Source organism: Plodia interpunctella, chromosome 15 (genome assembly GCF_027563975.2).
Source record: "Plodia interpunctella isolate USDA-ARS_2022_Savannah chromosome 15, ilPloInte3.2, whole genome shotgun sequence".
In the NCBI taxonomy this organism is placed as follows: domain Eukaryota; kingdom Metazoa; phylum Arthropoda; class Insecta; order Lepidoptera; family Pyralidae; genus Plodia; species Plodia interpunctella.
This window is the reverse complement of record NC_071308.1, coordinates 3,584,167-3,712,235: the sequence shown is the minus strand read 5'-3', so window position 1 is coordinate 3,712,235 and position 128,069 is coordinate 3,584,167. Positions and strand designations below refer to the sequence as shown.

Genomic DNA, 128,069 nt, shown 5'->3' with positions numbered 1-128,069 from the left:
ATTTGACAGAATCTCCCTGGATTTAAAGGAATCTGTTCTCTCTCTGGAATGTTACACATTTTTTTCTTGGAAATCCGACATAAAGTTGAACTAAGGGTTTATCGCAAAGCCCTACAGATTCGTATGTCTCTATGATTGTCACGTATGCTCCGATCCACACCGTGCCTCGCATACCAACCAGGCAAAAGTAAATATCTATCAACAGAATGACTCTTTAGGGAGAGGTATATATCATGTAACATGTGACTTGAGAGCTAAGAATATCAGTAATATCGTAAAAGGTTGTCGTTTGAATATTATTCATTGAATTTGAATGAATGCGTGGCGTACGTAGTGCGTTTGTGAAGCCGTCTATTAGATACATTATCGGCAACGGATGGACGAACTTTGGCAGTTTCGACATACATTACTGGTTTTTCCTCTCAGTAGGTAATAAAAAACTTGCATACAAACTATGCAATGTAAGTTCATTCCCGTCGGTATCGGTTCGAATTAAAATCATGCCCATTGTTCCGTTACACTCTGTCACGTTGTCGTCCGTTGACGGACCAATGCAGAATAATGCAGAAATTGTATGGACGTTAACATACGTGTCAGTATCAAAACCTAATAGAAAAAAACGGAACATAACGGAGTCGCAACATTCTGCAACGTCGCAACGGAACACGAATGAGCAATGGAGTATCAGACGATAAACAAAACATGTACGACAGTTTTGTAAAGCGGACAACTTAAAACTATATCTAAAAAAATGTCGGACTAACAGCTTAAAAAGTCAATGTATAAGTACGAAGTAGGTACCCCAGTACTCGTATTAATTTGTTCAAAGCAGAACGCTGTGAGAATTAAGTAGTACGCGAAAGGATTTTAATTAAATTGCACGAACACTCTGCAATCAGTGTTTCGTGTTTTCCTTTTCTAGACTAAATGTAACTAGGTATCTCTCCCTAGGTATACGAGTACTTTTGATTACCTGATTTATTGTACATTTATGTATGTGTACACCTAAATTCGTTGCAAATTTACCGTTGTTACTATGGCATTAGAGGTCCATATGACATAAGATTGATCATATTGAACATAATCTTGTAATTAAATAGACATATGAATTACAAAGCTAAGTTATTAGAAAATTTCGGAAAAATATTGTAAATAATATCTACAACATTTGAATGTATATAGGGCGTCACAGCCGTGAACGTTCAGAAAACTCGCTCCGAAGAAGACAGAGATAGAAATATTTTAGGTTTTTGTACTCTAGTAAAATATGGCAGCAAACTTTGTGCGGTATATAAGGACACACTTCAAATAGACACGATAGAAGATTTCTCAAAAAACAAAAAAAATAATAATAATTTGAAATCGAAGTACATGTATTTCCATGTCTGAAATCATGCGGTAGTGCCATCTACAGAATAATTAAAAGATTAAAACATCTAAAATAAAGGTTCCTTCATTTTGTAATTTTTCTGGCTCTCCGTTTCAGTGTACTTGTAATTTCTATAGCATTGTCAAGATGGCGCTGACAAAGATGATGTAGGAACACGACAAACGCCATCTATAAGACTTTTCAGGAAATTATTTCATTTTCAAGTTCCTCAGGTTCATAAAAATATTTACAAATGTGATGATATTTAGTTATAACCAATTGAGATGGCACCTCCTTCATATTTTCAACAAAATGAGTAGTAAAGTCGTAAAGTAGTAAAGTCGTATGTAGTGTCATGTCTTTGATAATATTCTGTTTACAATATTTTATTAATGCTACTATTTCAGAGTACTTACGATCTGTAGTTATAATGGACTTAAACAAAAAGCCTCATCAAAAATTAATAAAACATCATATATAATATCATAAAATTCTAATACTTCCCTCACTTTACATTCTTGAAATGACAATATTTGTTTAATCGAATGCTCATTTGTTCCCACCCTTTTATGATGTTGTGTTATGAAATCCTTGGTATAATATAGACTATGTTTACACCTTTCTAAAACAACATTACTCAGCAAAAGTATTGTGTGTATAACACATAAAACTTGTAACAAAATTCTACAATAACATAAAGATTTGAATTTAAGTCATTACTGGTTTAACGGTAAATGTTATTGTTATGTGATTTTTTTTATATAACAAAAAAGTTCCTTTTATCAATTCGATTTTATTTTGTGGGATATAGCATAGCATAGGATATGGCATAGCCGATGAGACATGTAGGAATAAGTTTTCTTTTAACACCATTTATAAATAATTAAACTTTGTCGTGTGTCTTGTCCAAAATAGATATATTAAGTCTAAAGAAATCAAATGAAGCAAGCGGGTTACAACAAGAGTAGGTAACGGTTAAGAACAAAGCTTAGGAAAAACCTCAATAACCTGTAACGACACTTCCATTAATCTTTGATTAATAAAGGGTCATCCATCACAGATTCTCCTGTCGCTGTACAGACATAATTTATAGCTTCGCTAAACGACTACCTTAAAACGGTTCAATTTGCTACACCATGTAACTGACAGCGTAAAATATCAATTTTTGTTTATAATACCAAGGGTATTATTATTAAAGTATATTGAACTATCAGCAACTGTGGAGCTAAGGCCTCCTTATAGCTTATTTAACTTTCCTTGCCATGTCCTATTGTTTAGTAGTGCTGTAGTACAACGCAGATATTGTATGGAGATTTGACGTACGTCAATGCAAGTCAATGTCATTACTTTTGGAAAACAACGGAACACATCGTAACGGCACGACGCGACGTAATAATAAGAACGTAATGATAACAAAACCTGCAATAAATCAAAACCTGCAAGTTTTATTCCGATTGACAGAGTTTAAATTATTGACATCACTTCATTTGCCATGGCAATTAATGCATTATTCATGAAATATATGGCCTAATCTTGCACCCTAGTTCAACTCCCAAAGAAAGAACTCAACGCCATTTATCCCACGGGTATGACTTTTTTTTTGTCTGTCTCACGTGTTGAAAACAAAAAATAAACAAGATCTCCCTGGCGACAATATAAGCTTGAAACAAAAATGTTGTTTTTGTTAAAAACTATTTTCTTTATCCAATATGTTAAGAGTACTTTAGGTCAGAGATAAATCTTTAAAAATAACATCTAATTTCGTTCGAAACAGCCCATTTGATACGAGGGCTATGCTGGTACAGATGTACTCAAAAAGTTTTACAGCACTTGATAAAACCCATGTTGCTTAGCTTGTTTACCCACTTGCCTTTAGGAAGTGGCGTAACTTTTCTAACTTGTTTAATCTTCTAGCGCGCGGCGCTGCTTGAACAAGGATCGTGAATAGACGCCAAAGGTGGGAATTAAATAAAATTGTAAATATTTACAGGAACTATCAACAAACGACTGTGGTGGTGAAGGCAAATTGACAAAAGTCAATTTTCAATAATTTGAGGTTGGAGTACGTAGAAAGTCTTCTTTTTTATTTATTTTATACTAGCGGCCCGTCCCGGCTTTGCACTAGTAAAACCGTAAAATTTACACCTATCTATGTATACATAACCTTTCTCAGAAGTAACATACCTATCTATTAGTGAAAACCGCACAAAAACCCGTCCGGTAGTTTTTTTAATTCATCGCGTTCCTATACAGAGTGACATGTAAGATTTTTTATTTTTAAAATATCAGAATGACCGTCGGTTAGATATTTTTTTACAAATATTACTTTTGTTAGCTCTTTCTTATACGTACATAAGCGAACTCATATTCCGACAAGTATAAACAATACATATTTTGTATGTGTTTTATATTCCTTGCAAGGAAAAACCAATAGCCGTCTTTTAACTTCGAATAATGTTTTACTGACAGTAATTGTATTACAATTACAGTCGTAGAGTACAGTAGAGTACAGTCGATTACCAAAGTCCATTTTCAACCTTATACCCTAGTAATAAGGTTCAAAATACAAAGTTAAGTCAACTGATTTGACAGTGGATAGATGGAGACTAAAAATAATTGGGACATTAAAGCTGCAAACTTTCGGATTTTACTTATTTTTAGATATATTTTGAGATGTTAGTTATATTTATAGCAACTGAAATTAATTTTTTTATGTCCCTGTATAGGTATAGTAAAGGTATCGCTGAGTATAGGTATCGCTCTCGGACACATAGTGAGAAATGTTTTTTTATTGTGTGCTGCTTTGATAACATGACAGGATCAAGGCTTCAAGGTCACCGAACCGAAAAATTGGAATCTGTGAATCAGGGTTGAAAATCAGCTTGCAAAATAGTCCTACGTAAACGACAATCGAGACAAGGCTGCGCGACCGTCCGAGGCAATGTGTCAATTTCAATTGTTAATGTACTTGTGGCTTATGCCATCTATACACTATTGGCAAACAGTTCGCCAAACATTTCGACTTACATTACTGGTTTCCTATTCTTCACGGTACAAACATTATCGCGCGCCAAAGAGTTCGCTGAACTTTGGCGGATTCAACATTATTGCTGATTTTTCATACCGGTAAATAAAAGCTCTCATATACATACTACGCAAGGTACGTAGTTAATTTACGTCGGCATACGAGAAGTATTTCGGGTCGATAATAATTCATATTGAATTTATAGACCTTAATTAACAATGAGAAGACTTTTTATTTGCATTTTATCCATGAAATATTCAGATTATCGGATTAATTGTTGTCAAAATTCCTGAAAGTCCAACAAATTTCCAACATCCATTAATGTAAATATCTTTGATCTAACTTCAGAAAATTTGTGAAACTATTACGGAAATTCGAAAGGGACCACAGGAATATGTTCCTTTTAGGCTGTTATGTGATTTGTAACCCGACGTCCTAGATAAGCAACGGAGCGCACCACGACGATATTATAAATGCTATCATTGACAAGTAAACATACTGCGTCGCTTTTTATAAATTTGATATTTATTCATCACGCCACCTCGTCGCGTTTACCAATAACACCGGGTCAGTAAAGGTACTTACCTAATAATTTATTTTAATTAACTGTTATTCTAAATACAGAAGAATACAAAAAATACACGTGTTTGTTGACAATATTGCTCTTGTGGTTTACCATAGTCATGTCCAAAATTTCAAATTTGTAATTTGCATCAAGAAATGTTTCCCGTGTTATGTAAATAACGGAAATAATCTAAAAAGGGCTCATAATTTTCGCCCCTTTTTGCATAGAAGAATTAATTTCCGGTTAAAGAAGCTTGGACTTTGTTAAAGTTTCTCATAGAAATTTTCTATTGTATTTATTTAGATTGGTTCGGACTTATTTCAATTGTTAATTAGCGTGAATGTTTTGTGTTAGTTTCAAACAATAATGGCAAAATTTATGTAGTCATATCTACATGTAATTAAATTGAATATTTCTTGAAATATAAAACAATGTACTTTAATATATTGGAATAATATAATAACGAGAGAATGTAAACATTTTCAGCATAGCTTTACTCAAGTTTCGCAATAACCCAAATGTTTTTAGACCACAGAGTTATATCAATCAAATAGAAGTGGCATAGCTGTACTCAAACATGATAGGACGAGTAAGCTCCATAAGTCAACACACTCAGTTTATTATTTTAAAAAATATTATTACCATATTGTCTCTGGACTATATATTTATTTCTTACTTCACGGGTCCAAATCCTTCCAAGAACATTGAAACTTACATGGCGATATATATAATATTTATTATTATATATCAATACATATATATTAAAATAGTAGAAAAAATTCTTTACATTAAATATATTTACATAAAAACAAAATTAGGCGATAGAGTGAAAGTAATAAAGTAAGAATCTTAAAAAAACTGTCTGTCTGTTTGTACACACTAATCTTTGGAACTGCTGGACGGATTCGAATGAAACTTTTTATTATATAGCTTTTAAGCCTGGGCAACATAAAGGGTATAAATGAACGAAAATCTGGAACATCTGATGTAGACCCATAACAGTCCTGTTAAACTATAAGAAATATAGAAATGAAGACTTAACAAAAAATGTTCAGTCTGGTGAGCATTTTAGAGGTATAAAGATCGAAGATCTAGTACACCTGATGCAGTTCCATGATGGTCCAACTAAACTATAGAAAATATAAAAACGACGAATTAACAAAATTTGGTCACTCTGATGAGCATTTTATGTATTTTATGTATTTAATAAATAAGTTTTACCAGTCTTAGAATACGCGATAATAGAATAACTGAAATTTTACTTTGATTCCTTTTAAGAACTGAAATATATGCGTGAGAAAGCTAATCCTACATACAATTAATTGAAATAGTGGCACTACTATTCTCTTATCATTCTAAATTCTGTCGCTCAGATAGAACCCAAAAATAGATTTTCCCCTAGTCTAGACGTATGAAGATAAGTCTAAACTTATTTACTTTGCATATTTTTTGAAAAAACTTTAATCAACGTTATTCAATTTATAAACGATGGATATCAATGTCTGGATGCAATATTTCCTTTTCTTCATTTCATTTAATTTTATTTTTGGTGAGTATAGTTTTTAGGTTCGACATACTATTGAAAACAAACGTAATGCTCGTATTTTGTAACGTCGCGTGGTTAATATTGATCTCAGATATTTGGCCTACTCCTCTGCGATACAAGCTTAGTGCTAAAACTTTGAGTGCTTTCTATATTATAAGCTAACGATAATTAGTGGCGGCAGACGACGTGTCGCGACACTGGCTTTTGTAGCCTAATCGACACTAGAAGACCTGAGTTCGGTTCAACCTGAATAATATTTTTATACACCTTGATGTCGACCTACTTGATGAGACCTATATGTACACCTAGACCCACATTTGAAGTTAACCTGGGTATACAAAACATGAGAAATTTACATAATATTATATTTGTTTACTACTTTAATATCATTCCGCAATAGCTAAATTTGTCTATAATAAGAACTAATGTTTGAATTTTGTATAACATAATATCAATTTATATTCAAAAATCACGAAACACTAAGTATTTACCAACCCAATCATTTCCATAACTTTGGGGGCAATAAATAAATCGTTATTAAGTTAATCGTTATAAGGGAGAGTCGCTCCAGTAATTTTGACCTTAACTTAAAGCTGCGCACCGTCGATGTTAAGCAAAATAGTGTTTGCCACTTCTTAAAGTTTAAACTCTATATTATATTGTCGCAAAAAATTGATACAAAAACACGTGTGAGGAAATAAATGACAGGACCGAAGAACTCCAATACAATTTTTCCAGCATTACTATAAAAGTTTTCATATAGGTAAAATGTTGTAAGTACTCGTAAGTATAAATGGGATTTAAGGTATAAATGGAATTTTCGTCGCTGTTTTCTATTAACTGTAATGTTCGAATTTCTCCTTAACTCTGGTGGTTTGGGAATTTAACTGAAACAGACTTTTCTAGGAACACATTAGGCGAGTAAAATCTTAAAAAAAAAGACTTTATAATATCCAAAATGTTTAATAGCGCTACTAATCTCTTCACTTATTTCTAAAACATTAGTTCCACATACAAACTAGGACAGCAACATCTAGGTTTTGATAGTACACATAATTATATCCTACACTCGCATTTTGTGCATCATTCAAACTATCTCCAACATAGTCAATGTACTGCAGTACATTAATCTAATTTGATGAAACAAATGCGTTAACATACGACAAAAATGCGTAACGTACGACGAAGTGTGTATGACTTTACACGAAATGCTTTATACAAGCTTACACGCACATATCCACGTAATCACACGATTTAGTGTCCATGCAAATCACACAATTTATCTGCTTGCTAGTAAAATGGCACAATTCCGTTTCACGTACAGTCTCCTCTTGATAACGTCTTGCTTGTTATAAAAGACTGACGTTGTGTCCATTGGAGTATTTGGCTGAGGACCGCAAGGACCTTATAGTGGTCAGCCTGACTGATGATGTGTGGTCGCCTCGACGGAGAAGGGATGCGTGGTTGCCGCCAGATTCTCTGCAAATAAGGACATTTTTGATCATAGGTCACTCAGGACGTTAAAGGGTGAATTTCACGAGCGAACGCCGCCGTGGGCTATCATTAGTGTTTATTAAATTGTACCACACACAGTAATCTATTTAATTACTATTCTATAAATAAGTAAAGTACTAGTATAATGTTAATTTTATAAATGTTTAATTGTAAAAAATATATTCATTATTTAAAAAAATATATTGATTGACCTATAAGGTAATGTATAAGGTAATGTAATTTTCTCCACGCAAATTCAACACGCATTTGCCTTTTATTCTACCATTTTTACTAAAAGCTAGTTTTTTTAAATAACATTTCACAAAATATTTCTAAGAAGCAAGTAAGTTGGTATAATATTCAAGACATACATATTATTTGGAAGTCCTATTTTGTGTCCTATTCATTGATTATTATTACTTATTTAATATGATATCGGAAGCTCGAAACGATACCGTAATCAAAACAATGGTTTAATTTATCAAGTTGTTGATAACCCGGTTTTGTGTTTGCTCCATAATCTGTTTAACTAAAGTTTGAGTAAGTTTAGTAAATAAAGTCGGATAATGCTCTCAGTAAACAAGGATGTACATATTCAGATTACATTTTTAAACATAGGTATTTCAAAGCAATAGACGAAAAAATAAAAAAACGGACACTAGGCTCCGGCACTCAATGGCTAAGGAAGGAACCGGGAAAATGTTCTAAGAGATTTCAAAGCGGGAGTGTTTTGCTATTCACTTATCTTTTGGAAATATTGCTAATAAGTCAACATTATAATTATTATAGCAAATACTAAGTAGTAGAAACCTAATATCTAATTATATAATAACTTAAAGAATACTAATAAAAGTTGCTAGTTGCGCCCCGTGGCTTCTCTTTTGTTACAATTTCGGGATTCTGCTGATTTGAGAAATTTATTTCTGAAATCTATCAAATCAACTCTTATCAGTCACAACTTAAAGAATTATTTTGTTTCCTTTGCTCTTTCTTTATATACTGTTTATGGAGTATGGAATGAAATAGAGATGAGAGAATTTCATGTCAAATGTTGTCACTAGTACACGTAATACTATTCACCCAATTCCAATTTCGGTACCTTGACTACCGTCGGCTATAACTCTTACATTTAACAACAACCCGAAAAACTTTTAATTACTTTCCCTAAAGTCCAAGGTAAAGACTATCAATATCTTAAGAAAAAAAAATGTTATTTAGTGTCGTCTATTATCAAGATATTTTTTCGTGAACAACATGGAAAATCTGTATTTTTTTAGATTTAGTATTTCAGTTATCTTATAAAATGTATTTATAAAAGTACAATATAAGTTAATTTGAATTCATCTCGTTAATAATTTAATGAATCTTCGCCAAGGTTCTGGTAAATATACCACTTGAATAAAAGTTGAGAATGTACTCAGTAGTGGTACCTACATACTTAATTGCTGTAATATGGATTTGCACCAAACGTTACATTTAATCTACACGCCGCCTCGTTTTGATAAAGTTGCGTTAATTGCGTTGTTCTGCGCATGTTAAAGTTAACGTCAAAGTTGATTGATCCAACACATCCTAATAGTTAAATATATATCATTACTTCAATTAAATTTATCAGGCAAATACGTTTTAGGCCACCAAGGAACTTGTATAAAAATATAATTACATATTATTCTAATTCTTACAATTCATTGTGTAACAAAATGTGAGGAAATATAACTGAAATTAATAAAATTCCGAGGATACTTTACATTATTCGCGTGGACCCACCCATAGCACAGACGTGCCCGATAAAGGGTCGGCGGTATAATCTTCTTACGCCCAAAAAGCTTTCATAGTGCCGAATAATGGAAAAATGTGTGATTAGGATTATACGTAATATATTATGTAATATATTTTTGGTTTTTATGTTACTAATTTGTACTACTTCATACATTGTTTTGGTTACACTAAAATTCTTCCTACGCCCTAAGCTACAACTCCATGTTGTTCAGTAATGTCTTGGCATTATAGAGCTGAGTTATTTATATATCATGTCATCTCTGCGTGTTAGTTATTCTTTTTAAAATAAAAAACGTTTATTTTTTAATTCGTTATTAGCTTTGCTAAGTTATTATAGTAATAAAGACTTGAAGCTTAAGATTCACTTTCGGTAGGTATTCAGCAAGGCCAGTCCAGTATTGGCACACAAATCCTCCTTCATAACACCATTTGAAACAGATTAGGAAACGGCATTACCATGCATTTATTTCCTACGTAACTTGTCGGTGTAAAACGCCGACGTAGCCGTACCGACGCGGACGCTGTCTTCGCATTTAGTTTTAGACCGGCAACGTTTCAGATAATATGTATGGTTATTGTTTAATGTTTCAAAAAACCTTCGCGGGAGACTCACCTTCGCAAAGTAATAACAAAGGGAACATGCCAGATGTAGTCCGTACATTTATTGTGCTTATATACCGCTATATACCTACGTTATTACTATTTACGAGACCCTAATGGCTCTCCTAACAATTAATCCTCACAATTATCAACTATTTTGGTAACACTCAAGGGTCGTCATTAGGGTGAGTTGCACCCATGGATTTGTAGGTACTTCGTACAACGAAGTACTTGTTAAATCCATGGTTGCATCAGTCAACTTTGACGTTCATGTATAGACAAAATGACATACTTTGCGCTTTTCTGCGCAGGTTAAAATTAACGTGAAAGTTGACTGACAAACCACTCTTACATCCGTATTCTTAAATCTCTTCTCGACTCTAGTTTGACATAATCTCACTCATTGGGCGGGTCTAAAGTGTTGATTGGTCAGTTTAATGCGTTGATTGGACACGCTCGTCGCGCCGCGCAACGCCCCGTGAATCTTCCTCATAGTCCGGGAGGGAACCTATTCGATCAAACATCATTCTGGACTGAAAAAAGCTAACTTTATTTTTTTATTTCATTTTATTTTAATTAATGGTTTGCCATATTGAACTCAACAAGAATATTACATACTAACATCAAAATATTCCGTTTGACCGGGAGACTGACAGCGGTTAGTACCATTTGACCACCATCAGTTCCACAATTTTGACTTCAGGCTATATAAGTTCCTTTAAGATCAACATGTCAAACATCATTAAATGGCAAAATATATATACGAGACCCTATTTTTTTAATAGAGTCTAGTATATTTTAAAATTTACGTCTAATAAATATTCCATCTATCAAGAATACAATATTTTAATCATGTTTGACCACAAGAGGAACGCTTCAAGGCGGCCTACATGTCGGTAACACTAATAGGTCACGAGCTCCCAGTGTATAATTTGAGTAACTGACGTCATTGTCATTTGACAGAAACACCGATATAGGAGTTAATAGAAGGGGCATAGTAACCTAATTTTATAACCGTAAGTTAAACCCACTATGACAATCTCCATTTTTTAATTAATACGTCATTTATTTATGAAAAGTACATTTTTATTCGCTCGGAATATATACACATTGAAAAGCAACTCGATCTGGCGGCGACAAAACAATTTTGAAAACTCATTTTGAATTACCATTTTTATTACAGCGGCGACGATGGACACAGGGACACAAATTTGTTAAGCAAACTTAAAAAATGCTTAATTCCCGAAACCGAATAGTTGCAGATGCCATTTCTATATATTTTTAAAATCCATGTGAACTGAAAGAAGCAAACTTATCCGGCCCGTGAGGGCGTCGCTGCTGTTGAATAAATTTGAAATCTTCAAAATGACTTTAGAAAGTTTCTATTTTTGGTCGTCAAATCATATATCTTTGTTATTCCTTGAGCTGACAGTTTGATATTCTACTCAAATGGGCGTGGTTAGCAAATTTAATAGCGATTTGATTGGAAGTTAGATTGAGGTATGTTATGTCAAAATGGAGTGGAGGAATAAGGTCGGGACTGAGAATATGGGGGTTAATTCGTATACAAGGTAAGTTTCAAGAAGTAAATCCTACAAATAATATAAATGCGAAAGTTTGTGAGGAAGTATATGTCTAAGTTTGTTACTCTTTCAGGTAAGATGTACTGGGCAGATTATTATGAAATTTACACCGGTACAATATAACCTGGAACAAAACATAGGGGACTTTTTGTCCCGAAATACCCACGGGAGCAAAGCCCCGGGACTCAGCTAGTACTATATATATATAAAGATTATGTAAAGTATATTTTGTATAGCCACGAAAACATTACAACAATTTTCTGTTTGCAATCCTAATTCACTTATTTTGATTGGTGCAGTAAAGTTATAATAACTTTCTGCATCTTCATAATATCCAATTAAATGAATACCTATGTCATATCTAAAATAGATTGTAGATATATTGTTTTTATCATAGCAGGATATCATAGTCCCATACTACGCGTACATAATCCTCATTTACCAACAGTCGGTAAAACATTATTGTAAGCTTAGCTTTTAACACCAATTTTTTTTTTATTTACTCGTGTTATTTCCTTTTTCAAATATTTCTTTCCTTCTTCGTGTAAATAACTACATTTTAGTTGCAGTTTTTGTTGGTACAACAAAAATTTTTTGAGAGTCATCCGAATGCCATGATTGTGTCAATTTTTGCGCTATAACAATAAAATAGAACCAATGTACCAACACAAATACCTGTCACTATGTCTTGAAGGTTTTTTCCTTGGCCACAGGTGAAAAGCTCCATAAATAACTGGATTGACTAGACTATTGGACATCCCGAAGAAGAAAATTCCCGATAAAAGTTCTTCACTTTGCTGAAATAAAAAAAATATTTGTCATTTCATAAAGACTATATAGGTGTATCTACATAGGTACTTATAGAATATCATTACATAGTATAAAAACAACGCCGCCTCTATCTATTAGAAACAGATAAACAGCCAGTTTTTAACTGCTATAAGATAATTTATACCTTGAGGTTGAAGGACACAAATATTGAATTTATTTTTTTCTAATATTCCATTCATAGGTATGAGTTCGATCATATTTCATTGTTAATTCGCCCAAAACATTAATTGGAGTTTTAAGCTAATTACTTTTGATAGATCCACAGAAATCGGAATTACTTCTTTTTTGATTGATTCTTTTTTTTTTCCAAACTGATTGCATAAATTGGCATGTCAACTCGGATACTAGAGTTTTAAAACAGAAAGACGTCATTTGTATATATCTTGATGTTTGGGACACAAACGACTACGAAAGGGCAATATAATAAGCCTTTGAGACCTTTTGATGCGAGCTTAATCTTTCCTAACTTAATTCGAATTTAATTGGTTCTGTTTTTCCCTTATATCTGATTTGGTTTTCAATATTTCGTAGAAATAATTTATTTAGAAATAAAATATTTTAGACAAAGAAATACACAATTACTAAATTTATGTCGCGTTTTAAATGTCATTTTATCTAAACTAGCGTCTTGTCCTGGCTTCGCTCAGATAAAATCTAATAAATTATACACCTATATCTTACTAAGGAATCACACTATCAAATAAAAAACCCCACATCAAAATCCGATGCGTAGTTTTAAAGATCTGAGCAAACATAGCAGACAGCGGCAAGCGAATTTTTTTTATGTGGTCGGAATTTTGTATGATATATTTGTTATCAATAGGATAACAAATATATCATACAAAATTCCTGCAAACATTAATTTTATGAATAAGTACTGCAAATAAAAAAAAACTTGTACCTAAAATATTATTAAATTGTTGTGCATTTTAATGTCAAATATTAAAACAGTTTTCTGTTACCTAAGTACATTTATCTTCTATTTCCTAAGAAAAATAGGATCGATTTAGATAGGTACTCCAAGAAACGGGAACTCGCTCGACATTACCTAACTGACAGTCATTGATGAGTTCTTAAATTAAATTGGAGTCACATCAGGAAATTGAATCAATGGTCGATACAATTTCGGGGGGTTTCCATCATCCATCGCTTGGATTGGAAACACTATCAATATTATTGTTTCCAATCCAAGCGATAACAGATATAAATAAATGTCGTCGATTATGAAGAATATAATATGAAACGTAACGTAACTGATATCTAATATTATTTTTTATTATTTATTAATATTATTCACCCATTTTAATAACAATAAAGATTCTAAGTTTTCAATGTATATTTGTAATGTAAAAAAATCGATATCACATAGCAGATACAATACAATATCGAATTTACGCAGCAAATGTGTAATTATGACCGGAAATTTCATGCAACAAATCAATCGGAAACTAAAAGCAAATCACATTTGCTTCACATGAATGTTTTATTAATAATTAAAATTTTGATATTTAACAGATTACCTACATTGAAAATTAATCAGATTAATATTTCTTAGGCTAATAACATTTATGTTATATTAAGATTAGTTCGGATGATATAATGCATTATTAGAAAACTAATCCATTATATTTAATGAGGCCAATGACATGGCAATTGCTGTACACGCGGCTACGATACCGATTACGCATTGTTTCAAATTATTTTATATATAATTTGTTTGTTGCAACTCGAAAAGAAGTAGAAGAATTATGAAAGACCGATATTAATTTAGATTATTTTTACAAGACTTCATTCAATTTACTATATAACTAATAATGGTGACTAATTATAGAATCAATTTAAACAACTTCTGAAATATGAAAAAAAATCTTACGTCTTTATCGGGATCTAGGAAGTTGAATATAATCATCATAATATAATAGGGTGTCCACCAAATGATGAAGGCTGCAACAATAACTACAGACATTCTGAGAGACTTCATCTTAGCTCGGTCTATGAGTCTCCGTCTATTCATATCTGGGGTCAGGTATTTCTCGTGTCTTATTACTTCAGGTTTGAATACTTTCTCGCTTTCTGAAATGATAATTAACAGAATTAATAAAGTTCTAGATTACGAAACTTTGTGAATCATACTGTACAATTATTCGGTCTGCTTAAGTTTTAAATTAATATATTAATCTATAATCTTCTATCTTAAATATTTTATATTATATTCATAGGTACCTTAAGATAAACGTGTGCAGAAAAATGCAAAGTACGCCATTTTGTCTAAACGGTACGGCGGGCAAGTTAAAATCAAAGTCAAACTACCTCTTCCCGAAATTACATTTTCAATTATTACTAATCTACTAGTCTTGTTTACGAAACTTTTTTAACATATCGAATGTAAATAAAACCACACCATAAAATTTTGTTTAAACGATTAATTTTAATAAACAATAATAATAATAAATGGACAACATTCAAACACAGGAGTAAGTAATTCAATGGACCACTCAATGATGCACATTTTATCTATGCTAGTGTTGCCTCATCTAAATCCCAAAACTCCCAAAAGAACTAAGCTACAAGCTAGAAATATGAAATTAGTGTCAACAAGTCCTAGCACAACGATACGAAATTCACAAAAAGTTCTGCTTCTTGTGATTACACTGCTTGTTTGTCGATAACTTTTTATCAGGAGTTAGGTTGTCAAGTACGGATTCGTTTCATGTTACAAAATAGAGCAAATGAGACTTGAAGTGACTTTTAGATTCATCTAATTATCTGTTTACTCTGTGACAACTATTTACATGGATATTATAAACATTTACAACTTAAATATTTCAAACAAGATAGATTTAAAGAAATATTTAAAGAATAATTGATATAACTGCTAGTGCAGTGATGTATACACAGAAGTGTTAATTACAGCTGAAATATTTTTTGTTCCCTAAAAAGCTTTAAAAATACCGCAGAGTTAATTTGTAGACAAAAATACCTCATATTATAATACATTCCAAACTTCATCGAAATTCATGTAAATTTTGAGTAAACGTCAAAACTTTCTCATAGTGAGTAGTAATGGAGATTAGTTAATGTATTATATTTAATTACACAGTAATTTGTCTACAGACTAATGTGCTGTTGATTAGAAAACATACTTATCATTTACTTTCTTATACGAAGTTTAGAATTCGGTAATAAATAAACTCACTTGCAATGGTTCGAACAGTGGAGACGTATGTCGAAACTAATATAACAAGAGGTAGTATGAACATAAAGATGAGGGATAATGTCGTGTACGCTTGTTCCTGCCATCGTTCTGTATAGAATCCATATGTGACACACTGGTAGAACTCTTCGACAAAGGGACCTTTGGCTACTCGAAACACTATGATCTGTAACAAATTTAATAAGGTAAATATAAATAACTAGCTTTAGACCGCGGCTTCACCCGCGTTAATTTCCCGCGGGAACATTTATTTTTCATGTTGGATTCCAAAAACGTGCTATTTGAAAGTTGCTATTTTGATTTTTCGATGGTTAATGACCTCAAATGCCAAATTGACAAAGTTTTGGAGAGTATTTTACCCTAAAAACCGTCAACCACGTACTAAGTTTGGAAAGTTTCTAAAATATTGGAAATACAAAGTTAAAGAAAGTTGAAACGAAGAATATTCCAATCCGTGCTCACGGCGATACCTTGCAGAATATTTGTTAGCTCCACTTGATTTCCATAAATCTATTTGAATATGGTTGAAGTTATATTAAAATAATATCGGATTTTGTTACTTAATACTTATTTCATAAGGTTTGCAAATCATTTAGATCCTAATTTCTTATTAATGGCTTCATTGTTCCCCAAAACGACAAATAAAATCGAAGATCTGGAAAAAAGTCAAAATGGTTTAGCTAAACTATAGGAAATACAGTTTTTCAGTCTAATTATCATCTTCTGTATGTATAGGTATCGTTTCACTTTGGCTGTACAATTAAATTTCTTTAATAATTTTGACTCCTTAGCTCCTTACCAAAATTTTTTATCGCCACGCAAACGATCGCGGGCGGATTGGCTAACTAGCCGATAGTATATTCAAGATTTAAATATTATTGATAACTATCAAGATTTAAATATTATTGATAACTATCAATAATATTTAAATCTTGAATATACTGTACCTCTAAATCTTGTGTTATAAAAATGACGAAAAAAGTGTACGAATCTTAGAAGGTGATGGGAATAGCAGCGACACCATCTGTCTCTCCTCCTCGTGTGTTACCGGTTGCATTTAGAGTTGTGTGGTACACGTTATAAAGTAAAGCTTAGGTAGGATTCGGCTATCATTTTACGACCAGATTTAATTGACGTCAATCTTCCTTGCTAATGTTGTTATTTCCAATCGACTGTCAAGGCTTATAAGTAATTAACAGTCATACTAGATTATTATGTAGTGATATGATAGTGATGAAAAATATGATAATTCAATCTGTCTGTGGCATCGTGGCTCCCAAACGGTTGATTTTCGTTTAGGTTTTTTATGTGTCATAGATAATTTTATCCTGAGTGTTCTTAGCCATGTATATCATGAAAATCAGATTAGCCATTCAAAAGTTGTAACAAAATGAATATTGAAAGTTGGGGTTTTTTTTAATTTGTCTAACAAATAAACTTGTTATTAAGTACTTAGTCACCTCTTACGTTCACGGACGACTTACAGTCACTTCTACTTTCACGGAAAAATATGGAATATTATCTATTCTTGGGCAGGAACCAGAAGAAGCCATTTTTATTCGATTTTCGATTTTTATTAGATATAATACAAGATCTAGTATTGACTAACTACGTGATATTTTAATTGAATGTAATATTAGTATCTACGTCGAATCCCATAGCAATTAACTACTTAATCTCAACTGATAGGGAACATATCCAATAGAGTAATCTGTAGGCATTACGACGAAATCTATTTATACTATCAACAAATTCTGTACTGTCACGATGTAATCTGAGGTATTATAGCAAATAGAATATAGAAAATATGTCCCTATTATGTATTACATTATTTTTTTCAAATCTTTACATATTATAAATCCAGTCCTCTGTCCATGATAAACTCAAAAACGAATGCACGGATTCATGCGGTTTTCACCAATAGATAGTGCGATTCCTGAGAAAGGTTTTGCTATATAATTTATTATGTTTGTATGCGAGCGAGCAGCTTTTTATTCAATCAATAAGTATAATACGGAAAGTTCATTAATCGATTTAACGAGTGCGTTTAATTTAAGAGCTAATCGTAAGCACTAATCGTAAGCTGTCACTAACGAATAATAGGTACATACTTTTTATAAATACATAAATGTAAATAAATGTATATTAGGACAAATCACACAGATTGAGCTAGCCCTAAAGTAAGTTCGAGACTTGTGTTATGGGATACTGACTCAACGATACTATATTTAATACTATAACTACTATATAAATAGATAAACATATAAAACGAATAAAACGATAAATACTATATAAATAGATAAACATATAATATAAATAGATAAACATCCAAGACCCGGGCCAATCAGAAAAATATCATTTTCCATCATGACCCGACCGGGGATCGAACCCGAGACCTCTCGGTTCAGTGGCAAGAACTTTACCACTGCGCCACCGAGGTCGTCGAGGTTTTATAATAATAATTCCCACTCCGTTGCATTCGATGTAACTAGATATTCCACTTGCACCGATTTGAATGGCAACTGAAACTGAGATAACTTTCTACACGCTATACACACACGGCACTTTCCTTCTTATATGCCTATTCATTAATATTGGTTTTAATTATTAAAATTAGTCGTCAACTCCTTAAATTTTATGTTATCCAGAGCTAGTCTGAATAATTGATTTGTCTGCTCGACACGGCGGCGCCTGTCGATATTTTTATAATACATACATATGTATGTATATATGTATGAAAATACATGATTTATTTTATTATACGTATTTATCTGTTTCTTAATTTAGTTTGAAATGATGAAAAACCAACGGTATTATTAATTTCGTAAAAACCTGTATTTTCTGTAAGCAATAATTTCTGAAAACACCTTGATATTTCGAAAAATCTATTCCTTTAATCTTACGAATACATAACTCATTCGCAATCATTTATAGAAATCACATTTACCTATCTCAGCATTCCACACTATCATGTTGTTAGTACTGTGTCCATGAAAGAGTAAAAAGTTAAAATAGCTGTTAAACTTTGCAATTACAGAGCAATTAAAAGTTCAAAGGCTTTACTCATACGTCATTCATGGGTTTAAAGATCACATTTTAGTGGAGTTGGTGTTTGTATGCTATTACAGTTTATTATAATGTAATGTATTTAGTAATAATAAGGAAAGTACATTTAAAAATAAAGTGAATTGTAAACGAATTCAAATCACAAAAAGAGAAAATGTTGGCGGGGAAAGAAGCCATTTTGTATGCTGCTGTTGAGCGCCGGAGCCAGATTTTATCTCCGCACAGTCGTGGACATCCCTAGTTGTTAGAGTAAAATAGTTTACATACCTATCTATCCACACTACTTATATAGAAAGAAAGTCAAGTATTTCCATCAGTGATACACTTCCTCCCAATTTTCCTCTAACTGCGTCTAGCCACGTTTCGTATCAAAGCGGTCGGATCAATTCGGTATAACAAGAATTAAGTTGAATTGTTGGTTTTGCGCATTTTCCAATAGTAATATCATTTCCACTTTGAAGGAATCATGTGGCGGAGAGCAATAAAACTTTTTGATTTATAATTTCTTTCGACTATTTTCCTACTAGTTAATTCTGATGAGTACAGCTACCTATTTGTTCAGATGTCAAAACAATATTGTATGCAACTTGTATGAACTGATATCCTACAACGTTAACGCGATTAGATTTATATTTAAATTAGCGGCCTGTTCCGGCTTTGCTCTAGTAAATAACATTTTACACCTAAACCTAAGTTTATTGCGAACAAACGAAGTACAATTACTCGTATACGTACTATATAAATATATTTCTCACATGTCTTAAAAGTAATAATTTAAAAACTTAGAATGGGTTATTGTCGTTATTACCTACGTAATTACATTTAAAAATATACATATACTAGCTGACCCGGTGAACTTAGAATATAAGAGTGAATCGTGTATTTTATATAGTCTTTTTATCGCAAAAGTTATTTTCGTTAACATTGTCTACACCACCCCAAGGGGAATTCAATTCACCGGAAAGGCGATTCTATCCCTCAATCAAACTTTTCTTATGTGTTCAACTTTGAAATAGTAAAAGATAACTTGTAAATATTTATCAAATAAAGTAAACATAGAATCGAAAGGGGCAGAAATATCGAAAGAATATGTTTGGAACTTGTACATTTTGAACGTTTGTTGTACTACAAAACGATGTCAAAAGTTAGAGACTTGTTAAAAAAATATCCAGCGAGCGTTCTAAATCTGTGAAATTATCTATACCATGGAATTATTAGGTACTACGTACGTAGTAGGTACTCCGTACGTAGTTTCTATGATCTACCCAAAATGGATAATTACCGACAACTAGAAATTGCCATTTAACCACGTGACATCTTAAAATAGGAGGACAATGTTTAAACTTCCTAATCAGCTTCTTAATTTATATTTTCTACTTGTTAATATATATTTAATTCTAGGCGGACAATGTTATTTATCAAACTTGCTTTTGTAGAAGGTAAACCTGTTGATGGCTGATAATAATATATGAAATGTTGAAGAAATATGAACACATTTGTGTTATTTGTATGTGTACGTATCTGTTTATCTATAATACAATGCTGAACTTAAACCTATTATCGTATTTTATTTGGCTAATTTAAAACCAGTACCAACCTGTGGGATACTAAAAAGGAAACTCAGCACCCACGCAATAATAACCAGTCTTCCACTTCTCGTCGCCGTGGCCATACTCTTCATTGGATACTTCACAGCCAGCCATCTGTCTACACCAATGAGGACCAGTATAAACGTGCTCAAATATAAAGCAAACATTTGCAGAAACTTGAACAATTTGCAGGCTATATTCCCAGCATACCATTGCACTGTGAAAGACCACGCTGCCTCCCCAGCTATGCAAAATACAGTGACTAGTAAATCTGCTATACTCAGTTGAAATATCAAACTGTATATTGCAGTCCACGACGGCCGAGCTCGTCCTCTACTCCGTTTACCTCTCTTCAAACTTATGATAGTAGCTATATTACCAAATAAAGACAAAAGTGCCATAGCTGAGAGCACACTCGCTCTAATTATAGTGCTTTTTGTCATAACAGGTGCATGGTCTAAACATCTTAGCAGAGTACCATTATACATAAAGTTGCGGTTAGTTATGTCGTCAGTCTTTTGGTCGATTAAGAGATTCTTTATACATTTCTCTATGGGCCACGTTATGTTGCCGGCTGTGTCTTTGGTAATGAATTCTCTTTGTAAGGATAGCTCGCTTGGGTAAATTAAATCATCATATGATGTGATATTGTTGTCTGCGCTCTCCATGTTTCGTCATGCGTGGCTAAGTCTGATGGTGTTGCAAATCTGAAACAAAACAGAAATGTATCTTTACATTGCCATGGAATTGGGATTTCTAGTTTAATAATAATAATGAATAATAATTCTACATGCTTTTTCAAAAATATTCTGACAAGTTTTTTACTATTGTCAAGTTTTGCCATCGTACATTTAATACATTTCAGCTCAAACGAAAAGCCAGGAAATTAGGTACTTATGTAAATTGCAGTAAAACATACAGAAAAGGGCGATTTTATGGGTGATTCAATAAATTTTCTTATTCTATGTTATTTTATTTTCTAGTAGTAGTATTTCAATGTAAAACAAAACAAGGTAGAAGATAGTAAGAAGCCTATTACATTTAAGAACTTCAAGTGTACACATATAAAATAAAATGGTAACTTTGTTGAGAGGCTGAAACCCCAAAAATAAGTAAAAAGGATCTGAAGGTTAATCTAATGTAGGCTCATCCACAAACTTCCTCTATCCTATTCGTCCGAATAACCAAGTTTATTGCATTTCCAGTTGTGTTATTTTCTCCCATATTCACGTGATCCCGGCGGTATCACTCACGGCTGTAAATCCGCAAAGCCCGCATTTAGCGTTCATAAAAAATAAATATCATCAATATTCGGCTGTTTTTTTTTACAACCGCCTACCTTATATGTATGCTCCTATTGAATGTTATTGTTGCCTATCAGTTGTCATGCTATGTGTACCTTACTCGCCTGGTACGACATAGATGTCGTACCCCGTAGGATATGAAGGGATCTTATTCTAAAGCAAGAATCACACGCTAAACATTACTTAGTGCAATAATATACCACTTGACCCCTTATATACTAATATCGTATAAAGTGCTTTAAGTCTTTCAACATAGTAATAATACTTCATGCCACGTTTATTCCATCTATCTAAATAGAAATAAGTCAGATGAAAACCTTTTGAGTCAAGACGATATTATTTCTCGATATTATTCGATTAGTTTTTTGCTGAATGCACAGAACATTTTGTGAATTTTGAACTCAGAAAATAAGGATTAGGTTTTTTGATAATTCAAGCTGTCATCTTATTTTCTTACTAATCCCAAAACTAGTATTTTACTTAACTTACCTAGTATTTAAATTCCAATAGTGCGTTATCTACTCATCATCCGCAATTATTACCAAATAAAATTATGGATGATAGCAAGAAATATTTTTTTAAATAAAGCAACCTAACCTGGTCCCTAGGAGCCAAATACTGGCGGGTGAATCGACAGAATACTCTGTTTCGATACCCAATAAAATGTCCATTCAGGTAGCGATCCTGAATCCTTCATCGCGATACCAGTTTGACAAACTATGCTTTGTCGTTCCGCCAACACAGGCCCAGAGTAGAATTTATGAGCAAAGATAGGTACTAATATTATACTTGTGTAACGGCTATTGGCTATATTTAATACTAGCTTTTGCCCGCGGCTTCGGACGTGAGAATTTCACTTCTTAAATGGAATCGAAGTAAAATTTCAGTTATTCTTTTATCGTGTATTTTAAGACTGGTAAAATTTATTTATTACTATGATTCGAATTCATACTTCTTATCATCTTTAGTTAAATTCCCCGTTTCCCGCTACGATTTCCGCTAGGTGTCTCGTTCCGAAACTTGTCCTGTCCCGTTTCCTGCAAATTGTAACATGTCGTTTCACGCAACGTGCTCCATCCCATTTCCCGCTACGTGTCCCACTCCCGCTTCCGGTAACGCGTGCCGAACATTTTATGGACTTCTCTTCAAAAATAATAAAGTAAAAAAATAAAGTTTCCCAAACTTCCACCCCTACATCATTCCCCTGGAGATACAATTTTCAAAATCTATTTAAAGCATTATTATTTTTTATCAACTACAAATTAAAATAAAAAATTTCATGTATCTTACTTTAAAAATGACGAAGTTTCATACAAACTGGCAATCCCTATGTGAAATAGAATGGAGTTTCGAAATAGCCTTTCTTAACGGATATCTCCTCGTCACAATCTACCTTCCTGCCAAATTTCATCTTCATGGCCTCAGTAGTTATCGAGATTTCGTGATACATCGAGTGAGTGAGTGAGTATTTTTCACTTTTACATATATACATATTGTTCGATCGTAGCGATGGAATATGTTTTATGTTTCGTTGTACCCTGGTAGCCATGTGCCCCGTCAAATTTATTAGACACCTCATCATTTAAAGAGCGCAGCAAACTAGAACGATAAGCTATTTCAGAGCGTAATATAGCGTAAAATATGGCCAATTCTGCCATTACTGACAATAAAAACTGGAATCAAAATTTTCATCGTATTTAATCTTTGAGTGTTTATGGGCAATCTCAAATGTTTATAACATTGATTTGCGCATTGAAAATTCACAGCTATTACCACCGCACAAGGTCCTTGCAAATTTTATATGAAAGGATGCTCAGTTTACCTTTAATACCACACAAAATGCTACACGTCATAAAAATGGTCATAATTTTCAAGCATGGGTAAATTCGTCACAACCACAAAAAGCTATAAAATAGTGCCACATCATCTAATTCTGTTAACAGTAAAATTGGCTTTCTATTTAAGCCTGAGCGATTATGAAAGCCGTATTATATTGGCAATGGCAAGTACAAAGCGTTCTATTTTTAGCCAATGATTGCCAGGAACATGTTGAATTTGGCTATTACAATGGCGATCGCACAAATTATATAGAACCCGTACTCCCAGTAACGATAGTATACATAGATATATACTCGTATACAGATAAATGCTTTATAATTCCAACTTATTTATTAAAATGTTTGTTAAACAATTCTCCTTAACTTTTAATAGCATTTTCTGCCGTAGAATCGGGTATTTTTAATTCTTTTTGTTGATATATGCAGTGAACCATTAAGAGAAACAGAGAAATGGAGTGATCAAATTTCTTCGAAAAAGAAAACTTCTAAAATCATAAATTAATAAAATTTAACACAACCTCCAGTGTAGATGAAAAGTTCATAGTATTAAAAAGAATAAGAAACGTTTTTCTACGTTTAGTTTATTGTAACTCTCTTACAATAAACTAAACGTAACACATCCTTTACTATTCCGTGCACTAATACGTCTATCAGATTATATGGAACGTTACAGTTTTGTAACGAATGTATTTTTTACTCGTTTTTTTTTAATTCATGGAAGCGGTCACTGCCTGGCCGCGGACGGAAAATTAAAAGAAATTCTTGACAGCTGTCAAAGTTTAGCGCCAATAGGCTGTTCTGATGAATTTTCTTGAAGCCCCATATCATGTGTCAATTTTACTGGCCATACTGGGTGCTTCATCTCGATCATTCGTTTTGTTATAAAATAATGTACTCGATCAAAAATCAATTTTCAACTTTTTATAGACTATATTTTATAAGTACATATTTCTATATCCATGATAGATATACATATACCGATATATCACGAAGGTTGAGGGGATAATTTCAGTCAGCCAATATATCAAACGGAAAGGTATTTCACACTAATGATGCCGAATTGTTTCGCACATCATCCTTCTAAATGTATTAGGTACGTATTCAGTTAATAATCTCATAAATAGAAACATCGAGCGCTTCTCGGAATCATTAATTTTATTTTGCGTTTCATACGAATTGTGACGATTCGCGATATTTATTTATTTTATGCCAATGTCATCAACTCTGAGAATCTTAAATATAATGTCGGCGACATCCAATCACCGAACTCAGACGCAAATACGAATGCACCAACATTGCGTAATTTGTATGAGTTTTATGTACTGCAACGAAAACCTAGCAATATATGTATAACGAACTGCCATAATCCGGCGAACTGTCGTCTTTATTGTAAATGCCTTAATTAGCAACATAGTACCGGATATGGTCTGTTATTGCTGTGATCGGTCTCAGATTTTCCTTGACCTTTTCCTTTTACTACTACTTACTCAGTATTAAGTTTCAGAATAATTTCCAGTGCGTAATGCGATTGCTAGCTAACCAATCACAAGGCCATTATGACGCAACGACAACCACGCCGTTTTGTGATTGGTTGGCTGCACCTCACTTCGAATCGATTTGATAGTGAGAAGTGAAATGCAAACGCGCACTACTCGTGATTGATTTTTACAATCTACATAGAAGGTGAAGCTACTGGCAAATTATAAATTTAGTAACTTTAGTAACCCCGGAGCTTCGGTCCCGTGAAATTTTCGGGATTAAAAGCAGATACCCTATGCACTTTTTTGTCCCCGAATGAGGACTCGGTGGAGGGTGGTGTGCTTAAAGGATGAATACATATAACACAGTTATATGGATACTACATGCAAAAAACCCCAAGAAGTACACACCTCCTCGCCCCTGGCTGAGGAGCAACACACTGACGTGGCCCCAGGCCCGTCAAAACACCTCACACAAATGGACTCCGCGACTAACACCCGTGGAGTCCTATTGGAGACCTGGCACGAAGTGACACCTCGCAAGGGAAAGGGCAAACGGACCTAAGCAACGTGTTGGAGTGGGTGTGTTCACTCAGGATCTCAATATAAAATACAAAATAACACTAGATTTGGTAAATTCGATCTTTTAAGCAGAGTGTATAGCAATTACCCACGCAGCAATGGAAATTACTAGGAAAAAGGTAATAGATATGTCTATCATAATACTGTCCGACAGTGCGGCCGTCCTACACGCCCTGCGTCGCGCCTACGTGGCCTCTGCACTCACATTGGACTGTCATAAATCCTTGGAAAACCTCTGTAAATATAACTCAGTCACCCTCCAAGGGGGTCTAGCTGCCCCCCTGTTTACCCTCTGCCGATGGCTCCGATTCCTTTCGCGCAGGTTCGTTCCTCCGTTCGCATAAGTGAAGAACAAACCCAATTATGGCAGACCCTGGAGACAAGTCGACAAGCCAGGGAAGCACTACCTGACTGGGACAGTCGTTACCCAAGACGTCTGATCTCACTACCAAGAAGGTATCTTTGCATCATGGTTGGCATCATTACTGGTCATTGTGCACTAAACAAACACCTTTTCACCCTAGGTCTTAAAGACAGCCCACTATGCAGAGCATGCATGGAGGCTGAGGAAACTGCAAGCCACCTCCTCCTGGAATGTCGTGGCGTTGCATCAACAAGACAAGAGTTCCTAGGAAATCCAGGGACCATGAGCGAAGCCTGCCGTTCACCAACGGCGGTGCTCCGCTTCCTGAAGGAGCTGGGCTGGCTGGAATGATCAGCGGCTCAGACTCCGCACGCATAAAGGGCCCAGACAAGAGCCCTAACTACGGAAAACAGTCCTTGAGGGAAGTAAGAAGTAAGTAAGATACCCTATGTATTATTCCAGGTCGTTTTCTATCCATGTACCAAATTTCATAACAATCGGTACAGTAGATAATGCCTAAAAAGGTAACAAACAAACAAAAAACTTACGCATTTATAATATTAGTTGACATAACACCGCCATTCCACCAGCATTTGTACAACGACAGGCACTTTGATTTGACGAAATAAATTAGTTGTGCTCCAGTTCTCGTAACCAATTTCTATTTAAATTTAAATATGTGGAGTCTATACATTTAAATTCATGATCAATGTATGCTCTTTATCGGAGCGCTGAAATCCAATAAATTTTATTTCCCAAGACGATCGAGGAATACTAATTGAGACTGTTTCGAATTTAATATTACAAATATTTTAGACCCCAGTTCGAATTTTAAAAAGCGGCAAAGTATGTGTCGGACTCGTCCATGAAGAGTTCCGTAGCAGCAAGTGACATAACATAAAAGTTCTTGATGGTCGCGTATATTTGCAATATATTTACATTGATTGAATGAAAGGTCAATTGCGATTTACGATTTATGACGTATAAAAAGAACCACTTACTAGATCTCGTTCAAACCTATTTTCGGTGGAAGTATACATATTAAAATGTACATCATATATTTTTTGAGTTTTATAATTATCTTAGTTTAGAAGTTACAGGGAATACATTTACCACTTTGGAGGTTTCTCTCGCGTAAACTCAATATCTTTTCAAGATCTATCCATAGACACCCCACACGTACGTGTAGGATACATCAAACCCATACGGGTTTGATAAAAATAAATTTTGAGTTTCAGTTCTAAGTATGGGAACCCCAAGATTTTAATTTTTTCTATTTTTGAGTAAAATCTTAATGCGGTTCCCAGAATACATCTACGTAACAAATTTCAACAGTACAGTTATTATAGTTTCGGTAAAAAGTTGCCTGTGACATATAAATGGACGGACAGACAGATATAACGAATCTTTAAGGGTTCCGTTTTTACCATATAGCTACGGAACCCTAAAGTTGGATGTTATGGTTGAAGTCCTTTCTTTTATTTAGAAATAGAGATATTGCTTGAAAAACATATTAATAAATTTTCAAAAAATAATACTTTTTGGTTTATTTATAAAAAAGTTAATAAAATATCAAACCGGCGGTACGAACTGACTTATCAAAGCACAATATTTTTCGAAAATACTGAACACGTTTGTGAGCAAGTGAACAATTTTAAATCAATAAAATAGGTGCATGCTAATTGGTAAAACTGCATGCAATTTCAATATGCGGGCTGATTAGGAATGCATTGAGCATGTGGGACGGTATACACTACAAAAGGACATTTGCAAATGTTTGCAACAAACTCTTTGTTACGCCTGATAAAATTAACTACATACCTACTAACTAACAAATAAATGCGAAAGTAAGTTTGTTTTTCGGACCTTCACGCTCTATCTACTCAACCAGTCTTAATGTAATAATGTGTTTCAGATAAATAATAATTTTGAGACAAATAAAGATGATTCATAAACGTACGAATTTATGTTAAATCATGTGCAATTTCCCAAATTTAAAAATCAAAAAATTAAAAAAAAAAACATAAACATGTATAACTAAACAAATTTAATAAAATACATTTTTTAAGCAAATAAAATCCACAATTTACTAAAATATCTCCTCACAAAACTTTATCATACGCAATAAAGTTATTTCGAGTTAAATTCCCTTGAGTTGCATAAATCTACATTGTTTTCTGGTGTCATTGTACTCTCATATGAAATATGTTTCAACTTTATAAGTTGCCTTCCTTGAGTTCCATATCTTTATAAGGAATCTGTGCCATTATTGCTAAAGTTTCAGTGACTGTCATTCTATCAGTGCAATATATTTGATGTTTTTTAAAAGTTATTCAATTTAGTTATCACTAGCTTGTGACCGCATATTCGCATATTTAAAAAAAATAGTTTAAGCTTCTATAAGTCCCATAATTATTTTTCTTAATATACCTTGGGTATATTAAGAAAAATAATTATTAAGTAACATAGGCTATAAAAAATATATACTTACATGGACGTATATTTTTTTTTATACGTCCATGCTTAAGTAAGCAATAGAATAAGAATATATCGTAAGGTATAAGTATACCTTACGACATATAATAAGAATATATCGTAAGGTATAAGTATACCTTACGATATATTCTTAACCTACTATTAATTATCACTATAGACTTATGTTTTATTGGTAAGAATAGGATGATAAAGGTTAACAGAAGATTTCAAGTTCTCTGTAGAAATGTATCCACCACAAGCGCTTCGTATTCATGTAATACGAAGCGCGTACTTGACATGATTGTTCTTAGATAAGAACAATCATGTCAAGTACGCGCTTCTGGAGATCCAGAGTAATCTTGAAATTCGCTATGAGGTCTGGAAACTAATGTTTCCAAAAAGAGTAATGTGTCGTGAAAAAAGCGTGCGCAAAATTCAAAATTATATAGAAAATTTGAATTGCCCGCGGCTTCGCCCGTTCGTTATTTTTCCGTGATGTGACGTGATATCCTTATCCACACTTCGAACTATATGTATGCAAAATTTCAGCAAGATTTGTTGAGGATATAGAGCATGAAGAGGTAGCAAATAAACAAACAAACTTACTAATATTAGTTAGGATTAGGTTTGAACGTTTTTCTGCTTTAATCCGTTGACGGGCGTCAACGCAACGGAGGATGACTGAGCGCAACATAGCAATATGACTTGGCTCTAAGATGTGGAGAGATTTAGAGAACGGATGACAAATGTATGCTACTTTTAAACTTTCCTAATAATCTAACAACATTGTTTCTGACTAATCGACATTGTTTCTGTCAACATACACCCTCGGGAATACCTCACTGTTTACATTTGGTCCTCTTAGAAATTGGATCAGTCCTTTTTATTAGCCACTTGTGAATGCTTCCGGTTTCAATCGCAGCTGAGACACTCTGATGCCCGGGATCTATTTAAAAATGAACCTTTACATTTAGTAGATATTAAGAGCATTTCCTTCTATGATTGAAAGGTGGTGACACCAGTGGTGTCACAATCGCGTAGGCAATGCGTAGATGAATGGTTCTCAGTGCGTTTCGACCGCTGCACAAAGCACAGTCATTGCAATTTTTAAAATTTAACAAAGACAAGTATCAGTTTTGTTATCTGATTTAAATCATTAATCTGTACTATGTAAATTTTATGAATGATTGATTTTGGAAATGATTCCTTCCGATAAAACGTATACTTAGAGATCTCGTTCGAAACTTCTTTATTTTCTCATATTTCCAAAATCATAAATAATTTCTCTCCGTTATTAGTTGTAATTAGATTTTATCCATTAACGAAGTCTTAAAAGGATGCTCCTGTTTTATTAATACTAATTCGTTATCAGACAGTTATAATTAAAACTTTCATTAAAAAATCCAATACCTACAATTAATAACTGTGTCGTTTGTATTTTTTTCTTCTAGCTTTTCTACAGTAGGCTATTGTATATATTTAAAAACAATATTTGGGTACTGTAACTGGGTAAAAAATGTATGCACACTCGTACGAGAACCTAACATCATTATTTATATATTACTTCTATTGATCAACTTTAAAAATGACCTTACACTATTTTTGTTCTCAAAAAAGTACATATACTTAGAGATAAAATTATTAGAATAGGATTGCTCTTTGGACTCCAAAATCTAAACGTTCATTCTGATAACACTGTCAAACAAATTTGAGAACTAGCAAGCAGCTAGCAAATTCATTATTTTTGTTTCAGCACGTGGATGCATGATCATGTGATCATTCCAAAGTCTGTCAACGTAATCGCTTCCGACTCAGTAGGGTTCGTAGCAAACCATGCGTCTAACCTGACACTTGATCGCATCCCGTCGGTGCATCATTCGTCGCCCAGTTAGGACGCGTCACAGAAAACCTCAGAACAATTCCATGGCAATACCATTTTATTTTACTCCCATCGTAAACAGTTTATCTTAGCAAATGAACACGTATAAAGGACTGAATTCAACTATGAACTAACCTTCACGATAAATTTATTGTGTGTGCATTGCCACTTTAATGATCCCAGCGGCGGCTAAACAAATAATGTTAAGACAATAATGTTAAGACAATTTCTAGTTATCTTTGGGGTTCCAAAAGGTAAAACAGCATTCTATTACTAAGACTCCGCTGGCCGACTGTCTGTTACCAGGCCTTATTATGAACCGAGATCGTTAGACAGCTTCACAAATAGTGTATTTCTGTTGCCGCTACAACAATATATACTAATAAAGAGAACAAAATCAATATTGAAGGGGATATACAATATTTATAATATATGTTTATTTCTGTTTTTAGAGATAATATTAAGGAACTCTTGGTGCGCGAGTACGACTCGCACTTGACCGGTTTTATTTTCAATAGTAGCAAAGGCTTCATAATTTTTCTTTCTCTATAATAGACCTTATTACGATCGCTATATATCATTTATAAACCTGTAAGGTGCCTTATCTAATATGGGGATGTAATTATGACACTATCATATTACTGAGTGACATAAGTAGATAGTTCTCTACTAGTATATAATACAAGTGCAAAAGTTTTTAAAGGCTTATAATTTTAGTACTGAAAAATTGTGAATACATATTAATGCATAAAGAAACATTTTATATAGAGAAAATATTTATATTTTTTGTATTGAATAACACAAAAACTACTGGGTTGATTTTGATGAAATTTGGCGCAGAGATTTGACCAAACGATCAAAAGTAACATTTTTAAGGCTACACTTTTACAGTTTTTAGCGCAGCGAAGCCGGGACGGGCCGCCAGTTTAACTGGAAGACTGATGTTTACCCGTGCGTTTCATATGAAATTTCTTCCAGCTGACCTGTGAAATTGTAAAGAAAGTAACTTTTGTATTAAATAGAATGGCGAACCATCAAGCTAGTAAATTATCACTACTGCCACTGTGTTGAGGGTATTTTAAGAAGTCGTAGACTAGTTTTTTGAAAACTCTAATGTCGTGTCGGATCGATAATCCATTGATTTGATGAAAGAAATTGATTCCACAGTTTGGCCGTACGTAGCTGGAAGTTTTTCTGTAACGTACTACAGTTGATTGCTACTTAGCAGGTTAGAAGAAACGAAATTTTAATAAATCTTTGTTTAATTTCCGAATCGGAATGTAATACAAATTTTCGACCACCACAGATATTATCGCTGTACTCGTGTAGGTATTTTGACACGTATAAAATCACACTGTATTAAACTATAAGAATTTTTAATTTAAATCGAGCAAGTAAAACGCATGTACTGTTTACCTCGCCTCAAGTTACCCTGAATGATGTTTATACAACGGACATACCAGCAAATTTGCATTGATTTTGGACAGCTTGATATGCTGTTGACTGTATATTTACACGCGTATTACTTGCCTGATAATATATTTTTTTTTATTTATTTATTTTTTTATTTTTATTTTTATATTAGGACAAATCACACAGATTGAGCTAGCCCCAAAGTAAGTTCGAGACTTGTATTATGGGATGCTAACTCAACGATACTATATTTTATAACAAATACATATATAGATAAACATCTAAGACCCGGGCCAATCAGAAAAAGATCATTTTCCATCATGACCCGACCGGGGATCGAACCCGGGACCTCTCGGTTAAATATAAATTAGAACATAATACAAAGAGGTGGTATTCTCTGTTATGTACAATCTGTGCATGTCTTCCTGAATATCTTAATATGGTATTCAATTTCTGGTTATGACACACATTTCACAATGATACCGACTAATATAACTGGTTAAATTACTTTGAAGTTAAGTGAAAATTAATGTTGCCTTTGATGATTCAAACATTTGCTTTTATAAATAGTAATAATGCTTTCTATTCATTGGAGAGCTGGAGAGCGACATTTCTAATTTAACATATTAATAACATTTTGATTTTAAGAACAAAAAAATAAATTTAAGCAAAATCCACAGTTGTTTCTGGGGAATTTAATTAAATTAATTTTCTAGTAACTGTATATAACATTCAGAAATTAGGAACATTATTATATAACTTTATTATTCAGAAAATATTTAAATTTTCGCGTTCACAGTGTAAAATTCGGTGGAACGCTACGTTATGTAAACAGAAAGACTCTGGTCTGTTCAGTCATTTACATGACCCTGAGTGAGCGACTGAAAGCTACACAGCGCAAAGCGACGCTTAATTATACTTTAATACACAACATTACCGTGCAAATGTAAATAGGAAACTAAGTACAAAGGTACTATTTATTTCTATAGAAATTTCTTCACGTAGACCCGCGAAATAAAAATGGAACAAAAAATGCATTGGTGTCTTTCTTCTTTGTGTAATAGATAAATAATGCATAAGAAAATATGCTCTGGGTTGTACCATTCGGTATACAACATTTATAACAATATGATAAAAAATTAAATAACTGGAGTTAAATTCTATTACAGTCACCCAAAGACTTACGTACCTTTCACAAATACCGCCTTATAATGTCAGTAGACTGATGAAGGTTTTCTCGTGTTTTTTTTTCACCATTTCGACATGAATGACGCCGCGTCGCGTCGCTGTGTTTGCCTACGACTCTAACCTAGGGCACGAGAGCTACATCCCAGACATCTGCAGTCGACACTATTAGTGCAAGAATTATAATAATGCAATATTTTCCGACTCCCGTATTAATATTCAAATAACTTCTGAAATTCACATAATACTAGTGGTTCGCGACCTCCCGGTAATTTTTCCGTAATAATTTACATAGAAAAACTGCTACAGCATTTTTTATTTGAAAATGCACGTATACTTATTTAAATGCAAATTTATATTTGTGTGTTCTAACTATAAATTTTCTCACTTTCCTGGAGATTGTGGAAGTGATAATACCTAATAGGCAAGAATCAAAAATAACTGTTAGCGGGAAAAATTCATCTATTTATATAAATGAATTTTTCCCGCTAACAGTTATTTTTGATTCTTGCTTTGCTTTTTGATAAAAGCGACAAAAAAGAAGAAATAAATGAAGCCCAGTGGGCAATTTTTACATCAGAGTTTGAAAATCCTATAATAAAAATAAGAAATAAAACATCTTACTTCAAGTTTGAATGAAGTGAAATTTAAAACAGACGTCAAAAACACGAGGCCTACCATCAACGTTTACGGAATGATTCCATTGCAACACAGTTCAATTTAGGAACCTAAAATGAATCGCCTTCATTCTAAAAATTAAGTCAATGTTACGAATTTGCTATACAAATCAGTTTAGTCCTAAACTGGATTGCATTAAGAGAAGCCACAGATAAGCAATAGATACCTTACGGACTAAAGATACCTTACGGACTAAAATACATATGACACATATCTTCTTCTTCCTCCTCTCCTATTTCTTCGTTGCTCGTTCTTAGCCAGGACATTCTTTCCTGGGTTGAGCTTAGCCCGTTGCATATAATTAGGAACTGTTGTTCACCACGTACAACATATATATGGAATATAAAAAGCACATATTCAAAACAGTATAAGCATGATATGCTGGTCTCGGCAAATTGCCTGCGAATTGGCTCAGGCGTTCCTTTATAGCTCACAGGATGTAAATACGGTCTTTGTTTCCAATATACAGACGATTGATCGATTGAGCAGTTATCTAGTTATCTTCATTGTTACAAAGTTAACATCTCAAACGAGTATTCTTTTGAACGATAGAATGGAATAAAGCAATACATCATTTTAGTTACGCGAATGAACAGAATTGTATTTCGCAAAAAAAACGAATTAGATATTTTAAATTGCTACAAAATTCATCCCTATATATATATATAAATTTAATAGATATTTTATTATTATTTTTCTTAAATTAATTTAATATGAATTTTGTAGCAATTTAAAATATCTAATTCGTTTTTTTTACAAGATTCCTTTATAAAAAAAAAACAAAAAATAATATATATATAAATAACTAAACTAAGATATATATTCTAAACTAAGATTATAAATAATTAAATTAAGAATAATAAAAGTGTATGAAAATTTTAACCAAAAAGTTTATGTATCAACCTAAATGGTAATATAAAAAATTAGAGGAATCATAAAATATAGTAATATAAAAATTTAGTGAAAAATGTAGATAGTCATATGACAAAATTGTTTGGCTCGGCAAAAAGCTCGACGCGAATTCATTCTCCCCTTTCTATAATTAGTGAAAATTCCCTGTTATTTTCAGTCATAAAGCATCGAAGTCTAGGTTACGCTTTCCTTTTCTTCACCTGGCATAGTCTTCGTCAGACAATTATCACGTAGGTATATCATTTTACATGTTTACCCACATGTACCAACATTCTAAATATACCAGAACTATTTACTTAAGTCTGGTGCTCTCTCTCAGAAATATTTGAATATTAATATTCATCGTAACTACTACGACGAACCAAATATACAAATATATGTATACAAGAACACCTAAACAAACATTTAACGATTAAGGACAGATGTAACACAAGGTAACTCTTAGACCTGAGTAAATACTACACAGAAAAGGCATTTTTTGTTTACTGTACTAAAACTAGACACAGCATTTTACTTAGATGTTAAAAGACGTCGAAGATTGATAAACGGACATTCTTTAAGTAGCCCATAAACCACTGTACTGTCCAGCACAAACGAATCTTCAGCTTCTATACTGTTTGACTGACCATTACCCACTGCCCATAACACCAAACATAACCATTTCAAAATAGTTGTATACTGGGTAGTCTCAGTTTTATTGCGATTGTTTTTCACCGCTGCGTGGCCTTATTTCCCACAGAAACGAAGAGCTGGGCGTAACAAGAGGCACCATTATTAAGTTTTTAGTTCTAAGTTCGAAGTTGTTAGTCATAAGTTTTTGCACTTGACGTGTGTCGACGTACAATCTCCATAAAATTTCTGCGAAGTACGTCAAAACAGCGGAACACGACTTGGGTAACGATGGCAGTGTAGTATGTATTTTTTACATTTCGTCTATATTACCGCTTAATATTCTGTGCTCAGAAAATTTTCATTTGGAAATATTTTTTTGGATACGAAACGTTTGTAAATATAGAGACAGGAAACGCTAGCTTCCGGCAAAGTTTCAGACAAAAGGGGTATATTATTAGCTCGGTTTCTTTTCATTAATTTAGTTTATTTCTCATCTACGCATGTTTCGAGGTTGCATTTGGGGCTGTGACACCGTTCATCCCTGGGTCAAGGTAACAAAAGATTCAGCTTGATTTTACAACGCAGATGGTTGTAATGGTTGTAAAATCATTCTGAATCTTTTGTTTTAGCCTGATGTCAACCCTATTTAGAAATAAATGAACCTAAATTTTGGTGATTCTACGATTGGCCACCTGATGTAGAACAATGGTATCGAAACAACCCGAAATTAATCTATGGTATATCATAGATCGGTTGCGATTGAAATAAAGTCCACGTGTGCTTTTACCTCCGGGATTTTTATGATAAACATTTTTAAATTTCATCGGCTCACTCACTCATCTTCGCGTGTCTCCGTTTGCGTTTGGAGCTATGACGCCGCGAAGCCCAAGGTCTGCGTAAAAAAAACGTTAAAATTTTGAAGATTTGATATTATATATTGCTGATTTTACAACCTTAAAAAATTCTGAATTCTGATTGTACACTGGTAGAATACAATTTCGTAAATAACATTTTCGAGAAAATTTTGCGCTATTTTATATGTCATTGTGGCTGGCTTCGTAGACGCGTGCGTTAATTTACACAAAAGAAGCACTTGTGCACGTTGCGCTTTTGGTGTGCATCGGCCTATGAAGCCTCGGGCTGGCTGTGCATAGACTCAGATTTTACCAGAGCAGATTTTATTCTACAATGTACAACTATAAATATAAACTCGGAATGTAGATTCCGTATCACGTCTATTAAATTAGATTTCAATTTAGAAAAATTGAGCAACAACCAACATCTTCGGCCACGTGGTCCAGCATCATTTGCCCGACAGATTGGCCATATGGCCAATCTGTCGGGCTTAGTTCTTAGTTAACGGCTTAACGGCTTAGTTCGGGCCGTACAGGAAAAAAAAAATTTTTTTTTCCTGTATGGCCCGAACTAAGCACAAAGCTTGTATCGCGCTTACAATAGACACAAACATAGAAAAAAAAATTAAATATCTTACTATATTTTCTTCCGTTTCTCCGTTAGTGTCCAAATTATTTTTATCATTCCATACGTGCCAAAAATCCATTTGCACTTTTTATCACCACTCAAATGCTCAGTCCGTATCACCACAGTAGTATAAGTATATAGGTAGAATACTATTACAGTGGTTTCACACATGATACGATAAGCGTACCTGACAGGTAATGTAATATGATATTCCGTCACTTTTTATATCCGAAAATCGTAACTGTTTCTAGATTATGGGGATAGGTACTAAAAATATGTTGTTATATCACATCGTAAATAAACTTTCTGTCCAAGGGTGCATTTTATATACGCGTTTTGTTTTCGTCAATCCGCACTGCTCCATACGCCGCATGTCTATAAAGATATCTACATATTTTAGATATGCTTTGTCATTTTTATCTTTCCTTCTGTAGCAGGAATGCCGAAATAAATACGTGCGTTCGAATTTTTTTATATAATTAATGCTTTAATACCAATAACTATCCCAGAGTAATAAACCATCTTTACCTAAACACAAATGCAATAAATGGATTTAACGTATCAATTAGGTATCAATTTCCCGACTACGAATATATTTCTTACATAAGAGATATCAGAATGAATAATGCCAAACCTATTATTCTTATTTCACTAGTGTTAGGACAACATGAAACCTGACACAGGTCTGACTAAAAAACATAGTTATATTTTCGATTAATTGACAATGTACGTTACATAACACATAATTAATTACATAATTATAATCGAACTGTTTACTACTCCTTCGATATTGTAGTTAAAATATCACAATCCAGTTATTTTTATAACCCATAACATCTTTGTCGGCAATAAAACTATATTGTGTGGCATTAATATGCCCGTATGGCCTCAGGTGAAGACAGCTTTACGATTTAACATTTTGATGTCAAATTATACGTATAACTTTACCGATTTATCAACAAGGACATTGAAACATACGCAAATAGTAGAGCTGAAAAGTCATTGATGTGAAAAATTAAATGTGAAAATGTATTTGTTTATCCCTTTATGTCAAAACAGAGCATTGAATAGACTGAAATGATTTTAAATATGGACTTATTTGGAGAGACATTTTGCCGCCGTCGTATCCTTGGGCAACAGCCAAAGCGAAAAAGTACTGAACATGAATCGAAAAGATAACGCATTAAAACGCATTATTTGAAAATTGTTTGTTAACTGTCTTTATTATCCAAAAAACCTATAAAACTAAACCAAATGACGATACATTTTCAGTAAATGTTCGCCTTTAAAATAAATTACCACCCAATCCTAAATTCAATTAATTTAAAGTCTTAATTATATCTCTCCATGATATGGTCACGTGCTGTTTTAATTTCAATACGATAACTATATTTTCTAGTAATAATTATAAACAATCACGTAACACCCTCAAATCCGTTATTAGTTTCAATAAGTTCCAGAAAAATAGTGAAGTAGATGTAATAAAAAATCTTATAAGGCAAAATCTCTTATAGAAATGTTAAATAAAAAATAAACTGTTTCACTCGAGATTGTAGCAATGAAATTAAGTCTTGTACGTGACTTAAAGTGAACTGTTTGACTCTAAGTTATACCTCTATGCTAGTAATTTAATCGTTATTTGTTATATTTTCGGCTTGCATGAAAAACCAAAACTTTTGTAAATAAAATATTTAAGTATTCTTATATTTAGTACTAAAGTTTTTAATTTACTTTTCGAGACTGTCGTTCTAGCTAAGTCACATATCTCAGAAAATGCGTCCATGTACTAAGAATCTTTCAAATAAGAAGGATACATATAATTCAATATCTTAAAATTTACATTCAAAATAAAAAGCCCATCTAACCTGCTGTGCACCTTAGCTCATGGAAGTAGGTCATGGAAATCAAAACAAAGTGGAAAATTCCAAGCGTATGTGGGTGAAATTTGACGACTGATTAATATAAAGGAATAAGAGTGTAAATACAAGAACAATCCCCTCGCTGGAAATCAACCTTTGGACGGAATAAAACGATACCAAATCGTACAAAGGCTAGAACTTACACTTTCTAATATCGCTAAATTCACCATTATAAAAGCTAATACCTACTTAAATGTTACGTTTGATCAAAATAAACCATATACTTACTGACACGATCGATGTCGCGACAATATGATATAAAGTTATATATAACCACAATTTAAATTATCTATCGATTTGTCACTTGGTTTGGTTAATTTGCCAAACAACTTAATGGGAAATGTTTAGTTCAGCTAATTGAAATGGGTTGTAAATTAATAGTTGTTATATTGGACCATTAGTTTGTAATCACGGTTAAATGTCACGTTAAGTTAATTTGTGAAGAAAATGGTCTCTATTGCTTTAGAAATAAATAAAGTGAGCCTTGCCCGACGAGAAAATAAAATGAGACTAAACAGGGCGATGTTTGGTCTCTGCTAATGTTAAGTCAAAATCGTGTTTCAATGTTTAATAGTAGTGCAATTTACTTGATTATTAAAAACTAATGTTATTAATTAATTTATTATTGATATACTTAATTTTCTCTTTAAAATAATATCGTTTCATACAAATTTTTACGGATGGAACTTTGTGAAAAAAGTGGTCTCTGGTCTCTATTGCTTACATTTCAAAACAAAATATTGTATTGGTAATGAAATCAATCGTTTTAGGGATATCGGACGTTAAACAATGGGACAACGATGTAATGGTTGATTTCATACAATGTTGGGACAAATAAAAACAGAAGGGTTTGAAATAAAAACATTTCAACCCAAACTGTTGTTGGCTGACTGAAAAATTACTAGTCTGCTATTATATTATGTTTCAACTTTTGTATGATTTGCAACAGTAATTTGTGTTTAATTATATAATATCCCATAATAATATATTAGATTATATAACTATTATATAAAATAGATTTTCATTAGCATATTACAAAATGTTAGATAACACATAAGTAACACTTGTAATTGTCACACATTGTAAGAATTTGTTGAAGAAAAGAGACGACAAAATGACATGTAACGTTTTGTAACATGTTGTGTGGAATAGCATAATACTTCGCTAGTAACTAAAACTATAGATAAGATCTAAACGTTGGTTATTTACAGAAAATTATAAACAAATCAGTCATCAAGAAAACAAAATTTCCGGTATGTTAACTTGACGTTTGTCATCTGATCTTTTTACTTTTTTTTACGGCCAACTAGTTTAGCTGCAATGTTTCATTTTGGATACAAAATGAAATATAAAACTGACTTGACCGCGTATTACTCATATTCGGAAGAAAAAGTGCCTAATACTTTTCCGCCACTGAATAACAACCCTTACTCACATTTCAATTTTCGTATTTATTGCACAGAAATGTTCATATATTTGTGATGTATTGAATTATTATTCTGAGTATGTCACTGACAAATTTATTTTGCAGAAAAAGAGGTCCATTATGCAAGATATTACTTTTTGAAATAGACAATGACAATTCTAATCATGAGCCAGATTGGTAAACAGGTGTATCTGGTATACAGACTTATGTGGTACCAGTAGTAATATATATTCTAAACTTATTCAAAACCAATATATTCATTTTCTATGAAGTTAATGAAATTCAGCGTCCCATATATCCATAGACAACCTACGCAAAATATCCCGTACACCAAAATAGAGTACGCAAGAGTGAGCAAGCCTTTCCATAAACAATTTACAGAGCAATTTACCTAAGACGCTCGCTTCATAGCTTAACTTTTGGGGTGGTGTAAACATACACGAACTCTCCTAGGAAGTTATATTATTTCTTCACTTATTTCAATACAATATCCATTATTATATAGTGGTATATCCCTGACCCAGAATGTTATGTATATATATCTATTTCTTAACCCTAAATAATTTCAAAAACAAAGTTCGCTTGCTTATCTCTTAATTTCACACAATTCTTTTGGCATTTTCTTTTTAATTGTATTTATTGCATTAAATTTTCACATCTTCTGACGCTTTATTATCATTACTATATATATTTACTGTCATACTAATGTAATCTTTATCATGCTGTGTGTACCCACTTTTGCTCTTACAACCAGCCATTGTACATTGTTGATTCTTTTTTTACCATAGGGATGTATAAGTTGTAAACTGTTGTGTGCTGCAATCAATAAATAAAATAAATAATACGTGTTGAATTGGTGAAATTGAGAGAAATCGGAAATCTGTAACAACGCATGGTAGGCGGCCAGTTATAAAATCACAGTCGAATCCCAAAATTTTGTTTAAGGTTATTTTTTACGCTGTCTTCGGGCTTCGCGGCGTCACAGCAACGAACGGAATCGAGAACATGCGAGTGTAAGGAGAGAAGTAATCCTGCATTGACTAGCAACTTCATAGGAGACACTAATCACAATAACACTTTAACGCGGTAAGAATAAAATCATGAAATACTACATAATATTGAAGGGTAATATAGCTTTTTTAAAGTAGGTAGGTACTTTATTTATAAATTCAATGAACATTTTCAAAACAATGCAGAAAAAACTATACATACCACCTCCACAAAAAGCATAAACAAAACATAGTCAACCATGATAGTATTCCAAATATTGCGAATGTACAAAGTACCTCTTAACTTTATATAGGTCTTTCAAAACGTTTTAAAAACCTACTTATTAAGATAAATATTATGATGATACGGCCAATGTACTTACTGTGTTTGCAATGTCGTGCAAAAACAATCTAAAATGCTACTTTTGTTGAGCTTAACCGTGCAAATGTTTTGTTAAACTCTTCTTAAACAGCATTCTAATTCTTATTCCATTGACATACGACACAATTTTGTTGACATTTTACGGTTGGCTTTATTATGCATGAAACCATATTGTGGCCGAAGGAGCTAACTAACAAATGTGTACGTCCAATAAACAGACATCATTACGAGATCTGATTTCGGCGATAAAATCCCATGTTTGTATGATGCTTCCATTTTCAGTTGCAACCAAAATAGCTTTGGCCTAGTTACGCCGGATTAGGAGACAAACATTTAGAAATTGCGTACGGTCGACAGCACATGAAACTGTCAAAATTCATAGCAAATTCACCGCTTCTGATGCACCTTTTTTTCTTGTACTGTATATGTCTCATTGCCTGGTAAAGGACTATTATTATGAGGTTTTCATTATTCCAGACAATTAGGGGGAAATCTGCTAGATATCCAATAAGACTATTGAAAATCGGTCGCATTTTTTGGACTTCGACTTTTTTTTTGTACAACACCTTAGCCCACTGTACGCACTATGGTTGTAGCAGTAGAATACATATTCTATCACACAAAAACACAAGGAAAAAACATAGGATGGCAATATTAAAAAGGGAGATAAGGGTAGAGAAAGATAGAACTAGAAGTTAAGATAAAATAGGAAAAGACGTCTGATATGATTTGGCGGCGAAATAATATATAAGGTGGTTTTAAGCTTTTTATTTTTGGATCCTGGTTTCATATATATAATGGAATTCTAAAAATTTATATGAATATTTCAATATCACGACATATATCATACTATACGACTAGATTGATTGTATAGATGGGTTTACGCCCGGTTGTAAACACAATATCGTCACCATCATTATCATCATGCAGCCCTCCGTGACCCACTGCTAATAGGCCTCCTTCCGTCTTCGCCGACCATCTCTGTCCTAGGCCATCCTTATATATGTTCAGTTACACATTATCTGGTTGTACATTTGATAGCCTTATAACTTGACTTCTCATAACTTTGGTTAGGTTAGGATTTGTTACAGTTCCCCCCGACGGGTTCCCATCTTGTCGCGATGGTGGGGCTTAATAACCGGGGGGGCTGGTCTGACACAACCAGCCGCCCCGGTGGACCAAGAGGAACCCAAGGCACAGAGACTTTGGTGGGTGCTCTGGGCCTGGTGGACGGTCCCCTCGGTAGTGTGGATGTGGAAACCGGACTTTGGATGTGGAAACTAGAGGGGACCAGAGGTGGGGTCGCGGGGGTTTGTCCTCCGCGACCACAGCGTGGCGTGGCCGTGGCGCTGAACACGGTGCGGTGGGGCCGCAGGGGAAGAGGAGAGTTGGTATGTCTCTCGACGATCCCCCCTGTCCTCTGCGGCCGAAGAGTGGCTGCCTCTGTATCGGGCGCAATGTGTGGGTGTCACCTGCCTATCACCTCTTGCACCCGTACATGGGCAGACTTGGGTGCCCTGTGGCACCCAGGATTTTGTTGTGTGTGTCCTGTGTGTGTTGTGACCGCTGGTCCCTTCAGTACCAGCGGTCGGTGATGCCCGCTCCCCCCGTCAGCTTTCTGACTGGTTGTGCGGAGTGGGCTTGATGGTTCGCGCCACGCTCGCGTGGCGTAAGGGGCGGGTGGTTAGCACTGTGCTTGCTGCCCGCCCAGGTCGGGCCCGAAAGGCCGGCCGGGGGAGCGTCGCGGTGAAATGCCTAGCGACCCCGTGACGTCCCCCATAACGGCAGCGTGAAAACGCCCCAGGGGTTTAGTTGGTAGGCTGGGCCGACTAGCGGCCCAGGAGTCCCACACTCAGTGCGTAACAAGCATTCCCCTGGGTAAACAAAAAAAAAGGATTTGTTACAGTTGAAACTATAACAAGTGAATCGTATAGAAACTTAGTACTCGTATAATACATAGAATATTATAATGCTATATATGTAACTACAAACGCAATACATGTGCTATGTGTACATATTTGTTCTATGACAACTATGTCTTTCGTGTATTTGAGATATTCAGAAACTTCGTTCATTACGACACGGAGAAGAGCACTGTTTTATTTCGACTATATTTAGCTTTATCAAGGGTGAACGGGGCATGCACATGTTTTAAATATACGCGTTTGTTAATAGTTCCTAGTATTTTCGAAACAATTACAATGTATATTAAACGGTCCATGTGGGCGTAGCAAGCTCTAAAAAACCTGAACTAATGAGGATTTAATTTGTTGAAAATGACTATGTAAATAGATAGATGAACTATTTATGGCACCATCCATTTATAGAATTCCTAAGTATTCAAACATAAATGAGCGCAAAGGCGGACTTGTCTCTAATGCATTTTCTTCCAGACAACTTGTAGGTCGAAAGAGTAAGAAGGGATCAAAAGTTTGCAGTAAACTTATATATATCATTAAGTAAATCCGACTAGAAATTAAAATAAATAATAAGGTAAAAAGATCTATAATAAATGTATACCAATAACACGGACTTACGTAGTGCTTTAATCACGAAAAATTATGCCCTAATTTCTAAAACAAATATTTTCCCTTAATCCTCTGGCTATAACATGCGGGGGAAGCTAGTTTAACCATAAACCTAAGTTGGTCGGTGTAATGTCACAATCTTTTAAGGCAAGTTCATTGGGCAGCTATCTAGCATCTGACGAGGCTTACTCTTGACGCGTCCCGTCTATCCTGTAATCCAGGCTTTACTATTTTATTATGGCTCAACATAACAAAGTACCTACAAAAATCCCAAATTACAAACAATATTCGGGATTGCTTAGTTGGTGCAAGATAGACTCCGAAAACTCCATGAAGTTATCCTCAATATTAAAATCACACGAAATACTTTATTGAGGCGACGTTTACTGAGTCGCGGGCAAAATTTTGTGATAATATAACCAATGTCTTTTAATTGGTAAAAATAATTCCGCTTGAATAAAAATTAAATTCATTCATGTAAATAAATCATTTTAAAAAATGTGCTACAACCCGTCAAACACATTTATCAGGAGTTCGTTGACACGAAACCATTGAAGTATTCCTAACAAAAATAACAAGTCGAATTTGATCAGCGTCAGTCAGATCGGAAATGAACAGTCATTCGACAAGAGGTTTGTGCTTTGATTATGTTGTAGCTATCCCAAAATTTACAAAAAAGTGGAGTTCGCTACGGTATACCTACGAAACCATGTAATTAGTAGGTACTCCGACGAAGTACTTACTAAATCCACTAGGTAACAATTGACACGCAATATATCACTCAATCTCACGCATTACAATTGACTGAAGTGCAATAGCACATAGTCACTCATGCAAATTGTAGGTAATGAAAAAAAAAAGAATGATATATTGCGCGTCAAATGTTGCTTAAAGCTAAGATGTCGGCAAAAAGTTTGCCAAATCGCTGCAAGTTGGACGTATGTATATGGCTGGTTTTTCCTTGCGTTGATATAATCACATGCAGATTAAGCAATGTACCTACACGTTGTTTCGCGCCCGCATCCATCTGAGTTCACAGACACAATCGTTTTTGATACTATACAAACAATCGTCCAGATTATTACAGAAAATGTAATTGATAAACGCAACTTACCCGTGACCCCAACCTGTATTTTTTGCTAATAATTTATTTCGTTTGAAATAATTATTTTCTGTATATAACAATTAGGTACATTCACACTAAAAGATAACTTCTTATTTAGGTACCCTTCATGGATGAATTTAGGTGTATAAATGAATATGCCAAACATTATTTTCTTTATGTCCTTCAAGATTTGTATAACATTTATTTGTGCTCGATATTGGGAAAATCAAGTACAAAGTACCATAATTTTTCATAGATATTACATTCAAAAATGGGGTGCCTTTTTTATTTTTATCGGCTTGGATGTCATTGACATCAACCAATATTTTTTTCAGGCTATATATACACGCATAAATTTTAATGATTTTACTTTTATTTTAAACTATACATTGTTTTTTAACATGAATATTATCTATCTACTTATCTACTATTCTTACTACTGATTCTGAACTTCGATAAGGGACTTCAAGTTATTGGCCAACCACCGATGCGACATCAATTAATTTTTGGAATAAATTTGTATTTACATGTTTTGTCACTATCGCACTTTATAATATATGATATTGACAGAACGAGCCAAAAAACACTTTAGCTTAAAGAGAATGCTTTAACTTTTTTATGAATAACAGATAACATGAATAACAGATACACAACGTAAAAATAGATAAAACATAGAATATGTTCTATTCTCATTTCATACAACATACCATATAGATATTATTTTTTAGATAGGAAATTGTATCATTTTAATAAATCGAGCACGTATAAGCTAGAAAAGAATGCTACTGAACTCATAGTATGCGCGTTGTTATTGCGTGACAAGAATGAATATATTAGTCTATTCGCGTTTAAATGAGAATTTTCTTGTCAAAGAACAATTATATTGACTCACGTGGCGCATCAAAGACAATGCGTGCGTCGGCCAGGATTTTTTATTAAGTATATTTTCTAAATGTAATGGTATATTTCTGATTGATGTTTGCCGTAATAAGTCTCTCTCTCATTTCGCGTATTTCCTGAGCGTTACATTCGGAGCTGTGACTCCCCAAAAGGGAGGGCGTAGGGATAGCGTAAACATTGCCATTTTTGATAGATTTGCTATCTTATTCAACCGGCCAATTTATTCAAACATAAAAATGTTCTCATATTTAGACGACTTACTTTCATACATTTTATTACTTTTTAAGGAAACTACACCCCTGTTTATAGGTTCCCTGTATTTATATGAAAGCGAGAAACCCGAAAGTAAAGTGTAAATAGAAATACATGTTTAATTTTTAGAATATTACTCCGAAATGTCCTCATAAAATTTTATATCTTTATGGAATGTATTAAAATGTTTCAGGAAACTCTCTTTCACCTCACCTTCGCTCCGCTCCGCTTCCGTTCGGGGTTATTATGACGCTGTGAAAACTGGACTCCATATAAAAAGAGGATATAAAGCCTAGATAGATATCAGTATAAACAATAAACTTAAAATAGAGGTGCTTGGATTTCATCAAAGAAAGTAATTACGAATGACGGGAGTGTTGAGTTAAATGACCACTCGTGTTCCCACATTAGTATTTCTTCCATTTTTCCTCGAGTGCGAAAATGGCCAAGAAATATTGGAATATAGCTATGTTTAAATGAATTGATATGAAAATTAAATTTGTAAACACGAAACATACAGGAAACTCTTAGAAATAATGTACTTAAAACTTTTTTGTTTTCTCGTGGTTTTTAAATAAATGTATCTTTAGTCTATTATAATGTATGTTGACAGTCCGCTGAATAACATGGTCCTTGGAGTGAATTGCCAACTCTTGAATTAAATTTAGGGTTTCGTACCCAAAAAGTAAAACGGGACCCTATTCCAAAAAGCCCGCTATCCATTCGTCTCTCTCCAAGCTGTACCTCATGAACTGCGACAGTTGAACGAATTAAATTTTCATCGATTAAATATTTCTGTTCCCGCTATTACAATAAATATTAAAACAGAATAATAGAAATATTTAAAAGCTCCCATACAAGAAACGTGATATTTTTTTGCCGTTATTAAAATAGTATGGAACTCGCCATGCGGTAATCCGACTCGCACTTGGCCGGTTTTATTTTCTTGTCATCACTGTCAATACTCCAGTTCACCATATCCGCTAGACGATGACAACGTGGAAATAAAAGTTAAAATCTTGTCGTCAACTATAGAAAACAAGAATTCTAATAGAATATAGCATACAACATTATCGATTTTATTTATTAGCAATAAAATGGTCAACTTTTTATTTTATAGTACACTAGCACTCTAGGCTACTAGTACTTCGTTCAAGCTGTGGTCGTCTTTATGACACTGAATATTATTTACAATTAAAAAAACACAGTTTTCAACAACGATTATTTATAGGCGATGGTGGTCCTCATCAACATTTTCAAAATTGAGTATGTTTGCATTTCGACATTCATTTTAATTTTGAATTAATTAACATGAGATCATTTGTCTAACCAGATTTTTTAAAACCTATGACTTCTTCTAGTGATTATATCTACTTCTGATAAACCAGACGCACTAAGGAAAATAAAAAACGAGAAGCTTTATTGGCATTTTTCCAACAAGTTATTAGACAGTACGTGGACTGGAAGGAAGAATGATTCGCGTCTCCAATATGACTTCACCTCAGTTAATACGTTATCCATAGTTAACAACATTTCCGAAATACATGTTATCAGCAGTACGCACTATATATTGAATATATATTAAGTATATTAAGACAAATCACATAGATTGAGTTAGCCTCAAAGTAAGTTCAAGATTTGTGTAATGGAATACAAAATCAGCGATACTATATTTTATAACAAATACATAACTATACAGATAAACATCCAAGACCCGGGCCAATCAGAAAAAGATCATTTTCGATCATGACTGGGTATCACACCCGGGACCTCGGTTCAGAGGCAAGCAGATTACCACTGCGCCACCGAGGTTGTCACTATGTTTAACGGAAAATTAAATGAGTATATATTAACTATAGCTAACCTATACTAACTATAGCTAACGCCCCTTACGTGACGCCTATTCACCTTTCATTGTAACCGTGAACAATTTGATTTTGATCCCTATCCTTATAACGGTCTATCTCGCGTCGACGGGTCTTTTCAACCCTTTGAACAATTGATATTTTGTAATGAAATCATTTTTGCCACAAGTTTTTATCAGTGAAATCATATCAGTAAATCGTTCAGGAGTACACTCGTCGAGAACTGATCTTGGATGCATCATCACGTCATGCTTATAGTAATTATTTGAACTCTGTAGAAAAAGCGGAATTCTCTCATTTGTAAAATAACTAGTAGTTTTTATTATTGAATTACTAGGCCCGATATCGCATGAATATACTATAATGTGTTATTTGACTAAGTTAACCTCGAGGTTAAACTCGAGGTTTTATAAAGAAAGTAAATGTCGTTTGAACTATTTTTCCTCCTTCTCGGAAAGAAATACAAGTCTTATCAAATTATGTCTAACAACGACGTAGAGCAGCACCTAAGTAAGTGTTAGCAAATGTTGTAAATTGTAATCAAGTTCGTAATGGAATCGTAAATTGTACTATAGGTTAGATACCTACTTTGTTCCCAAAGCATTTTTCAGCAGTCGATTTTCAATACTGGAAACATAACTTAGTCGTAAATTTTTAACTTAGAATTTCCAATCTTAACTTGAAATGACTAACTAAAGATTAATTTTCGAGTAGTCAAGTTGTACCTTATTTAAAAACCAATACCCAGGTAGATATATCCCTTCCTTTCTTAAGAAATAAAAGACAATCTAAATTTAAGGGAAGACAATATAAATAAGTACCTAAATGTCTTCTTCCATTAAAAATGTTATTTATGTGATAAATTACAAAATTTCCGAAGGGAATGTTTCTCCTTAACTCGGCAATTTATTTGATTACCATCCCTACACTCTGTACTTCTAAGGAATATTTTAGATATATTATCATACTAATGGCAACAGCCATTAGTATCAATATAAATAAACACTTATAGTACTTTTGTTTTAGTAAAGTCTTGAAAGCATCGTAATTATTAAAATAAAATACGTATTTAAGTTATATAAGTGATTTAAATATCTGCAAAAAATCTACAGTTAGATAATAGGGCATGTTATGCAAAGCTCACCGCAGATAGCGCTACTGGTACAACTACGGTACAAAAACATTGCCAATATAGGCAAAAAGCGCCAATTTTCAATATTGTTGCAGATTTACGACCAAAATTACCTTCTACGCAATCGTGGTGGAGTTTAAAGGAAAAAGGAAGTATTTAGTGGATTATACTGAAAAGAATAACACTATTTTAGGTTATGTTCTGCATTATTTGGTCAACTGTGGTCATAAACTGATATAAACTTGATTTTGACTGAAGATCTTAACTGAAATACATATATATATATATATATATATATATATATATATATATATATATATATATATATATATATATATATATATATATATATATATATATATATATATAGTATATATATATAAATAAAGATTAAAAAACTTCAAAAACTATACACTTCACACATGAAGACTTATTAAAATATGGACTTAATTTTAATAAGTCTTCATTTGGGAAGTGTATATAGTTATTGAAGTTTTTTAATCTTATGGAAAACGATTTTTTCCAATATATCTGCACCCGAATATTTTTATATTGTTGTATATTTTCACAAACGAATGCTTACATAATGGAAGTATTAATAAAGTACTCTAAAATAAACGTTTTAATCGACATAGCAAAAGGCGGCAAATCTTTTGTGTACCTAACATACAGTGCTGTACTCTGGCGGGATAAATGTGGGGGTAATACTCCCTTTTGGAAGACAAATTTATTATATAAGTACAATCCTTAATATTAGGAATATTAGAAAACCCATCTCTGAGAATATCTCAGTTTCTTAATATATTGGAAAAAAATCCTTCACAAAAATCTAAGACATAGTCTTAACATATTCTTCTATACGAATAATGTCTCATAATTTATTTATGGGATGCCGGCGTGTATGTTTAATAAAAAATAAATAATTTTGCGTGAGAATCCACAGGCACAACAACAATATAGCAATGTACACGCTAACAGCTTGTCTTAAACGATGAGCAATTATGACACAAAGAAAAAGAAACAATTGAAATATCTTGAATAAATATCAGTAGCTTTTTTATGATGATTTAAACAAAACCATTTTGACATCTGTCAGATGCGTATTATTAAATCCTTCATTTTAAATGCTTCACAATTAAACTAGATTTCGATATAAAAACATTTTGTTGTTCTTTTTTCAAAAATATCCTAATTGTTGATACAGGCACTACATTACAATAGGGAGTATTACTGCACATTTATCCCGCCAGAGTACAGCACTGTATGTTAGGTACACAAAAGCTTTGCCGCCTTTTGCTATGTCGATTAAAACGTTTATTTTAGAGTACTTTATTAATCCTTTCATTAGTAAGCATTAGTTTGTGAAAATATACAACCATGTAGCATATTCGGATGCCGAAATATTGGGAAAAATCGTTTTCCATAAGACAAAAAACTTCGAAAACTATGATACGCCTCACGCTGTGAAATTTTCGAGCCAGTAAACGGTCGCTCGCAACACTTCACACATGAAGACTTATTAAAATATGGAATAAGTTAAGATCTTCAGTCAAAATCAAATTTATATCAGTTTATGACAGCTGACCAAATAAAGCAGAACATAACCTAAAATAGTGTTATTATTTTCAGGATAATCCACTAAATCCTTCCTTTTTCCTTTAAACTCACACCATGATTGCGGAGAAGGCATTTTTGGTCGTAAATCTGCAACGATATTGAAAATTGGTTGACTTCAAGCAGGCGGACAATAGTAAAATCACTGTAAATCTTCGAAATTAAAAAAATAATAACACGGACCCTGGTTTTCGAACTAAATTGAAACAGGGAAGACGTGACTTTTTATACATTGGCAACATTTTATTTTATCATGATTTTGTACACCTTTTAGTATTGGAGTAACTCCGAAATCACGAAAAATATCAGCTTTTCTATTCAAAATAAAATATACTCGTACTTATGGATCAGCAGTTCTTTTTTCGCAATTTCAAGTTTGCTTCCATACATTAAATTGTTCAGTACTGGGCGTGTAGTTAAAATAATGCCAATGTATAAGAAATCAATAAAATATGCACCTAGGTGCATATTTCGATAATATAAATAAAAAAGTTCCATAAGTCTGTAGGTACCGACCCTACCGTACATGGGCGTACGATTAACTCAAACACTACAAGTGGATTTTCGTGCGTTCCACTAATGGGTAGAGTGATTCTTGAAAAAAGGTAGAGGTATGAAAAAGGTATATTAGTAGAGCGATATAATGTTTAGACGTATAATCCGTCAAGCTTTTGTGAAAATTGGGTGAAAAAATAATGCCTGCTGAGAATTTAGCAGCCGCACCTGAACCAGTAGTGTAACAGGAAAATAGTGTAATAATAAATTATTTATAATATGAAAGTAGACTCTCAACTAAAAAATAATAAAATAAAAGCTTGCTCTTAGAAATATTTATAAGAAAATGCTTTTATTAGTTTATTACTGGCTGGAGAATATGGAAAAAGCGTTTTTTCGCAGACTTGGAAACTAGTTCGATCGACATTTTTATTTCCGTACTAAATTTCCACGAAATAATTAGAGCGTTTTCGAAAACACATACAAATATATTTTATACAAATATTGCTCATCTGTTAGTATTGGATATTATTATTAATTAACAAATTCCAATAAATTTACGTGTGGCTTACGTACGTTATTTATTTTCTCTCTCGGTGGTCATTTCGAAATGTTAGTAATTTGATAGCCTTGGGATTAAAATATATTTTTCATTTCTCATACTCCGAAAATAGTTTATGTTTGAACCAAATAATAAACATGTCAGATGGGAGATTCGAAATCCTAACCGTGGTCCGGAAAATCTCAAAGAATCGGTACTTCCCTGGGCAGGAGGGAAAAATATAATGAATGAATTATTTAGATGGTAGGTATATCCCTAATCCCAAACCATTTGATATTGTTAAGAATAAAAACGCGAATAAAAAAAAGAAATACTGCTATCTGGTGAGATTACAAAAAGATGAAACAAATAATCGAATTCACAACTATAATTACATAAAAACCATAGAACAAAATTTAGCATTAAAGAAATTAAGATTACAATCTGAAGAAATATAATCTAAAAGAATAATGCTACAAATCGTCTTGTATCTTCGAACAATATCAAATTTTCGGAACAGTGGATAATTTCGACATGTTTCAAATAAGTATGCTTTGACCCGTGGAATATTACTTGCAGGGTTCCAGGAAGTACCTGGTACTGCGAATTTAATTTAGACATGCACCTATCTGGCATTAAACTGTATTGTTTTGATTAAATTATTCAAGCACGCTCGTTACTGTAACTCATCTTCATGATGATGATGATGGTTATTGTAAATGAAAAACCGTATTTATTTTTTTCACATAAGTTGATATAATCCTACTTTGACATTCCGTACTATGCGTTAAAAACTGATACGGTTATTACGAAAATAATACCATACCAACAATTATTTTTTGTATGATATTAAGTACTAAAATAAGAGGTAATAGACTCGGTTGGTTTGGACACGTGATGAGAAGAAAAAAGAATCATTAACTGAGGAAAGCTTTTAGTAGAAAGGTACATGGATATAGAGGACGAGGAAGGCCTAGGAAGAGATAGATGGATTGTGTCAGGATGGATATGAGGTTGCTGGGGGTGGATCCAAATATGACAACAGGTAGAGAATTGTGGAGGGAACAGACATTTTTCGCCGACCCCAGTTAATGGGATAAGGTAAGGCAAATGATGATTAAGTACTAAAATAAATAAGTAAATTTATCAGTAAGTAAATATATTATATAATTATAATGAACAATAGTAATAAAGGTTTTAATAAAATTCAAATACACTCACCTTTTATGGAATATTAACTAACCAATATATTTTGTTAACTGAACATCAATGTGCGACATGAATTGGTAATTACGTAATTATGTAAATAAATGAATAAGAATATAGTTTTCTTTACGATCGTCAAACAATTGAATACAGGTATAAATGTAACAAGGCATGAAGGACATTCACTGTATTATACTTATACAAATAATTATTGCAGCTAATTTAAGTATTATCAGTTTATATATATAATATATAAAATGGATATAGCCTATATCTTTCCCCGTAACCTTTACTGTAAGTATGAACAAAAAAGAAAAAGAAAATTTCAAGAAGATTGGTTGAGGGCATAATACATAAAGAGGTAATAAACAATAAACAAACAAATACAGTTACTTTCGCTTTTTAATATTAGTTGGGAAGTCGGGAATAGATTCAATTTTTTATTATAGTTTCTACTATAAGATGTGATTAGTTAGTTAACACACAAGTTTTTTAGCATCACTTTTTAAATCTATAAAGAAAATAACCCCATCTGATGTAACCAAAAGAAAAGTGATTGAAGACTTTATATTTACGTTATTGGGCTTCATTGACAGCCTGAAACTTTCTAATGAACTTCGCGGCGATGATTAAAGAAATTTCACAAGACAAATTATTCAAACAATAATTTGTTTCTCTCATTAAAATGATGATACAAAACTTTTTATTGAGACTTCAATTCGGGTGGTCAATTAATAAATTAAAATGTGAAATTTCAACGGTTTGATAAATTTAAAACTCATTCAATATAAATGTTCTGAGACACATATATTTCGCATAATGTTTATATATTTTAATATTACCTCTAAAATTATTGCAATTACATGCATTGATTAAGTCAACTTAGGGTATTTTTAAAACCATACCAATTTTGGAACCTCGCCGAAAGATCGATAAAGATCCAGTTGGTGCAGCAATTCTAAAAATGGTTTCCTCTTTGTTTAGTACGGCAAACAGCACAACAACCTGATTAAATGCATTGCAAAATTGCCGTTATTGCCATCAAAGGTCCTTGTAGGGTAACTTGACAAACAGGTGACTCTACTTGTTTGCATATCATGTATAGTGGCGCCTATGTATCCAACAAAAAAATTATGATTAAAGGCTATTGACGCCAGATTAAAGTCAGAAAATTTTTCTTTTTTTAAATTATTTTTTCATAAAAACATACCTAAGCTTTTTTCGTGACCTACATATATATACAAAATGTGAGTAAAATAGAATGTCATATTTAAATACGAAATCTTCCTTCTTGTATTCTGCCAAACAGGAACAGATGTTTCCAATCGAATTTATAAATAATAATGGAGTTTTAAGATAACAAAGAAAAATCTAGAACCAAATGGACTTTTAGAATAATTTTAAACCATTTTAGAATAATTTAATAAAATAAATATGGTTATAAACAGAAATTACAGAAATTAGTCACAAACCAATCTGTATACCAAAAATATTACCCAAACGACTCATAATCATCGCGATATTTAAATTTAGCTAGATCGAAACTTGGATGCTTAGTCATTTCTTTACTTTTGCCATTTTTTTATAACACAAATAACACAGATGTGAGTTGGACCATATAGGTTATCGAGACTTGTTTTATAAGATAGGTTTATACTTTATTTTATTCTTATTTTCGTAGTTACTCAAAGTGGCTTTATTTTAAAACATTAATTATAATATTTTATGACATATACATGAATGAAATGGTACTTGGCGGCACATGTCTGGCGCAAGCGGTCAGAATGGTGGGCAAAATCAGCCACAGTTGAGGTCCTGAGGGCCAGAGAGGTGGTGGCAGTATGACCAGACTTTACCTTGGAGATGTGTGGAAAAATAAGGGACATGTCATCATTATGTTATTGTTAAAAATATATTATACAGATAACTAAAAAAAATACATTTTCTATCTTGATCTGACTGGGGCTCCAATATCCGATGCAGGCCATCATAGTCAAAATCTAAGCATTTCATTAGAAATTATACCTTCACATGTACTTTTTCATGTAAAATTTTAAATTATGTACTAATTTCTGAAAAGCTACAAACTACATTTTGGAAAAAACAAAAGATAAAGAGGTCGTCAATTGTAGCCGTTCTCCAGTAATTTTTCAGAGGAAACATGTGCCCCTCAACCCAACTCTACGTTGCAATCATGTAGTTACCTGACATTCTAAGTGAGCAATAGAACGCTGCAAGACGCGATGCGACCCTATTTGTGTACTGAATGATTATGGCGTCAACATAGGACCGAATCTAAATACCTTCCTCGATATCAACAATTGCGCCCTATCGCGCGTTTGTTGCTTAACTAGGACGCCGCCGTCGGGTAAAAGAGCAACAGATTCTGAAAATTTCCGCTTGTACACATAAATTGCATATGACGTTGGCAGATCCGTACGGATGTTCTACAATAGAATGTTCAATGTTATCGGATTTCAAAGACAAAATGTCTCATATTTTTAATCTCGTATTTTTTTAGAAAAATCCTGTCATTTAAATTTATACATATTTTTTTTTCAATGCGTAAATTTGTTTAGCTTTTGTTTGTAAAGCTCTGGTTATTCCGAGCCTCACATTTAGGGAGTCCACGACAGAAAATTGCTTTACAATTTAATTTAAACGACGCAGTTTAATTTAAAGCCATAATAGAAACGAAATTACACGTTTACTCAAAACCTGATTCTTATGAATATTTCATCTTCACCATTAAGTACTTGGACGGGCTACAACTAGGCTCGACCAAAACAAAAGCGAAAACATGCCTCTTCAGATAACTAGGTCTGCTCGGATTGCTCTAGCTATATATAGATAGTCATGTCATGTTCCTGCTGCGAAAGGAATAAAACTTTACATCGTGAAATCAGCAAACTGTACACAGTGACTTAACATTTGCTAACCATTCACTCACCTGGTCGACTCGGTTTACCTATAGCAATACGAGCAGACCTAGTTACCTATATGAAGAGTTTGTTTTCGCTTTTGTTTTGGTCGAGCTTAGTTATAGTCGTTAAAACATACAAAAAGGTAGTGTTACATTTCATATTAGAGTCAATTTTTATTATAATATCTATATTTAACTGAGCGTGGGCGAGGCTCTTAATCTTACTTAAACGTAAAGCGAATATTTTATCATTTGAGCGGTTTTAGCAACAGACATGATTAAAAACTGTATCCATTTTTACTAGGCCATCGTCATTGTAAATTTTAATAAAATAAGTACAGCTTCCATTCGTATTATTCAAAGCCCAGCGAAGCGGGCGACGAAAGACAGGCCCGAATCGAAGACATTTTTGCGGTCGACGAGTAATTTGAGTAGGTACTTTTGATTTTGAATTTAAGATCCCTCGCGGTGGCAACGCTGCTGTCAAAATCTACGCAAACATATACATACGTAAGCTTGTGTTCGTATTCATATATATGTACGCGTGTATGCTGTTTTACGCACAAATGATTCATCTTATTTGACTATGGTTGCTCGTTGAATTTAGTTTTATTTGTCTTTTTTTTTTCTTTATTCTTCTTAAAAGTTGTAATGGTCTATTTTATAGACGGGCTTCGCGCCATTACACGTCAGTCCCGTTTGCAAGCAATCAAGATGACAGTTAACACAAGATTTTACCTCATAGTCATCGCTTCTTCGGTCCGGATTTTTCCGCATTGTCGGATCCGGTAAAACGGACTCGTGGACATACAGTTTAATTAATTACTTTTCTATTTCTAATTTGCATAGATAGAGTAATCGCTTCCAGCGAGCATCGAAAATAAATACTAAAAGTTCACCTATTTAATTCTCACTAATCTAAACAAATAAACGAAACTAATAGAGAAGTAGCCATTTTATTAAATTCTATTAATATACTAAGAGTACTGATAATCACAATGAAAAACGTATTTACAAAACTATTTCGAGATTAAATGTAGACCTACCAAATGTCGAGTAATTTGCTTTCTAAAAATATAAAATTATAACATAGTTTATATTATAACAGATTTTAATTATATAGGTGTGAATTAAATATTTTATTCCAAATTTTAACTTTGCAGTTGCTTGTATATTGTAAAATACATTCATTATGAAACTTTATTTATAAAAATATGTATCACTTTAGTCGATCACTTCTTTTTGCCACTTCTCTTGTGCCCACTGTCATACAAGCCCCATATATATTTTTTATTTTTGACACGTGGAAAATGTATCTAATATGACTTGATCGCAACTATACCTTATTCAATTTTCTCACTTTGAACGACAGAGCAAACAACAAAAAGTGTTGTTTTATCGCCTGCTGTTGATCCGTGTGGGAGAGCGTAGTATTGCATTTTGGGGCACTTTGCTTAATTGTAGTTCTTATTGCGTCTAAATAAGAACTGCTATGGAGTCTCAATTTTAACTATTTAACTGGAATCTACTAAACCCAGGTCAACAATGAATATAAAAAAAATCTTCATAATAATTATTTTTTGTCTCATAGTAGTTTCTCACATTTTCGAAGTAATACCACCGACGTTGAATACTAAAATTGTACTGTTTATTGAATGTAATTATGAGTAAAGTACGCAATGAATGAAATGATAAGTCGGCATTTGTCCGACCTACATAATATTAAATTGTTCAGTAACAGTTAATTAAATAAAAAAATATTTTACATCATACCACCAGCAATATTTTCCTTTGTATTGTGAATACTATTTTGAGCTTTTTAAAAAAATGTGATTGCTACCTATTTATTATCATGAAAAAAACTAACACAATAACGTCACATAATATTCAAAGGACTATGAAATTCAAGAAAATGTTTGTTATTATATATCATAAATTATTTACGCACTATTGAATTCATACTTGGACTATTGTCAGCCACTTGTCACTAAACGCGCCGCCATTTTAGCCACCATTTTAGGAATTGGACACGGATAGATGCCGAGTGACAATGGACACTACACATAAGTATATATGACTAAATCGCAACTGTATGAGGTGTTCACAGTTTACAGAATCTCTCTTCATCGAAAGCACGTTTCCGCCGAAAATTTTTTTGTTGATATCTCAAGTTACAAGGTCCTTGCTGCCTTTTTTGGAAAGCATCTTCGCACCGGAATATGAATGACATTCTAATCTTTTACAACTTTTTTAACTTAGATTGTCGTATAAAAGTAATGTTAGATGCCTTTAGGCAACTGAAATAAAATCCGACACCAGTGTTAGCAATTAACACACTCAAAATGAAAGAAAAAAACCCGAAATCAGTCGGGCAGAAACATATTATATATTTATGAAATGTAATATTGCATATGCATAATATTTTTCATGCCTAGTCCGGTTAATAAGTATTACATACTTATATGAATTTATTTACACACTTACATGAATTTATTATCATCTGAAAAGATGGTAACATAATTTGTAGTATAAAAAGCTTATTACAATTGACATTGGCGTTTATACCATAACATGTTATTTATGTTTTGAATCATAACGGTTTCCTTGAAAAGCCACGAAACATTAGTAAGAAATACTAAAAATGTTATAGATTTTCGTTCACTTTTCTCCATTATATATTGGATTTCCTTCAAAAAAATCTATTCGATTATTTGTATTTCATATCTTGGCTGTCGCGCAAAATTAATTCGCGTGTTAGTAATTCATCTGCGACATTCAATTTAGACAATTGATCTGCACCATGGAGAGAAGTTAATGATAAACCGAATAACCTTTGAGCATTCACTAGATAAGTACGTCATTGAAACCAAGAAAGGACTTTTACATACACAAGATGAACTCATTTAATGTCAAACTAATTAAATTCACATTTTGTCCAAAGTGAACGACATGCAATTCGCATAATCCTAGAAGATTAGAAGACCCTTGAATATAATAAATATTATCTAATACTCTGTTCTTGTTTATAATTATACTTTTTTTTAAATACTCCTGAGAACAGGGGAGACATGCGGCCGAATTTAAACCTATCTTAAATATATTTTCTTATTCATGTCGATGTATGAAAGCAATTATTGCGAAGTAATATGAAATTAAAGTATTTTTATTAAAATTCTATTTTAAAGTATTACCCACAGCCAAATAAATGTTATTAGTATATAAGTATTTTTAATTACCCAAGTCAGCTAAAACACTTAATATTAACAACCGTAAAACGCTAAAATACATAATAATATTAAATAAAACTAAACTCACTGAACTTTTCCTTATAATGAGGAATCAACTAATCACCCGAATGTTGCAACAATAACATTTCAATTTACATAGTTTTTCTCACACAGATATACTTCGAAAACTTTTCAGTACCTTCATGCGCCTCGATCTTTCGTGCGTTACGTTAAACGCGCGTCTCGCCACGAGTAATACTTGAAGTAGACTGAACTTCACCACTGTATCCTGAAACGAAAGCGACCATTTCCAATACAATTTTCTTCCATTTAATTCCTAGAGTACATGGAATTTTAGTTACAAACTGCGTATTTTGTTAACACTCATTGTTTTTACAGGTGTTAAGATTTACAGCTGTGAAAATAGGGAGGTGCCATATAAACAATATTTTACAAGGTGCTAAAAATGTTGGCTGAATTTCAAAAGAATTAGTATTATGTATCTATCGATTTTTTGTATCTGTTTTTTTGGCGTTTTATTACTTTGTTATAAATGTATTTCTCTTTGACACTAGTTATGAAAGAATTTCGAAGATATCGTTAACAACGGTACAATAACAACTTTTATATATGAATAGAAGTTAAATAGGTACCTAGGTATTCTTGTCGCATTGTGTTAATTGTAATTTTTGCTATTTTTGTCTGTGTATCCAGAGTTCGAACTGAAAATGAAAATTTCCCGCAAATGAAAATAAGCATAAGTAAAAATAAAAATAAGTTTAATCAAGCAGATGACACACCCAATACTAGGTAATTTAATTATCAATTGTCAATAAAATTGGAGGACTGCCAGTCAGACATTGATTGAAATCCGTGATTCACCTTCGAAAACGTGGGAAGCGTAAAAGCATGTATATATGATATGTATTTACCCTAGACAACTAACCTTTCCATTCGTCGATTCGACGAGCAATATGGAATATATCTATTTATTTATATATATTTATGTAACTATTGATGCATAAGTTTTTTAAACATATATTACTTTAATAAATAAATATATTAGCACAAATCACACAGATTGAGCTAGCCCCAAAGTAAATTCTATATTTGTGTTATGGAATACTAACTCAACGATACTATATTTTATAACATATACATATATAGATAAACATCCAAGACCCGGGCCAATCAGAAAAAGATCATTTTTCATCATGACCCGACCGGGGATCGAACCCGGGACCTCTCGGTTCAGAGGCAAGCACTTTACCACTACGCCACCGAGGTCGTCAAACAACATTTTTTATATAAATATATTTATTTTATTTCTAATAACGTAGCACACTCGTTTTTTGACATCTAATGAGACACTCAGAAAAATTAAAATTAATAAAATGTGACCTGAACCAAACGTTAACGGCTTTTTTTTATAATATGTCTCCTTGACTTTCATCAATCTCCCCTCCATATACAGCTCTGATCATTTAATATTTCAATAGGTCAATAAATAACAACAGTGGATCGTATCTTTTTTTACGATACAGGTCGATTTAGGTCCTCTGGCCACATGCACAATATTTAATCCAGCTGTTCTACTTGTCACTGCTTGTAGCTTAAACATGATGGTTCCGACTTTGGACATTATTTTATGAGAAAGGCAATATAGAAGAGCTTTCTGGTGGTGGAATAGAAAGCGACGGTGGCTCCTACATGCTACTCAATATATGCATGCAAGCATATGAAGAACGTACTTCAGTATCGCTTTCTACATCATCCTCCTCAATATTGTCTTCTGTTTTTCGCTATCCGTCACATTCTTCAATCCATCAACATTATCCTCATCTGTCAGAAACCGTTGCGAAGCTGCAAAATATTAAAAAATACTAGGTAAATTAAAAAATATAAACAAAACCTAACCATTACGTAATATTTCGAAAAGTAACTTACCCGCGAGGCAGCGCCACCTTTCGAGAACGCTCGACGAACACTGAGTTGACAAGCGACTGGACGTTGATCGTCGCGCGCGTCGAAAAGAAATAGCTATATTTATGTTGTGTGTTCGTCGATTCGACGAAGATTAGTTGTCTATGGTTAAAAGAATTTTCAATATCTTAAACCACGCGTAAATTTAATCCGACATCGTCAGTTATAATACGAACTCCCAGAGTATCCTGCGCTAAGGATGTAATTCATTTTATCATTTCCTAGAAGGTATTTTCGATATTCTGCATTTTCATCTGTAAAATCCGTAGCCTTTTCCTTCTTATTGTGTTATTTTAACAGATTTTGTTGAAGTTGCCGCACGAAGGCAACGGATGCAATCATTTAGTAGCAAGTAGACACTATAGTTTGAAATAGTCAACTACTCAAACTTTAAAAAACACAAATACTTATAAAACAAAAATGCCGTTTTACAAATAAAAATAATCTTCCAACACGCCACAAGGAGGCAACGTGCCCAGTATACTGGCAGCGTTGCGCTGTTGTATAGTGAGACTTACACGCTGAGCAAAAAAGCTGCCAGCCCTCGTCGTCGACGACTACTTAGTATGTAGGTTTCCCACAATATTTTCGATTATATGTTTGAGATGAAACGTTTGAAATGGAAACTATCATATTGCGATACGAATTCATTATCCTTAAATAATATAATTTGATCTGCGGTACATTTTTATCTACAGCTTTGGTTTATTTACATTTTTTACTAACTAAACATTGTAATTTTTATTAAACTTTATATAAATTTTAGTCACAACGGTACTCTTTATTTTATTTTCATGGATAAATTATTGTGGTAAGTCCTACTTCGTTCCTTAAATTTAATCACAACTTCTCGAGTTTGAAGCTAAGATTTGGCAAGTAGGCCATTTGCAAGCAAGAGGCGACGCGAGCGACGACGTCAGGTAAGAATGGATTTCCTGAAATTTCCAGGAGAACGTAATCCTCTGACGAATTAATCTACTTCTACCAATTTTCTTGTTTGTGTGAATGCTCGGCACACTCGCTTCCAATGGGGTTTTGAAAATGATATATATAAAGTCTACTCACAGTTATCACACCAACCCTCGTTGGTTACTTGTGATGCTAAAATTGTGTTTATATTTTTCAAGTTAAAAATTTTGTCGCTGACTGTGCTGCTTCCACGGAAGGATATGCATCGGTCCTTTTGTAAAACACGCCGCCGCGCCTATTATCCTTATAGTTTTCTATTACATATACAATTAGATTATGCTTCGTTGCTGCATCCTATGAGATTTTTAACTTTGTAGTCCGTTTTCTGCGGTACTGCGTCATCACACGATTTTTAGATTTTTTAAAATAATAAAATAAGGATACTTCATTGACTACTCGTTCCGGTCATCACCGCTAGATGGCGCGGCCGGATCTGCAATCATTCGTTTTCCGTGTGTTGCGTCAGTTCACGCGCACTCCGTAAAAATTAAATGTTTTACGGTGAAATAAAGTGGTTAAGTTGGTTTTTAGTGGTGTGTTTTAGTGAAGAACCAAGGATAAGACAAATGAAGAAATTGAAAGGAAAATTAGACGCCTGGAAAGGGAATTATATTCACGAAAAACATGGACGCCCACGCCAAATTTTCTTCCGAACGAAGGTGGGTTTATTTCGTTACCGTTTACGAACAATAGCATTTACATATTCACTATATGTACTTAAAACATTATTTCCTAAGGGGTGGCACGCGATGTCATCCGGAAATGATAAATAACTACTTTCCTAAGGGATGATACGTGATGTCATCTAGAAAGTAACCAAAGCTAACTTAGCTTTATTGTTCAAACAGATCGTGACGACTCTTCCTATAATTTCCGAGGTGAAGTGGAGCTTGACGTGTACCCTTTCGGCGACGAAAATGAGACACCTGAGTCTTTACATACGGTTGCCGAAGTTCATGCAAAAAATACATGCCTTCCTCCTGAAGTTATGGCGGAAGATTCGCAACATATTCCAGACAACGCAAAATCAGTGCTAGACTCAGATATGATAACAGAAGAATCAGTCCCTGAAGAAATCATGCAGATACTTGGTGAGGCTAAGAAAACAGAAGAGATCTTCGGAAAGAAAATTCCGCAAGGAGTCTCTGAAAAATTGGGAAAAATCTTGGTCGAGGGTCTTGCCAAAGAACAAAAGGAAATTTTACTTACCCAAAAATTAATAATACCAGAGAATTTTCAGCTGGTGAAGGCGCCCAAACTAAATCCAGAAGTGGCTTCAGTACTTACCGACCCAGCTAAAAATAGAGACAAACGGCTTGAAAAGCTTCAGAACCAATTAGGTTTGGGTATAGCGGGTCTAGTTAATTTGACAACGGAATTAATCAATAAGGAGGTTGATAAGATGGCTATAATTAAGAAAATATCAGAAGTGAATCAAATACTTCTTGATCTCCACTATGAGGAGACATTGGGTCGTAGACGATTAATTATTCCTATGTTGGATAACAAATTTATTAATATTATACAAAGTGTGAAACGCGACCAATTTCTTTTTGGAGATAATTTGGGTGACAATATCAAGACGTCTAAATCCATTGAAAAATCAAGTCTTCAGATCAAAAAACCAGCTCCTCCACAGCCACCTGCCAACCGAAAACCTTTAGCCCAGACGGGAAACTCGCGAGCTCCGGTCCGCCGTGCGAGCGGGCCCAGTGCAGCGCGCGCTCAGCCGCCGACGTCGCGGTATTACCCCGAGCCGCCGCCGCCCGCCAGGAGGGCCCCGGCCCCGCCGGCGCGCCGCGCTCCGCCGCCACCAGCCCCGAGGCGATACTCGCAGGACTATCGCAGCCGCCGTCGCTAGAGAAGGTACCTTTTGCTGGCCGTATTCGACACTTTCTTACCAATTGGTTATACGAGGGCTGCTATTTATGTATCCGGAATAACAAAATTAAACAAACATATATTATTACATATGGTTTTATTGTTTCTCGAAGTATTCTCCGCGATGATCTATGCACTTCTGCATACGATGAAACCAATTTTCAAAGCACTTTTTCCATTCTGATTGAGGTATGTCCAAAACGTGTGTTTTGAACGCATCAACGGCCTCTTCGCGGCTCGAAAAACGTTGACCACGTAATTTATTTTTAATGTTTGGAAATAAATAAAAATCATTGGGTGCCAGGTCGGGGCTGTACGGCGGATGACCCGTCAATTCAATCTTTTGACCCTCCAAAAAATTATTTGTTTCAGCCGACTTGTGGCAGCTAGCATTGTCGTGATGAAGTATGATTCTGCGTTGTGGGTTGTTCTTTCGTATTTTTTCAAAGACTTCTGGCAAACAAATGGTGGTGTACCATTCAGAATTAACCGTCCTACTATTCTCTAGTGGCACTGTAGCTACATGTCCGTTGATACCAAAAAAACAAGCGACCATTTGCTTTAAAGTGCTTCTCGCACGAACAACTTATGTTGGATTCGGTTCATCTTGAAAGACCCACACCGTTGACTGCTGTTTAGTTTCAGGGTCATAAGCATAGATCCAGGTTTCGTCACCTGTGTAGATATTATAAACAGCTTTTGACGTGCCACGGTTGTATTTTTTTATCATTTTCTTACACCAGTCGACACGAGCCTGTTTTTGATCTACGCTCAAGTTGTGCGGAATCCAACGCGAACAAATTTTTTTAACAATTAAATGTTCGTGTAATATCGCGTGTATACTCGTCATACTAATGCCCAGAGACGCCTCTATCTCGCGGTATGTAACATGACGATCTTGCATTACTAATTGTCGCACAGCATCAATATTTTGTTGTACCACTACCGATTTAGGACGACCCTCCTTAATTTCATCCGTGAGCATAGACCGTCCACGTTGAAATTCCTTAAACCAATAATACACAGTGGTTTTCGATGGTGTTTCATCTCCAAAAGTTAAAATCAGTTGTTCGATGCACTGTTTTTGAGTTAATCCACGCCGAAAATCATAATAAATCATCGCGCGAAAATGTTCACGAGTTAAATCCATGGCAATGAAGACAAGCTATTTTCAAAATTGGCGCCAATTGAAAAAAACAAATGACAGGGACATGAAAAATATTTATTCTCTAGCCGAAGAGTTCTATTTTCAAATGTTGTAATTACTTTTTAAATATTCTAGAATTATTGGCCAGTTCCGGATACATAAATAGCAGCCCTCGTATGTAACAACTGACCCCCAAATTTTGGAAATAGTTAGTGGATACAAGATTAAATTCAACCAAAAACCTGTTCAGACAAACGAACCTAGTAATCCGCCTTATTCGAGAACTCACATGTTAGAGTCTATAAAAAAACTTAAACATATGGGTTCAATTGTTCTATGTTCACCATGTAAAGGTCAATTTATATCCCCAATTTTTTTAATACCAAAAAGTAATGGTTCCTATAGATTTATTCTTAATTTAAAAAACCTTAACAAATTTGTTCAACAACAACACTTTAAAATGGAAGATGTCCGCACTGCTACTAAATTGTTATCAAATAATTCATATATGGGGACCATTGACCTTCAGGATGCCTACTTTGTTATTGCCATTCATATGTCCCATAGAAAGTATCTACGCTTTCGTTTTGATAACGAGTTATACGAATTCACCTGTCTGCCCTTTGGATTGTGTTCGGCTCCTCTCGTTTTTACGAAATTGATGAAACCTGTACTTACTTATTTGCGTACTTCACAACATAAAATAGTAGGGTATATCGACGATTTATGGTGCATAGCAGATTGTTATAACTCGTGTATCAAAACATTAACAGAAGTAATGCATATCTTAGAATTACTGGGATTTATAATTAATTATGAGAAAAGTTGTTTAGTGCCTACTAAAAAGTGCAAGTTTTTAGGTATTGATCTTAATTCACAAAACATGACTTTAGAATTGCCTACCGAAAAACGTAAAAAAATCTATGATTTGGTTAGAAACATATCAAGTAAAAAGTCAATAAAAATTCGAGAATTTGCTAAGTTTTTAGGTAATTTGACGGCAGCCTGTCCAGCTGTATCTTATGGCTGGTTATACACCAAGCGTTTTGAGAGGGAAAAATATTTAGCCTTGTTGGATTTCCCGGATTATGATGCCAAAATGGATATAAAACCTGAATTGTTACAGGATTTTTTTTGGTGGGAAAAAGTTATCAATTATGTAGATAATCCTATTCGCACTGGACATTTTCAATATGAAATATTTTCAGATGCCTCACTTTCTGGATGGGGACTATTTTGTAATGGACAGTCAGTCAATGGATTTTGGTCATATGAGGAAAATCAATATCATATTAATTATTTAGAGTTATTGGCCGCTTTTATTGGTTTAAAATGCTTTTGTAAAAATTTGTACAATGCAGAAATCCTATTACGAATAGACAACACTACAGCCATTTCCTACATTAACAGAATGGGTGGAGTACAATATCCCCATCTAAATGACATAACCCGTCAAATTTGGCAGTGGTGTGAAGAAAGAGGAATTTTCATTTTTGCATCATACATCAGGTCCTGTGATAATATTGAAGCAGATCAGGCCTCAAGATTGTCAAATATTGACACCGAGTGGGAATTACATGAATCCTGTTTTCAGGATATTGTCACGGAGTTAGGCCAACCTGATATTGACTTGTTTGCATCCAGAATTAACAAAAAATGTTTTAAATTTGTGTCGTGGAAACGAGACCCAGAAGCTTTTGAAATCGATGCATTCACTTTGAATTGGAAAAATTTTTTCTTTTATGCTTTTCCACCCTTTTCAGTCATATTGAAATGTCTTAGAAAAATCATCAATGATAATGCTACTGGGCTGTTAGTTGTACCTTACTGGCCAAGCCAACCATGGTTTCCGCTCTTTATTTCTCTGACGGTAACTGATATAATATTCCTTAATCCCGATAGGAATATGTTACTTTCCCCTTACAGAACACCTCACCCGTTATGGTCAAGCCTTACCCTGGCGTGTGCGAAGTTATCCGGGAGGCGTTTGGAAGACAAGGGCTAGATATAGACACAATAAACATTATGATTCAATCCTTAGCCAAGAATACTTTGCAACAGTATAACTCAACTTATAAATTATGGTTTTCTTTTTGTAAAGACAATAACTTAGATTTCTTTGAGGTAAATGTTCCAACGTTACTAAAATTTTTGTCACAAGAGTTCAAAAATGGTGCTAGCTATAGTTCATTAAACTGTATGAGATCAGCGCTATCAGTAATTTTAGGTAAAGGAATTTGTACGAATGATTACATAGCAAGGTTCCTAAAAGGTGTCTTTAAAAATAGGCCAAGTTTTCCAAAATATAAAAATACGTGGGATCCCAATTCGGTGTTGACATATCTTTCTAGTCAATTTCCTAATGAATCATTACCTTTAGAAATTATTACCAAAAAATTGGTGACTCTGCTCGCGTTATCCACGGGACAACGTGTTCAGACGTTATCATTAATTAAATTGTGTAATGTTAATATTAGTGAAACATGCATTAATATCATTATAGACGAGATACTTAAATCATCTGCACCTAACAAGAACAATCCAAGATTGCAGATTCCATTCTTCAGTGAAAAGCCCTGTATTTGCCCTGCGAGAGTTCTCTCTGCCTATATTCACTTAATAAAAGATGTGCGAAATGAGCCAGATACAGACCGGCTAATCTTAACAACTAAAAAACCTTTCCATAACGCCAGCTCTCAGTCCATAAAGTCGCTGGATAAAGAGCGTACTCAGTGACAGCGGTATAGATGTCAGTGTGTTCTCAGCTCACAGCACGCGGCACGCTTCGACGTCAGCGGCGCGCCGAGCTGGCATCTCCGTTGACGTCATCAAGCGTTCTGCTGGTTGGTCTGGCTCATCTCTCTGCTTTGCCAAGTTCTATAACTTACCATTGCCAGATGTTGATGAAGGCAGATCTTTCGCTCAAGCTGTTTTTGATACAAATTAGTTTTAATTGTTATAAGTGATAAGGTGACATTAGTTATAATGAGTAAATATTAAATTTAAAACCTTGTGATTTGAAACTGTTTAACTACCTCGTGATTCGAAACTTTAATAATATAAATAAATATACTTTTGATTTATTCAATGTATATTTTATTTTAAAATAAATTCTATCATTCCGCACGATTGCGCTAAACATCTACAAAGTTAAAAATCTCATAGGATGCAGCAACGAAGCATAATTTATGGTTAATTGAACTTACCTTAAGTGAACTTCAACCAAAATTATGCGAGTTGCTGCATCCGTAGAGATTTAAGTCCCCTCACCACCCGCGGTAATTTATTTCGCCCCTGTATAAACTGCAGAATGATAAAATTTAGCTTCTCTAAAAAGAATGATTGCAGATCCGGCCGCGCCATCTAGCGGTGATGACCGGAACGAGTAGTCAATGAAGTATCCTTATTTTATTATTTTAAAAAATCTAAAAATCGTGTGATGACGCAGTACCGCAGAAAACGGACTACAAAGTTAAAAATCTCTACGGATGCAGCAACTCGCATAATTTTGGTTGAAGTTCACTTAAGGTAAGTTCAATTAACCATAAATTATATGTCTAAATTTGACTTTCTTAAATTTAAATAAAATTTGGTTTTCTTCTAAAATTTTCAGTTAAAAAACTGAAAGTTTAAATTTTGCCATAAACCCCGTACATACCTACCTATGTACGTGTATGTCATATGGTGAATATGGTACCTACTATATTCACCATATGACATACACGTGTATATACTATTATTTCTGAAGTTGTACATACCAGACAACTTAGTCATCTTAGTGTTCTTAAAACTGCGTGAAATTTCAAATATTTTAATTTCAACAGATGTTGGCACATATTTAATCATAGTCATTGCTTTTAGAGCACCTTACTTTTGTATGAGATATATGTACGATAATTAATTAACCTTAATTTTGTACGATAAGTAAACAATAAATTATACACTGTTTCAATTCATAAAAAGTTAAATCATGTTTTAAGCTAATTTATGATTTAGCTTTCCGTCAATTTAATTAAAATATTATAAAGTTCGTGTTATTCTCTAGAAAGTTCTACTTTAAGCAAAAAATTTTTTTGTCTCTTTCTGTCAATTCTAAACATTATAAAATGCTTTAGTGACAAATCTTTATCAATATAATCTAAATCAATTTTATAAAATTTAAAACTTCAAATCTAATTTTACGCTCCTTACGCCCAATCATAATGTCAAACTTTAAAAGCATGATGTGAAAATTTTTATTTAAACATTTAAACACACATGAATTGGCTTAAAGAGGATGATAATTTTATTGAAATGCAGCGAATACAGCCCTAACAAGCTCGGACATTGCATCTCATTATTTGCACGCGTTGACGCTGACATATATTAGTGAAAATCGTGTTGTCAGATTGATAACCTCAAAACTACGACAAACGTATTATTTGAAACGTAGACTTAAATTAAATAATAAGAGATAAACTCTTTGATTATTATTATATTATATATAGAAAAAAACATTAGAGGGTTGTGATCTAGTGGTAATGACCGCCGGCCATCGAAAGATCCCATGTTTTACCTATTGATGAAAAACGATGGATGGGTTTTTGACTTTGACGTTTTGTCTAAGGTTCAATTCAACGTCAAATTTGACGGTGAAACTCACCATAAGTAAAAATATGGATAGCTATATGTAGATACAAGTCTTAGGTAAATCATACCTAAGACATGTGATACATGTGATGATAGATGTGATGTGATGATATGATGATACATGTGACCTCATATATGATGAGCACAACTGTATCTCACCTGAAATTTAAATTAGGAGAAGAGTGTCAAAAGATACGGCATGTATATATGGCGTGATTAACATAATTCGAGTACAAAGTTACGGAAAAGTAGAAAAAAACTAAAATTTGTGAACGAAAATATATTGTGAGGTAAAATCTAGTGAAAATATGAAAGTCACCGAAGTTTTTGGTACTTTTTATACCGCAACAACCGGACGGAACGAGTTCCGTCATATTCCTTCCATTTAAAGGGTGGTTTGCACCGTCAACTTTGACGTTAACTTTCACATTCGCAGAAAAGCGCAACACCAGTTTATCTAAACCTCATCGGGCGCAGCGCGGCGTTTAAAATTATCGTTAAATTTGATGGTGCTCAACATAAAAGTTGAAAGCTGTCAGTGAAAACAATCAATGTAAAAATAAACAAGCCAACAGTTTATACACACTTAATGATAATCAAATTATTTCATAACATTTTATACGCTAGCATTATGGAGACCTTCGGCTCGGAGTAGTCTCACCTGTACAATGTAACTTTTTTCCATAGCGAGGCCTCAGACAGAGTTCTTTCCTCTCATGCTTTGGAGGGTGACCCTTAGTCACCAGTGGCGGAAGACGGCGTCGTAGACCAAGCCGCTCCTGCACACATTAAGTTATATTTGAATAAAAGTTTGTAACAAAAGTGTTTTACTGTGTGATCCATGACGTTTTTGCAAATTACGATGAAGTTTTGAATGAATTTTAATTGCCATTTCATTCTTGGTATTATTCTCTTCAAAGAAAACTTGAAAGGAAATTTTCTAGAAAATTTATGTCAATACACATTCATAAGTAAAACTCGTGAATAAAAATTTCCAAATATAACTACTACGGATATTTTTTAGGAACCATTCATAGTCACGCACAATCGTTGTTAAGAATCCATTAGCTGATTTGGTTTTCTGCATAAATAATTAATTTGAGATAATCAGAATAACAAATCATATAAGTAGTTAATAATCAAAAATACAAACTTATATTTATAATTTTGTGAATTTTAACACTAGTCAATAAAATTTCATTATTCACAAAAAAATTTTACATGAAATTGTCTCTAAAACGCCTGTGACAATTGACAATTGTGTCATTCGAAAATCTTGGCATCTTTAGCCAAATCAAGCGGGTACTCTGAGATTGTGCCATTGTTTTCCGTAGAGAATAAAATATGGATTACATTGGAGATTCATCAAAAAGGGCGGAAAAAGATTTATTCAGAGCAAACAACTCATGTGACTTCTTTCCATTAGGTGAGCCGCATGCCGCATGTTTTGCAACATTGCTATAAAAATAATGAAATGGCAATTATTTGCACCGAACCAATTTGTAACAGAAGGACATAAATTGCCGAATAGTGGTGCCATTATATTGTTTTTTTTTTGTTGGTCGGTTGGCCATTATATTGAGACCCCATATGGTTATAAACAATAACAATATATTGATATTATCCATTTTGTATCAAAAGATTATTATATGCTCATTTATTAGTCGACGACCCTTAAGGTCACCTTGCAGACAATAGAATTTTAAGGATCTTCACGAACATTTTAATGAAATTCTTTAAACTGACTGCCAACGAGTGATGTAACTGGAGGGCTCCGGTAGATTCTTTATATTGGGCCAAATTGATGAGGATAGCTTATCCACCGTCTTTTTTGTTACACAATCATCATCCATAAAATCAACAAATCGTTCCGTGTGCAAGCTGGAAAGTGTCTTGAAAAATAAACCTTGCAATTTTTAAGATTCTGTATGTTTACAACACTCTTTCGAAATACTATTGTTAAATTTTAGCTGCCAAAGGCCATGTATCAATTACTTAAGTCGCCTCGTACGACATCCACCGAAAAATATAGAGTTGTCCTGTTCTAGGATGTGATAATACACTATGGTTCATTTAAGAATACGTACTAAATGTATTATTTCGTAAATAGTCAAGTATGCATAAATATTTTACATTAAATTCAGCATCAAAATAAAATGTATAGAAGAGAGAGAGAGAGCGAAAATCTACACATAATAAAACTGCAAGTAGGCTATGTCTGTACATAGAAATAATGATGAGACTAATAGAAGCCAAAACATTTCTTTTTTTAATTTTTGTCTGCTGTCTGTTTGCAAATTTGTTCGCGCATTAGATCACTGGACAGATTGGATGCTGTTTTCACAGTTGTATATCGGTTGGTGTAACCTGAGATATTGACAATAAGAAGTTAGGAGCGGACGCATGAAATGGACGCGGGCATAAGCTAATATAAAATATAATATGAAAATCGTTTTCACCAGGATAATTTACTACACAACTTTGTTATTATTTACACTAATTTGAATATGGAAATTTATTACTTTCTTTTCGTTTGCTTATTCACCATTCCTATTTATTTTCAAACACATTTTGTGAAGACAAAATGAGTTTTGACCTAATTTCATACATTTTTATACATATAAATTTGCGCGGTTTATTTCTCGCAATTCTGTGACACATTGAATTATACTAGATTATTCACACAGGCGGTACCTACGAGTGCGGAATATAATAAACCGCAGTGAAATGTCGAAGTGTGGACAGGACATTAACTCTGATTTAATTAATGATTCGTTAGCATTTCGAAAGTGTTTTTCAACTACTTTTTTTTTGTACATTTATTTTAATTTTAAGACAAATCCATTATCTGTATTATGGTAAACACAAGGAAAATCTACTTGACAATAAAAACCAAGCGAAGCGTACCTAATCCTAAATCGATATTTTTAGACTTTCATGTCTTTTCACGTCTTTAATTTATCTGGATATTTTTTATTTATATAATAAAGTACGAATAAGATTAAAGCCTGTTTACTTTTAAGGTTGTCTTAGTGATTTGGAACTTACAAAATTTCAACCACAAATTAAATCAATACATACATAATTATAACCAAGATGTCATCTCGTTCATGATTTTTCCTAAGTTACGATAATTATTTCTGAAAGCAAATTTGTTATTTAGAAAATTCATTGTACAAACAGGTATTTTAATTAAAATGTAACTACTTACTTTAACTAATAGGAAACAAATAAAAATAAATACATGTACTTACGTAGACGATGTGCTGATGACATCGTTACCTAAGACCAGCGGAAAATTATAGATAGCATAAATAATTAATTTGTTTCGTCAGTACCAGCTAATAAAATATCCTTTTATCAAATCCAAATATGTAAACAAAAAAGACATGGTAAAATACCACACAAATAAATGATAATTTGCCCACTCGCATTTGCAAAAAAAAAAGAACAAAGGAAGACGTATTAGAAATGATTGAACGTTTCGTCCAGCCGCAGAAATGTTTTGGTTTGATGTCGTTTCATCTCACTGGCAAATTGAGTGATATTTGATGTTTTATTTAGATACTCGTACACAAATTTATATATTCCCAAAATGAAAGCTTGGCATTTTTGTAAAATTACTTCGCTGTGTCAACCATTTGAAGCCAATGTTTACTAAAAATGCAATGCAGCCATAGATAATGATAAATATGCAGCATTCACGGATTAAATTAAATACAGAAATAATATCTCATATCCCATGAATATCCCATGACATTACTGTGTGTGTAATGGAAAAACAGATACCATTTCCATCCACTTTCTATTTTTTAAAATAAATGTGTTAATTTAATTAATTTAAAAAAAAAATGAATTTTGCTCGTGTATTTCTTTGGATTTTTGAACACCTCTGACTGAGTTTGACAAACATGTATGTCAATATTTTCCCGCTTTCTTGTTTACGTTTATTTTACATAGTTGTTTTACGAATCTATACTAATATACACGGCTAAACTGCAATAATCTTCTTCAGGTGTTTCAGATCTTCTATTTTTATACCTCGGCAGAACATGCTCCTCAGGCTAAACAACTTTTGTGAGGGCGTCATTTTTATATTTCTTATAGTTTAGCTGGACCATCATAGTTCTCCATCAGGTGTTCCAGTTTTCAAAATAATTTATACCCTATATGTTGCCCAGGCTTGATAGCTTCTAAAAAAAAGTTTCATTCGAATCCGTCCAGTAGATCCGGAGATTAGCGTGTACAAACAGACATACATACAGACAAACAAACAGATTTTTTTTTCAAATTCTTACTCTATTGCTATGACTCTATCGCCTTATTTTGTTTTTTTGGAAATATATTCAATGTACCTACAGAATTTTTTCTACTGTTTTATTATATGTATTGATGATCTAAAAGGAGCTTTTTTTTTTTTAATTTTGATTGACACATTTATCTGAAATTGACGAAAATATTTTTGTTACATTTCCCTTCGGAGTGATTGTTGAAACCTTTAATTTTTTTATTAGATTATATATATTTAAACGATTATTATTTAGGTTTTACGGAATCTTCAGAAAACACAAAATAAATATCTCTTTATTTAATTGTCATCCAACCTTCTGTCGTATTGCTTTATAAAAATAAGTCTGACAGTGCAGTTTCCGACTCTAGTCTTTAGTCAACATTTTACAAGAAAAAATTAAAAAATATCGTTTACCATGACCTATATCATGGTAAACGATGATTTAATAGGTAATACACATTAATTGAATTCCGATAAGAACAGAGGCACTATATTGAATTAGAGGCTCTTTCGCTATCTGCAACTGAGGGTCGTTCCTATTAGTTTATTGAGAAAGTCTCAACTACTTCGGAATTAGGGGTTACATTTACGTAATGGTCAATTAAACAGGTTGTTAATGAAATATTGGGAAGCCTGTAACTGGTTGCTGTAGCCTTTTGATTTTGTCGTCAATTATGTAACTCACGGAAATTAGATGAAAGAATTCAAACCAATTATAATTCCTTCTAAAAATTAGTTTTGTGGGATGTTAAAATTAGTATAGGTGAGTTTTAACGTTAGGAATTTTACTTGTAATAAGTTATATTATTAGCCTATTTATACTGACACGTTATATATACCAACGTTCCAATATAATGTAAATCAGTTATGGCCTTATACCTTACCTTAACTTATACCATATCTGATTGATCGAAAATAAATCGAAACAACAAAATTGCCCAGATTTTACTAGCAAAAACAAAAGCATTATAGTTATAACTACATAATTGTTGTAAACCATTATTTCATCTCCGAAACAAAAACCCTTTTGAGCAAAAGTTGTTGAATTTTCGTAAACAAACAGAAATACCTGAATAACTTCGAAAGTTCCTCTCTCTAAAACTGCCAACACCATAAAAATGTTTAACTAAAAGACTTGAAAAATGTACGTCCAAAAGCTCGCGGTAAATCAACACTGGTTTTGCTGTGTGCATTTAGAATAGAATAATCTAAATCGTATTGCTCGTTTGAAAAGTATGTGCTTTGCATACTAATTGTGGCTGGTAGACGTTAACAATTTCCAAAATGTCTGTAAATTTATTATTATGTCAAAAATACTTCCTACCTCTACTTTTAAGTTACATATACTATCATAGTTTCACTTAAAGTATTGTCAAGACTTGGTAATGTGAATCAACTTTTTGAAATTCAAGCAATAGGTACTATTAACATGAAATGAAATGAAACATTATTATGAAACATTAACACATATCAATATTTCATACCTACTCTTTCTTTTGTGTAACTATGATACGAATGTAAAAAAACATGATTTGTATGGGTGTTACCAAACGTCGCATCCCATGCCTTTATAAATTATATTTACCTTGTATAAAGTGACCCTAATTTGTCTTCCTTTTCCTTTTTTTATATTTCCTGATACAAATAAATGCTTATTGTATACAAATTTATTTTCATTTGTTGATAGTAGTTTCAAATTATGTCGTTGAGGATGATATACGTACCAATAGTCTGACAATTTAGGACGCTGAACACCACCGTGAAGTGGAGAAGGAAAAAAGACGGGAATCAAACCTAGGTTTCCACCGCTATTTTACTGAAAAAAAATTACAAGGGCTTATATAGAATAAAAAGATTGCGTTAGGTATGACACCGGCAAACAAAAGTATATAATTATTTTTTGCAATTTTTAATAATACAAATTATATTAAATTTTATTAAATTACAGTAATTAGCCTTTAAATAACATTTCTAAATTAATAATATGTAACGATAGCCCCAAGGCAACGTGTTAATATAGTAGGCAGCATTTATAACTGACAGCGACTAATATTTTTGCTATGGGAGAAAAAAGTGAGCTATTTTCCACTACTATTTCACGAGACTATTTTCTTTTATACAGTACTGTTGGACAAAGTATACTTACTTGTTGTACTGTTATCTTGGATAACTATATTATATTTAATGCGTATTGTCATCTGATCCTTATATAAGTAATTATTTATTTTACTTTAAACGATCAATTCTTATTTATTTGCATACATTTCCGACACATATTTTTTTTACTATTTTCGATCAAGCATTGAATCGTGCCCCGTCAATCTTCCAGTCAACATTCGGATAGAGAAGAGCAACAAAATGTTGGAACATATTCCAACTATTTTAGTCAGAATGTTTCTAAATGCCAAAGACAATTAATTATTTAAATTCAAGAACGTTATGTCATAGAATTCCTATGAATCAAAAAGATTAATACAAATTTAATCCTGATCAAACCGACAGACGAAAATCCTTGCAATCTCAATTCCATACAACCCTATCGATATAAAAATTCATAACCTTGACGCTTTCTTCATGTCCTGATACGCCGCAGAGACGTGTTGATGGTCCCCATTCTTTTTTCACCACAAAAAAGGAAGATTAATACGTTTCACGTTTTTGTTATTGTTCGGACGTTGGAAGAATGTAAAAATGGGTCCTTGAGTATTGGAATATATGAAACACTTGGTTGAAGAGAATTGAGATAAATAACTCTTTCTATTTATTTTTTCTGTTCTGAAGGTGCCAAAGAATCGATGATTTAAAAATATTGAGGATAGCGGAAAAGCATTTAAAGTATTGTTATTTCTGTAATGTTTTTTGGTTAAAATTATCTTTCAAGTATGTAGTTCATTTTTCACCCAAGACTCTCTCGCTCCACATGTTCCCTATGTGTTCGTGGCTGGGACGCCCCGAAGACAATTATTTTTTTCAAGGTGGTTGTTAAAATTAGTGACTTCTAACCTCTCTCTCTCTCTCTCTCTCTCTCTCCCTCTCTTTCGTTACGGCGAACAACTAGCAGTAGTAGTATTTTAGTAGTAGACAATTTTTCATTACAAATGTTTACTTTTCACGTTAATTTAAATCTAATTTAATATTAAGTATCTTTCGCTATTGTTTCATTGGAAGAACAAAATTGGTCCTACAAATGACAATTTAAAGGAAACAACAACCACACTATAAAGTCTAATGACTTTATGGTGTTGTTAAGTATATAATATGTTCAGTATAATAAAATACTGAACACTTCTCAGACCCGAAAATTAATAACCAATGATGGTATAACATTTTATCGTCTTCGTCAAGGTCAAATGTTGAAAGTTTTGCGATAAAATACCTATTCATCTTGGTAACAGTTATCTTACCATAACATTTGTTTTTGATTATTATTGCATCTGTTGTGAAATCCTTATGACATAATATTATTTCAACATTTATAAGAGTAAAAAATATTATTTGATGGGTTTAAGGAAAACCTTCATAGAATGACCTCAAACATTTTATCAAATGGTATTTCAAAGAAAAGTCAGGAAAATCTTTAGTAATGATAAATTTGTTTTTATTTTTAGAATGAGAGGATAACATTAACATGTGCTTGAATAATGGAGTCATTCAAGTACATGTTAAAGTTATCCTCGGAATTGTATCTACAGCCAGCCAGTCACTTCATTTCAGTCAGTCCATTAATTAAGTAAAAATATATATTTTTAAATAGTTAACTTACCCCAATATTACTCTCTACGTACTAAAAAATTACTCATATTCGCGTGTTTCCATTTACATTCGGCTGTGACGCCGTGTAAGCTTAAAATATAATAAATCAAATAAAATTTTGAAGATTTGGCCTAACGTTTTTTTGGAAATGCCAAAGTTTCCTATCAGCTGATGACCCTTGAATACCTCATTCGAAATCCACGAGAGAATACTTATAAACTTAGTCTATACTTAGCGGAACAACACACCAAGGACTACTATATTAAAAAAATAAAGTACTTTATGCATACCAACATATACCAAGTTAAGAAATAAGCCTTGAAGAGAAGTCACTGTCAATGGCCGAGTAACAAAAACCATTCATATTTCATGCAAAACGGTTGAATAATTGAAGAACGATTCACTTTGCAAACGGAATCATGGAACGGTTTATGCAATATTTCTGCTCAAGTAACATTGAAAAACTATTTTGATTCAGTTGTCGATGCAAAGCAGTCTCAACACGATTTAGTTGAGTACTGTAGTAGTTATTTGACATCGCAAACCGAGTTCCATCTGAAAAGGGTAAAAACAGGAAATATTGTATAAATTTATAATTGTGTTCTTTTTAACCCCGACGCAAAAACGCGGATGCTTTATAAGTATAAAGTCTCCATCTGTGTATATGTCTGTGGCATCGTAGCTCCCGAATGGATTAAACGATTTTCGTTTATTTTTTTTTGTGTCATATATAATTTTATCCCGAGTGTTCTTAGCCATGTTTTATGAAAATTGGTTCAGCCGTTCAAAAGTTGTTGCGAAATGAATATGGAAATTTTGGGATTTTTAAATTTGTCTATCAAATAAACTTGTTATTACAGCGGAGCGTATTCTAACGTAAGCTAAAGGATGTTGTGAAATGTATTAAAAATATTTAATACTTTTCACTAATTTCATTATTTGAATAAAAACATATCACAAAATATAAAGTATTTACGTATTTCTCGCTCGTGATAGGTGAAAATGTCCGCAGAAGATTAAGATTTTGAAGTAGGTATTGAATTTCTCTCTCTTACTTCTGAGCGATTTATTTCACGATTCAAGCTTATGATACGCTTTGTTACTTTTTCTCCTCCATTATGCACGGTCTTCGGCATTTCTAGTTCTCAGACCATTGAAGATTATTGAAATATTTGTAAGTTAATATATTACATCATGTCAAACCAAAATCTGACAAAGATTTGCTGCATCACATATAAGATAATAATTTAAGGTGATCCAACCAAGAATTCAATGTTATGGGCTGTCGACTTGGAGCAGAAAATGCATTTTGTATTTCCGACTGTACTTAAGATGCTTTGTCAGATACCCTATAACTTTCCAAGTTTATTTACAAGTTGGAGAGCAGAAAACTCAGCTGAGACTGGAAAAATAATTGGATTCTAAGGAACAGACCGGATGTCTTGTGTTTTTTACTTTTCTTTTTATATATCTTCTCGCTGCGCCATCTTTGTTTCAATTTGCAATGCGATATTGTATTTTTGAACGAAAATAACTCATAGTTGTTCCAAAGATTTGAAGATTACCAAAATAAGTTTTTATTTGTATATTTTCTTTGCTTTGTTGGATGTAAATGAGTTTCAAAAATGTGTTTAATTTAGCATATTGTTTGGATAACATTTGCTGAAGGTTTTTAGCGTGAATATCGCATGTATTTGGCTAGAAGTCATCTCTTTTTTTCTCGTAGTGTGTGAATTTGCTAACACTCATAACGCCTCAAATTCAAAATTCTTTATTCAATTTAGGATAATATACATCACTTATTGACGTCAAAAAAATATTTCAACTAAGTCTACTGCCGAGTTCCAAAGCGCAGGTGAATAAGAAGCGGCGCCACAAACTTCACCGCAGCCTTTTCTCCAAGGACGTCAATTAACGACGTAGGTCTTGTATATACATATATATATATATATATATATATATATATATATATATATATATATATATATATATATATACATTTGTTAATTTAATGAATGAGGATATATATATAATATCAAAATAAAATCATCGAGACAAACTTTGCCACAAATTTACCGAAGAAACTAACAACCTATATAGAATCAATATAAGTGTGGATCAATCTAATTAATAATTCTGCTAGCCTTAATTATTATTATTCTTCGGTGCCTGTTAATAGGAACCTAATATTCAGGGAATATGGCGAAACAATTGCAAATTGATATTTATAGAGTCATAGATGAATTTAATTGTTTAAAGACACTGCCTCTTGTAATCTATCAAATTTATATTGGCTTAGTCCATGCTACTGCCGAACAACTCCTTGGTTTTGTTTGGAACTGCGGTCTATTTTCCGCAATTTCGTATTTGCCCCCACACGAAAAGTAAACAAATTAATATAAAAGTCATTCTTTGGGACCACATAAGGGACACGTTCATCGATCTCAGGACATTAGCTCTACGAGTTCATCTTCTATGAAAGCGTCTTAAATGTTTAATGTTATAAAGATCAATATGTGTCCACGTTTTAGACGTACCTATTTTTAAGCAAAGTAAATAAAAACATGCTTTGTATCTGTTGTTTCTATACGTACTGTAAACAAAAAAGATAAAAACAAAGTGCGTGTGACATTCTGAAAGTGTGTGAAATTCTGTAAACATTATTATGTCATAGAAATCTTATGCGATCTTATGATTAAGTCTTCTTATGATTAACCCGTCAAAGTTATCAGATTAGGTATTCTATTATTCTTTGCTTCCTGTACAACCTGATACATGCGCACCAAGGGTTCCGTACGAATTGAATGAATTTACCGGGATGAAATGTATCTAAGGTATTAGCCCGGTATATAAGGTATCTACATACCAATCAAGTAAATTGTTCCAAAAGATTTCGAGTGATGCGCGTTATGACAGACAGATAGACAGACAAAAATTAAATTATATATTTTCGTCATCTATATCAGTAACTAAGTATATTCCATAAAGAATTTTTTTTTATATCTAATGTACAAATTTCACCTTTCTTCAATTTTATTATATGTATTGATGATTGATGATAGAAGAACAGCAACTACCTACATTATTTAAAAAACATTCAACTTAAGATGATAAATATACACCACTTCGTCAAAAATTCAGTTAAAACTAAGTCAATTGCCTGTTCTACTCCTGACACGATGAATGTGATAGGCAGTTGGAAATAAAAATGTTGTTTGTTACTTTATGCGCTAAATCATCATCAGTGCTTACAAAGTCTATCGCAAAGTAAAAGGCGCATAAAGTCCAAAAAGTTTTTATTCCAACTGCCTATCGCTTGTGTAGAAGAGAATACACTGTTGTGCCGTTGACTAGTGTCGTAGGGCTGAAGTTTCTTCTATAATTTCAGGGGTAGAACAAGCAATAGACTTAGTTTTAACTAAATTTTTGACGAAATAATGTAATTAATATACATTACTTCGTCAAACATTTATCATCCTAAGTTGAATACAGCATTTTGAATGTTATTTTTAATAATATAGGTAGTTGCTGTTCTTCTATATAAAATAAAAGTAAAGTCGAGTTAATTACACAGAAGATACGTGAACACATACATTTCAATCAATTCAGTAGGACCGTAGTAATGTCTGACTACTTGAAGTTGTATCTTATCTGCTATTTAAGTACATTCTACATACTTAAACTGAAGTACTATAATATCAATCAATGATGACTCCATGTGGTAGTCTAATGATATTAAATTAAAATCACAGAGTATGTGTGACTATACGACTTTGGTTATAGATTCAAAGCTTGTCACTTGCTTTTATAAACTAACGATGTAAATGATTTTACAAGGTTTTATTTTACTCACAATGTAGACATGTGTCTACGTTCGTTCGTGGAAGTAGAATTTATACACCATTATAGAAATACACCATTAAATTGTCGTAAAGAAAGAAAAATCAAACAATATATTTCATAATAAATGATTTATTTACAGTAGTATATTTATAACACTACTAAGTAGTTGAAATTAAAATGTCTGTCTTATTATCCTATGGAGAAAACAAGTAGGTTTTAACTTTTTAAACCATCGTATCGAAATAGTTCCTGCGTGCAATATAGAGATTAATAATATTTAAATAGGCCCAGTATTTACTTCGCAAATATTTTTAATATACTGGCTGTTACCTGCAACTTCGCCTATAAAAACAAGATATACCGTATACCTGAGATTCACCAGCGTCGAACTTCAAGCTGTCAATGCCGTAGGTGTCCACCAGACTGCGCAGTCTGTCCCTGAACCAGGCTCCTGCCGCAGGTTTGGTAAAGTCGATGTAAGATGCTATCGACCCGTTGTTATTCCACCACGACGTGTCTGCGCCGCCTTCTTCGTTAAGCACTAAGTACCTGTCAAGTGATTATATAATATTAATAAAAATAATGCCATTTAATGTTTTTATGTCATTTAATGTACTCGTATTATAGGTAAAATTCTCCTGTTTTCCCAAGGGAGAACAGGAGAATTTTTATTGGACATGGGCAGGGTAATAAATAAATAAATAATAGCTACAATATAGGCAAAACGAGTGGCGCTCATTTACACTATCAATAAAAGTAGTATGTAACATGATGGTAATTTATTTTTTACTACTTACCCATTATTCAAAGCTTCAGAGTACCAAGGTTCACAGTTCTTATTAATGAATGGATGCACCCATATGGTGACCCTGAATCCTATATCTTTCAAGTCTTGCACCAGTTTTTTCATATCAGGGAATTTATCCTCTTGCACGGTCAAAGAGCCATAGCATATCTCCCACAAATCATCAATATCAAACTGAGCATTCGGAAAGCCACTGTCTGCGATTTCTTTGGCGAATTCCAAGACGTTATCCTGGTCAATTTCTCTGGAGTACCTAGCCTAGGTAGACCAGACAGGTAATTCAATCATTCTGCGGTCAGGAATACCAGTAGGTTTTCCTAAATAAGTGGCTACTGCATGTTGGTGAGCTGTTTTAGGATCGTCGAAGAACCAGAAGTCGTATTTAAGATTATTGTGCTCTCTTTTGGAGGAGTATGGAGCGGCCACTTCTGCGATAAAGCATACGTGGTTGTCTAGGATATTGTGATAGTCGACAAATAGAGGCGTTTCAGGATAGATGTAGATGTAATGACCGGCGGAGTTAAGCCAATATTTTTCGGAGACAACAGCATTGTCTTCCTGTTTAGAAACCATGGAATATTTGTTCAGTCTCCTGTTTTGGATGGGCCAGTATTGTTGCTTTTGTTGAGGGCCACCAAACCATTGTCTGTCCTCTGAGGGTGGTTAAAGATTTTATTTAGGTTCACTTGTCTAGGCTGTCGATCAGAACGTTTAATGTACAAATCTTGCAAGTTAAATTTTATCTACTTCCGCACAGAGTTGAAAATCTTCCCAAATTTTGACTTAGGAATCACCAGGACATCTAGTGGGTTAATTTTCAGAAAAATCTGAAACACGTATATATAACTTTGTTGTTACAACAAAAATCCAAATTTTCAAGTAACTAACTTCAACGGTGTAGAACTTTTATATTCACAGCTTTTCACCCCTTTCACTCCCTTCGGAGTAGAATTTCCAAAAATCTTCTCTTAATGCTCTCCTACACGCCAAATTTCAGCTTCCCGGGAGAGTTTTATATTGATATATTGATACATACTGCGCCCATTATATCTATATCAGACTTTTATGATCAATAAAAACAATTTGTTTATATTCTGTTTACACCTTTCTACAAAAATTTAAAGTAAATCGACTCCGTGTATTGTTATTTTAATTTTCCTACAGGACCCCCCTCATTTTCCGGGATGAAATGTCTAGAAGATATTAACCCGGGATTCCGAGGAATTTTTGATTCATAATTATTTTTCAATTATCCTACGGGAACCTAACCATTTACCGGGATGAAATGTATCTAATTTTCCTACAGGACCCTACTCATTTTCCAGGATGAAATGTCTATAAGATGTTAACCCGAGATTCTGAGGCATTTTTGATTCATATATAATTAGTTTTTCAATTATCCTACGGAAACTTGACCATTTACCGGGATGAAATGTATCTAATTTTCCTACAGGAACCTCCTCATTTTCCGGGATGAAATATCTATAACATGTTAACCCGGGATTATGAGGCATTTTTGATTCATAATTAGTTTTTCAATTATCCTACGGAAACCTAACCATTTACCGGGATGAAATCTATCTATGATGTTAACCCGGTATATAAGGTACCTACATACCAAATTTCAAGCAAATCGGTCCAGTAGATTTCGAGTGATGCGCGTTCAGACAGACAGACAGACAGACAGACAGACAGACAGACAAAAATTTCCTATATATTTTCGTCAAAACTATATTTTCGTCATCTATAACAGTAACTAAGTATATTCCATGAAGAAATTTGAAAAAATATCCAATGTACAAATTTGACCTTTCTTCAATTTTATTATATGTATTGATACACATATCAGTTAAATCATTTCTACTTGAGTAAAGAATATTTTTTTACCTAATAACACTAAAAACAACTTCATCTTGGATCAACTTTGAGCCCACTGTTGTGGATTGCCTGAGATCCTATTTAATTATTACAACTGTTATCTGTACTGTGTTTTTAAAATTCACATACGAGTATATGTGATCTTGCTAACGTTCCGTACGTCCAATGAAAAAAGCGGAGCCCTCATTTCGTTGTCCGTATTTACGATATTTGTCCGTGAAGATCATAATATGAGGCGAAGTTTCAAGCTGAATATATAAAACACGGCAGTCCGTGAACCAAGTGAGAACTATATTAGTAAATAATATAAAACAATTGCCTTTCGCTGTCTGTCTGTCCCTATGTAGGTATGCTTAGATTTTAAAAACTACGCAACGGATTTAAATACGGGTTTTTGAATCACTCTGATTTTTGAGGCAGGTTTAGATATAGTTCACAAATAAATACCAATTTATGAATAGTTCATTTCGTACGGAACCCTTGGTGCGCAAGTATTATTCGCAAGTATCAGGTTTTAGAGTAGGAATAACAGGAAGCAAAGAATAATAGAATACCTAATCTGATAACTTTGACGGGTTAATCATAAGATTTCGATGACTTAATCATAAGATCGCATAAGATTTCTATGACATAATAATGTTTACAGAATTTCAAGAAGTGGGGGCCCACTTCTTGAAATTCTGTAAACATTCGTCGTCATGTCTGTAAACATACGTCACACGCACTTTGTTTTTATTTTTTTTTATCTACAGTACGTATAGAAATAACAGATATAAAGCATGTTTTTATTTTCTTTGATTAAAAATACGTCTAAAACGTAGACACACATTGATCTTTACAACATTAAACATTTAAGAGGCTTTCGTAGAAGATGAACTCGTAGAGCTAATGTCCTGAGATTTAACGTGTCCCCTATGTGGTCCCTAAGAGTGACTTTTATATTTATTTTTCTACTTTTCGTATGGGGCAAATACGAAATTGTGGACAATAGACCAGTAGTTCCATATAAAATCAAGAACTCGTTCGGCAGTAGCATGAACTGAGACAATGTAAATTTGATAGATTACAAGAGCCAGTGTCCTTAAACAATTAAATTCATCTATAGCTCTATAAGCATCAATTTGCAACAGACACTGTTTGGCCATATTGACAGGTACCTAAGAATAAGGCTAGCAGAATTATTAATTACTTATATTGATTCTATATAGGTTGTTAGTTTCTTCGGTAAACTCGTGGCAAAGTTTGTCTCGATGGTTTTTATATTTGTCAAAAAATGGATTGCGGTTTTACAAAATCATTTCATAAAATGCAGAAACACTTAGGATATTATATATATCCTTCCTATTATTATATATATCCTTCGATCGGAAATACAAAATGAATTTTCTGCTCTACGTCGACTGCCCATAACATTGACTTTTGGATCACATTTAATTATTATTTTATATGTGAAACATCAAATTTTTGTCAGATATAGATTTTGGTTTACATGATATTAACTTACAAATATTTCATTAATCTTCAATGGTCTGAGAACTAGAAATGCCGAAGACCGTGCATAATGGAGGAAAAAAAGTAACAAAGCGTATCATAAGCTTCAAGCTTATGATACGCTTTGTTACTTTTTTTCCGAAATAAATTGCTCAGAAGTAAGAAAGAGAAATTCAATACCACTTCTAAATCTTAATCTTCTTTGAACATTTTCACCTATTACGGTCAGAAATATGTCAATACTTTATATTTTGTGATATGTTTTTATTCAAATAATGAAAAGTGAAATGAGTGAACCTATTCAATGTTTTTAATACTTTTCACAACACCCTTTAGCTTACGTTGGAATACGCTCCGCTTCAATAACAAGTTTACTTGTTAGACAAATTAAAAATCTCCAAATTTCAATATTCATTTCATTTACAACTTTTGAACGGCTGAACCAATTTTTATGAAACATGTCCAAGAACACTCGGGATAAAATTATATATGAAAATATATATTATTATTATTATAAAAAAACTAAACGAAAATCGTTTCATCCGTTTAGGAGCTATGATGACACAGACAGAGACGTTAAACTTACAAAACATCCGCGTTTTTACGTCTAGATTAAAAAATACACAATTAAAATTTATACGATATTTCCTGTTTGAATCCTTTTCAGATGGAACTCGGTTTGCGATGTCAAGTAACTAAATCGTGTTGAGACTGGTTTGCATCGACAACTGAATCAAAATAGTTTTTCAACCTCAAATGTTACTTGAGCAGAAATATTGCGGTACTTTGCAAACGGAATCATGGAACGGTTTAGTTCCATGATTCCGTTTGCAAAGTGAATCGTTCTTCAAATATTCAACCGTTTTGCATGAATTATTCATGGATTTTGTTACTCGGCCAATAACACTGACTTCTCTTCAAGGCTTATTTGTTAACTTGGTATATGTTGGTATGCATGAAGTACTTTATTTTTTTAGTATTAGTCCTTGGTGTGTTCGCCTGTTCCCTGTTCGCTAAGTATAAACTAAGTAGTTTATAAGTATTCTCTCGTGGATGTCGAATGAGGTATCCAAGGGTCATCTTGGCAGCTGATAGGAAACTATGGCATTTCCAAAAAAGGTTCGACGTCAGGCCAAATCTTCAAAATTTTATTTGATTTATTACATTTTAAGCTTACACGGCGTCACAGCCTTTGTCTACTACTAAATACTACTACAGACTACTAGTTGTTCGCTACGAACTCAGGTACCTCGTGAACACAATATTTTTTTTATTATAACCGTAAAGAGATCTCTGTATAGTACGAGTTTACCATTGTACTTATATTTTCTCATGGCTGAGGGCAATATAAAAGCCCCAAATTATAGTTCCATGTCACGTGGCTCAAAAGAACACAATAATTATACATTATATGATTATTATCAAGATTCACTAGTGGATTGGAATCAACAAAATTCCTATTCAAAGAATGAATTCCAACACTTTGTCAGATAAAAGTTTAGTAACTAAAAAGTTTTAGGCGGACTTTTGTTCAAATGTCTTTTTATATAATATACATATATTTTAGGTTAGCACTTTCAGGTGTGAGTTATATGAATACATTAATAATGTGAATTAGATATAAATTCGAGTTTCCATCGACAAAACTAGTAATTATTTGTTTTGTATGTTTAACCAGATGCCCTAAGTAAAGAAAGATGCTTTGACACATGAGAATCAATGTGGATGCTAAGTAACTTAGCTTAACTTCATATCATTGAATTATTTAATGATATGAAATAGAGATACATTACTATGTGTTTTACACATATTATGACATCAAATTCTTTTTTGTTTAACCATTATAAAGTATAAACCACAATATATTTTTTCATTTACACTTGAACGAGTTGTAGTTAAACTGTGCGTAAGTAATTAGTTTCTAGGTAATTTTGAAATTAAAGAATCTGTGTGAAGAGTGTCTTAATCAATACTATCACTGCCCAGTGATCTATTGCACTAATCAATGTGCCATTGAGCTCCATCATCTGGCGACTTAGGCATGTACAAATGGACTGATGAATATGAATGGTGAACAGAAAAAGTCGGGCTATTTATTTAGAGCTTAGAAGTCCATTAATCTCACTTAAAAATCTCACCGAAAATGTGAAATTAGTATTAACTTTCCTGATGAAAAGGTAGATTTTAAAAATAACATTCATGAACTGTATAATCATCATTAGACCCTAACCTTCCTTAAAAGATAACGATTCATTCATTAACACTGTTAATGGTTGTATAATAAAATGTTTGTAGCCTTAATTGCTTCATTGTCAAAAAATGCAATATTAGAACAATTCACTAATTTTAAAAACCACCTTGAATAGAATAATTGTCTCCGGGACGTCCCAGCCACGAAAGCATAGGGAACATTTGGAGATGAGAGAGTCTTGGGTGAAAAATGAACTACATACTTGAAAGATAATTTTAACCGAAAATCATTACATTAATACTTCAAATGCTTTTCCGCTATCCTCAATGTTTTTAAATCATGGATTCTTTGGCACCTTCAGAACAGAAAAAATAAATAGAAAGAGTTATTTATCTCAATTCTCTCCAACCAAGTGTTTCATATATTATGACTGTGCACATATATAGGAGACATTGAGACATGTCGACAAGGTGGGGAAGCACAATACTTGGGACAGTCGTTACTCAAGACGTTTGATCTCACTACCACGAAGGTATCCACACCTTTTCACCCTAGATCTTACAGACAGTCCACTATGTAGAGCGTGCATGGAGGCTGAGGAAACTGCAAGCCACCTCCTATTGGAGTATTATGGCATCGCATGAACAAGAGAAGTCTTCCTGGGAAATCCAAGGACCATGAGCAAAGCCTGCCTTACACCATCGGCGGTGCACCGCTTCCTAAAAGAGCTGGGTTGGCTAGAATAATCAGCGGCCTAACTGCGGAAAATAGTCGTCGAGGGATTCTTCCCTCGACGACTATTTACGGCATATATATATTTTATATTTTATAGACGGCAGGAAGGATGTGCACAGATAATAACAAGTGTGAGAGAATTATTAAATCATACCTACGTAGAATTAGTAATCATACCTACTATCATACCTACGTTCAAATTGTATTGGATTGTCCGTCCCACCTGATGGACAGTCTGTACCCACCACTGGCTTCGTCCCGACTCTCGCTCATCTCGAAGGTCACTTTGTCCTTAGGGACCCCACGGCCTATAGTCCCGAGGACACTGGTGACACCATCAGCTGTAAAATATAGAGTACCTTTTAGAGTAGTTACCTAACTAAAGTAATTTTGAAAATGAAAAGAAAATGTATACTGTGATTACACCACAGTATACATTTTCTTTTCATTGCATTGGTGTTGCAGTCGTGCATAAGCTACGGTCGCACTTACTCAAAAAAAGAAACGCTTTACTCACTGATAACATTGAGAGTCCAATCGCCATTGTCATCTGCTTCAACGTGAAAGTCTCTAGTCTTCTGATCTTTAGGCACTGCACATGAGGCTATGCCTATGCCTATGCCTATAAGTAAATGATAATAAAAATAATGATTACCTTAATATATAAGTCAGTCAAATTACCTAAATTATGAAAACAAGAAAACGTTTAGTAAATATTTAAATAAAATGTCTATTCTTGTTTATAGTTCCTATTAAATTCTAGGATTTAGTTATTCAATATTTCAAACAGTTTATAATAAAGCAGTATATTAGTAAAATAATTGGATATTTTAAGGGTTTAAAATACACATATCAGTTAAACCATTTCTACTTGAGTAAAGAATATTTTTTTACCTAATAACACTAAAAACAACTTCATCATGGATCAACTTTGAGCCCACTGTTGTGGATTGCCGGAGATCCTATTTACTTATTTATTACAACTGTTATCTATACTGTGTTTTGAAATTCACATATGTGTGATCTTGCTAGGGTTCCGTACTTCTAATGAAAAAAGCGGAGCCCTCATTTCGTTATCCGTGTTTACGATGTTTGTCCGTGAAGACACTTTGAATTATCAGGCGAAGTATCAAGCTGAATATATATAACACTGCAGTTCGCGAATCAAGTGAGACCTGTAACAGTACATAGTAAAAAGTCACTTTTCGCTGTCTGTCTGTCCCTATGGTAGGTGTGCTTAGATTTTTTAAACAACGCAAATCATTTTGATGCTGTTTTTTAAAATAGAGTGATATATTTATTTTATCTATTAGAGTGATTCACGAGGCAGATTTAGATATGGTTCACAAATGAATACGAATTTATGAATATTTCATTTCATACGGAACCCTTGCCATCAAGTATTATTCACTAGTATCAGTTTGTTGAGTAGGTATAGGAAGCGTAATCTGATAATTTTGATGGGACTTAAGTAAGACAGCATCAGATCAGATCGCATAAGATTTCAATGACATAATATAATGTTAACAGAATTTCAAGAAGTGGGCCCGTATACCACACGTAGGTTTGTTTTTATCTTCTTTTATTTTACAAAAAATAAATAAATACAGTACGCATAGGAACATCGGATACAAACCACGTTTTTATTTTATTTGCGTAAAAATACATCTAAAACGTAGACACACATAGATCTTTACAACATTAAACATTTAAGACGCTTTCATAGAAGCTGAACTCGTAGACCTAATCTCCTGTGATTTAACGTGTCCCTTATGTAGTACAGAGTGACTTGTCATACATTCTTATGGGGCAAATACGAAATTGCGAAAAATAGACCCAGTTAGTAGACCTAGTTAATAGTAGACATAGTTCCTTAAAAATCAAATATATAACTTTAGGAAAATGTATAGAGTTGTTCAGCAGTAGCATGAACTGAGCCAATGTAGAAAATTTTACTGATTCAATTTTTAACGTTTGGACGAACGTGTGGACGCAATGATGTGCTACATGTTTTGGGTTTCATGGTAGTTCTGCAGTTCTTGGGTATATGGGGAACGAAGTGGGCCCGAATATTATCAACACCAGTGATGCTTAAACGATGCTTAAACGATTTTGACACAATGTGTCAAAATGAGTCCAATACAATTTGAACAAGATACCGTTACTAAATGAGAACAGGAAAATGTACACATCTACAATAGGTTTCGTGACGTAAAAGTGCATCGAAAATTTGGATCGTTTAAGCATCACTGGTGTTGATAATATTCGGGCCCACTTCGTTCCCCATATACCCAAGAACTGCAGAACTACCATGAAACCCAAAACATGTAGCACATCATTGCGTCCACACGTTCGTCCAAACGTTAAAAATTGAATCAGTAAAATTTTCTACATTGGCTCAGTTCATGCTACTGCTGAACAACTCTATACATTTTCCTAAAGTTATATATTTGATTTTTAAGGAACTATGTCTACTATTAACTAGGTCTACTAACTGGGTCTATTTTTCGCAATTTCGTATTTGCCCCATAAGAATGTATGACAAGTCACTCTGTACTACATAAGGGACACGTTAAATCACAGGAGATTAGGTCTACGAGTTCAGCTTCTATGAAAGCGTCTTAAATGTTTAATGTTGTAAAGATCTATGTGTGTCTACGTTTTAGATGTATTTTTACGCAAATAAAATAAAAACGTGGTTTGTATCCGATGTTCCTATGCGTACTGTATTTATTTATTTTTTGTAAAATAAAAGAAGATAAAAACAAACCTACGTGTGGTATACGGGCCCACTTCTTGAAATTCTGTTAACATTATATTATGTCATTGAAATCTTATGCGATCTGATCTGATGCTGTCTTACTTAAGTCCCATCAAAATTATCAGATTACGCTTCCTATACCTACTCAACAAACTGATACTAGTGAATAATACTTGATGGCAAGGGTTCCGTATGAAATGAAATATTCATAAATTCGTATTCATTTGTGAACCATATCTAAATCTGCCTCGTGAATCACTCTAATAGATAAAATAAATATATCACTCTATTTTAAAAAACAGCATCAAAATGATTTGCGTTGTTTAAAAAATCTAAGCACACCTACCATAGGGACAGACAGACAGCGAAAAGTGACTTTTTACTATGTACTGTTACAGGTCTCACTTGATTCGCGAACTGCAGTGTTATATATATTCAGCTTGATACTTCGCCTGATAATTCAAAGTGTCTTCACGGACAAACATCGTAAACACGGATAACGAAATGAGGGCTCCGCTTTTTTCATTAGAAGTACGGAACCCTAGCAAGATCACACATATGTGAATTTCAAAACACAGTATAGATAACAGTTGTAATAAATAAGTAAATAGGATCTCCGGCAATCCACAACAGTGGGCTCAAAGTTGATCCATGATGAAGTTGTTTTTAGTGTTATTAGGTAAAAAAATATTCTTTACTCAAGTAGAAATGGTTTAACTGATATGTGTATTTTAAACCCTTAAAATATCCAATTATTTTACTAATATACTGCTTTATTATAAACTGTTTGAAATATTGAATAACTAAATCCTAGAATTTAATAGGAACTATAAACAAGAATAGACATTTTATTTAAATATTTACTAAACGTTTTCTTGTTTTCATAATTTAGGTAATTTGACTGACTTATATATTAAGGTAATCATTATTTTTATTATCATTTACTTATAGGCATAGGCATAGGCATAGCCTCATGTGCAGTGCCTAAAGATCAGAAGACTAGAGACTTTCACGTTGAAGCAGATGACAATGGCGATTGGACTCTCAATGTTATCAGTGAGTAAAGCGTTTCTTTTTTTGAGTAAGTGCGACCGTAGCTTATGCACGACTGCAACACCAATGCAATGAAAAGAAAATGTATACTGTGGTGTAATCACAGTATACATTTTCTTTTCATTTTCAAAATTACTTTAGTTAGGTAACTACTCTAAAAGGTACTCTATATTTTACAGCTGATGGTGTCACCAGTGTCCTCGGGACTATAGGCCGTGGGGTCCCTAAGGACAAAGTGACCTTCGAGATGAGCGAGAGTCGGGACGAAGCCAGTGGTGGGTACAGACTGTCCATCAGGTGGGACGGACCCCCTGACGTAGTATTTGAAGACTGCTTCGATTTCAGTAAGTTGTTATTGATAGACAGTAAAAACCATATTTGTGAACCATTTTGTATTTTAGCTACGCATTCCTATTTTATCACCATTGAGAAATCAATGTCTTTGTAGTAGTCATGAAGTAAAAGCTACTTACATCGCTTATTTGCACCTGTTGCGCTTGGAAGTCGTCATATATATTTTTCATTTCATTTGATCTAACTTGCAAACTCAACATAAGCGGTCGAGATGTCCTGATGATATTGTTAGATGGGTATTCCTAAGTCAAAATCTGGGAAGATTTTCAACTCTGTGCGGAAGTAGATACAATTTAACTTGCAAGATTTGTACCTACATTCTTATCGACAATCTGGACAAGTGAATCTAATTAAAATATTACACAACTTTCAGAGGACAGACAATGGTTTGGTGGCCCTCAACAAAAGCAACAATACTGGCCCATCCAGAACGGGAGACTGAACAAATATTCCATGGTTTCTAAAGAGGAAGATAATGCTGCTGTCTCCGAAAAATATTGGCTCAACTCCGCCGGTCATTACATCTACATCTATCCTGAAACGCCTCTGTTTGTCGACTATCACAATATCCTAGACAACCACGTATGCTTTATCGCAGAAGTGGCCGCTCCATACTCCTCCAAAAGAGAGCACAATAATCTTAAATACGATTTCTGGTTCTTCGACGATCCTAAAACAGCTCACCAACATGCAGTAGACACTTATTTAGGAAAACCTACTGGTATTCCTGACCGCAGAATGATTGAATTACCTGTCTGGTCTACCTGGGCTAGGTACTCCAGAGAAATTGACCAGGAAAACGTCTTGGAATTCGCCAAAGAAATCGCAGACAGTGGCTTTCCGAATGCTCAGTTTGATATTGATGATTTGTGGGAGATATGCTATGGCTCTTTGACCGTGCAAGAGGATAAATTCCCTGATATGAAAAAACTGGTGCAAGACTTGAAAGATCTAGGATTCAGGGTCACCATATGGGTGCATCCATTCATTAATAAGAACTGTGAACCTTGGTACTCTGAAGCTTTGAATAATGGGTAAGTAGTAAAATAAATTACCAACATGTTACATACTGCCTTTTATTGATAGTGTAAATTTGCGCCGCCCGTTTTGCCCATATTGTAGCTACTATTTATTTATTGCCCTGCCCACCACTATGTCCATGTCCATCAAAAATTCTCCTGTTCTCCCAAGTATCTATAATACATATTAAATGACATAAACACATTAAATGGCATTATTTTTATTAATATTATATCATCACTTGACAGGTACTTAGTACTTAACGAAGAAGGCGGCGCAGACACGTCGTGGTGGAATAACAACGGGTCCGTAGCATCTTACATCGACTTTACCAAACCTGCGGCAGGAGCCTGGTTCAGGGACAGACTGCGCAGTCTGGTGGACACCTACGGCATTGACAGCTTGAAGTTCGACGCTGGTGAATCTAGCTGGTCACCTCAGGTATACGGCATATCTTGTCTTGATACGACCATCATTTTGAAGCTTCAACTCGGAAGAGCGATCAGATACTCGAATGAAACCTTTCTTTTAGATCATCAGCCAAGAAGTTTTCCTCCTACCAGATTTACCTGTTTCCCTAGATTTTCCCATGAATTACGAGCTGAAACATGCGGTATCTTTCCACTATCATGATGTCTCCACAGTGTTGTAAATCTATGGCATATTTTGCACCATACCGTATTACTTTCTAATATTACAAATGCGAAAGTCGTCCGCTTACACGACTAAATTGAAAAGTTTAGATTTTTATACTCAAGGTCAAACATAAGCTAGGCGAAGTTGCTGGTAACAGCCAGTATATTAAAAGTATTTTCGAAGTAAATATTAGACCGATTTAAATATTATTAATCTCTATTATACGGGCTATATATTGCATGCAGGAACTATTTCGATACAATGACTTAAAAAGTTAATACCTACTTGTTTTCTCCATAGGATAATAAGACAACTTACTTCAAATAGTTTAGGTATAAACGTTCAAGAAGTTCAATAAACTTTGCTTAAGATGGACGAAATTTTACTAAGATAGATAAATTTGGTCGTCTTTCATTAATGAATAGAATGAATGCAGATAATTGGGACCTACTCTTTAATTTGCCTTTCCGACGTTTTTGGAATATTTTTGTGCTGAAATGAAAATCATCTTCGTACTTAAATAATGCCAAGACTGGAAAATAGTCTCCTACAAAAAAAATACAGCCCAATATTTTGCTAAAAGCACAATAGAGATAACAATTTTACCGTTGCGTTGACTGCTTTCGCTTTCTTCTTTTACTTTTCAGTAAGTAAACGTAAGGTGTAACAATAATAAATCGTAATGGACTGAGTGCGAAACAACTTATTTTTTCAACATCTTTTCAAATTTAGCGGACATTTTTGTAAATTAAAATAACACCTAGGTTAGAATGCCAAGCAATCCCAACTATATTTTAATTTCAACTACTTAGTAGTGTTATAAATGCAAAAGTAAGTTTGTGTGTTGCCTTCATGGTTTATGTACTCACCCAATCTTCTTGAAATTTCTCATACATTTAGACAAGAACTCATTCTTGGGAAAATTACATTTCCCATAAGAAACTCACGTGGGAGAATCTATGGGTAAAAAGTGTATCTTGATATATGAAATATACTATGTACTTATTTCCAGATACCAGTACAAAATGGGGACATTGACCTTCATCCCGGGAATATAGTCGAGGACTACCTGAGACTTGTGGCTGAGTTCGGAAATATGATTGAGGTCCGCTCCGGAATGAGGTAACTATAGTATAATGTGTTTGAATAGTCTGTGTAATGGATGACCAGATTGTAAATGGTCACCGATGACCAGGAACGACTGCAATACCAGGGACATCACAAGAGAATTAACAGCCTTTAGATGGCATTTATCGTGAAAATTTTAAGGAGTAGTGGTGGCTGGAGAAATGAATAACTTGCAGCTAAACGTGGCCGAGTTTCACAACTCTTGGCTGTATCTACCCCATAAGGTATAAATAAGTAATTCTGCGCTGTATTTATAATGCCGGCTACACACTATTGTGGAAAAGTTCCCCGAACTTGGCGGATTCCATAAAACTGCTGGAGGCACTCTTAAACAAACTACGCAATGTTCATGCATTCGCGTCGGCATCTACTCGTTGTGTACTATCTATATTTTCGCTTCCAGGACCCAGGACCTACCGATCTTCATCCGAATGGTAGACAAAGATACCCTGTGGGATTGGGACAACGGCCTCTATACATTAATCACCACCCTTCTCCAGATGAACCTAAACGGTTACACTTTGGTTTTGCCCGACATGATTGGCGGTAACGGCTATAACGCAAAACCCAGCAAGGAGTTATTCGTCAGGTGGGCTCAGGCTAACGTCTTTATGCCGTCGCTGCAATTCTCCTTCGTACCCTGGGATCATGATGATGAGGTAACTTGATTATCGTTATGTTTTTATTACGATTGCCTGAATAAAAAAATGAAAACTTGCACCTCGCGGTAGTTTTTCCGAAATAATTTACACCTAAATAAGTCACCCAGTCTATATTTGTTTCAAGATTACCATTATTTCATATTACAAATTTGAATACTACTCTCTATTTCAGGCAGTAGAGATCTGCCTTCGCTACGTGAAACTGCACGCGGCATACACAGACGACATCATAGCTGCTATGGAGGCTTCTGTCCGGGACGGAACCCCGGTCAACCCGCCCATCTGGTGGATTGACCCCACTGATCCCGTGGCTTTGGCGGTCTGGGATGGTAAGGATAATATGTTATTGTTTTTCAAAGCTTTTCATTTCTAACCCAAGATTGAATGTTTTTGTCGACTGACTTATTTTGAAATAACAGTACTGGACTCTTCTATCCGTTAGCCTGTCCCTAGTGTGATGATATTTTAATAGTTTAATGACCGATCTATGTTATACTGGGATCAAACACTGGCTACCGCAGGCGGAATTAGAGGCACCAGCTTGTCTGGTATAGTTAAAAAACTGTGATGTTTAAACATTTTCTCTAGTCGGCAACAAATAAATTGATTAATCTATTTACCAGAATTCCTCCTCGGAGAGAAGATTCTGGCGGCGCCTGTGGTAGAGGAAGGCGCGGTCTCCCGTAATATCTACCTACCTAAAGGTACATGGCGCGACGGAGTCTCTGGCGAACTGCACCAAGGACCTTTGTGGCTGAACGACTACCCCGCGCCTCTTGATACTCTACCTTATTTCACGCTTGAGAACTGAACATTTGTTATTAAAACTCGTTCCTATTTGTAGTTTATGCCAAAATAAGTAAAATAACGTCATCTTCTCTGCTACGATATAAAATAGCCTAGTCAAATTCGTCATTTTATAAAGTACATTTGAATACCACCTCAGGGCATATCAGTACGTTACAACTTCAATTCGTTCAACTACAACATTTTATATAATAACAACCCAAAAAATTAGATACAAGTCTGCACGCTGCGACATATCTGAATCAACTGAGCGAGCCCGATTCAGCAATGCGGCTCTTCTAAAGTGAAGTAGGGTGGGGAGGATGACATACGAGTACGTAACGTGACTACCGTACTAACTCATTTAGGCATACACTATGGGAAATATACTACTGTAAATAAATCATTTATTATGAAATATATTGTTTGATTTCTTTGACGCCATGTCATGTCAAATTAATCGTGCATTCAAAATTTCAACTGAATTGGTTGCAAAATTCTACCTATGCATGAACCTAGTGAGGTATACACTAACATTACATTACTACATTACTAGTAATATTGTTTACACGTATATCTTAATAGCAAGGGATAAGTGCTGACTCTATAATCAAAGGGCATAAGTCGTATAGTCAACCGTACTTACTCTGTGATTTTAATTCATGTCAGATTACCACAAAGAGTCATCATTGATTGATATTTTATAACTTTAGTTTAAGTACTATGTACAATGTACTTATGTAGCAGATAAGATAAAACTTCAAGTAAGTAGTTTGTTTTCTGGTAACTAAGAGTCCTACTGAAATGAATGCCATGTACCTAGGTATTGCGATCCTTTTAGCTCTATGAGTGTCGTCGTTGACTAGTGAGTCAACAGCAAAACAGTGTATAGCCATCTACACAAGCGAAGAGCAGTTGGAAATAATAATTTATTTGACTTTTTGCGCCTGATAGTTTTTGTAAGCACTGATGATGATCTGTGAAATAATAACTACTGAAATCTAGACTTGTATTACGCTGTCGCGCGTGAACACAACCCCGTCGTTTTTGACTACGTAGTCTACTAGTAGTAGTAGTATTACAGAGTAATATATATATATATATATATATATACACACTTGATTTATCCACAAGATCCTTTGTACATTCAAGCTCCCATTTTCCCGGTTGCGTTCAAGGCTGAGATCAGACGCCGAGACACCAATGTTAAAAAACCGTACAATTTTGAAGATTACACTGTGATTTACAAAATTCTACTAGCCAGAGGCCATTTCTTCTTCGAAATTCTTATTATTATGGTTTTCTAGATGCTCACCTCCTACGAACCGCGGGAGAATACGTAGTGATTCTATTCTAGGGCGGGGCCCAAGCCACACACACAAGCACTTTTGCCACCGCTTTGAATGTGAAAATAATATATTTAATAAATTATCTATCGAAATCATTTTTTACATATATGAGGAACCATTTCAGTTAAAGCAATGAAGTGAACTGTGAAGTAGAAATTCGGAACTCACTTGTATTCATCATTTTAAAAAATATGGCTCTCTGAAATAATAAAAGAAATGTAATCTTAATCTTAATCAATGTAATTATCCCGTTTGGAGCTACAAAGTCTTTAAGTCGACGAAAGGCCTACATAAAAGTAGGTACCTAATATTACTTCACTACCTCTTCGTGTTCCAATAGCATTTTCATATATATGAGCATACATACAGACTTTAGATATGAGATATGAGCATACATGGATATAGATAAAAATACAAGTGTGAGAGATTAATAAATCATATCTGTGTCAAAATGAGTCCCATACAATCTGAACAACATACAGTTACTAAACGAGAACAGAAAATGTGGACTTTGTCCAAACTTTTCATCGGGAAACTTTTGTAAAATTTGCCGTACCTTATTAATTGTGGCAGTGGAAAGTTGGCATTGAGCGAAAATAAAGTTTGTAACAAATCTTTTAGTTAGTTTTTGTAAACCTAGATGAAGATTCTTAAAGTAATTTATCAAATATAGTCTTTTCTGTCAAATATGTCTATAAATAGTAATAGTAGTCTCTCAATATATCCAAAGTACAGGGTCGCCGAATAACAGGTATACACTTTAGTTCTGTTATCTTATTCCATGAAATATATCAAGTATATGGAAAACAATGTCTTTAAAACGCGTTTTTTATCACATTTTCATACATTTCCTGCGCTATCTCAGTGATGGTGTCTCGAATATTTTGTTTTAATTGCTATAGATTCATTGGCCTTTTAGCATGAACACGTCTCAGTAGCGGTTAAATCAGGCGATCTTGGGGGCCAATCAATGTAACCGTTTCTCGAAATTAAACGACCGGAACATTCTTTTCGAAGTTTCGTAAAATGTTTTAAAAATTAAATATGCCTTGTTCCGTCATAAAACGCTCCATAATAAATTTGCCGTGTCTACACAAAGTAAATTTCATGCAATGACTATCATATTTATCGCCTAAACAAAATGGCGCCAAACCACCACCACCCTGTATAAACAAGAAATAAAAAACATTGTATTGTTATCAAATATTTTTATTTTCTAGATAAAATAATTAAAAACAAAAATAAAATGGCTAGGTATGAGTCATGAAATCCCATTCTAACAAAAATTAAGCTTTATTGTTCTATAAACATTCGTAATACAAAAAATATTATATGCAATGGAGAATATAGCAAAATGTGCATAAACACACAATAAAGTTCATACCTAACCGAGATTTGAAGAGCATGGGCAATCGATACTGATAATCTGATAAGATATTGAGATTCTTGAAGGCGTCACGAGATTCCCAGTTTAACTTAGTGAGTGAATAGTGATGGCTCCACTAGTGTATTTATTAGGTAAGTTTGTTTTCTCTTGTGGATAAATCAGTGATTAGAACAGTTTTCGAAGTTGTAAAATACAAAAACGAAAACACTCATATATATGTATATACATAAGTATGATAAGTAACTTATGTAATAAATAATACACATGAGATCAAGGTTGACGAATCTTGACCTTATTTACGACGACTAAAGAGAAAGCTGCATTATGTAGGAATTAATTAACGAGGACCTAAGAAAATTACTCTTATTTATTTAATCTTATCTACATCCTGGTCAAAAAATCGCAGCATAACTCAAACTAAATATCTTGTATTTTTAAAATTGTGTTATTTTCGCAAAATTCAAAAAACAGTTAAGGGATTAGCGCAATGCATTAATACGACTTAGTTTTTCATAAAATGAAAAGATTTATTTCAAACAAGCTATACATTTCGAGAGAATAATGTAATAAAACATATTCTGTCTTTCGGGAATAGTGTAGCTTCCCACTCACACAGAATTTTGGAAATCAGTTGAGAAGTTTCGTCTTCGAACTTCGAACTTCGTCTTTAAAATATCAACTAGTGTAAGTAGATGACGCCTGATGTAGACCAAACCAAAGAAATCATAGTATATTAGGCCTTCAATTGAGCGCTCTCTCTTAACTAAAACTTTAATCAAAGGATTAAACTCTGAGGAATTTTCCCCTTATTTCCTTCTTTCATTATTTCCCCTTCTGCAGCATTCCTCTCATTAAGCGCGCGGGCGCTAGGTGTGCCAGCTCGTCAAGAAGAACATCATGTCAGGGTTGGAGACGTCACTCTGTCCCTGGAGCCAAAGTTGACAGGCGGATTTCAACTCACGCTTATCGACGGTAAAGCCTCTATCTTGATATATCTCCATGTTATAATGACTGATCATGACATGCATTGAAAGATAGTATCTTTTTATTCCCTTAGTCGAATGACAAAAAACAAAACACTTAAATTTGTGATATCTAGGCGACTTATTTATGACAATGTATTTTTTAATATGTGTTTACATACTAAAGTTACCATAGCGCTGGAAAAATGCCAACTAAAAGTCGGGGAGTTCCTTTGAGACAACAAATGCGGCGTCAAAATTCTTTGTTAAAATACGATATCAAACTACTTTCCTCTAGATAGTTATGCTATTTTTTTTCATTAGGAGATGAATCTACGGAACTAGGCTTCATTGGCCGAACTCTCGTGTCTACCTTTACAACTGAAGACGTCGATGACGGAGTTTTAGTGACGATGGGAGCTGCAACACTCCTTCTCAATACGGTGTACAATGAGGCTGAAAACGCAAGAGGGATTAAAATTAAGTGGGACGCGCCTAGTCAAATGAGGCTTGAAGACTGTTTATCTTTTGGTAAGAGGACACTGCTGAAAAAAATGCTTAAACTTCGGTATAAGTTTTTTTTAAATTCTTAATCATTTTTCATATTTTAGGTGCAAAGCACTGGTACGCTGGCCCTATGCAAATTGATCAAGTGTACCCAATCCAATACGCTTCCCAAGTCTACTCTCCTCTCATCACTAAAGAAGATGATAACGGAGCCATCATGGAAAGATATTGGCTCAACTCTGCTGGGGAATACATCTTCGTCCATCCACAAGTGCCACTTTTCGTGGACTACAGCAATATCTTGGCCAATCACATTTGTCTCGGAGCTCAAGTCGCCGAACCTTACTCCCCACAAAGAAACCATACAGAGTTATCATACGACTTCTGGATATTACCTGATGTTAAGAAAGCGCATAAGCATGCGGTGGAAAATTATTTAGGCAAACCAACAGGTGTGCCGGATTACAGAATGATTCAACATCCGATTTGGTCAACTTGGGCCCAATATTCGAGAGATATTAACGAAACTAATCTCTTGGAATTTGCACACGAAATCTTACATCGAGGATTCAACAATTCGCAATTTGAAATTGACGATCAATGGGAAACTTGCTACGGTTCACTCAATGTTGATGTGGGCAAGTTTCCTAATTTTGCGAACTTGGTGCAAGAACTTAAATCTCTTAGTTACCGTGTGACACTCTGGATTCATCCTTTCATAAATAGAAACTGCGAGCCGTGGTATTCAAATGCATTAGATAGTGGGTAAGTTATTTGTATTTATTAATGGTTAACTTGTGTATGATTTCTACATTCAGACTAGAAACTAATTACCTTATTCATTTTGAACATAGATAATAAACAAATATATAAATTCAATCATAACTGAAAAAGATGTACCTATACGTTTTTACAAAATAGCAAGACTATTGTAACATGAAACTACACAATATACAGCTACCTCGTACTCGACGAGTCAGGCAGCCCAGACACCTCCTGGTGGAACAACAACGGCTCAGTCGCGTCCTACATCGACTTCACCAACCCTGCCGCAGCAGAGTGGTGGTATGAGAGAGTCAAGAACCTGACTGATTTGTACGGCATTGACAGCTTCAAATTTGACGCGGGTGAAAGCTATTATGCCCCTCAGGTAACTAACTTTTAAAATAATACTAATTTTATTAACACACATCATATTTGTGACGTTCCACGGGTAAAGTTACCATAATGAACGAATTTCGTATGTGTTCTTATTTTTGATCTACTACTCAAAAATATAATAATTACAGAAATAAGCGTAAGCGTAACTCGTGGAATGTCACATACATTGTTACATAATGTAATACGTAGGTACTATATCAACTAAATGTGTAATTCTATTTCATAGAAGTCTTTTTAGAACAAGATCAAGATTTTTTTAAAAACTGTTACTTACCTACATCCAAAGATCTCTATCTTAAGCCATTTGTTGCCAACCACGCTGAAACTTGTCGTCTTGTCTTGGCTGAAATCATCCCGCTGTCTTGTTCGTTGTTAAAAGGGGAGATCTTTGCCCAGCCCAGGACACATAAACCAGGCTATTAAAAAACTTGGCCTACATGGTCTTTTAATTCACGAGAATATAAAACATTGCTTTAGTGTGAACACTGTTATAAAGTTTTAATAAAAAATAAATAAATTTGCATTTTAATGGTCATTAAAATTTTACTGGCCCAGCGTTCGTTTAAAAAATTTGATATTCTTAGGACAATGCGTACCACCTACCTCATAATATTTTCAATTAGCATAACTCATCGTGCTTACGATAAATAATTTTATTTTCTAATTATGCCTTAGATATCAGTCCAGAGAGGTGACATAGACCGTCAGCCACACCACATAACGCAGTCGTATGTTAGGACATGCGCAAGATTCGGAGATATGATTGAAGTTCGAACTGGATTCAGGTAATATTTTACTTTTATTCAACATGTCATCAGAAAAAATCGATTATAACTCCTCTTATTCTATTATTTGTAAAAAAATACAGTCTTCCGCTAAAGAGTACAAAATAAAAGAGGGCTGTGTATCCTCTGGGCTGGCAACACTGGGCGTTTATCAACCCAATCTTAAACATTCTATTTGATGTTGCCATGGCGAAAAAAATGTACTTCGTTAAAAATACGTTTTCCACTCTTCAGTTCTTCAGTCTGTCTAAGACTGTCCCAACAATACAACTAACCAATTGAATTTCAGAACTCAAGATCTCCCAGTCTTCGTGCGCATGGTCGATCGAGATTCAATCTGGGGTTTAAACAACGGTCTCGCAACCATAATCACAACGACCCTAGAAATGAACCTAAACGGTTACACCTTAGTCTTGCCAGACATGATCGGTGGGAACGGCTTCAACTTGGACCACGACCAATCAGACTTGCCGACTAAGGAACTATTCATCAGATGGGTACAAGCAAATACTTTCTTGCCGGCGATGCAGTATTCTTTCGTGCCTTGGAATTTTGATAATGAGGTGAGTAATAAGCAAAGCAAAATATTATATTATTATAATTCTCAGCGTATTCTCATTATCTGTATTTAGGCAAAAAAAATAATCAGAAATCCCATTTTCAACGACATTTTCATGGAAATATTTATTTTACAGTAATTTTTGTGTATCTAGTATGTATTTATTCGTTCTTTCTAAAAGCAATTTCTTTGGCAATTTTTTTGAGTAGTTAATTATAGTAATAATTTTGCCAGATAATAAAAGAAAAGCTTTTGAGGTGACCTTAAATGATTAAACAAGGTGTGTCCTAATTAGTCAAATCAAGCGACGTTGTAATTATCTTATTACCATATTGTGATGACAGACATCCTTGATATCATTATATGCAAATTTCGAAGTGCAGTTCCAGAATGTCCGCACTGATTGTTTTAATTGACACCGCATAATGCAAATTATGTGTACGTACTATCTGCAATACAATTGAATGTATTTCCTGTTTAGAAGGACATCATTGATGATGATGATTGTGTTATATCATAGTAAAATGCGATAATCGATGACAGGTATTTGTTATTCCCTTGCTTTACACGCGTGTACCTATTATCATAGGTGATGATCTTTTGTTGTTTGAAATAAATGAATTTATTTTTATTCAAGTACAAGAACGATAAAGCATACCTACTTTCAGCTAAAGTATGTTTTGTCACTATCGCATTGGCATTGACAAAAAGAGAGACTACATATTTTAGCTTCAATTTAAGCTTTATCTTTTTTATAAATAACAGGGTATAAATTTAAATTTCAGACTGTGGAAATAAGCAAAAAGTACACTGAACTGCACGCCCAATACGCTGACCACATCTACGAGGCGATGCAGGCGTCAGTGGAAAATGGCTCTCCTGTCAATGCGCCGCTGTGGTGGATCGCCCCGCTGGATCCAGAGGCGCTCGTTATCTGGGACGGTAAGATACACACGCAGCTGATATCCAATATGCAAGCGACATCGTTAGTGGAGAATAACAGAATCTATTAACAAAAAAAGGGTAAAGAAATTTGATAGACACTTATTTTTAGTATAATCCCAATAAAGTACACAGACACACCATTTACTTTTTGAAGAAAATCAGCTCTAATAAATCTTAGTGTTCGTCAACATTCCAATCCCATAAATCAATAAAATATATTCAATAATATATAATGTATTCAAAAATCGACAATTATTTCTTAATAAGGGATCATTGTCATAGATCTTTTTTGATTATTAATTGTTCCTCGCAGAATATCTCCTCGGCGAATCAATCCTTGTGGCTCCAGTCCTCCAAGAGGGTGTAAGATCCAGAGACATCTACCTGCCCGCCGGTACATGGTTTGAGGGAGGGGACCCTGAGAAAGTACATGAGGGCCCAATATGGATCCGCGGACACCCAGCTCCTCTAGATGTGTTGCCGTTCTTCGTGAGGGAATCTGCATCTGAACCGGATTCCGCAAACCTCTTTAGCGCTGCTACAGTCCTGGTACTTTTGGGGCTTATTGCTAATATAATAAATAATTAAATATTACTTGTCATATTCTAAGTTGGTCGAATTTTTGAAATATTTCCACACCATTGATTAAAACAAGAATTTAAATAGGTACTTCTAATTTTTCACACTTTCTAATTACTTACCGTTTCATATTAAATAAATTAATATTTTGATCACGGCCAAATACTACCTAAAGTAATCAATTTGAAATTTACAGCATTGAAAATTAGTTGATAGGTCATAAAATAAGATATGAATTTTAGGATTAGATTAATAAGGATACCTAGATTGTACTTTTGACGTGAACTATGTTTGACTTTTGCTTTAATTAAATTGAAAATAATCGTAAAATCATTGTTTTCACTTACCTTATATTCTAGAACAAATACAATAAACGAAATTGATTAACATCAGCGAAACTGACAAATATTGTGATCTAATGATAGCGGGTGAAAATACTGTAAAAACTCTGAAAGCGAATGGAGAAATGAGGATAGAAAAATACTTCAATCAATGTCGCGTAAATCCTACTTTGATTCAGTGAATTCGTAAACGGCTTATGAGCATACAAAATTCTGAGAAAAAAATCCCTATTCAAGAAATTGTGTATAAAAACCTGAACATGAATTATGGCTACCCTTCTCGAAAAATCACAATCCAACCTGAAATTTAAATGATATATTTTTCCGTGCCGAATAGCAGGTAGCAAAGCAAAGGCAAGTTTCCGCGAAGTAAATATAAGCTAAATGACTGAGGATATAGCATGTTATTAGTCTTCTGTTAATATCATTCAACTGTTGGGAAACGCAGTACAATTACGCTAATATCAATCAGTATCCTGGCTTGATGTCTTAATTGTTGTAATAATTAGAAACAAATGTGTCGTTGGCTCCGCAGCTTATATTGAACAGAGAATGAAATAGATAAGTAGAATTGTTGCATTTGTTAGAATAAAGTAGAGTGATTTGAGTAGGTATGTTTAGAATAGAATTGAGTATGATTTGGGAAAACAAATTCACCACATAATTCGTTGTACAACTGCTTCGAAAATTGCATCTACAGAAAGTGGAATTAGGTACTTAGGTATTTGCATAATTGTACTTGTCCTATGGAGACCAGCTTTAACGGATATACGCGTAAAATGTAAAAATATAAATGTATCCTTGGGATCTTAGATCTCTTAGTGACAGTCCTTAGGTTTTGGTCGGCTCGTATTTATGTAAAATTTAGTAAATTTGGTATCATCTACATCCCTTTTTCCTGTATTTGAACTTTTGTCGGCATTTCGTCAACCCAATTATTGCGCTAACATACTGGCACCTGAGCCCCGCGTTTCCAATTTTGGGGTTGGTAATAAATTAGAATTAGGTATCTTTTTGTTATAGAGTTATCTTCACCTAGATACAAACAGCACTTCTTTTGGACATACCAAGATAATTTTGTAGATATTTTAAAGACCTTATAAAAATATTTCTATGCAAAGTATAAACAAAAGTTAAGTGTTGTATACTTAACTATAGTCTTCCGTAATAAATTCATATCAGTCATTCATTATAGATTCTATTTTAAATTTGGGCTAACTATTACGCAGGCTATATTGCAGGGCGTCGCACGCGGCTTCGGCTGCGTAAATTTTCCACGGGAACGCAGTTATTTTTCCGAGACGAAAGGTACGCTATGTCCTGCTCCATACTTCAAACTACATGTATGCAAAATTTCAAAAAGATTGGTTGAGTAGATATATTTTGAAGAGGTAACAAATAAACAAATTTACTTTCGCATTTATAATATTAGGTAGGACACACGCCTAACTAACAAGCTAGTCCATTGTGAACCAGGCCAGAGACACCTAGCCATATTTCAAGTTTTTACTGAAATGTAATAATTCCCTTATTCATACGAAGCGGCACAAAAACATTTCCGCTTCTTGACAGCGGGTATTACCGTCAACACTCTTGTGTCCCGTATTAGATACTATTGTATTGCTATGATACATCTAAGTAATTATTATTATCGCGGCATTGTTAATAGGGCTATTAACATATTATTTTCATACATAGTATATATAACTATTTTCAAATTTCACTTGCCATTTAAATATAACCTAAAAATTTACTTATTGTTCTTTTTTTCCGGACGTTATTTCAGTCAGCATTTTTCTGTAGTTTCTTCTGAGTTTTAGTAGCACAGTGTATTTTTGTATTCTATCATTGCTGTGTTATCAGCAATGTCATTTATCTGTATATTATATATATTTTTAAACAAGTATATTTGAGTACTAAGACTGTAAGACCTCCTTAAATAAATAAAATTAAAAATGAAAGTCAGAGTCAATTTTGTACAAAAGTAGCGGCCGGAATGTTCGGCGAAACCGGGACGCGGTTTCGCCTAGGTTAAAACATAACATTTCTCAGGACTATCTGGTGAAAACCGCATGAAAATCCGTGCTTTTTGAGTTTGGGGACAGACATACGCGGCAGAAGACTTTTTTGTAATTATGTCAGATTTCAATATGATATTTTATGAGAAAGTGGCGAAATAGACTGACAAATCGGCTGACTCTACGCCCAGAATTCGTTCACAAATCAAATGAGGGAATTAATCCGAAGTAACGATCCAGCAAGGAAAGTATTTTCCCATTAGCTCACGTAAACATGCAACCAAATTGTGTGAGCTGAAGTGGCGTAGAGTGTTTTTCAAATTCCGACCACTTATCCTCGAATTGTTTACATACGCGAACTTGGGTTGTAACGACTGGATTATATCTTACTAGCGGCTCGCCCTGGCTCCGCTTGATTAAAAACATAATAAATGATATACCAAAACCTTCCTTAGGAATCACACTATGTATTGGTGAAAACAGTATAAAAATTTTACCGGTAGTTTTTGTTTATTGCTAACAAACAGACAGATGCGGCAGAGGACTTTGTTTTAAAATATGTAGTGATTTATAAGAAGTCGTCTGATCCTCACGTGTTCCTAGTTTAATTCCGGTTGTAATTAGATGTCATGACTATTCTTTTGCCTTAGTCCCCACGTATTACGGGTACGGATATGTTATGAAGTAGTGCTAATTTTGGGCGGAAACCACACGCCACGTTAAATCAAGTTACCCTGCATGAACATTCTTTGGTTGATGCGCTTGTGAAATACTCTACATCTATTGTGTATCAACAGTTTACGCACAAGCTTAGGGTTTTTTGTATCAACCTACTGCTTGTTATATACGTCGAGATTTGCATGGCCGAAACGGTCGCGCGACACTTTTTTATAGTGATCATTATAATGATCATTCTTTATAAAGAATATTACACACTTGCGTACTTGCTGTGCGAGATTTTATTGCAGGAATTCACACGAGTCTGCGCGACACAGCGCGTTGGCCCTGTGGTCACAGAATAACATTGAATATTACGCAAAGCTCTGCGCAGATGGCGCTACTGGTACAACTAAGGTACACAAACATTGCCAATATGGGCAAAAAGCGCCAATTTTCAATATTGTTGCAGATTTACGACCAAAAATACCTTCTACGCAATCAAGATGCGAATTTAAAGGAAAAAGAAAGGATTTAGTGGATTATCCTGAAAATAATAACACTATTTTAGGTTATGTTCTGCATTATTTAGATAACTGTGGTCATAAACTGATATATCTTAATAAGTCTTCACGTATGAAGTGTTCCGAGCTTCTTTTCGACCGTTTATTGGTTTGCAAGTTTTACAGCGTGAGGCGTAACCCATAGTTTTCGAAGTTTTTTTATCTTATGGAAAACTATTTTTCCCAATATTTCTGCACCCGAATATGCTACATTATTGTATATTTTCACAAACGAATGCTTACATAATGAAAGGATTAATAACGTACTCTAAAATAAACGTTTTAATCGACATAGCAAAAGGCAAATTCTTCATTCAATTTTTATTTAAAATAACGTAAGTTTACCGTGGTTTACCGTTACCTGAAACGCCTAAATTATAAATTGTAGAAATTCTAAATTGAAATTCTAAATTGTATTAATTTTAATAAAAATGTCATTTCGATGATTTTTTATTTTAATTAATGCTAACTAGCAGTGTGTGTAATCATCTGTGAAGATGCGGCCTTCCACGTTAATGTACGCATTTTTTATATATTGTTTTACTAAGAATAAACGGAAAAAGCCAAATAAGTAATAAAATTAACAAATAAATTTTAAAAAATGCTCTTAAAAAGTTGTATCAAGGTGTTACCTTTTTAAATACTACAAAAAATTATAAATATTTTAAATCTGGTATTGACAGCACAATGTCAAAGAAAACCATCAGTTTTTTTTTTCCCGTTTGACATTTTTATCAGATACGCCCCTCTTCTTTATGACGGCAGACATTTGAGAGTAGGTTTTATTAAATTTTATTAAAAATATTTTTCGTTTACTACGTTCATTTTAATTTTATGCAAATTTATGCGCAAAAACCAATTTTCAGTCCTCAGATACTAATAAGTATTTTCAAGAATTTCGTTTTACTATAAGCTTTTCTCGTGAGATAATAAAACAAGTCCGTGCTGTAAACCATTGAGGTTAACCCTTATTGGATGCCATGCAATGATGCATCATTATGGAAACTGTAGCGACGTGAGTAGGTAAAATTTAACTTGATTTGATTATAGACAGACAAAAATCAGTATAGGTGAAACTAAATAAATTTTCGGCACAGTAATGACGTCCAGATTCCAACCGCCAATGAACAAACTCCTTTAGAGCACTGCAATAATTACTAAGTGTTATAATGATTTATCACTGCTACTTTAACACTTTAACCACATAATAATGATGTAGGCTTGGGTATCCGCCAGTTCAGGTCTAGAAGCCGACATGGGAGGGAGGCTACTCTGTAAGTATACATTTATTATAAATACAATAAATGATTAAGTATTAATAAAGACTTAGCCTGATGGTCATACGGACATATAATATTTTTTATAGGATGGAAAATAATATTTTTCAGATTCTTTTGTTCATCTTTCATTATAGATTTATAATGGAAGCTTTTGTAGGTTTTCCATGTACTAACAATACTCTATATGTAAAACTGAATTACTTCTAATATTACAATACCTACATACTTAAAACTCTAACATCTAACAAATATTAGTGAAAAATTACTGAAAAACTACTCAGCATATGTACAAAGTATCAAATATTTCGGGTTTTGTAATTTTGATTTATGATTACTGATTGATATAGGTAGGTAAAATAAATCATAAATGCAAATCGGCCTGAAGGACGCAGATATGAGCCAACTCTTTCAGAAATAGGATTACATAGGCGAAAATGTAGAGAAAATTTTGGTCCGTCAGAATTATTGGACTGAAAATGACAGGATTTTTTTTCCTTTGCGCCCTTACATGTCTAAGCAAGAACATTGATTTAAAAATTGTAAAAAAGAAGAAATGTAATGAATATGAATAATGTAAAATTATTACATTTAAGCTTGAGATAAGTATTAGAATCGATCAACTAATAGTAACCAGCCAACCAAACGTCTCAGACAACCTTTTGATACAACTAATACGAAAACAAATTGAAAAATGTGTGTGACTAATCGCACCGTACCATATGTAATTAATATGCAAATTTTGATAAATTTATGAATATCATCTGTTGTTAGCTATATCAAATAAAAACATTTATCTTGAAAAAAATGCGTTACTCCCACTTCATTAACTCCCACCATTCTAAGTGGCGCTAGCATAATCTTTAATTCATCATCCATAATCGACAAGAAATAGAATTCAATAATCTCAGAACATGACTGAAATACGATGAATGTGTGTAGGAGGATGGATAGAGATTTGGCTTAAACCAAAACCCCCATTTTAAAATTATAACTTTTATTTCATTTCCGTAATAACAAAAATAAACACTAACAGATTACAGCATAAGTACCTTGTAAGATCTTGTCTGAATACATATTATAAATAATTACACTCGGTGTTCGACAAAGATTTTTTTATTTAGGGCTGTCAAATCACGAGCAAATACATTTAAAGGTAACAACAGCTAAAATTGATGGATTGGCATTTGTTTTTGTAGAAAAGAAACATCGCGCAGGTAGGCGTAGACATACCTAATTGAAAGCGAAAGTTATGTTTAAATCGCTTGTATCTAATAATAGACTGAATATTGTTTTATCCAAAAATAGGTAAATACGCTATATTATTGAAATAACCAAAGAAACTTGGAATTTTCCACTTCAGTCGCAATCAACACGAAAATCACCTAATACCTATATAGTGAATTGGAAATTAGTATTTTAGTGTTTTAGTATTGCCGTATAATATTTTTTTAGGAAATGGCTTGTCCTGGTAGCAAATGTTTTAGAAGAATTTTTACAAAACGACCAATGGTTTTTATATATTTTTTTAATTAAGTAGGTACCAAATTAAATTATTAATTATAACAAAATAAATTTAAATAACGCATGGTAATTGACAAATCCGGAAATCGTTGATGAGTGTTTACAAAATTACTGGAAACGTTATATAAAATAGAACAACCATCATTTAATGACGTAGATTCTTTATAATCTGTGAAAAAAGTACTGATTGGGTCGCAATTACGATAACAATGGGCGGGAAAAAACGACAGTCTGTCTAAGTGCGGTAGATTACAGTGTATCGAACTAGTTTTTCAATCATTTTATATCGCAAATTTAAAATCGCGTGTTTTATACACTACACGTGATTGGATTATTTATCTACATATAAACATAAAAATTTTAGTCATCATCAATATAATAAAATTGAAGAAAGATCAAATTTGTACATTGGATTTTTTTTATTCTTTCATGTTATATACTTGGTTACTGATATAGATGGCGAAAATATAGTTTTCGAAATTTTTGTCTGTCTGTCTGTCTGAACGCGCATCACTCGAAATCTACTGTACCGATTTGCTTGAAATATGTAGGTACCTTATATACCGGGTAAACATCTTATTTACATTTCATCCCGGTAAATAGTCAGGTTCCCGTAGGATAATTAAAAAACTAAAACAAAATTGAAGAAAGGCCAAATTTGTACATTTGAATCCAGGATCACTTCGTTGTCCATTTGTCTGTTCGTCTGGCAATACCCTTATTCTCAGAAACGCGTAAAGGTATCAAGTTGAAATTCAAAAGAAAAAGGTATCAAGTATACCAAATACCCAGGTCTACGGTCTCTTTCAGCTGGGAAAAAATCAAACTTTTACGTTAATGCGATCAAAAAATATGACCGTTTTTGTCGCATATTTTTGCGTTTTTTTACGATTTCACAAGGGAATCAAAACCTATAACCAAACCTAACCAATAAAAAAATCTGAAAATCGGTAATTTATAGTTACATCACAAAAAGGTATATTAATTGTAATTTATTCCATACATAATAATTAGTGTATTTTGCGATTTCACAAAGGAATCAAAACCTATATAGGTACTTCCCGATGACCTAGAATCATGAAATTTGGGATTTATAATAATTTATACGTATATCACAGAAAAAAAGGTATATTATTTGTACCTAATTAGTTTCGTACAAAATGAGTGCATACGCCCGCTTTTCACCATTCCCATTAGATGGCACTTTGCCTTTATAGATCGCGCTATAGAGATTTTTTAGCAACTTGATAAGATAGCAAAGTATTTTGATGGACTTCATACGGACATAATTTGTTTTCTCGATGTGGTGATTTCGACTATCGTTCGAATTGAAATTTTGAAAAATAAGTATTTTTCATGTCATGCTTCATTTCGACCATAATATTCAATTTACTTATCATCAATCTATATATATACTTACAATAAAACTGTAACTTGACTATGTCCATACATAGGAGATATTTACGAAAAAATAAGAGCTAAAACAATTTTGTTAGTATGTTTGTACGCGCATCACATCATCGTCAACAACATCAGACCGTTGCTTCATTTTGACGCAAAAACAAACACACTTTCACATTTATATTAATTAGTGTGGATGTTTGTTCGGGTAAAATCTTGCAACTAAATTTTGAAGCAGTAATCTACGATTCAGCATGAAATGTTTTATGTTCGTTTAGTTTGTATGACAACGTAATTATTATGATTACATGACGACCTCCGTGGCCTAATTGGTCATCACGCTGGACTGCTACACTGGAGGTCACGGGTCCGAACTCCGGGCAGGTCACCATGGAAAATTGTCTTTTTCAGATTGACCTGACCTTTATATAGATAGATAGATACAATATATATGGTATACCATATATGGTATACCATATATGGTATACATATATTCTATAGAATATAGTATCGTTAATAAGGCATAACGATAACGCAAGTTTCGAACTTACTTTAGGGGCTAACTTCATTTTTGGGGGCCTCTTAAAGCCCGGGCCCCGTATTATTGATACGGCTGATACGGCGCAATAATGTATGTGCCTAAAAATTTGAAATTTGACAGGAAGGTAGATGACTAGATAATTAAAAGCGTTGTACTATTATATTAGCACTGAAATAATACATTGTTTACCAAGAATAGGAAGACCAACACAATACAAGTAAAATATTCTTTACACAATTTAGATGTCTATATGAAGTACAACGCTGATACACTGTATTGATTTATATTTTACTTACCTATCACCTAAATTTTATTTTTGAATATTGTTGGCAGTGATTGCGGCATTCGTCTCACTCGCACATGGAGCGGCTGTGGACATCACGGTGCTGGACGTGCCGGGAATCAAACTCCGTCTCGAAAACAATCCATTCGGGGGACTCAACTTTGTTTTGACGAGAAGTAAAAAGAAAAAATATTAATATCATAATAATTATAAATACTTAAGTTTGTGACGATGTGTATGTATTATTACTCTTTCACTCAAATTCTACTGGACGGATTTGGTACATGGTTAGAATATAAGCTGGTTTAACATATAACTTGGTTTTATCAGAAATTTCCACGTGACCGCAGCCCGAGGCGTAGCTAGTCATATGCTTTGATGACTTTGCTGCTGATGCGAACTCGAATGTTGCATTTTCTGACATTTCTCGATTTTGTACATTCTTAACACAAAATTCACTAATACCATACATAAATAATAGCGAAACTTAAAAAGTTTCGTGCTCTCTCTCTCTAATATTTAACATCTATCCATGACATAATATTGATATTAATTTTATTTTACCAGAAGGCATAACCGAAGTAATATCGGTGATCGGCCGCCGCACGGGTGCTATTAAGGATGTGGTCCAAGACGAAGACGTAGTGATTCAGTTTGCCAAAGACACTACGGTCAGGATCAGCACAGAGGAGGTAGCCGAAGAGAGGAGAGGCCAAGTCATCACTCTCACTTGGGAGGCGCCCAAGGGAGAGAGGTTAGAGGACTGCGTCAACCTAGGTGAGTTAGGTGCTGAACATTCTTACAATAATAATAGTGATAATTTCGTCATATTTGATCATTATTTGTTAGCATCAAGACGTTTCTCAGTATCATACAACAGCGATACACGTACTGAAAGTCACACCAACACGCAAACTTCTTTAGAACGCTGTTGGATCAAATTTTATGAAAATTTGTGTAATTAATAAAATATTACCCTGTATAGCAGTCGAGGATTTTGTAAAAAGACGCAAGATGAACATTGGCAGGTAAGACTTAGCGTATAAAGTCCAAAAGGTTGACAAGTTGATTAAATTTAGGAAAGACATCACTTTGTAGATCCCTGCGGAGGGCGTGTCCCTGCGTAGCCTCGCGGGACGCGCCGAAAGACGGATTAAGTCTAAGTGAAACGCAATGAGCCCCATATTTTCTTGTTTACTTTCTATTCACAGAAATGTTGTTGATTTTGTAAAGTGATCTTAAATTTAGGAAAACTGTGACATGTGATTTCTTTATTTTTGTTTTTAAAAAATTAGGCAAAATATGAATTAAATTAAATAAGTGTTAGAGGTGCTTCAAATTTCGATTTACCATATGTACTGTGTCTCATCAGCTCAATGCCGACCCATAAGTAGCTACTGTGTGAACTTTTGTCATAGTACTTACATAGTATAATTGTCATCAGGTTCCAAGCACTGGTACGGGGGACCACAACAAAAGCGACAGTATTGGCCCATTGAGCGGCTTGTCCTACCAAACTACTCATACGTAACCAAAGAAGCAGACAACTGCGGAGTCGCCGAGCCCTATTGGTTGAACTCCGACGGAGTGTTCTACTATTTCGACAAAAAAGTCCCACTATTTGTCGACCAAAACGACTTGGAAAAAAACGCGGCCTGCTTCATCGCACAAATCAAAGCACCGTACACAAACAAACGAGAACGCAACGATTTAATTTACGCCATTGGAATTTTCGAGGATGTTCGAAAAGCGCATGAATATGCTGTCGATAAGTACTTGAATAAAACCAGTGGCATACCAGATGAGAGGATGATCACGCATCCAATCTGGTCTACTTGGGCGAGGTATAAAAGAGATGTCAATCATGATGTGGTACTGAAATTCGCTGATGAAATCAAAGCCAATGGTTTTTCCAATAGTCAACTGGAGATTGACGATCTTTGGGAGACGTGTTACGGATCGCAAACAGTAGACAAGAAGAGGTTTCCGAATATGAAGAACACAGTAGATAATCTGAAGAAAAAAGGTTTCAGAGTGACAATTTGGACGCACCCTTTCATCAATAAAAACTGCGAGCCTTATTATACAGAGGCGTTGGACAAAGGGTAAGTAATAACTATGATAAATTTTCAACAACCTACATTCATAATGTAAGGCGTAGAGAGAAAATTTTGCTGTTTTTAGTTGCAGTTGTTTAGTTGTTGCTTTATATTGCCATTCAAAGATGGACAATAAAACATATACTAATAAGTAGTGTAACACTTTTATGTTTTAACGTTTTTTTTTATTTTCATTTCGGTACTCTTTCATTCTGTTTGTCTATTATTTTGGTTCTTGATAATGTCTTGTCATGGTCTTGTATGTCAAACTGAAAGATTGGTAGATTATATTCTAATGTGTAAAGATTAAAATAAATTTTAATCTCCTATTTATCTATTAAGATAGATCTGTAATTAATTATAGGATCCCCAAATATTTTGGGGATTTACGCTCCGGTACCGGATTCCCCTTCATTCTACGGCCGCACTTTTTTAATTACATTTTCTAAAATTAAAGTCTGTCATTTTTGTAACGAAGTCATTTTTGTTATCTTTTTTTCTAGTTGAATAAATGTGACAGTAGGTAAACTACTTAATACATAAATTACAACAATCGTCCCAATTTGTTTGAATAATATGCCTATACAACTTTTACAAACCTATAATACCTAACTACAAAAAAATGTTACGTGAAATTAAAATTCAGCAGATGCAGGAAATTATTATAATGTCATAAGTCTCTATTGAAAATGTGTATTTCTTGCGGCCACCAACCAGACAACGAGTACCACTTTACAATTCCGACGCTTTATATTTATTTAGATACCTAGTATCATCAGAATACGGATCAGTGGAAACGAGCTGGTGGAACGACAACGAGACGACGACAGCGTACATCGATTTCACGAAGCAGGACGCTCGTAACTGGTACATCGAGCGATTGAAAAGTCTGCAGGAAGCTACCGGTATCGACAGCTTCAAATTCGACAGTGGGGAATCTAGCTGGTCTCCTCAGGTGACCAATTTTATCTTCATTACTTTTCATTTACTTATTTATTATATTTTGGTTAATGCCACTGCAGTAAACTCATTTCAAAGACATTTTTTAAAATAAAAGTTTCAATGTTTCACTAACTTTTTTATGTATTCTCTTATACAACTTATATATATTTCTCATATATATAAATACATCTTAATACATTGTCCAACCTTTACTCAATGCGTTGGCGGTAGGCATTTGTAAGTCACGTCAGATACCTGAATAAATTTATAACACATTCGATAACAAAGAAAGTAAATAATGCAAAGTAACTTAATGCTAGCTCCACACTAGTTCGCAAAAAGTGATGGTTTGGAAGTACATTGCTGGTTTTTTAAAAATAAAAAATAGCTTACATACATACTACCCACGCAATTCAGGAACGTTCTTTCGCTTCAACATCTCTCCGAGTTCGTCGATAGTGTGGATACAGCATAATAAAAATGTACTCTGTATTTTAGATACCGGTACTGCAGAGGGATGTGAGAGATCAGCCGGGGATCATCACAGCTGACTACGTCCGCGCGGTGTCACAGTTTGGACCCATGGTGGAAGTCAGAACTGGATACAGGTAACGTTTTGAACAGACTTGAAGCTTAAAAAAAATAGCTTAGTCTTTTAAAAAAAAATATTTTTAGATGTCAATGGTTAGATTCGCTTTATGACACCACCTTGCTATATCTGTTGGGTCTAATAGTTGACTCGTAGAGAATGCCATCTGGCGTTACGCCACTTTTTATTCATAAATTTTGTGCCGTATTTTTTTTTATAAATACAAACTTAAGTAAAATCCAGCCTATGACCTAAACTATGTGTGAAAATTCTTTTCATAACCTTACATTTAGAATAAGCGAAAAATATAGTTTAACGATACGCTGGCCACAAAACAAATGAACACGACAAAGAAAAATTAAAAATAAACTCTTGTATCATCTACAGAACCCAAGACCTTCCAGTCTTCGTGCGCATGATCGACAAAGACACCTATTGGACCTTCGAGAACGGGCTCCCCACTGTGATCACGACCCTCCTGCAAATGAACATGAACGGCTATGGCCTAGTGTTGCCAGACATGATCGGAGGCAATGGTTACATTGAGCCCCCGACCAAGGAACTTTTCATACGGTGGCTACAGGCGAACGTGTTTATGCCCAGCATGCAGTTCTCGTACGTGCCTTGGGAGTTTGATAACGAGGTAAAAATATATTTTTTAATTTGTTTGACGTAAAAATGAAAAATATTCAGTACTAACGCGCGGTCCCGGCGTCACTCGGGTAAAAACAAAATAAATTATACACCTAAACCTTCCTCAGAAATCAATTATCTATTGGTGAAAACCGAATGAAAATCCGTGCAGTAGTTTTTAAGTTTATCACGACCAGACGTCTGTCTGGTCGTGATAAATGACTTTGTTTTATAATATGTAAGGATTGCAAGAACGCATTCATCATAGAATCAAAAAGTGTAATGACATCTAGTTATGGCCTAACGCTTCGCATCTTTCGCTTTTATTCACGAAATAAGTTCATTTAATGTTATGTTCCACGAAAATGGGTGCCATACGTAAGGCAGTCCTTACGCACATATTCTGCACGTCTATAATAACAACAAGCAAGTCTTAAGCGACTTCTCCATTCAAAAGGCACCTTTTGTTGTGGATCTTCACAATAATAACTTTGTCTTTTCAGACGATAGCGATATGTAAGAAGTTCGTGGACCTGCACGCAAAATTCGCGCCTAAGATAATAGCGACGTGTCGGAAGTCAATGGAAACAGGCGCGCCCGTCAACCCTCCCATTTGGTGGGTGGCGCCCAACGACACAACAGCACATGATATTTGGGATGGTAGGTATTTCGTAGTTTTTTATCAATCTATCACAACGTCGTTCACATTTAAGAACGTGGAGCAACTTCAATCAATCAACATCTATTTGCAAGTAAACAGATGGTACGATGGTACGGTAACAAAATATACACGTAAACTTAATTTAGTTTACGTGTATATTTTGTAGCAAGCATGCAAAATGTAATCGATCTATTTATTCCGTCGTAATACTATAATATGAATTGTTTCCGTCGCAAACAAATCATATTATAGTATTACCAGCATCAATGTTATCGCCACGTCAAAAAAATTGTTACAACTGTTCAGTGGTTGACTACTTACTTTACCAGTTTTTATGCGTACCACTTGCCTGCCACTATATGGCTAAAAGCTATGTCAAATGCATTTAGGCGACTTGTATATCTGACACTAGTGTTAGCAATAACACACTGGAAGAGTGAAAAATGTTACAACTTGTCTCTATCATTTTAATTGACCTGGATTCGTGTCCCACTGCTTGGCTAAGACCTCCTCCTCCATGTTGTACATTCATTCAGCAGATATCTTAGGGTATAATTTCAAAAACATAAATAAATAAATATATTAGGACAAGTCCCACAGATTGAGCAAGCCCCAAAGTAAGTTCGAGACTTGTGTTATGGGATACTAACTCAACGATACTATATTTTATAACATATACATATATAGATAAACATCCAAGACCCGGGCCAATCAGATAAAGATCATTTTCCATTATGCCCTATCGGGGATCGAACCTTTTTAAAAGCAAGCACTTTACCACTGCGCCACCGAAACTACTACTTTACGTATTGGCAGTAAAATCATATTTTATTTGATATTTTTTCCAGAGTACTTGTTAGGAGACTCGATCCTAGTGGCACCCGTAGTGGAGCGAGGCGCGCGGTCGCGTGACGTCTACCTCCCCGCCGGCACGTGGCTGGCCGAGGGAGACCCGGACAGGAAACACAAGGGAGGAGACTGGATACGAGACTACCCCGCTAAGTTGGACGAGCTACCTTATTTTATCAGGGCTTAGGATTCCTAGACAGAGGAAACTATAGACTACGTCGTATCTTCTTACAAGAACGTTACCGAACGTAATAGATAAAAGAATCTTTCGTATGTACACTCATGAAAAAACGCGTATTAGAATTACATAAAAGGAAATGGGACAGAGTTTGTCCCTCGACATGTGTCCAGTTTTACAACGCTCTGCCATTTTGTATGCTATTATATGGCATACAAAGGGATAGGCCGAGAACTTATTTGGAAATGTCCTATGTCATTTCAATAGGCTAGACCATTGTCTTTAGTTTTCTTTGTTTTGGTTACGTCTGATTTGTTTTAGACGTTTTTCGTTTGAATTTTCAAAAGCAAGGATATAATGAGGGAAACACGAGTGGATTCGCTGCTAGGGGCGCTGGCGCTGATGGTATGTTAGTTTTCAAAGTAAAATTTGACGTTTGTGTTAAAACGAAATGAAAATTTTCTTTATGGGTAATAGTCAAACATATGGTACAATCATGGAATTAGTAGGTAAGTACTCGTTATACAAAGTACCTACTAATTCCATGGGTACAATAGATAATTTATGTGACTTATCTGAGTCACCTAAATTTAGCCCTTTTCAGCCCGAAAATTATACTTATTATTATTACACTATATTCTACTAATCTTACAATTTAGAAATTCATCACAGAATAAAAATACTTAACTAATCAGTTAAACAAAAATTTTTGCGTAGTCAATGGATTTGGTAATTTGTTTTATATTCTTATCAATTTTTCAATTTGTTCTGTACTAGTTAGTTGTGCGCATGTTCGAGCCGTTCTGGCCACGTGGTCCGAATTCCCTAGGCATACAGCGAATTCACTCGCGTTAATCCTCATTCTCTTGTTGTCATTGTCTTTTTTATACGTCTAGATAAGGACAATTAAAGGAAAGGCGTTTATGTTTTCTCGTAATCATGACCGTAGTTCTCGATTAGAAATAACTTTTTAACGTTACTTTTGAAAATTCGACTACACCATTTATTCAATATTTAGGTTAATAGATAATTTATAAAAATATGCTATGTGTGTTTATAAATAAATGTATATTGAAGAACTATTTATTTTTATCATTATATGTGAATATAGGATTTAGGAATAAATCTTTTGCCTAATAAATTCCAACTTACAAGAGGAATAGATTCAAAAATATGGTAAATCTAATCAAATTAATGTAAAACGAAACAACGTAATATTCACATAGTTCCTATATTACACAGCTTAACCTATAGTACTATACATCAAATGTGACGTCACGTACTAAACCTTCGCCTAGAATTCTGAAGTCTTCTATGAGAGCTTGTTTGTTAATCTTGTACTTCGTATCGCCTTTCACTGTTACCGGCGTTAATGCGTTTGCGTTTAAAACCTGTAAAAATATATATTATTCGTCTTATGATTACTAAAACTATTTTCTATCAAGAAATGCAAATTTTAAATGTAGTTATTAGTTACTTTGCGGGTCTAAAACTAGGTATAGATACATTTTTTTATTGCGTCGCTATTCCTTACTTAGGAGACAAAACCAATAGTTGCGAAACTCAAAAGCCACGTTTACCTGTATAGTGCGCTTATAGGTCGAATTGAGATTAAAAAGTGACAGTTTGCTAGCCCATAACCTATGAGAAGAATCTCTAGTTTACAGCCCTTTCCCTTGATGTTTTTATTTTGCTTGCAGACCAGCAATATAGAGTATTCATATACTGTATGATTTTATATTTAAAAAATTACCTGAAATTCTCTCGGCTCATCGATGTCCGGCTTCCACAGAACAGCTATGACGTCACCGCCGTATGAGTCGTGAAAGAAGAGCGCGAATTCGCTGTATGCATGCTGAAAGATTATTAGATTGATTTAAAACAATCATAGGAAACCAAAAGGAACGTAAAAATAATTAGTGACTTCTGTATTCACAGAAATTACCATTCATTAACACGAACGTCAGTAAAATAAAATGAAAAAAGTTCGTGCTAAGTCCCATTATTATATAATTGTGAGTATAAGTTATGATGCGTTTGTCTTATCCGTTACGGCGGAGGACTTTGTTTTATAATACGTAAGGATAATTTATTAAAACTGTCCTTTAGTGTCATATTAAAGCCATGGGCTACCTAGATCCTAAAAAATACACCCTAAAAATGTTGACGATTCAGCGGTGATTAAACAAACCAAACCTTCTTTGTTTTATACTCAGCTAATGTGCGAGTTTTAAAAAATCACCTCTCAAATTATTGTTTTGGAGAGTTCAAACAAGACAGAACTTACCCTTAACTCTTCCAAATAGCACCTGACAGGGTCGAAATCGACCACAGGAATTATATCTTCCGGAAAAGTGGTGGGTAATTTCCGTGACAACGCAGGTCGTTCCACACGCTCCGATGTGTACGGAACCAGGGCAGGATTCAGACGAATTAGGACGTCATAGCCAGATAGTGATGGGACGAAACACGACTGCGGACAGGTAGGACGAATAAATAAAGTATATATATTTTCCTTGCAGCACTTGATCACAATCATAATATGTTTCAGTATACCTTTTGACCATTTACTTTATTGTGTACTTACATGTTGTATTACTGATAAAAAATTATACATAAATTTATATTTAAAAAATGGTAAGCCCTTCTGGCATAATAGGGACCAAATGAGTTTCTTTCGGCATTTCTTCTCAGCAGTGGTCGTTCCGAAATGCTTTGTTTGTAGCTTTGGTAAACATCATTTAATTTAGAATATGACGTGAAAAAGTGCCTGTGAAGGCCTAATTTCTGAATAAATGATTTGATTTTGATAAATTGACAACACTCAACGGCCAACACTGAGCACAATTTTGTTAGAAACAAATTGATAAGTGGAATCCTAACTAATATTATAAATGCGAAAGGAAATACAATTCGCATGGAAAATTTACACGGGAGAAGCCACGGGTAAACGCTAGTACTATATAAAAAACATCTTACCAAAATATTATCCTTCATTTCAATCAACAACGTCCTCTGGAAGTACCGTAGCGTACTATCGGCCAGGATTTTAGCCCTAGCGATAACTTGCGGTGTGGGGTCACGTCTACTCCATATTGCGGGGTGGGCAGCGTCGTATGCCGTTACTATGTGTATGGTGGGGGTCGGGTCCTCGCGAGATGAGAATTGGCGCTCCAATTCGGTTATTTCTTCGCCTGCAATAAAAAGCGTTTATTTATAGGTTTCTTTAAACATATAAATATAACCATGTAAAGTAGAGGATCGAGAGCTCCGACGATCTACGGCAGCTGAAGAAACCGGGATAACTCTATCTCTGTCTCTCTCCCTCTCCCTCTCATCTAAGAGTATCACGATAAACAAAAAACCGTAAAAACTCACGTTTCATATCCTCATTGAAGTCCAATACGATCATTTCCCTTGTCCAATCGGTGTTAGCCAACAACGTGAGCACTCTGACAAGCCCAGCAGTGGGCATAGTGGGTGGCGCTAGTGGGGCACTGTGGACGAACACTGAAGCAACCAGTAGCTCTGCGACCGCGGGGGGCACGTGCGGGGGGGAGAGGAGGTGGGACGACAGCCACCGCTTGAAGAGACACACAGTCGGCCCGAACGACGGGTGTTTCTGGTGTAACCTGAAACAATAAGAATATTTACATTATCGTCGTTTTTGTTACCTAATATTATCTTATTATTATTTGTTACTTTCTTTAATCTCCAATTTACAAATTAAATAGAAATATCATATATAGCAAACTCACAATTTCCATACTTAATGATATAAGCATTATAAAAGTCAACTTTCAAGACAAACAGAAAATTTTATAATACTCGTATTACATATTTTTCAGGCATTCAAAAGTATAGGTAATATTCATTTGTATCAGATTCCAGATTTACTGTACAAATATTAAATATAGAAAACAAATTACTTACTATAAATTAATTATTTTGTTCAATACTAGCGGCCCGTCTCGGCTTCGCTCGGGTAAAAACATAATAAATTGTACCCCTAAACCTTCTTCAGGAATCACTCTATCCATTGGTGAAAACTTCATGAAAATTCGTGCAGTTTTTGAGAAACGGACAGACAGACGTGGTAGAGGACTGTGTTATATAATATGTAAGGATAAGTCTTAAAAATACTAGCATATACTAGATTGGAAATACTAGCATTATGTTTAAATAAATCTATATTAATATGATCATTCAATAAATTATAACTTACCCGTGCAATGCACCTCTCAACCTTGGCATCAAAACAGTTTCACACTGCAGTTTGATACTATCTTCGGTCTCCCTAAACTTGACCACACCATTCTCTATCTCCCTCCTCAATAGCGTTATCTCTTTCGGGTGCGCTATCTCCAGACGGAACACTAAACCGTTTTTGAGGACATCGATGTGTGTTGGATAGGCTTGAGTGGGAAGGGAATATTGCTTTTGCAGTCGCTCAGCGATTTGTAAATTAAAAGCAGCTTTGAGACATCGGAACGCCTCGATGTCGCCCGGCCATTTGCCGCTATGACCTGAAATAATTAAAACGTTTCATTGGCAATCCTATCTCTCTTTTTCATCCTGGCGTATTCCTTATCACACGCCTGGCTGTGACGCCCAATAAAAAAATAATCACAAAATTTTGAAGATTCCGATAGCAACAACAATAGCATTGCCAATGCGGCGGCCTGTAAAATTAGAGACGAATCATGTAAATTTCAAGGTTACTTTTTTACGATGTTGCGTGTCAAAAAACTTACCTAGCTCAATAATCGCTTTGGAAACGGGTGTATATTCGGGAGCGACCGCGTTGCCCTCCCTAGTGATCTCCTTCACTAAGCTGGCGCTGCCGCGCCGCCAGGGGTTGCGCGGCGCGGCGCGCGGCAGCGGCGGCAGGGGGTCGCTGTAGCTGAACACCGGGGACACCCCTGGGGGCAACGTTAGTATTTAGTAGCTTTTTGATAGAAATATAAGTTAATTAATCTATACTAATATTATATAGAGAAAAGATTTGACGACGTCGGTGGCGCAGTGGTAAAGTTCTTGCCACTGAACCGAGAGGTCCCGGGTTCGATACCCAATCGGGTCATGATGGAAAATGGTCTTTTTCTGATTGGCCCGGGTCTTGGATATAGGTATTTGTTATAAATATATTGTATCGTTAAGTTAGTATCCCATAACACATAAGTCTCGAACTTATCTTGAGGCTAACTCAATCTGTGTGATTTGTCCTAATATAGTTATTTATTTATTTGTCTTTTTGTTTGTAATTAATAAACTGAAAATCTATTGGACCAGTTCCAGATTAATAAACTGAAATAGTCCATTCAATTTAAAAAAAACCTTCAGGAACACGACTACTTTGACAGCTAGTACTATATAATGAGCCACTCCGGCACTACATGGGCGACATAGTAACTAAATGTACCAAAAAATTTCAACTCTACAACCTGATTTATCTCATTATAATAATCAATACCACACAAGGTGGCCCCACCCAACTTCTAGTTATATATGGAATAGATATAGTTTATGTCCCGTGGTCAAACATAGGCTGACCTGCGGGGCAACAGTTAGTTATTATATATTTTAATTAGTAAAAGAAATACAATATGTTTGTTACTCACCATATACAGCGCTGACATCTAGCGGCAACTGCGTGAGTTGTCTCAAGTCTCGCCGCAGCTCATCGAACGCCCTCAGCGCCTCCAACGAGCACTGCTCGGTTTGCGCGTCACTGTACTGCTTGCGTGACGTTAGGGTGTCCAGCTGGTCGCATATGTGGAATACATCCGATTGCGGTATGTCTGTAAATAAACGAAGACTTATCAATAAACCACCACTTCAAAGTGACACAAGACCGAAAACAGGGACGGATACCCAGCAGTGGGTTCATGGAGGCGGAAAATGATGATGATATCTATGTAGGATGTCATCGCTTATCTTATTTACGTACGTACTTTTTTATAAACTAGCGGCCCGTCCTGGCTTCGCTCAGTAAAAACCATAATATTATTTTTGTTCGATTTTTATGTTTATACACCTAAATCTATTTAAAAACCCGCATCAAAACCCGTTGCGTAGTTTTAAAGATCTAAGGGGACAAACAGAAGGAAGCTACTTTGTTCCATACAAAAAGGACTTCTCATACCATATTTAGTTTTCATGAGATAGTTGACGATCTGCTTCGTAATTCCGCGTCGTTCCTGCGTTGTCTCTCCGTCCCACACGCACGTCTCTGTGATCGAGCCGTCTTGGAAACGACGCAGCTCAGATTTCTCTCCCCAGAACGACCTGAAATGTATAATACTAGAGATTCGAAGTTATGTTACTAAAATTAAAGATGAATTACTTTTGAATAAACCACCGTCTCAACTCACCTGAATTCTTCAGCCTCAGGTAAATTTGCAGGTGGACCCTTTTCTACAACATTCACACAATGTTCTGGATTCAGAACCAATCCAAACGACAGGTTTTCTTCGTAACTAGAACATAGGTAAGCACATAATAGAAAATGAGAATTTATTAAACATATTGTAAAATATAACGAGTCCTATGACCACAGGATGAACTGTTACGTTCGAAATAAGAGCGACAGAGACAAATATATTATTTTCATATTACTTGACATCTGTCATAGGACTCAAGTTGTATTGTACACTATTCTATTAGTCCTACTGTTTGAGTTTTATCTTAAGTTTGCTCATTTAAGAGCACAAAATAATACTGAAAACCATTTATGTTAAGAATACATAAATACAATTTAAACAAAATATTTATTTACAAGATATCCAAAGAAGTTCATAAAAATTAAACAATTTCATTCTTATCATTCTTACCCTTCTTTCTTAGCTTTTTCCGGCGTTTTCTTAACGGGCCACGAGAAATTAGCATCAACCTGTTGAAGTATCAAATCCACTCTGTTACCGAGACCTTTACTCATCAAACAATGAAGTGTCTCAGTGACCAGCGCTAATTCATCTAAGCCATAATTCAGTTGGGTCTCTTTGGGCACTTTGGATAGCACTGATTGCTTGAGTCTATTTAGGTCTTTGAATCTGAAAAAGACAGTTTATTATGTAAACTAGATGAATATTTTTAGAGTGTTACAATGACTATGCTATTGAATAATACAAACATAATCAGTAATTTTTCAGTAAACAGATTTTTTTTTAACTGAGGATTGTAATCCAATCGGGGCTTAAGGGGAATAAAAGGCTATGGAGACCCAACAGAAATTAATTTAAACATTATATAAATGGGATTATGTAAAACATTTCCTTTAACAGAATAACTAAATTATTTGAGGAGCATTAAGTAAACTAAAAGGTTGAGAACATAAATAGTTAAGAACATTCTAGGAAGTTTCAAAAACGTCTAGTTTATTGCAATTTTATATGCATTTTTTATGTCACCAAAAATGGTAAATTAATGGAGAAAGTATATTTTTCACTTCTTTTTAAGTATATATATGAAAATTCAATTTTTTTAAAATATCAAGAATACATACTTCAAAATGTGATCAAACTGCGTCAAAGGCTGAACTGGGGTCATAAACAATGGTATGAAGCTATTTATATTGCCATTATCAAGCATTTCCACTGCTAATTCACTTTCTCTCTTCAATGCATCATAGGTTCCCCTACACATTTGCCAGAGTAAGTTGTGATAACCAGTTTTATCCAGAAACACTACTGGAAAGTATTGATGGAATTCCTCAATCGCAGGAGAATCACCCTCTTTGTGGAGTGATATACCTTTTTTGTCCCATTCTGAAGATTCTGTAAAGTGTAAACATATGATTTAATGTTTTTTACATTTTACAGAAATATACTTTTCTTTAGCAAGCAAAGAATGTAACATTTTATAATAAGTTTACTATGGTACATAAATAAGTATGGTAACTTTCTGATAAAACATCA

The 128,069-nt window shown here is 34.1% G+C and overlaps 6 protein-coding genes, 1 long non-coding RNA gene and 1 pseudogene across 12 annotated transcripts in view; 4 read left to right on the top strand and 4 right to left on the bottom strand.

Annotated features, from left to right (window-relative positions):
• Window positions 1–7,448: 7,448 nt before the first annotated feature.
• Window positions 7,449–59,713, bottom strand: CrzR (Corazonin receptor). 3 transcript variants are annotated; one of them, XM_053755453.2, is made up of 6 exons: window positions 59,456–59,713; window positions 20,670–21,368; window positions 15,989–16,172; window positions 14,666–14,865; window positions 12,637–12,758; window positions 7,449–7,984 (listed from the first exon to the last, which is right to left on the bottom strand). In XM_053755453.2, the coding sequence occupies exons 2-6, from the start codon at window positions 21,327–21,329 to the stop codon at window positions 7,855–7,857; spliced, it is 1,296 nt and encodes a 431-aa protein (XP_053611428.1). In that variant the 5' UTR covers window positions 21,330–21,368; window positions 59,456–59,713; the 3' UTR covers window positions 7,449–7,854. The 3 variants fall into 3 exon arrangements, with proteins under 3 accessions (XP_053611428.1, XP_053611427.1, XP_053611426.1); XM_053755452.1 differs by having other exon boundaries at window positions 59,567–59,697; XM_053755451.2 differs by having other exon boundaries at window positions 59,461–59,601.
• A 3,160-nt stretch (window positions 59,714–62,873) lies between these two features.
• Window positions 62,874–68,041, top strand: LOC128675788 (uncharacterized). Its single transcript, XM_053755462.2, has 3 exons — window positions 62,874–62,978; window positions 63,168–64,185; window positions 67,274–68,041. Exon 2 carries the CDS (start codon window positions 63,308–63,310, stop codon window positions 64,178–64,180), a length of 873 nt encoding a protein of 290 aa, XP_053611437.1. The 5' UTR covers window positions 62,874–62,978; window positions 63,168–63,307; the 3' UTR covers window positions 64,181–64,185; window positions 67,274–68,041.
• Window positions 68,042–82,079: 14,038 nt separating this feature from the next.
• LOC128676081 (myogenesis-regulating glycosidase-like) lies at window positions 82,080–84,580 on the bottom strand (annotated as a pseudogene).
• Window positions 84,581–89,175: 4,595 nt separating this feature from the next.
• Window positions 89,176–89,945, bottom strand: LOC135309692 (uncharacterized). 2 transcript variants are annotated; one of them, XR_010370089.1, is made up of 3 exons: window positions 89,858–89,945; window positions 89,481–89,585; window positions 89,176–89,304 (listed from the first exon to the last, which is right to left on the bottom strand). It is a non-coding gene; the product is annotated as an uncharacterized LOC135309692 (long non-coding RNA). The 2 variants fall into 2 exon arrangements; XR_010370090.1 differs by having other exon boundaries at window positions 89,481–89,579; window positions 89,858–89,929.
• A 2,370-nt stretch (window positions 89,946–92,315) lies between these two features.
• On the top strand, window positions 92,316–97,781 carry LOC128675782 (myogenesis-regulating glycosidase-like). Of its 2 annotated transcripts, none has more exons than XM_053755449.1 (9): window positions 92,316–92,403; window positions 92,676–92,780; window positions 92,957–93,121; window positions 93,505–94,165; window positions 94,400–94,592; window positions 95,800–95,909; window positions 96,319–96,574; window positions 96,750–96,906; window positions 97,201–97,781. In XM_053755449.1, exons 1-9 carry the CDS (start codon window positions 92,376–92,378, stop codon window positions 97,386–97,388), a joined length of 1,863 nt encoding a protein of 620 aa, XP_053611424.1. In that variant the 5' UTR covers window positions 92,316–92,375; the 3' UTR covers window positions 97,389–97,781. The 2 variants fall into 2 exon arrangements, with proteins under 2 accessions (XP_053611424.1, XP_053611425.1); XM_053755450.1 differs by having other exon boundaries at window positions 92,332–92,403; window positions 92,682–92,780.
• Window positions 97,782–100,124: 2,343 nt separating this feature from the next.
• On the top strand, window positions 100,125–105,927 carry LOC128675778 (myogenesis-regulating glycosidase-like). Its single transcript, XM_053755443.1, has 9 exons — window positions 100,125–100,230; window positions 100,940–101,071; window positions 101,386–101,592; window positions 101,673–102,333; window positions 102,526–102,718; window positions 103,405–103,514; window positions 103,804–104,077; window positions 104,859–105,015; window positions 105,332–105,927. Exons 1-9 carry the CDS (start codon window positions 100,206–100,208, stop codon window positions 105,604–105,606), a joined length of 2,034 nt encoding a protein of 677 aa, XP_053611418.1. The 5' UTR covers window positions 100,125–100,205; the 3' UTR covers window positions 105,607–105,927.
• A 4,427-nt stretch (window positions 105,928–110,354) lies between these two features.
• On the top strand, window positions 110,355–121,235 carry LOC128675781 (myogenesis-regulating glycosidase-like). 2 transcript variants are annotated; one of them, XM_053755447.2, is made up of 9 exons: window positions 110,355–110,450; window positions 114,253–114,378; window positions 114,770–114,988; window positions 115,647–116,307; window positions 117,064–117,256; window positions 117,742–117,851; window positions 118,220–118,475; window positions 118,969–119,125; window positions 119,975–121,235. In XM_053755447.2, the coding sequence occupies exons 1-9, from the start codon at window positions 110,432–110,434 to the stop codon at window positions 120,160–120,162; spliced, it is 1,929 nt and encodes a 642-aa protein (XP_053611422.1). In that variant the 5' UTR covers window positions 110,355–110,431; the 3' UTR covers window positions 120,163–121,235. The 2 variants fall into 2 exon arrangements, with proteins under 2 accessions (XP_053611422.1, XP_053611423.1); XM_053755448.2 differs by having other exon boundaries at window positions 110,356–110,450; window positions 114,770–114,979.
• A 130-nt stretch (window positions 121,236–121,365) lies between these two features.
• Mat89Ba (Maternal transcript 89Ba) overlaps window positions 121,366–128,069 on the bottom strand; it is an 8,124-nt gene continuing 1,420 nt past the window's right edge. Inside the window, exons 3-14 of the mRNA XM_053755441.2 lie at window positions 127,658–127,928; window positions 126,987–127,205; window positions 126,528–126,632; window positions 126,299–126,441; window positions 125,775–125,954; window positions 124,908–125,075; window positions 124,379–124,679; window positions 123,532–123,785; window positions 123,133–123,347; window positions 122,441–122,626; window positions 121,907–122,008; window positions 121,366–121,544 (exon numbers count right to left, since the gene is read on the bottom strand). Of these exons, the coding sequence (XP_053611416.1) occupies window positions 121,410–121,544; window positions 121,907–122,008; window positions 122,441–122,626; window positions 123,133–123,347; window positions 123,532–123,785; window positions 124,379–124,679; window positions 124,908–125,075; window positions 125,775–125,954; window positions 126,299–126,441; window positions 126,528–126,632; window positions 126,987–127,205; window positions 127,658–127,928 (2,279 nt within the window). The 3' untranslated portion in view covers window positions 121,366–121,409. The remainder of the gene's footprint in view (window positions 121,545–121,906; window positions 122,009–122,440; window positions 122,627–123,132; window positions 123,348–123,531; window positions 123,786–124,378; window positions 124,680–124,907; window positions 125,076–125,774; window positions 125,955–126,298; window positions 126,442–126,527; window positions 126,633–126,986; window positions 127,206–127,657; window positions 127,929–128,069) is intronic.

What these genes read in the sequence shown, in the direction of transcription:
- CrzR (XM_053755453.2), bottom strand. Translation starts at nt 21,329, where the DNA reads ATGGAGAGCGCAGACAACAATATCACATCATATGATGATTTAATTTAC. An exon ending in TCCTTTTTAGTATCCCACAG is followed by an intron (nt 16,173 to 20,669) that starts GTTGGTACTGGT and finishes AATTTGTTACAG; the next exon opens with ATCATAGTGTTTCGAGTAGC. An exon ending in TCCTAGATCCCGATAAAGAC is followed by an intron (nt 12,759 to 14,665) that starts GTAAGATTTTTT and finishes TTTTTATTTCAG; the next exon opens with CAAAGTGAAGAACTTTTATC.
- LOC128675788 (XM_053755462.2), top strand. Translation starts at nt 63,308, where the DNA reads ATGGCGGAAGATTCGCAACATATTCCAGACAACGCAAAATCAGTGCTA.
- LOC128675782 (XM_053755449.1), top strand. Translation starts at nt 92,376, where the DNA reads ATGATGAAGTTGTTTTTAGTGTTATTAG. An exon ending in AATCTAGCTGGTCACCTCAG is followed by an intron (nt 94,593 to 95,799) that starts GTATACGGCATA and finishes ACTTATTTCCAG; the next exon opens with ATACCAGTACAAAATGGGGA. An exon ending in GAGGTCCGCTCCGGAATGAG is followed by an intron (nt 95,910 to 96,318) that starts GTAACTATAGTA and finishes TTTCGCTTCCAG; the next exon opens with GACCCAGGACCTACCGATCT.
- LOC128675778 (XM_053755443.1), top strand. Translation starts at nt 100,206, where the DNA reads ATGGCTCCACTAGTGTATTTATTAG. An exon ending in TCAACTCACGCTTATCGACG is followed by an intron (nt 101,072 to 101,385) that starts GTAAAGCCTCTA and finishes TTTTTTCATTAG; the next exon opens with GAGATGAATCTACGGAACTA. An exon ending in CTTGGAATTTTGATAATGAG is followed by an intron (nt 104,078 to 104,858) that starts GTGAGTAATAAG and finishes TTTAAATTTCAG; the next exon opens with ACTGTGGAAATAAGCAAAAA.
- LOC128675781 (XM_053755447.2), top strand. An exon ending in CAACTTTGTTTTGACGAGAA is followed by an intron (nt 114,379 to 114,769) that starts GTAAAAAGAAAA and finishes TTATTTTACCAG; the next exon opens with AAGGCATAACCGAAGTAATA. An exon ending in AGCACATGATATTTGGGATG is followed by an intron (nt 119,126 to 119,974) that starts GTAGGTATTTCG and finishes TATTTTTTCCAG; the next exon opens with AGTACTTGTTAGGAGACTCG.